General features: G+C 42.1%; 1 protein-coding gene and 1 long non-coding RNA gene across 4 annotated transcripts; one reads left to right on the plus strand and one right to left on the minus strand.

Annotated features, from left to right (window-relative positions):
- Window positions 1-309: 309 nt before the first annotated feature.
- VOPP1 (VOPP1 WW domain binding protein) lies at window positions 310-87,215 on the minus strand. 2 transcript variants are annotated; one of them, XM_073332811.1, is made up of 6 exons: window positions 86,723-87,215; window positions 46,125-46,188; window positions 31,126-31,184; window positions 13,774-13,851; window positions 12,574-12,710; window positions 310-4,957 (listed from the first exon to the last, which is right to left on the minus strand). In XM_073332811.1, the coding sequence occupies exons 2-6, from the start codon at window positions 46,176-46,178 to the stop codon at window positions 4,776-4,778; spliced, it is 510 nt and encodes a 169-aa protein (XP_073188912.1). In that variant the 5' UTR covers window positions 46,179-46,188; window positions 86,723-87,215; the 3' UTR covers window positions 310-4,775. The 2 variants fall into 2 exon arrangements, with proteins under 2 accessions (XP_073188912.1, XP_073188913.1); XM_073332812.1 differs by lacking the exon at window positions 46,125-46,188 and having other exon boundaries at window positions 86,723-87,211.
- On the plus strand, window positions 16,358-25,358 carry LOC140907272 (uncharacterized). 2 transcript variants are annotated; one of them, XR_012157433.1, is made up of 3 exons: window positions 16,358-16,549; window positions 19,960-19,992; window positions 23,554-25,358. It is a non-coding gene; the product is annotated as an uncharacterized lncRNA (long non-coding RNA). The 2 variants fall into 2 exon arrangements; XR_012157434.1 differs by lacking the exon at window positions 16,358-16,549 and having other exon boundaries at window positions 18,373-19,992; window positions 23,554-23,595; window positions 25,216-25,358.
- Window positions 87,216-144,179: the final 56,964 nt, after the last annotated feature.

Here is a 144,179-nt window from a genome sequence, read left to right on the forward strand (position 1 = left end):
ATCACAAAGCTCCCGAAGTATCTGGGCCTCCATGGCGTATCTCGGCATCTATGTTCTTGTTTTGTACAGAACTGAGCACGGGTTCAGTTCTCCATTAGTAATAAATAAATCCTTTAAATGCATCCCTCCCTCTCGCTACCTAATCACTTTTATTGCCCTTTTCTGTGCTCTGTTGCTTTAACAGAATGCAACTTAAATTGAACTTTCTATTGGACCCATTCTAAGCTAACAGCAGAAGCCGCAGGCAGTAGAAGGGCTAATTTCCCCCCCGCCACCATTCCCAAATCACCGTGGGCAAAAGAAGCAATAGACGCACCCAGATCAGTTTTATTTGGAATATATATGAAACATGACCCTATCAAAAGTTATAGGGTTTCTTTTTTCTCCCCTTTTTTCTTTTTTTAAAAATGAAAATAAAGGGAAACAAAATAAAAACCTAGAAACCAAAAGAAGAGAAATATCAGAGGAAAAGCATGCACGCAATCTGTAAACAAGTCCTAGATTTACCTACAGTGCTGCTGTGTTTTCAATTAAGTACCAAACAACTTCACTAGAACAGGAGTTTGACTTCATTGTAAGAGGTGGTTATAATCCCCTAACATTAATAAAGGAAACAATTGGATCACAGAAAAACTTCACCAGAAGTTGAATTTCAATACACAGCATAAAAGTCCACTGGAAAGGGTTCTACCCAATGTTATCGGAAAAACATCAGTTCTCTTAGACACATTTAATAATCTAAAAGGGTTTAACGACACCTATCTGCTCACATCATAGGGCCTAGTCCATTAAAGGAAAAAGAATCCCTGGATTCAGTTAAAAAAAATACAGTGTATACAGAGCCATATTATGTGATTGGCGACAGCATTACAGTTAGTGTGCACACTAGTTTAGAAAATACATACAATTGAGCACTGCAGGTAATTGGGCCTTTTGACCATGTAATACATATATCTGAAATATTCATAGGGCCTGCATCGCAAACCCACGAGTAGCTGCTGTATCCTTACCACGAGCCCCGGCCAGGAAGAATATTTTAACAGTAATATCCTCAGACCACCATACTGTTGCTGCAATACTTTTGAAATGTATTTTTTTCTTCAGTGTTTCTCAATGTTGGTATCAATGCAAGGGTAATTGGGTGGAAGCCTCTGGCCTGTGTTATACAATTCCAACTAGCTTATCTAATGAGCCCTTCAGGCTTTAGATCTATTAAGCCCATGAGTAAGACTGCAATAGGAGAGTTCACTAAGGGCAAGAGTCTTCTCTCAGGTCTGCACTGCAGGTTTCCCCTCCAATATTCCGTGTAGGCACATAAGTCTCTGTGGAAAAACCATATGGGCAACAAGGAGATCTCAACAGTGGGTGATTAGGTCTCAATCCTGCAAACATTTATGTGCAATATTAATTTTCAGCCCCGAGTACTCACACTGAAGCCTCCTTGCTTAAAGTTAAGCATATAAGTGTTTGCAGGATCTGGCACCTTGGATACCATAGTGATCGGTGCTAGCAAGAGATGTGCAATGATAACGAGATTACAGTAAATTTAGATTCAGATAGGTTAGCTTAGTCAAGATCAGTTGGGTAGAGCAGAGAGGAATTTTGCCTTTCTTGTTTATATCATCACCCCAATATGACACACTAAGACAATCAAAAATATCACACAGAAGGTTTGGTTTGTTATTTAAAGCCAACTCCCTTTTAAATTTGCGAAAAAGAACAACTGAAAATATCAGAATTTGATTCGCTGATTTTTAATCTGCAAAGTAGACTTTAGGGATAAGCAAGAGATCAGGTCAAACTTCATGTTGGAATATAGCACTAAACACAGCACTACAGAAAGGAATGAGCTTTGCCATGTATTGTGAAATCTTACAGTCTCAGTAAGTACGAGTATCTCTTTTTACCCTAAAAAGATAAAGGGATTTGAATGTCACATTCACCACTTCTAAAACACATGTTGAACGTGAGCCAATATGGTCGGATATGATCTGATTTAACTTCCTATGGACTTTACTATAAGTGCAAGTACAAACACAAGGCTTGGTTCTAATCTCAAACCAGACGAACAGAACTGACTTTTCTGGAGTTCCTCTTGGTTTACATCAGTGTAAGCAGGCTTAGAAACATAGCCAGGCTCTTTGGGTTTGCCTATTTGATCATTTAATTCATAGCAAACTGGGGGTGTGAATCTACCCTGCACTGATCCACATTAACAACTCCTTAATGACTTTTGACCTACGCCCGTTTCAAAGATCAAAGTGTTCTATGGAACTGTTACTGTGCATCAGCAGTGTCCATGCGGACACTTATGACGCAGCAGGCTAATGCCGCTTGCCACAAACTAAATGTTTGTGTACACAAGCCCTTTTAAAGACTGTATTTAGAAAATGCAAAAACAGTCCAGCCTAACAGGTTAGCATTTTTAACCTGTCATCTTTATCCCTTCATTTATTTCTTCTTGAAATCAAGACTAATAGTTATATGCTGAGATGAAACCCAGTGCGAAGGGTAACAGAAATGCTACCACTGGCAGGAATCTTCTGCTTATATTTTATTTGCTAAACAAGTTTAATCCTTTCCTTTGGGCAAAATCTTGATCCAGTTTAAATCAATGGCAAATCTCCCCTTGACTCCAGTGGAACTGAGATTTGGCCCCTTATGACTTCCTGCAAATCATCCACTGGAGTCTATGAAATGTGTTTCTGTGACTAAGAATTCTACCTCCAATCCCAGACTGGTAAATTACACACCATGGGCTTTGGTGAATGTAACACAATTCAAATGGATGCAATTTCAGTGTATTTATAGCAGGCCAATTCCTCCCAGTTTGTCAGGGTTGTACTGGAATGGGCCCAGAAAGTATTTTCTTCCAGATGTCACACAAGTGTTTATTCTCAACAGAAATTGCGGCTGAGTTAGGACTGCTGGATTTGATCCTTCGAAGGGTAGTTCCACTCGGAAAAGGGACTAAAAAGAGGACGGGGGGGTTCCCGGGTTTATCGGTGCTCGGTATTTTCTGTACTTCAGGTGTGCAGTTTCCAAGCAAAAAGATGTTGTTCTCTGATTGTTAGCCCTGCAAACTCTGAGACCCAAATTCTCACAAATTATCCCCAGTGATAAAGGCTCTGTAGGCTAAATAAGGCCCTCAACTATTTCTGTGCAATGCAGATGTCTTGGGAGTATGTGCTCAGTTACACATGGGCACCCTCAGGCATCCAATGGGATGGCCCCCTGTAACTAATTGGAAGTTAAATAAACATTTCTATAGGTCTTGTGCCAGAAGTTCATAGTTGAGGTGGTTCTTCAGTTCTAACAGCAAAAAAAAGCACCATACTTTAATTGGAAACAATCAAAATAAGTGGGAAAATATCTGCAAAAACAACCATTCATAAACACCTCAGGAGAAAAGGTTTTGTTTGTTTGAAGATATTGGGTAGTGGCCACTGCCACTCAAACAACCTCTGAGAAGTATGAGGCAAATACAAATGGGGACATTTTCAGCATGATGAATACGGACTTGTCTGCAAGTGGTAGTTGCATGGCCAAAGTGTCCCTGCATTAGGCTCAGAAGCAACCCTTAAACATATGTCCCAGTAAGCTACTGCGCTTAAACCATTGTTAAGAGAAGATTTTCAAATCTCTTGATTGGAGAAGACAGCACCCTTTCATGCTCTCTCTGTGGCTATAAGACAATAACCAAAACCAGTGAGCTAACGTGCTGTATGGAACAAGGACCCAGTCATCACCCAGTGAAGTCGATGACAAAACTCCCAGGGACTTCAAAGGGAGCAAGATTGGGACCCAAGGCCCAGATGTAAGTACAGTGCCTAAATACCTTGAGGATCTGGGCCTAAGTTCCCATTTTTTCCATTTTAACTTTAGGCCAGAAAACTCTTGTGTATTGAAATATTTCTAAGTAGTTTCTCTACAAGTGTAGATATGTAGCTGGGAGCTGATAACATTTGCCCTGCCACACACAGGTCTGTGTAACATTTAGATCATCAACTATATTTTACAATCTCATCCTTGGCAACAACAACAAAAAAAACCCTCTCCAGAAAGTGTCAAAAGAACAAGAGGAGCCAGGCTTAAGGTGGCAAGTTCAGAGTCCAGGTGCAGGTGGAAACATTGCAGACCTGCTCATTCATGATTTCTTGGACCCACATCTTTTATAGAAGTGAAGCTCTCAAGTGGGACTCGTTCCAAACAGAACCCACTGCCATGACTTGACTTACTCGCTCACTCAATGGCTTCCATAACATCCTGTCCCTTTTCTGTGTCTCAGAACAGAGCTTTCCTAGAAAACCACAGACCATGAGGTTGGTGGTCACACTTCTCATAAATATCTAACCCTGACTCTTTCCTCCAACTCACTCCTTCTCTCCTTTCTACTCTAGTAGAATACCACATTCATCTACCGGGTTTTAGGAGAGTGTGCATCACTTTGTGGTTGCATAAAGCTGCTACCGTATTTTGCCACAATGCATTAATATACACCTTTGAAACAATAAATAAAGGGAAAACGTACTGGATTTAAATATAGGTTTCCATTAAAAGCATTTAAAAGACCTTGCTTTAGTTTGAATACATCAAAATGAAAATTCACCCCCTACTACAAAAAAAATCATCCCTTGCAAGTAATGTTAATGGGGAGTGTGTGTAGGGAGAGTTAGAGAACTAGCAAGTGTTCGGATGGGCAGAGGCCCTCTACCCCAGTCACTTTGCAATGGCACCTGCTTCTCACAGAGTCAGGTAACAGAGCTGCTGAGTTGTTACGTGGAGGATTTCACCACCTGCTCATATGGGGGTGGGGGTGCGTTGCAGTAAGAGGGTGGAGGTGGGTACACTGGATTCCCTGGTGGGGAGTTGGGCTGGACATGGAAAGCCATAGCCATGGGGTTCATCACAGGTCCTCCTGGATCCGTGTAGTATGGCATCCCTGGTTGCTGTGATCCTAAAAGAAATGGAGCAAAAATACATTAATTTACAAGGCAACGGTAAATTTACAAAAGACAGGCTAGTATGATGCTGCTCCAATGCTGGGGAAAGCACAGATATGCTCTTCTCTAAAGGCAAATGATATATAGTAGGTTTTAACTGAAGTTTGTGACACATGGCCAAGACAATGTACAAAAGTTGTTTCCATCTGACGGCTGCCCAGTCACATGAGGTTGGTGGTCTCAGTCCAGTGGGCAGCGGTTGACACCATAACAAATCACCCTCACACTTACTAGCATCCTGGCTGGGAGTCTCAGAAGACAACTGAAGGACTGAATGGACCCAGAGACGGAACTACCTTTCACCCCCTAAAGGTGCTTTCTCCAGATCACATGCACTGGGGATGCTTGCCCAGTCACTGCTTCTTCTGTGGATAGAAGTGTTCACTTTCCAGGGCTGTTGAACCTGCACCAAATTTAGGAGCACTAAATTCACTTTGTAGAGAAAATACACCATAGGATCTCAGCCTACACTCAGAGCCTTTAACGCATGTACTCTATATTCAGTTGCCTGCGGATACTGTTTGAATACAGTAAGGACATATCCCCAAGGCTAAATCCCCAAGATCCCCAAGAAAAATGAGATGGAAACCCTAGAACATGTATTAATGTACTTAGCTGTGTCAGCAAGAAACAACATTCCGATCAGCAAACATTAAGGGCCCAATTAATACCAACATGCTTGCTAATAAGGCTGTTCTGTGATTCTTCACTAACCTAATTGCAACATCTTTGACATGAGCAATTAGCGTAGGCCAGAGAGAACAGAGAACAAACATGGTTGCTCTAGGCCCAAGGAAACTTTGATTCCATTGACATGCTGTCAGTTCATTTAGGCACAAAACTTCAACTAGCTCAAAGGGAAAAAAACGTAAACACACAACCAAAGTAATATCAAAGAACATATTAATAAATCATTACACCTAATGACAAAGGAGAGTAAGTCACTAAAAGCAGCATTTTGAATATGATGAAAAAGAAGCATTAGTCAAACACCAAGCTACTGCCTGGAAAGTATGATGATTAGTATTATATTACAGTAGTGTCTAGAGGCCCCAGCTGAGATCAGGAGCCCACTGTGTCAGGTGCTATACAAAGACTTCGTAATACACAGTCCAATAGGTGCTGGAACTAAGGGTGCACGGGTGCTGCAGCACCCACTGGCTTGAAGTGGTTTCCATTATATGCCGGGTTTACAGTTTGGTTCAATGGTTCTCAGCACCCCCACTATACAGATTGTTCCAGCACCCCTGCACAGTCTGTGCCTCAAAGTGTTTAAATCTAAACAGACGATGGCTTGGAGGTGGAAGGCAGAGGCACAGAGACGTGAAGTGATCTGTCTGAGCGCAAACAGAAAGCCAGTGGCAGAGCCAGGAACAGAACCTAGGATGTCCACGTCCCAATCCAGCGCCCCACCCACAACGCCTCTCAATTGCAGTAATTAGAACTGGTAGTAAAAATTCCAATGACATTTTTTTCCATTGAAATTTGAAGATTCAGTAAAATCAAATTGCTTTGCAGAGCTGGTTCGATTTCACGCAAGTCCTATTGGAAACCTTTTTGGATACCTGCCAGCGTGTCCACCTGGCTCTGCAGTAGTCCGCATGCCTCAGAACTGGGGGAACCCAGGGCTTCCAGGGCCTGGGGCTCCCAGGCAGTCTGCCAGACAGACATGTATCCATGTACCTTTGTCTCCTTGTTCTTTGTACTCCCCCACTGATCTGTCTATATCCATCTGTTGTCTCTTGTCGCATACTTAGATCGTAAGCATGTTAAGGCAGGGGCTGTCTTTTTGTTATGTTTGTAGAGTGCCTAGCACTATGGGGTACTGAAGCTCCTCAGCACTATGGTAACAAATAACACCACCACCATCACTAGACAAGATGGAGAGCTGGGGGTCGGTAGTTTTCTGCGTGGCAAATAGAAAGATGGGATTAGATAGTACTGATTCTAGGCAAACGTTCTAAGGCTTCATCCATCTTTCCATTTACTTCACTGCCACAAGCCCTTCCTCCCCTCCCCTGGCACAATGCCCACTAGCAAACCTTCATTCCTAAGGGAATAAATTATATTCCTGGTGATAGCTACCTGAAAATTAGCAAGTTTAACCAAAGATGATATTATAGCCAAATCTGAGTAAAAATACCTCTTTAAGATGGAGCCTCCTTACAGTGGTGCAAGAATTCACACTGCAACGGATCACAGGCAGTTTAGAGCTATAATCATCAAACTTCCTTCTGTCTGGATCCATGCAGCATGACAAGAACAGCAAGGGCCACATTTTCAAAGAAGGGACCACTGGATGTACCTACCTATCAGCTGAGCCTGCCAAATGCTGTATGAGCACGTCAGTTGGCATTTGTGCATGCCAGGGTGGGGTTCTATGAGAGAATACACACACTGTTTCAGGTGCATCTGTGATTCTTCCTTGGGCAGACTGGCCCCAAGAGATCTAAGCCAGTACACCCAGAAAAGCTGAACAGCCCAGACCTGCTGCTGGTTAACTATCTCCTCTCAGGGCCTGATCCAACTTCCATTTTGTGTTTTGTAAATTGCTTTTGGGAGAGGTTTTGGTACTAATTTGCCGACATTGATTTTGTTTGCCCCCGTCAGATATGCTACAATTACAAATAAATAGCTTTGGGGGTTTGCTTTTCTTATTACTTTATTTTTAAACCAAGATCTTTGTCTAAAATCTTCCAAGATACAGAAAAATGCACCTGGTATTTTACAATGTACTGAATGGTGCTGCCTCTTGGACTGCATCTCAAGCTCACAAGCCCCCTTTAAGACAGACAAGTGTGAAGCCCAATCCAGCTCCAGCTGAAGTCAATACAAGTCTCATTAATATTACGGGACAGGATTTCTTAGCACAGAGTAAGATTAAGAAATGTCGAATTCACAAGGCACTTCATTCATCACATGCCAATAATGAAATCTGGGCCCAGAACAACATGGAAATTTATGATCAAATGAAAAACTATGTGGTACCCAGAGAATCAGAGACATTATACTCCCATTAAGAATGACTGGAGATAGGCTTCAAACTCTAGATATCATAATGATCATAATAGGATAAGAATGGCCATACTGGGTCAGACTAGTTTCCTATCTCTGATAGTGGCCAATGCCAGAAGTTTCAGAGAGAAGGAACAAAACAGGGCAATTTCAAGTGATCCATCCCCTGTCGTCCAGTCCCAGCTTCTGGCAGTTGGAGTTTTAGGGACACATGGAACATGCAATTACGTCCCTGACCATGTTGGCTAATAGCCATTGATGGTTCTATCCTCCATGAACTTATCTAATTCTTTTTTAAATCCAGTTATACTTTTAGCCTTCACAAAATTCCCTGTAATGAGTTCCATAGGTTGACTGTCCATTGTGTGAAGAAGTACTTCCTTGTGTTTATTTTAAACTAGCTGCCTATTAATTTCATTGGGTGGCCCTTGCTTCTTGTGTTATGTGAAGGAGTAAACAACACTTCCCTATTCACTTTCTCCATCCCATTCATGATTTTATAGACCTCCATCATAAATCTCTTTAACTGTCTCTTTTCTAAGTTGAACAGTCCCCGTCTTTTTAATCTCTCCTTATATGGAAGCTGTTCCATACCCCTAGTCATTTTTGTTGCCATTCTTTACACCTTTTCCAATTCTAAATGTTTTTTGTTTTTGAGATGGGGTGACCAGAACTGCATGCAGTATTCAAGATGTGGCCCTACCATGGATTTATACAGTGGCATTATGATATTTTCTGTTTTATTATCTACCCCTTTCCTAATGGTTCCAAGCATTCCATTTTCATTTTTGACTGACGCTGCACATTGAGCAGATCTTTTCAGGGAACTATCCATGATGACTCCAAAATTTCTGATCAATAAAAATCTACTGAATATAGTCTCAGCAATTAAAAAGTTATGCCCTCTAGGAATTTTGCAGGGTTTGTCTGTGGGAATACATCAAGTTCTTTCCTCCTCTCTCTCTTTTTTCATGGCAAAGCTGAGTTAACAGAACGAAGTGGTCAAGGAGCAGCAGTTTCTCCTCAGTGCCTTGCTTCCTACTTTGTAAGGAAAGCAGCCCCCATGGATTTTCCATTTGATCACCAATTTCCATGCCTCAGTGGCCTGGGGATTCAGTATGACAACAGGATGGAACCCAGAGATACCTTGAAGCGTTACACACTACTTAATGCTTTTTCAGAGTGAGTTTTTATTCCCTAAGTATCAAAGCGAGATGGGCCTAAGCCATAAGCTGCTGATCCAAACATCCATGGAGCTTGCGGTGTCTGGATCTTGCATTTGGCCCATTCAGGGGTTAAGGTTAGGGGAAGCAAGTTGGGAGCACAACTCCTTCCCTGCAAACAGATAGGAGTGCTTCTTCTCCATCCTGCCTTGGGTGAGTAGCACTTCCCAGACAGCTTCCTCTCTTCCTTTGCTGGGCAATGAAAGCTCCTGCCCAGTTTCTATCCAATGTAACCACTGGTCCCATTATAGAAATGGAGTCGAGCCCTAGAGATTGGATTGGGAACTGGATCCAAACCCAAACTTCCCTAAAGTGCAGGGGTGTTTGGGCCTATGTCTACGATTACAGCAGTGTTATTTTTCTTAAGTATTTTGCCACAAAGCTGGTGCTTGCACATTTCAGCATTTTTGCTCACTTTTCCTTCCACAAAGGAAACTCGGGCAAGGAGTGGGGGAACTCCTTGCATTTTGCAATTATTATTGTTAAAATGTCTTGCATAACTACATCATAGTAACCAATTTATTTCCACACTGGTATTCAGATCAGTGATACTTTCAATAAACCCAATAGCAAAATAAGGGCTGGATCCTGACCTTCTTGCAGGATCAAATCCCAGGTGTTTACTTTTATTGTTTAGTATATCAGAACTATTCAAGCCCATTAGACCTTCAAAAATGGAGTGCTAAGCAGCCACAAATCCATTGGACTTGATGCGAGTCGTAGGTGCTCAGCACCTCTCAGGCCCGAGCTGTGCTTTATTTTAAAGGACAAGCATGGTCAGAAACGCAGAAGAATTCAAAGTAGCTGGGACTGAGACTCATATGAGAGAGACTGAGAAAGCACTTAATTTGTAAGTACCTAATCTAAAGTGCACCAAAGCCAATGGGAAAGACTCCCATTGATTTCGACGGGCTTTTGATCAGACCTTAAGATTTTTTAAAAAATTAAAATCATGTGGCATAAGTAGGACATTAAAAGACTTAACTAGATAGCTATTTTCTATTTCCACATGACTTCTGCCATGTGTGGATCATTAAGAATCATTAAACATACTTGCCAATCCAGCCATGTGATCCAACCTCTGGGTTATTTCCAAGACTTATAATATTTTTTTAAAATTTTTTCCTATCATCTCAGGAAAGAACTACCTAAACTATCTCATTAGGAAAAAGTGTGATTGGTAAACAAAATATGAGTGTGTGTTTTTTCACACTGAATGGAATGTCCTATGCATTTAACACATTTAACAAATGAAAGAAAGAAATACCTTAAAGAGAAAAATAAAAATAAAAGGGAGCGTCTGGGAGTATGAGTGAGGGGGAATCCTTTTTTATGACACAGTTAGCTCTCTGACTGAAAGAGAGTATGTATGCATATGCATAAGGATGTGGATAACACTGAGCAGGGGTATTTCCAGAACTTATGCAGTGTATCTGTGTAGAGTAGGATATGGTAGAGGTTGGAAAGTCTGAACTTAAACTCTCTGTGTGACCTGCTGTTTGTGATTATGTGACTGGTTGGAACATTTTCAATTAACCTTTTTTCATTGAAATATGCTGCTTTGTTGAAGCTGAAATGTTTTGCGAAGATGTATAAATTTTGACAAAGTTTTCATCAGGAAAGTTTCTGAGGTTCAGAGTGGACTCACCAGTCACTTTCAGAGAAAGAGAGACCCCAAATGAAACCCTGACCTTTCCAATTGGAAGACAGATGTTTTGACACAATATCTGTTTTGTGAAAATGTTGGAAACATTTTGGTTCCATTCCAATGCAGAACGACAAATTTTGAAACCTAGAAAGCTGTCAAGAAATGGAATAATAATCCTGCAGCCAGCTCTATCTGTGAGGCAATGTACTCCAGGTTGGGAGCAGAGGGATGCCTTAGGGTATGTCTACACTGCAGCTGGGCGTGTGATTTGCAGCTCGCATTCACGTACCTGTGCTAGCTGTACTCTAGCTAGCTAAAAATAGCAGTGAGGATGTATCAGTGTGAGCTTTAGCATGGAGTGCACAAGTCTGTCTGACCTTCGTGGGTACAGACTCGCTTGTGCAGCTGACGTGAAGCCCACACCACCATATCCTCACTGCTATTTTGAGCTAGCTAGAGTCCAGCTAGCATGGGTATGACTACATGAGCAGCCATTCACACCCATAGCTGCAGTGTAGATATACCCTTAGGGAGGGGGAGAGGAGTCAAAATCTCTTCACCAGGTATGTTGATGCTCATGGATATGGAGTGGTGTGGGCAGTGAGCAAGGTGTATATAAAAGTGTCTCCGTTGTGGCTGCCAGAGTGTGACAGGTACGTGTGGGTGTGAATTTAGGTACAGCTGCAGACCCATCATCTGCAGCTAGAGAGGGTCTCGTAACTGGAGGGGACCGGGTTCAAGAAGTCCCACAGAGCATGCATGCCCTCTGAAGGGCTCTCTGGGTGGGACTGTTTAGGGGACAGGATAGGGGTAGGCTGGGGGGAATGGAGGAGCTAGTTGATCCACTACTGTACAGATCCTTCAGACTTCCTCAAAATCATAGTTTGACAATTGAAAAATGCTGAGACTGATAAGGAAGAAGTAGCGTTTTCCACTTCTAAAGCAGTATTCCGTAACATGGAGGGCACAGCAAAAATGGAAAAACCACAGTTAGGTTATACTGCAGAAGGAAAATATTTGGTTGTTTCATTCTGGCAAAGGTATTTTCTAGTATATTGTAACAACTATGGGAAACCGTTCCTTATTATTCATATAAAAGAGGGACATCATTGCTAATGTGGCATTGACTACTGCTCTGCGTATGTTGCAATGGGATTAATTGTTTTCCTATCTTGTTTGCATTCATGGAGATAAGTTACAAAACCAGTGGGGGAAGAATTGTCTAGAAGGGATTAGTAAAAGAAATGCAAAAATTCTTTTGAAAGAGAATTGTGAGCACTGTGATTGCCTTTCTGTTCATTCTTCTGAAGCACCTGGCCACGGTCAGAATACAAAAAGAACAGGAGGACTTGTGGCACCTTAGAGACTAACCAGTTTATTTGAGCATGAGCTTTCGTGAGCTACTTCATCGGATGCATTCAGCTCACTTCATCGGATGCATTCAGAATACAGGATACTAGGCTAGATGGACCATTGGTCTGACCCATTCTTATCTCCTACTGGATCTCGGTAGTACTGGTGTACATTCAAAACCGGCGCAACATACTTGAAGCGGAATTGGAACCCACATCACCTGTGGTGAATTAAACTAGTGCAACAGCTACTCCTAGCTAAAATCACACCTTTTTAAAACGTTTCCTGTGCACACAGAAGAAATTAGGCTAGCAGAGAAGTAGTCTCTAACCTGCTGCGGTGTTGGCTGGTTGTCTGGTGTAGGATACATTAAAAGTAGGTTCTTCTCCGAGTGGCGGAGGGTACATCCGCCTTCGGATGAAGAAACCAGCTCCGCAGCAGAACAGGACGCCCATCATCAGAAGGAACCTGAGCCAAAGGAGGAGGAAAAGTCAAACTTGGAGATGGCATCCATCTAAAGTGCAGGGTCCCAGGGAGCTGGGGTTGTTGAAAGATTCATAGATAAGAGAAACCAAGATCGTTACCCTCTAACTATCAGCTACCATATGCTGTTATCAGGATTTTCTGAAAATATTATTCCTTGAAAGCAGGACCGCACACACTGAGACACCTCTGTATGGCAGCACGTAGTTGCTATTTCTAAAGTGACTGAGGAGATTTTGGTCTTAGGAGTGTTTTTATTCATACAGTGGTTTTCCAGTGTATTTTCTCTTATTAGCTTTCAGGAACAATAGTGATTATGCCAGCAGAACTGGAAGATTACTGTCTTCTTCCCGTAACTCTAGGGTTATGGGCTCATATGTCCCCTTCTGCCACCTCTTTACCTCACCTAAGATTTCCTTGAATCAGAATTGCAAATAATATTGATGGAAATAAATGACTTAGGTCCACGTGCCCCTTCTTTAGAATAAGGTGTACCAGAGGGGATTTCTTTGGAGCATAGCCATGCCATTCCTTAAACTGACCAGAGGGGTCACTGTTGAACAACCCAAATGCTGCTCTCTCCGCCCCAAATGCTAAGTAGGTTTGCTCTGCAGGGCTCCCTTCTGGCTGATGGAGAGAAGGGCTGAAGGTACAAAAGTTGCGTGGCAGCATAAACCACTGGATGTGATGGGCCAAATTCTAAACTGGTGTAAAGGAGAGCAGAATTTGGTCCCACATCACCAACCCAACATTCATAAATTCCCTTTTGGCTCTGTTATTTAGAAAGTGTTTATCCTGAACATAATGGCTGAGATTTGCAAAACTGCCTTGGGGATTCAGATGCAGACATCACATTCAGTTAAATGTGAACAGTGCATCTAAATCTCCTATGCAGCTTTGAAAATCTCAGCCTATATATATATATATATATATTTTTTTAAAATGTTAACTATATAAAATACCCAGGCAGGAAATGTGGTGGTTTATAGGGCTTGCTTAAAATGAGGCAAGTATGGGATCCATGTTCAGAAAAAAAGTCCTAACCTACCAAAAATACCAGAGTCGCTGGATAGAGAGGGCTCTTACGCAGCATCTTGACCCACAGCAATCTTCATAGGAGCGACATCTACATAGGAATAAAGAGAAAAGGACATTTAGGGAGGGTTTTGTCACTTAAAGTACAAATGCATCATATCAAAATCTGGCGCCAAGGGGGGAATATAAACTCAACAGTAAAATCTCTATCAAATCCAGTTATTGCAAACTGACAGTACAGCATCTAAACACAGAGACAGAGAAGTCAATGACTCAGATGTAATTAGATTCACGGCCAGTGGTATCATTTTTGACCTCACAAATCTGGAAGGAAACATGTTACATTGTTGCCCTGGTGCTACAAAGCACAGCTGGGGTTCTCTCAAAGCAGTGAGTGGTTCTCAACCTATTTACCATTGGGGGCTGCATCTGTAGCTCTGTGTGTTACGTGGGCTGCATCCACACAACACATATACTATCTGTATGACCCTGAGGATGACACATTGGCTGCAGCTGTGTGCTGATTGGACCGCAAGCAACCCGCAGGTTGAGAACCACTGCTCTGGAGAGTGGAAACACTGCTAATTTGGGGCTATAAAGGACCAGCATCAGTATCACCATAGATAGTAACAGAGGGCCTGATTGTCCTCTCAACTGATCCTGGGCTTACACCACGGATGTCGCTGGAGTTGCTCCTGACTTACACCAGTATAAAAATCAGACCCATGGCATCACTGTCACTTTAATACAAAGATTCACACACACACACACACACATTCTGTGAATAGTAATCCGTATCCGACTCCTACAGTCAGACATAGGCAACAGTCCAACTGACTTGAGTAAGTACTTGCTAAGGATTGCAGTATTCAGTTACTGGTTCATATGTTCAGACCTGTTGTATAGGGTTTTGGGGTTTTTTGCCATTCATAACATTACCGTACATTATTCAAACAGCCTTCTTCTATGCCCCCTTTTAAGCCTCCTAAGATGACTGGTTGGAGCACTTAATTTTATACAGTGGAGCTTGTTGAAGAGCAGTGGTTTTCAACCTGTGGTCTTTGGACCCCTGGGGTCTGCAGACTATGCCTAAGGGGTCCACGAAAGGTTATCATTACCATAGAACAGCGGTTCTCAACCTGTGGTCTGCAGACTAGGTCTAAGATTTCCAAAGGGGTCAGCACCTCCATTGGAAATTTTTTAGGGGTCAGCAAATGAAAAAAGGTTGAAAACCACTGCTGTAGAGGAAAGCAGCATCGCTGCATTTCATTCCAGCACATGAACAATGCAGACACTGAATGTCAAGCAGTTTGGATTTTGTTCACTGCCAACAGACCAGAAGTATGAGATCACAGCAGTGAGATTACTGATCCTTTGCAACTGGCAGAGTAAGCCTCCTTGTATTATTACCATATCTGCAAATGAAAAAAAACTCGCAACATTATTTTGGCTTCTTAGAGTGCAAAGCTGTTAGGAGAAAAATGGAGGGGGAGGGGGATCCCAAAACCCACAGAGTTCATTCCATGCAGCTTTTTCTCCGATGAAACTTGGAAGAAAAACCTATTAAAGACTCAGGAAAAATCATCATTTAGTTTATACAGTTTTATTAAATGAAAAAAAAAGTGATACACTTGAACTCCCAGCCAAGATTTTTCAATAGTGGATTTCAAAAAGCCAAGAGTCCCATACCATGCATTTAACTAGCAGACTTTCTCCTATAAACACATGTCAATCTAGCATTTTATATGGAAAAAACAGTTTTGAAAATATTTTAGCACTATCCATTGAAAGGGTAAGGAAAAGGTCACAAATGCTGAAGCCAGCACATGGGTTCACAGGTGCTACTTCCAACAGCAGCAAGAAAAGTAGCCAGATGCTAAGATGAAAAAAAAATGGACAGAGATAACTTGGAAGCTGTGATACATGTTTCAGAGTAGCAGCCGTGTTAGTCTGTATTCGCAAAAAGAAAAGGAGTACTTGTGGCACCTTAGAGACTAACCAATTTATTAGAGCATAAGCCTTCGTGAGCTACAGCTCACTTCATCAGATGCATATCGTGGAAACTGCAGCAGACTTTATATATACACAGAGAATATGAACCAATACCTCCTCCCACCCCACTGTCCTGCTGGTAATAGCTTATCTAAAGTGATCATCAGGTGGGCCATTTCCAGCACAAATCCAGGTTTTCTCACCCTCCACCCCCCCCACACAAATTCACTCTCCTGCTGGTGATAGCCCATCCAAAGTGACAACTCTTTACACAATGTGCATGACAATCAAGTTGGGCTATTTCCTGCACAAATCCAGGTTTTCTCACATCCCCCCCCACCCCCATACACACACAAACTCACTCTCCTGCTGGTAATAGCTCATCCAAACTGACCACTCTTCAAGTTTAAATCCAAGTTAAACCAGAACATCTGGGGAGGGGGGGTAGGAAAAAACAAGAGGAAACAGGCTACCTTGCATAATGACTTAGCCACTCCCAGTCTCTATTTAAGCCTAAATTAATAGTATCCAATTTGCAAATGAATTCCAATTCAGCAGTTTCTCGCTGGAGTCTGGATTTGAAGTTTTTTTGTTTTAAGATAGCGACCTTCATGTCTGTGATTGCGTGACCAGAGAGATTGAAGTGTTCTCCGACTGGTTTATGAATGTTATAATTCTTGACATGTGATTTGTGTCCATTTATTCTTTTACGTAGAGACTGTCCAGTTTGACCAATGTACATGGCAGAGGGGCATTGCTGGCACATGATGGCATAGATCACATTGGTGGATGTGCAGGTGAACGAGCCTCTGATAGTGTGGCTGATGTTACTAGGCCCTGTGATGGTGTCCCCTGAATAGATATGTGGACACAGTTGGCAACGGACTTTGTTGCAAGGATAAGTTCCTGGGTTAGTGGTTCTGTTGTGTGGTATGTGGTTGTTGGTGAGTATTTGCTTCAGGTTGGGGGGCTGTCTGTAGGCAAGGACTGGCCTGTCTCCCAAGATTTGTGAGAGTGTTGGGTCATCCTTTAGGATAGGTTGTAGATCCTTAATAATGCGTTGGAGGGGTTTTAGTTGGGGGCTGAAGGTGACAGCTAGTGGCGTCATAGTGATACATGGACAGCCTACGGGGTTAGCTGACAAAATTTGCCCTTGGATGGGAATATGATTCAGATTGCCATATCCAGATAAGACAAGAGAAGAATAATCAGCAACTGCATTGAACTGCTTTAATATGCCCAATGTATGAATTTAATTTGAGCCAAATTTTCAAAAAGTAGAAGCTAGGTTTGTGCTTGTGCACTCACGTTTGCATGTAAAAAATCAATTGGTTAACTGCATGCACAATTACCCATTTACATGCTCAATTAACAAATCTGCATTCACAAATGCAGGTGAATGCACATAGGCTTCAGGCTCTGCTGTTTGAAAATTGGCTCCCTTGTCCTTAGGGATTATTTCTGAGCAGATGACATGCTACGGCTAAGGAGAAGAGGAGGATGCTATTTGATGTTAGAGAATTTCAAATACACAAAGAGCAGCTGTTATGCAAGAGAAGGTGGTAGAACGGTCTTCCAATGACTCTGCAGAAGTTTCTTGGGCAAGCCCGGGTGTCTGAAACATCAACCAGCTGATAGTGCCTAGTAGGATTTTTAAAAGAGCCTAGGTGCCAAACTCCTATTGGAACTGGGTGTTTAGATGGGATTTTCAAACATCCCAAGATGCCAAGTCCAATAAGAGTCAGGCACCTAGGCTGTTTTGGAAAATCCTACTAGGTGCCTATCTGCATCTTTAGGTGCTGCCACTAAAATGTAAAGAACCTATCAAGAATAGAGAAAAATATTTTTTCTTTATTCTTTCAGCTTGCTTACTTTTAGTATGAGACAGCCCTTTGTGTACAGTCAGTGTCATTGTTCCCCTGGTATAGTCATTAGCTAGTCATTTTCCCTTTTCGTTTGGATGGGTTTTTCCACACAGCAAACGGGGACAGACACACATTTTTAAAACAGGAAACTATGATTATTAAAACCACAAGAATTGACGGGGGTCTCTAGGCTAGCTGTAATGCCCAAAACAACTTTTAATTCTTTTCTTTTTAAACTGACAGGGTTGCAAGTTGGCAGTGTCTCTTTTACTTCTCTGTGCCTCAGTTCCCCTACCTGTAAACCAGGGAGAAAAAGAGGGAGGAAGTGAGGCTTAATTTAGAATGTTTATAAAGCAGTTGAGCTCCTTAGATGGAATGTTCCACGGGTCTGCCCAGATCCACTCAGTCCCCTGCATGCACAGTGTGTGTAGGTGATAATATTTTAAAAATGCACATATGCTTATTGCGCGAAGTTGCATGTGCACTAAAGGAGGCCAGGCTGAGGGCCTTCTGTGACTCAGGCCCTGTACGTCAATCTCCATTTCAAAATAGCCATTAAGCTTTCTGAGGCAGCTCCTCTGAGGACAATTATTGTACTTTCTGCTTGGTTCTCTGAATATGAGCTAATATATTGTTTCAGGAAAGAATCTCTAAAACACCTGGCACCACAAGAACATTTACTTTTTCCTCATGAAAAAAAAAAGGGATATATTTAATATTGATTAAAAAAAGAATATATACAAAATGTTCTTAAATCAACAGGGTAGTGTATGTGCAATTGTTAACATTTCCCACCACTTGACAGCAGTGCCAAAATATTGAAAAATCAATGTTTTATCTGCTCTTAAGGTCCTCCAGAAGTCTAGCTAATCCTTTGCTATTAGTGTTTGGAACTCAGCTATAGCGTCATTCTAACGCTTTCACTGGCCCAATGAATATTTAATTATTGAATTAAAGTGGAATAACTTCAATAGGAGAGACTGAGGGAGACTCACATTAGAATATCCCACAGTCTGGTAGTTAGGGCTGAGAGGTGGCTGATCGCCGTTTAAATCCCTTCTCCCCTTCAAGAGAAAGGAAGACTTGATCCAAGGGTCTCACATACTGGGTTAGTACTCTAGTCACTAGATTAAAGGTTATAAAAGAGCTCCTCCCCCACCAATATTTCTCACTGCAAGCCTCTTTCAACACTGATTTCAAATGAGGATAGCATTCTCCTTCACTTCTCTCTAAGTTATTGGGTAATGTGTTGCTAAACAGTTTCTGACGCTTGGTCTACACTTACGTGTAGGAGTCTACACTTAAAAAGTTTGCCCGGCATAGCAATGTTGGTTAGGAGTGTGAAAAAAATCCCACCCCTAGCTGACATAGCTATGCCAGCAAAAACCCTAGCATAGACATAGTTACAATGGCGAAAAAGTCCTTTTGTTTATTTTGCTTATTCCATTCAGGAAACTGGTATAAGCTATACCAGCAAAAGCTGTGTCTCCATGACACTGGCAAACCCTTTCTAAAGTAGACAAGGCCCAAAATTCACCCCAGAGATTGCTGCACTCCAGCGTTAGATGTAAATGATTTCTGTGCCTATCATGGGTAAGGTCTGTAAAGCTCACTGGGATTCTTTTTAATACAAGGGATCATGATAACAGTCTACAGATGGGTGAAAAACATCAAGGGAATGAGAGAAATTATTTAGGATAGGAAAGGGAATTTAACTAGGAGTAATGGAATGAAATTACGAAAGGGAGAAATCAGGGAAAGATTTTTGGAAAGTGGCATCGATGAGGCTGTGGAACAGTCTCCCAAGGGAAGTAGAGAAAGTCCCATCACTGAGGAAATTTAAAAGTAGACTGGACAAGCCACTAGTATTGGCAGGGAGATGGACTGGATAAACTACAAGGGCTTTTCCATCTTTACACTGGGTTATTCAATGATCACACTTACTGCAGCTCAGACAGAAGGCTCTGGTCTGCCGCTGAGAGATGGAGACAGGTAGCAAAAACGTGTATGTTTGTGTAATGAAAAGAAGTCAGAAAATGCATTTACTTAAATAAATCCCAAGAGGATCTAGTCTGTCTGGAACTCACCCTGCCAGGCGGTAGCCATGTTGAGTGGAAAAAACCAAGTGAGTTAATGAAATGAGAAAATGATGAATGTTACAGATTGCAAAACAACAAATGTGACCGATAAGCAAAGACAACAGTTACAGAGAATAGTGGCCTGGTTCTGATCCGACTCCTGTAAATTAGGAGTAAGTCCTATGTAAAATTGTCATCAAACCAGAATCATACCCTAAGGATATGAAGGGTCAGGGGTTAATAAAATATTTTTTTTCCCCACAGACAGACTGGTGAATAGCTGAAATATGTAAAAGAGTGAGTATTTTTCTGAATTTATTCTACTATCGGGTGGCTCTGCATATTATTCTGTGTTTTGGGCTCACAGTAAAAAGTGTTCTTTGAAACAAAGCATTGCTTGAACTGATAAGAATGTACAGTCCCAGTGTATCAAAGACATAGGGAAGGAACCAAGTCAAGTGGAAGGGAAAGCTGTACAAACATGGAGGAGAGGTTATCCCAAGGACTCCATGCTGCTAGAGCACTCTGCTGAAAAGGTACATTGTGGGGCTGCTTCCCAAAATAGAAACAAAGAGCCCAATCTTGATGTCACTGGGAATTTTGCCTGAGAATGGACTTCAAGACTGGGCCCAAAATTGTTTTATATCTTTTGGGATGAGTCTTTAACATCAAGGCCCAGTCTGCCCCTATAGCACACTTCGTAGCCCTAAGACCCTGGTGCCATTGGCAAAGCGTACCCTCTCTAAAAAGTTGTGCTGCATCTGGGCACCAGTTGATTTCTGCTCTCAACCCTACTGTTGGCTGCGTTTCAGTGGTGGAGAGGAACTGAACATCCACAACTCCAACTGAGCCAATCGGAGAAATGGTTGCTCAGCCCCTTTAAAAATCAAGCCTTAGGTGTCCAAGTTGGGTACTCAAGAATAGAGACACCCCAAACCAGACACCTTTGAATGGTCTAGATAAGTCAGTGACTATTCCCACCTCTGCCACAGGTCTTCTGTGCAACCACAGGCAACTCATTTCAGTTCTCTATGCCTCCATTTCCCCTCTCACCCCTAGTTTGTCTTGTATATTTTGTTTTCAAGTTAGTTGGGGCAGGGGCTGTCACTCACTAGGACAATGGGGCCCTGATCTCAGCTGCTGAAATATACATAATGAATATACCGTAATTGCTTCACAGCTGAATGTATGCGTAACTTCTGTGGAAAAGCAGTACTTCAAAGGTAAAATACGAGGTACAGTACACGTGACAGCAAGGGAGATACATTCTGTCCACCTACTGTACTTGATAAGTCAGCCGGTTCTTTACTAGGTAATTACAAGGACATAAAAGGAAGGAGGGGAATTTTCAGTGAATTAGCCTATGGTGTGGCAAAAACAGTATTGTTCATTTCAGTCTTCTCCCTGCTTCTGACATGACTAAAATCCCTCCAGTGACAAAAGATTTGGCTCTTGTCCTGCATGCAAGCACGAAAAATGATGGTAGGCAAGAGCTGATCGTTTTTCACGAACAGCCCAAATTAACTGGCCTTCCAGAGGGGGCTTAAACAAACTTTTTTGGGGGGGAGGGGTTTGCACATCTTCTTCAGTGGTTGTTACTCTAAACTAGTGGGTCTATGAATCCATGGTTACACCACAGTCTATGCTGGTCCCAACTACCTCTTCCCATGCTCGTGAAGACAGCCACAGTAGCTTCTCCTTGTCTGTAAAAAGTGTGGAATACCACCATGCAATAGAACAGAGCAAGTTCTGTTGTGTTTTGGACCTTGACCATCCTTGGAGGGGGATGCAGCATTTGGCTCATGAAACATATTTATAGGTGTCTCTTTGCACAGGTTGCAGGCCTGTACTTAGTAGAACAAAGCAGAGAAGCTAGCTAATTTCAGGCTTGGGTTTGGGCAGGCTTATATTCTCTATACCATGACAAGTTTTTAATTTCCAAGAGGTAGGAATGTAAATTTTTAATGACGACGGGAATAAGGACTTTTTCTTAATCGTTAGGCCTCTCACGGTCACATCACTAGCTCTCTCTGTCTTAAACTGCACCCGCTGGGTTAGCAATCATATTGAGTCTAATGGTATGTCTGCCTTCAGAGATTATGAACATATTGCGGGGGATGGGGGAGTAATGGGTGTACACATTTCAAATTGCAATCTACTCCCCTGGTTTAAGATATGAATGCACAGAAATTCACTCTACACCAAGCCACCAAGTCCCTTATGAAAAAAAAAAAAAGACAATATTCAACTTTAATGGTCCAGAACACTAAATCTTACAATAGAACCATCACAGTGTCTTGGATCATTACTGTGAAAGAGTGTAGGAGGTTGGGGGGTTTTCTAAATAAAAACCGCCTGATAACTTTCACTTTATCTAGAAGAAGGGAAGCTCTCTCCTTATGCTCTTGAATTGAACTGAAAATGCATCCGAGACCTTCATGTAATCATTTATGGCTAAATCAGTGTCTTTGGCCCAAATCCAGGTCTATGTTTGTGCACTGTGCCAGCCATTCAAAAAATCTGAAATTATGCTAGCTGTTGCACAGCGTCTCTTTACCCCCGCAGGCTCTTTTCAATTCAAATGAAGGAGAAATCTGAAGCTAGATCACTTCGCTAAACACACACCTGCTGACATTTCATGCAGCTGTAATTGTCATTGGAAAGCTAAGTGTAAAATCAAAGAGCCCAACAATTAAAAGCAGTAAACAGTCACGGGATGCAGAGCATATTAAGTAATCCCCATAATACAACAGACGATGTTTAGATAGTGATTTGCTCTAAGTCTGACACAGTGTTATTGTATGTATCTTTGAGAATGTATCTACTTTCTGAAGTGCTCTAGTAATAACAGCAAGAGATTAGAGATAGAAAATAATTGATTTTATATTGTTTTTGGTATTCATTTTCAGGCACTTGGTAGCACGAAATAAATATTCTTGATTGACTCCACCTGCAGAATACCTAATTACAGGCTTACATTCCAGAGCTAAGCAAACATGGAAACCAACTGAATCACAACGTAATAGAACTAAATTACATTCCTATGTAATCAGTAATTAGACATCTTTGCAGGCAAAAATGGAGAAAATGTGTGCAAAAATGTGAAACTGATTATGCAATTAAATATGCACAGAAATAAATGCAATCAGTAGTAAATGTACTTCAAAACAAAAAAAGCTTCAGTACATGGATTATTGTATACATATTGCAGGAACATTGTTTTGCTTATTTTTCCATGTTGTTCACAACACTGCTTTTTTATTTTTGGAAGGAATCTGATGCTGAGACTAGGTCTACATTATGCAGCTTTTAGTGACACGGCTGTGCTGCTAAGAGGTGCAGTAGTGTAGCCGCTGTTTGTCGGCAGGAAAGAGCTCTCCTGCCACCAAAAACTTCCACCCCCAACGAGCAGCATTAGTGTTGTTGGCAGGAGAGCGCTCCTGCCGACAAAGCGCTGTTCATACCGGCACTTGTCGTGAACAAAACTTCTGTCTTTTGGGGGGGGGTGTGTTTAACATCTCTGAATGACAAAAATTTTGTCTTTCACTTGCCAGTGTAGACAAATTCTTAGAATCTAAACAGGTAAAAACCAGGAAATTAAGTTGACATGTACAATCTGAAAAATGATCTATGTACATATGCAATAATTTATTTTACATATGCACTAAACTAACCTATGTGGGAGAACAAATATTAAAGGGGCATCCAACTCTAAAATAAATACACTTCTTTCTGTAGGAAAGTGTTTTATCTATCAATGATACAAGTCACTCCTACAAGTGACACTCCTATGATTACCACAACTGAAAGAAATTCAAGAAAAAATATTTTTTCTATTCTTGTTTATTTTCTTTGCAGATTGGACACCACTTCATCAATAGTCAGTTTTGATTTCACTATGTAAGTAATTTTCTGTTCTTTTGAGTGGGTCTTTCACACAGGAACAGATTGGCTACTAAACACGTTATTAGCCATCAAGTTTATACGCACCTGTCACGCTACCACCCTTTGTAGCTTCTGATTGGTTCAAGCTCAAAAAGCTGTAACCCAACAGGCTGATCTGAAACAGTGTCTGATTAAGCAAATTTGGATATCACCAAAGTTAGAAAACTGAACGTACCTTAAATCACTGAAGATTTTGCAACTTTTGCCTCCTGATTTGCCTTTTTTACATAAGCAATTTATTGATTACAATAAGGGGCAAATTAATGGCTTGTATCAAGCAAACTGTGGTCCCAACCCTGCACTTGGATGGGCTAGACAACTCCTGCACCTGGGCAGAGGCCCACTGAGTTCATTGACTACACATGGGAGCAGAGGTCAGCACAAACAGATCTGATTGTAGGATCAAGGCCAGTCTTTGTAGTACTTCTTCATAACCTGTGTAGGATTAGATAATGTTTCATATGCTACCTTCAGTGTTTTACTGTGTAATTCTGGGGAAATTTAGCAAGCCGCTGGTAAAAAGAAAATTGAAAGAAAGCAGTAATTTTTACCTCACTGGGATTCTGGAAAGGCACAGAAATATGCACTACTGGATCCCACTGCGGGATAGAAGGATAGAGGATAGATTTGATGTCCCACTACTCTTTGCTTCTTTCCTCCCTCCCATCCAAACTTTTCCCCAACCATGGGCCTGATCCAGTGGCTACTGACATCAGTGGCAGTCCCTTCATTTACTTCAACAAGTGTAGGATCACACCCTATGCCACTTCCTACACAAAAAGATTGCGCTGCTCTACAGAACATACTATCAACTCTGGAGAAGACATGAGATGCTCAGAAAGGATCTGCTGAATTCAGTCACTGGGATTAGATCATTTTACTAGGTGCTCTGATATAATGGCAGTGATTGTAAGAGGGAAAAGATATGATATGTCTGACCTACCTACAACATACTCTTGCTTGTAATGAAAGACAGACCTGGGAACATCACCATCATACTGTTCTAAGTAGGTAAAAAGCAAACACCCTTCTGCCTACCCTCCACCCCCACTTCATTTATCAGAAACAGGAGAAAAAACAGGACAGATACAAGCACCACTTGACACAGAACATTTGACATGTGAGTCCGTCTTTTGTGATCTATAATATTAACTGGCATATTACAAAAGTGTTCTGTGTCCAGATCTCACTTTCTGTTCAGATAAGAGAAATGTTCAGAATAACTCATCTCTCTGTCTATGCTGTAGGTATGTCTGGGTTAAGGCTGGGCTAAGGTTCCTTGTACAGTCTCCCCTCCCCCCCACCATCCCCACTTTTCTGTGCATTCCTATGGACACAGTCACAATCTAGCTCTTAAACAGAGTCAGGGACACTTATGCATATCTCCAAAGGGGCAGAATTGGAATTCAAAGGTCAATGCATTTTTGATTACCAGTGAGCCACATAAGACCCTTACTCAAGTGAGAGCAAAATAATAGATTGGCCTTCCTGGCATATGACTCAGGAAGATAAGCAGCAGCGAGGCTAATGGTTTGAATGGAGGGCTAAAATACTGAGTGTTTTTTTATTTTTTAGGTCAGCAGTAGGACAGCCATCCTCTTCATGGTGCACAAAGAAGCCCTGAAAATTGTTTTTTGTTTTTCAAGTTTTTATTGGAGTTTTTAAAAGAAAAGAGTTGTTGCTTTGGGGTTTCTTTAACTGGGAATTTCTTTTCAGGGTGCGGGTAAGAAGTATTTTTATTTCTTGCTTATTACACAATAAAAATATATCTGCTTTTCCCTGATTTGGCTGAACAACTTGTTGGAGGTCTCAGAGATGTTTGGCTGTGATTCTTCTCATCTCTGAATTGAAATCTTTAACAACACTTTCGCTCCCACACCCTCAAAATGTTTCTCAGGCATCTGAGATATATTAAAAGCATTTAATCTGAATAAAAATCACTTCCTCTCTCAATTAATCAGGTTTTCATCCTTCTATGTCATCATTCTGCCCGGTCTCCAGCCACCAACAGCTTTGAAACAATAGACAAAAGATGAATTTCTAATGTAAAAAACCAGCAGCAAATTCAACAATTTTAACAAAGAGGCCATATCTAGACATCATAAAGCAACAAAATAGGGAACAAACCCAATTTTTTTCTTTTGCAGGTCATTGTTAACTTGCTCCTTTGCGTCTCCCGTTATGGCAAATAATGTCTGCTTAACGACCAGCTGCTCTGTCTCAATCTATTGAAAGCTCCCCACAAGCCAAATCCTTGTTTTCCTTTTCAATAGCCATAATCAAAACATAATCCAGATTCCCCTACAGCGGTTGAAGCTTGCTGTATTGTTAGCTACACTTTACCATTAACTGTTCTGCAAGCTGTAACAATATGAAGGCCTTTCTCACTAAGGAAGGAAACCTCTTTATGATCCCAGCTGGCAATGGCAAAGGACACCTGTACAGACAGGGCAATCTGAGCATCTTCCTTTCTGTAGTGTAATCTACAAATCTTCCTGCACACAATGGATATATACTACAAGTCTTTTATGTATCTTGCCAAACAACTACTGACTCTTGTGTGAGATCTCTTCCCGTGTCATTTTTTCCAACGGCAATGTCCTTCAGATGTGCAGTACTCTTAGGGTGCAGCACATTTCACCTTTGGGCCACCAGTTCCAATCCCGCACTCCTCATTAGGGACTGAAAGTTGTTCCTGTCTCATAAGTGTTTGCTGGCTCATCTGAAATGAAATGATGACTTCATTCCAGTTCCTAAGGCTACATCTACACTACAGCACTTGTGGTGGAGACGCTCTATGCTGACAGGAGAGAGCTTTCCCATCAGCTTAATAACTCCTGCCTCTGCGAGAGGTGGTAATTATGTCGGCGGGAAAAGCCAGTCCTATTAGATCATTTGGAATAAAATGCAGTTAAATTCATTATGAACCTGAGCTTGCCTATCAAGTTCTCTTCTTAAGGACTGCTGCACTGGGGGCGAGGGAGTAAAATGGAGCCCAGCTGTAGCCAATCCCCATTCCCCAACAGTCCTGTGACCTAAAACTGTGTAGAGGAGACCCCCTTCAGGGGGCACTAGGACTTATATGGTGCTTCCACTCCTCTAGTCAAGTGGTCTTGGGGAAAAACTGCAGCAAGGAGTCAGCCACGGATCCCAGCCAGGAGGAACAGTTACAGAAGCAGCCAAAACAGTGACCTTCAGATCCCAATGCTATCACATAATTTTCTGCAGTTTTGACTATATGCTCTCTGCCCTGTGCTGACTGGCTGTTTGCTCCAACTCTCCGTTTCTTCATCTCAGCTTCACTTCATACCTGCTCTGTCCCCATCACCCACTTCCTTTCAACCTGCCCCGTCCCCATCACCCACTTCCCTTCAACCTTCCCTCTCCTTTCACCTTTCCCTCTCCGTTTAGTTAGGTAATCCCCCCACCCCCACAACCTCCCACTTGAATCATGCCCCCCACCCTCCTGCCCCAAAAAAAAAGAACTAAGATGATGCTTGCTGCCACCATATTATTTGTTCTGCTGCTGTGTTTTATCCCTTGGCCTTACGCTGTCTCTATCTTGTCTAGTCAGATTATAAATTCTTCAGAGCAGGAACTGTCTGCTACTCTTTGTTTGTACAGTGCTTTCCACAGTGAGGGTCCCACTCTTGGCTAGCCCTTGGGCACTACCACGATCAACATGATCCATCATCATCTGGTTAAATGGCACGGTGCCCACCAGTCTCCCACCACAGGGACATGTGAAGAATCCCAACAATTGAGTAGGTCTATTAACAATTAAAAAAAACCCAACCACCACCACCTACAAATGGAACAGTCTCTCTTACAATTCTCAGCATAATGTATGAGCTGTCTCCATTTCAGCGTTGGGGGTGGTGAGTTGCTTACAAGTCCAATTAATGTCACTGATGGATTAGAAAATAAATGCATTTTCTCCCCACAGAATAATCAATTTTAGCACACAAAGATGATGGTATGCTGGTTGCCTCAAGAAAAATCATTAGGAAGCATCCTTGTACTTGGGAGATCTGTCAGTTTCGTTATTGCAAATAGTCAGTCTCTTATTTGGTCTGTGTATGTAACCGAGGCTTTCACCAGTTCACATTGAATTTACCTGGAGTATAAGCAGACTGAGCCAACACCAAACATGAGAGCAAATAGAACCTCATGTTAACAAGGAAAATGGCAATCTGCTATGATTGTGCGTGAGCAGAAACATACGTGGAACCCTGGTGTGATGGTGAATAATGTGCTTCTGAATGTTAAGGTACAGTGGAATTTTTATAACATCTCAGATTCTTTCCTGTATTGCTGCAAAAAAATTAAATGTAGGTGGAACTAAACTCCTGTTATTATGAGGATGGAAAGAAAATTAAATTATTTAAATTAACCCATCTATTCTGGCCAACAGCTTATGAGTAATTCTGAACATTTTGTCACCTAAAAAGACAGTCAGATCCCAACAAACATCATATACCAGTTAGTATTTTAGATCACGGATGATTAACATGCATGTAAAATAATGTGTGTCACTTCAGAGAGCTTTGCTTCTTGCCTACCTTCCTGGCTGCTCTTGTCTGTAGTGTTTTTCTTCTGTTTCGGGCAGATGAAATGGGGGTGGAGAATAGAAGGGAGGCTTGTTCTTATGCAACATAATGGCTGTTTTTATCCCAAGTCCCTCATAATAAGCAAGGATGAGTTTGCTTAGGGAACGTTTCACCTATTGCTTCTACCTATCCATCTATCCCACATTCATTACGATAGTATGCAAGTGCCCAACAAAGGTATAAAATCCAAATGATAGAATCCAGCTGATCATCTCCTTCCTTCCCCCAAATCTTTAGGAATGTTCCCCGCACCCACCCATCCTTCCCACCCACTTGGTGCTAAGTCAAAGAACTGAGTTTTGCAAGTATAGGCTGCAATTCAAGAAAGCGCTTAAGCATGTGCCTACATCCCATTAACTTCAATGGTCCTGAACTATAAGCATTTGTTTAAGCTCCCTTTCTGTTCAGGGATGCCATAGTTTGCTGTCGCACTCTCATCTTCTTCTCCACTGCTGCGAGCAGCCTGTGTTCACCTACCTAAAGGCACAGACCGACAGGGGCAAAACAGGCAATCCAACCACCCGTGGGGTGGAAGCAGGTGGAACTAAGTTGATTCCTGCAGTACAGTGATTCTCAGCCACTGGTATGTCTACCAGTATCGATTCTTTAGCCTGAAACAATTGGCTCTCACCACTTGGGCCACATTCTAGAATGCAGTCCCTGATGCAGAAGAAATTATGCGTTTCTGCTGCCCTAACAGTCAAAACTGCAGCAAACCCATGAAAGTGACTTCTGTGAAAGGACTCCTTAGGGGATCATGTATAACGGGGGAGGGAGGAGTTGATCCTTGGATCAAGTATGGAACCACCTGGTTGGTACACAGCTTGTACCTGTTGTACCTTCTCTGCTGTACCTTCTGTCCCCACCTCCTCCGTCTCCAGCAAACACGCACACTCAGCAGTAGCCAGTCATGGCCTGACTGCATGGGTGTCCTTGTCCTGAACATATGTTGGACTGAGGATTCCTTCCCTAAGCCACATTGGGCATTGCTCAGTTATTCAGGCCTTCAATGAGAAGATTCTGTTCTGGGCTTCTGATATGCTTTTATTGCCCACTTCCCATTCAGCTGTGGAAGCTTTAATCTTCAAAATTTTAGACTTATGAAAAGGAAGGTTCTGAAGATGCAGCGTGATTCTATGAGTAGGACCCTAGATTCTGTTCCCAGCTCTGTCACTGAGCTGCTGTATGACTTTGGACAAGTCACTTCACTTCTTTCAGTTTCCCCATATGTAAAATGTGGATAATGATAGTGTAAAGTGCTTCGAGATCTCTGGATGAAAAGCACTAGCTAAGAGCTAGGTGTCATCACCATCATCATCCAGGGTTGGGACCGTCTCTTACTATGTTTCTCTGCAGTGCCTAGTACAATGGGCCCTGGTCTCAGCTGGATCTGTACTCAATACTGTAACACAAATAATAACAATAATAATCTAGGTACTTACATCTTTGCTCCCCATGTTACTATATACACCATATCCAGGATGCAAGTACCCATTCATCTCTCTGATAATTTCACCTGGTACATGAATAGCAAAAACCCTATACAAAGTGTGACAAAGTTCCTCCTCTACCTTGGTGGGTCTTGCGCTTATTGGCGGATTTGCTCGCCTTGGAGCTTCACGGCAGCCCTCAGTTTAGCCGTTTTCGTGAACCCACAGTCCAAGTCAACTCCTCCTGTGTCTGACCAGGAGTTGGGAGGATTTGGGGGGAACCCGGACCCGCCCTCTACTCCGGGTTCCAGCCCAAGGCCCTGTGGAATGGAGCTGTCTAGAGTGCCTCCTGGAACAGCTGTGCGACAGCTACAACTTCCTGGGCTACTTCCCCATGGCCTCCTCCCAACACCTTCTTTATTCTCACCACAGGACCTTCCTCCTGGTGTCTGATAATGCTCGTACTCCTCAGTCCTCCAACAGTACGCGTTCTCACTCTCAGCTCCTAGTGCCTCTTGTTCCCAGCTCCTCACACACGCACCACAAACTGAAGTGAGCTCCTTTTTAAACCCAGGTGCCCTGATTAGCCTGCCTTAATTGATCCTAGCAGCTTCTTTATTGGCTGCAGGTGTTCTAATCAGCCTGTCTGTCTTGTTTCCAGAAGGTTCCTGATTGTTCTGGAACCTTCCCTGTTACCTTACCCAGGGAAAAGGGACCTACTTAACCTGGGGCTAATATATCTGCCTTCTATTACTCTCCTGTAGCCATCTGGCCTGACCCTGTCACAAAAGACATGAAACATTCAATCCTAAAAACAAATCTCTCCTGAAACAAACTGGCTGGTAATGCAGGTGGCCAGCTTCACAGGCACTTTCCAATCTAGAAAACAGTGAACTTCTCAGGACTAGTTTACGACTGAACTTGATGTAAACTTGGATGCCATCCACCAATAACGCAGCTACACTCTGGGTAACAAATAACCTCAGCTCCCTTGACTAAACAAACAGTAATACCACAGAGACAAATTTATTTTCAAAGCCTGCTTGGTATCCTGCCCAGTTACTTGCTCCTTGTTCAAAACAAAAAAGATATGATCATTGCCTCATAAAGCACTGGCCACCTTTCCTTGTAACATTCTGATGACAGACTTGTTTATAAACTCCTTTATTCTTCTCTCAGCTTAAAGGTGGTCTGAAAAGTAAGGAAAATGTACTTGTGCTTTATTATTTTATTTTTTTGCTTCTGTCTGCTATAAAAAAAGATGTGGAAGTTTAGATTTGTTTTGTTTTAATCATTTCCCCCTGCCCCCGCTTTCTTTTTTACTTGAGAACCTTCTTCTCCGCTCTGGAAGACTCTAGGATTACTGTGAAACGATGCTATCACAAGATCAAGAGAGTGAAATCTGAGCAACTGAACACATATAGAAGAAAATGATGACTACTTACATATAATATGTAGGATACAACCCTTCAAAGTACCAGCAATGCTTTTTGGCCTCTGTACACTGGAAAGAAAGAAAAACCATCATCATCTTGGTGTTATTGTTTATGTAGGGCAATCATAATTTATTATAAATACAGGCATCAAATAAATATGATGTAGTCAGACAAGAAAAAGGTCTCTGATCCCAAAGATTTCACAATCTTAATAAATACTACTATTGTGAACTCAGACATCTTGAACTGTAATATACACCTTTAGGCCCTGAACTCTGCATGGAGATGTCCATGGAGGTCAGTGGAGCTCCAGACAGAGACGGGGATCTGTCTGTCTGATCTTATCTCCATGCAGGGTTTTAGGGCTTTACAAAAGCCCCAAAGATAAAGGGAAGTTAAGAGCCAGTCAGCATCACAGGTCACTTATGAAACAATTCTAAAGCATCCTCAATTGAAATTGACTACCTCATTCATATGACCATACATTTAATTAGACATTAGTTTATAGAAGTGAAGTGATAATCTTTACGTAATCTCTATGCAGATGGAATAGAGCTAGGAAAGGAGTAAAGTCAACAAACAGGGTTGGGATATTTTCTTATTTCTCAACAACAAAAATAAAATCTGAAAATGTTTCAAGGTGCATAGTAAAGTATCTAGGAAAGGAGACTGCTCTCTGCAATCTAGCAACATTATTCTCTTTCATGTGCACTTAGTATATCCCTCTTAGAGGAATTTTTGCCCAAGAAGACCATTTACTATAGATTAAACAATTAAGACTGGAAGAAAAGACCCTTGTCTCACATGATCACTGATAAGGTGGTAGGGCTCATGCCAGTCACCTATTAACAGAGACAAGCTTTGGGCCCTGTAAGGAGGACCACAGCTTTCAACTTAAGAACAAATTAAGCCTCTTTCCTTCTGAAACTGACCCCATTTTCCTCCTCAGACTGATGCGAAGACTGAAAACAACATGCAGCTGCACTCCATTCCTGCAGCAGGAGAACTAAAGATCCACCTGCCCACACACACATACACTTTGTGTAAAATGAGTCAGTTAAGTTTGGGGTGCATTCAAAAAATCCTCTAACTAACCCTTCCCAGGTCAGACTCCACTGACCCTCTTCTCATCCCTGAGAGAGGGGAAGGGCCATCCATTTCCTATGACTATCTTGACTCTCTCCCTTCCTAGTTTACCATCTTCTCCACCTCACCCTTCCTCCCTGATCCCAGCCATCCTGTAGTATCATCCACCTTGCTCATTGTGGAAACCCCCCAGCCCTAGCAGAGCATTCGATAGCTCAGTGTTGCAATGATATTTATAACGCTTAAGTGTTATTATTTAAAAAATCATCTTCACTCACATTCAAAGCAAATAAAAATAATTTTAAATCATTCTCCTTTCTTCCTATCATTTCAATACTGACATAACCGTATCAATTATCCAGCGATTACAATACATTATTTAAATAAAATAAACCTCATAATTAATTGTCCAAATCAAATAGCCAAAATAAATTATTTTGTATTTGAATTTTTCTTCCTGCCTGTTGCCCAGGGGCTTCCCCCACTGCCAGCAGCGTGGGGGAAGTGCTGCAGCTGGTACCAGGCATAGGAGCAGCTCTGGGACAACAGGAGGCAGCAGGCCCGAACACAGGCCCAGCAGCAACGTTTTCCCCAATTCCCCCTACCTCTGCCTCCTACTACCCCAACCTACCCTGTGCTAAGGCCAATGCATAGAGGCAGGCAGGGCTCAGTGGCCAAGCAGGTGTGGTGGCCTTAGCCCCGAGGCTCCCACACAGCTCTGCCCTCCTGCCCAGCCTTGAAAAAAATTGCAAAAAGAAGCTTCTTATATCATCGCCCAAGCTCTCCCTGCAGGCTCCAAAACCCTGTGACTCGTGATCAGTTTGTGAGCACGAGCTACACTGCAGCCCCATCATGCCTTCCTGCAGCCCAGCCTAACGCTCACACACCTGGCTCAGTAGCAGGGAAGGCAGCAGGTCTTCAATTTCAGTTTCTCCTTTTCTGGCCACTTGAGGATCAGTGGATCAGGGCCAGGGATGGGAAGCTGGCAGGGGCAGCAATAAAAGGTGAGGGGGGCCTCAGTCTGGCCTCAGATGCCCATGCCTCTTCCCCCTGCAGCCACCTGCTCCAGGCTTCACAAGCACAAACCCGCAGCCTCATCCCTAATGCCCTGCTCCCATCAGCCCCCTCGCCCCCTGGAGCACACCAAGCCCCTGCCACTTAGAAGGCCCCTGCCACCCAGCACCCTTTACTCCCAGGAACTCTGTGAAACCATTATCATTTCCAGGAGCCCCAACACCCATGTGCCCTTCAGCGCTAAAAATCCCAACAGCCTTCCACCCAGCTACCTCCAGCTTTCTACCCCATACAATTATGGCCTCCGATACCCTTGAACACCCGCACACCTACCCAACTCCAACCACAGCTGTCAAATTCTGTTCAGCTCTATGCCCTGCCCGATCCTCACCACTGCTCAGGACAGGGCCTGTTGACTGTAAGCTTATGTTTATGGTTATATGCAACTATGCAAATTATTTCATTAAACAAATAAAATGGTCATAGAATCATAGAACATCAGGATTAGAAGGGACCTCAGGAGGTCATCTAGTCCAACTCCGTGCTCAAAACAGGGCCAATCCCCAACTAAATCATCCCAGCCAGGGCTTTGTCAAGCCTGACCTTAAAAACCTCTAAGGAAGGAGATTCCACAACCTCCTCCTGAGGTAACCCATTCCAGTGCTTCACCACCCTCCTAGTCAAAACGTTTTTCCTAATGTCCAACCTAAACCTCCCCCACTGAAACTTGAGACTATTACTCCTTGTTCTGTCATCAGCTACCACTGAGAACAGTCTAGATGCATCCTCTTTGGAACCCCCTTTCGGTGGTTGAAAGCAGCTATCAAATCCCCCCTCATTCTTCTCTTCTGCAGACAAAACAATCCCAGTTTCCTCAGCCTCTCCTTTTAAGTCATGTGCTCCAGACTCTAATCATGTCACACGGATGGCACAAAACTTGCCAGCTAGGTAGCCATGTGGTTCAAGGGAGCTGGAGAAGTAGGTTATTCCCTGCTGGTCATGAAGCTTCTCTGAAATTTAAAGGGCGAGGGGGGGACAACTTGACAACTACTCCCTTTTAACCATTCAATGTCTCCCTGCTGCATGTCATGACTACCGCTCGGCTACACTGCAACAGGGGAAAAGGGGAAGAACAATGGTGTATGGAATGCCCACACAAGCTCTTTTGGGCAGGAACTGTCTCTTTGTCCTGGGTCTGTACAGCACCTAGCACAATGGAATCCTGGTCCCTGATTAGGGCTCTTAGGCACTATGGTATTACAAACAACAAATAAACCAGTAATAAAACAGCCCTCAGCAACTGGTAGATAACAGCACCCCTCTCCTCAGGATGAATTCAGTCAAGGAAAGTCATTGTGATTGTATTATTATTATTATTATTATTATTAAATATGGATATTACCACAGTACCAAGAGATACCAAAAACAAGACTGGTGCTCCATTGCGCTAGGCACTGACAAAGTCTTTGTCCCAAAGAACTTGTGTTTCGTTTAGGTCTTGAAAAAGCTACTCGCCCACTCGCCAATGGCGAGACAGACAATGAGACCTGTGATTTAAAACCAATCTTGCTTATGCCCTGCTGGTGTTTTAACTTTTATGATACAAGATTTCTCTCCATTTTGGCTGTAAAATAGTTTATTCTATGTCCTTTATCAATTTGGCCACACTATCATGACATGTAAATAAATATAGAAGTGTGTTCATTTTTTTAATGAATGATGCAGGCTTAATTGGTGAGTATAGGTCAATTCCAAAGAATTAATGGCCTGTATATTAGCCAGATTGCATGAACCATTTCTCAACACTGTGGTATTTAGAGAAACTGAAAAATCACAGATGAGGAGACGACATACATCTGCTTCTCTGACACATTGCTACTGACTGGTTTCTTTAACAGGGGGTAATGACATGAACTGCAAGCTCTGCTTTCCTAAAATCACTGAACTCATTTAGGTTTCCTCTAAGAAAGGAAACGTGCTTTCTATCACAGACCGAAGCAGTTTTCTTCATATGACTCCGCGATTAAGAACAATAGGGAGAAAAGAAGTTGCTAAAATACTAACTCTTTTTAATGCCACCCGAGAGCAGGCAGTCTGCTTGTTAAATGTCGGAAGCTATTCTGTGGATCGTTACTTACAATGTGCAAGATTTACAGAAATACTACAGCAGGATCCTCCTCCACCCCACACATCATTATCTTCAGATTCACCAGTGAATTCAAAGATACCAGGTCAGTCTGAACAATGCTCCATTGGGCACAAAGGATAATGCAACACGTTCACTCATAGTGCGTTTACTGGGACTGGAGGGAAAAAGAAGAGGACTACTAAGAAGTTCTCCAGAGGTATTAAAACACTTTCAAATAAAGATGCAATTAATTTTTTTTGAGGGAACCGGTGAACAAAGAAATCTTTTGTGGGTGGAAGCAAGAGATTGTTTTTTTATTTGAAGGTACATTTAGTTTGTGAAATCTGTTCCAGTCCAGATCCTCATCCTCGACTGATTGCTAAATGAGTGGACCTACACTGATTGTCATCAACAGAGGATCTGGCTCCTTCTTTTTAGCCAGACAAAGTGCAGGGAGCAGCAGTATAATTCTTCTCTACACATACGATCATGAGGACTTAGCAGGGTGAATACTGAGCACAAGTGGGAATTTAGCCACGTGACCTGCCACATTAACAATTCCAGAAACGGTTCCTAGCATTTTGTAGTGACTGCATCAGTCAGTGCCCACCACCTCCCATTCAGCTGGGACAACGCGAAACTGCAATAGAATCTGGGCTGTTCCAAAGCCCATTCTCATGGCCACCGCAGGCTCTGCTGAAGATTAAAGCTTCCACAGCTGAATGGGAAGTGGGCAATAAAAGCACATTAGAAGCCCAGAACAGAATCTTCTCATTGAAGGCCTGAATAATTGAGCAATGCCCAGCGTGGCTTAGGGAAGGAATCCTCAATCCAACATATGTTCAGGACAAGGACACCCATGCAGTCAGGCCATGACTGGCTACTGCTGAGTGTGCATGTTTGCTGGAGGTGGGGACAGAAGGCAGAGCAGAGAAGGCGTGCTGCTTTTCCACATGCTGTGTACCAACCAAGTGGTTCCATACTTGATCCAAGGATCAACTCCTCCTGCCCCCGTTATACATGTCCCATAAGGAGTCCTTTCACAGAAGTCACTTTCATGGGTTTGCTGCACTTTTGTCTGTTAGGGCAGCAGAAATTTCTTCTGCATCTGGTACCTGCACTCTAGAATGTGGCCCAAGTGGTGACAGCCAATCGCTACAGGCTAAAGAACCAATACTGCAGACATGCCAGTGGTTGGGAATCACTGTACTGCAGGAATCTGAGCTTTAAATCAAATCAGTGACCAGAACGCCCTTCACTCAGAACCCTAAACAAGAGCTGAAAGCATTCCGAAGCACAAGCTGTTTCTTAAAAATGGATTGTTGGAATCAGTGGGAATTCTGCATGCAGACAGCTGGAAGGATCAGGTATGTAGACTAGAAAATATTGCTCTTCCACAGGCCAGGAGAGAAGCTGAATCTCACCGGCCAGATTAATGGATTTCCCGATATCAGGGCTGCACTGTTCAGTGTCAGTATGGGGGGAAACCACCTGCTAGGAAGTGTGGTTTCATTTAGCTTTGTTTGAATTGGCAAAATTCATCCTTATTTCCTAGCTAGTGGCTCTAACAAATGAGGGCAAAGGTGACCAAACTTCAAGCTTCCCAGCGACTGAGCTCATCAAACAAGTGATTGGTGACTGCAGCAGGTGTTTTGGTCATGTACCACAATGGTACGGGTACACTAAAACACCTCTGGGGTTTTTTATACTCACTTTTTAACAAGTGGATGAAGATACTAAAAAACCTTGAATACCAGCTCTATTCCAGGTCACAGACACTCTTATGTTCTGATTAGTCTCTTCCTCTCATTCCAGTAGGAATAATAGCTCTCTGAAGAGACACTGTCCCTTAGATACAGCTGAATCCGCCAAGCCCCAACATTAGCCAATCACATGACTCAGGTCTTTTTACACTTTATATTACAGACCTGTCTGTTTCTTGACATTCTCTTTGGATCTTCTCTCAGACAGATGGGGATATTATTCACACAAGATTCACAACCGAAGCAGATTCCCTACCTTAACATCATTAATCCATGTTTGGCAACAATACAATTTTACCACAAGCAGCTAGTACTTAGTAATTCCTTTGGTGCTCACAGTAGTGACATTAATCATCATATTTGTATTTGGAATTAATGTGAATTAGCATTAGATAGTATCAGAAAGCATTACATTACATTTAAATCTATTAGCTTTTCCTATATAAAGGATACAACAGTCTTTAAATGCAATTTCATTTAAAGAGGATGCATCACTGAGTTCTTTGCCATTATGCACTAATTGTGAATACATTTCAATCCTAGAGCAATATAATTTTAATTGAATGTAATCTTCTCTTCATTGTTTCAAAAAAAGATATTCACATTTTCCAAAATGTATGACTAAGCAAGAGTACAATTGTCTCACACAGGGATCACCAAACCTAACGAACAGACACTGATAGTAGGAGTACTGAAGAGGCTCAGATTGCTTTTTTACTGCTGCTTTGGTTTACATCAAACATGTCTGCCACAGGGAAGACTATCCACTATTAGCCCGCAAGCGGACAGAAGACTTGAGAGAGATCAGTGACTGCCTCTGCTATTTCTCAGAGGGATGAGCAGCACCCCATCGTGCCAGGCTGTTGCCTTCATATCTGTCAAAAGTAGAACCTGACACATGCTGCAATGTGATCTTAGTCAATTTTCAGTTTCAACCTAATTAAATGCAGTGCCTTTCTTTCAACTGAAGCAAAGACCCTCCAGATAGAAGTGAATTGCGGTCTCAGAACCCTGGACAGTGGCACAAGGACACAAAAGGCCTTTTCAGCCAATAGGTTGGTATTATGAATGGGTTGACAGAGAAATGCATTAAGGAGTGTGTATGTTCAACAGTGAATGGGAAAGGCCATTTATTTGTTACCTATTCTTGAATTTTAAATCAATAGTCCTATAGTGACTGAATTTCTATGTTTATAGAAACCCAGCACCTCAGAGATAACAAACAGGTATTATCTGAATTTGGCCAAGCTTCAGAAAGTATGAACATTCTGTAAGTATCAACAGAACCATTGGTTAAAACATAAAGCAGAAAAATAAAACATGGATAATATTTGTGAGTTAGAATTTGACAAAGAAAACTGTCTCTCTCCATTCTAATGTTGGTGAAATTGGCTTAGTATTGCACATGTTTCATCCAGGCAGGAAAGTTATATTTACAAACAACTTTTTGAAAGGTCTCAAAGCATTTTATAAACCACATATTTATAGTAATTGCTTCATTCTGTTCTCAAAGGCAGCCAACTCTGGGAGCAACATGAAAGCGGTTTACCAGGGCATAGCAATACCACAAACCATTTTAGGACAGGAACAGAATAATAACGTTTGATCTGTTTGAAACCAGAATGATTATACTGTATCTCACTGAAGCTACAGGGGAAATTTTAGGTATGTGAATATAATCAGCCTACTTAGAATCTAGTCAGGACATGAGGACATTGAACCAACTAGTTGTGAAAGTGCCATAGGATCCTTAGTGAGTAGAAATGGCCCGGACCTTGGTTTTCATCTTATTCATCAAATATAATTTGCTATGGTCCACTGAACTTGGCAGCACTTTGCGTGGATATCAGTGCATCTCTTTTTTCCGACCTTGTTGATAGGACTGACCATACATACAAAGACCTTATAACCTTGCGAGCTGAAAAAGGCACTTGAAAAATCCATTTTATGAAGTAAATCCTGTCCGTGGTTTCTCAATGCACAAACCATATCAAATGGTGTTTATACACAGGCTTCCATGGCCAAAGTGTGGAAGATTAAACAAGATATTAATGGGTTTCAAGGACAACAAAATAATTGCACCATCCTCTTGCCTGATGTTTTACTTTGTTGTGTAGTAAAGCTGAACAAGATCCACAGAGATGGTCTAATGACAACACAACACTGTGCACATTGGAGGATCCAATTTAGGTCCCAGTCTCGTTGGCTAGCAGGGGCCCAACTGCTGGAGAAGAAGGGAGCACATCATGTTACTCCAGAGTCTAGTTCTGGCTAAAATACACAGCAGCACAGATAGTCTCTCAACAGAGCCACAGCCAAATATCCTTGCCAGAGGGAAGGTAACCATTGTGTGTGGCCATTGGGTGTACTGAGGGAGAAGGAAATGAGAAACACTGGACAGACTGTGATGAACAAGTGGAAATTTCTCTGCTAGACCAATGCAAACAGGTAGTTGGTTTGCAGGTTCACCGTATACTGGGTTCATTCATTAGACAGAGCTTACTAACAGTCTCGTTAGGGGTTAAGCAAAACACATGTGTACACACACACACAGAGTAAGTAGGTCAAGGTACGGGGGGACTCATCTTTCACAGTGCCTTTGGGAGTTCAGGTGAGTGTTGGACTCACCCTAGCAGCCATCTCTATGCTCTTTTTAACTGTCACCTGCTGCATCATCCCAACATGGCAGAGCTATAAGAAAAGCACAGGGCTTCCTTTTATAGGAGCAACATGCTACACACTGACAGCACCAGAGATCCTAGTTGCCTCCACTGAAAACAAAGGTGCAGAGACCTAAAAGCGGAATGCTGATGTGTAAACAGGTGCTTTACCCAATAATATTGAGTGTAACCTCCATGATTATTCCACTTCCTTTCACATGTGCATGGAAGAATTATGGCAGGGTAATTCAGTAATTCAAGTAATTCAGGGCCCACCTTATAAAACAAACCATAAAAAGGGAGGATAAAGCTGGGAGAATCGTTCAACAGCAATGTAAGGGAAAAAGTAAAAACATACGAAAATTTAGGCTATTCACGAATCCCTCCCACAGTCTCTTTAAAATTAATATTATCCCTTTCAGGAACAAGATTCCTTGCTTTGTATGATGCTGAACTCATTTTACCTCCCTGCAGGTAATGAAGTGAGGCAGCATTGTCTACATCACTGCCATTACCATTGTGATGAAAAGAAAAATAATAAACATGGTCCAGTGTGGCCAGTGTCACTTTCAAGTACAGAGAATACAAACCTTGCTCGCTGTCCTCCAGGAACTGCACTGAATGTATTTGCCCGAGACTTGTTCCACCTCCTGAATGACCCTGAGGTGTGAGGTACTCACATATTGAAGGCTGCATCATTCAGATCAGAGTTTAAATTCAAGTTCTTCCCATTCTTATCTGAACAACTCCAACATTCAGTTCCTTTGTTAAAAAGGTTTAAACTGGAATGTTTGGCTACATGTTTCCGAGGCAGATTTTGCACCTACATTTTCCCACCCTGAGAATAAAAATGGACCCCCCCCCCTTTTTTTTTTTTCCTTTTTACCACTAAGCATTTAAGTCTTCAGGAGCTACTTTCCATCTTCCATAATAATTAAACCAAAGCTCAGGAAAGGTCAAGTACAACTAGATGGATTCAATGCCTGATTTTCTATCTCACGCATTCACAGAGGAAGAGAGCAAGCCAACGACAATGGCTAGTGTGCCAGACATCGGTTAGTTAAACTATGACAACCCACCAAAGGCTAAAGCAGGGATCGGCAACCTTTGGCACACATCCTGCCAGAGTAAGCCCCCTGGTGGGCTGGGCCAGTTTGTTTACTTGCCAAGTCCGCAGGTTTGGCTGATCGCGGCTCCCACTGGCCGCGGTTCACCGTTCCCCCCTTGGCCTGGGACAACGAACCACAGCCACAGGGAGCCGCGATCAGCCAAACTTGCGGACGCGGCAAGTAAACAAACCAGCCTGGCCTGCCAGGGGGCTTACCCTGACGGGCCGTGTGCCAAAGGTTCCTGATCCCTAGGCTAAAGGAAGGAGAATTTCTTTGATGGTCCCATGAACTAAGAGGCTTTGTTCTATTCACGTTATGTGCTCTCTCTCTCTCATTTGCCCAGGAGAGAGGACGCTGACATGATTGTGCGCTGCTATATAATCACAGCTCTTCTCTGTCCTCTTCCTACCAACATTATTTATCATTCCTGACACTTCATCCGATGATGTACTCTTTCCCCATGTCTTTCTTCATGAATAATCATCAAAAGTCAAAAGATTTCTCTTACCCCAGTGAAGCTTTTTTCCTATTGTTTCTGACATATTTATTCCAAAATTTCAGTTATAGGATCAAAACTCCATGGGCTTCATAATCTCACAGTACAAAATAAAGATTGTATCATCAATCACATACATCCAGTACAAAGAACAGAGCATGCAAACTATTTTAAGTAAATTAATTTTGATAGAAAAGACAGACAACCTAATATGGTTCATTAAGAGGTATGTGTGCCAGGCCCACTTCTGAACTTGCAAGGAGTTTATTTTTGAATCCCATTATGCATGGTTATGAGTGTCTGTTCACTGTAAATCAGATTGCGTGGGCCCCATGTGTATTAAGCAAGTGAACATATGAACACTGAAGAGAGGTCAAATAGATTTCATAGAAGCCATTTTGATGTGTGAAAGTCAGTTCAGGGAGAGTTTAGATACTTCAGCACTATGAGCCTGATATTTATTCTACCCGCCTCTATAAGGTATCCAAGGGTAGAGCTTTTATAATGGTCAGATTTTACCAGCCTTACACTGAATAGTAAGCCCAGCTGCATTCTGACTATCATCTGTCCCCTGCAGGGAGAATGGCATTTACTGTCATTAGTATTGTGCCCTCCACGTTACCACAATGTGCCTATTTAAAATTAAATTTGACAATCTAAGTAAGGCCTAAATTTATTATAACTTAGTTAAATCATTTACATTAAATGTAAAAAAAGAATATTAAGCTGTACATGCTTTCTGCCATGTTTAAAAGGAAGTCAAACCACTGAACTGGTGGAAGTCACTGGCTAAGCATCTGGAACCAGAGTTGGCTAAAGTGCTAAACCAGCTTTTGACAGCAGGTGCAGAGCAACTATTTCTACGTTTCAGTTTATTCAATTAGTTCAGTTAAACGACTAATTCATTCAAAGTTAAGAAACCTACTGGGAATGGAAAAAGCAGGGAAGCTTGTCTTCCTCTTCCAGTCTATGAATAAAAATGAGGTGAGAGGATAAGACTGGTTAGTTCTAAAATCTTGAAGGGCATAGCGACCAGAAACAATCACTTAATTTCACTAAACTACAGATAATACTTCATTTGTTTAATAAAAACAGTTAGTTTTAAATGTAAAATATATTTTGATCAACTTTTCCTTATTTATCCAGCACATTTATGCATAGGGTTTAAAGCCAGAAGGGACTACTGGATCATCTAGTCTGATTTAAGGTAGTTTTATTTAATAAAAAATGCTGGTTTTTTGTGCATTTTTAACTGAATTTGAATGTCCATCCAAACAGAACTTGATACAAATTGCCAGTAATAATTTAATCATCGAGTAAATAAGGAATACATCACTCACCATTTTTAACATAATCAAAATATAAAAATGAAGATTCTGAATAAATGTAAGTTAAGCTATATAATTGCTTAAATAAATACACATACATATAGCATATGTTTCTGGTTAGCAAAAAGAAGCACCAAATTTGGGGTAAAGACTAAATTTAGTTGCAAATCTACATGTTTAACGGTCATCAACCAATCAGAATCAAATTTTTTTTAGGAAACTAAAAAGTACAAATGCAAAACACTATTAAAATCAACAATTTAAATAAAAGTTTCCTGCCTGCTGATTTAATTCATCATTAACATCAGTGATTTAAATTAATTTGATTTAAATTAATTCACCCTGCTCAGTCTACTGTATTCATCAAGCAATTAAAAAGAAGCAAATAGTTTGATCTGATGTGATTTGTATTTGGTTAACATGTCAGTTCAAGTTCTCAGGTTAAGTGACTATGGCATTTGGGCATTTACCTGCCATGGGACCAGGTGTGCCAACATAAGGTTGAACAAAAATATTTGTTCAAAATGGGAACCTGATCCTACCCATATTTGGATAATCAGCAGCAGCACCATAGCAAAAATAGTGGAAGCACGACCTGAAGGCCCTGCCTAGGAGTGAGTTTTCCTTCTTTGGGTGTGTGTGGGGGGGAGTATCCTTGGCATATTTCCAATGAAAGGAATACAGGCAATTCAATAACAAAAATCAGTTCTGACAGGTAGCAATGCCTAGTAATGGTGAGACATTTTTCACAACAAGGAAATAGGGTCCTATGCAACATCACAACTTTAACGGTCTTTCTTTCAACACTTTGAATGCAACGTCTTCAATGTCTCAAATATCTGGTGTTATACACACCAATTGTGATGTAATCCACAAATATAAATACCCACTAACGAGTGTTGCCAACTCTTGCCATAATTCACAAGTCTAGCAAATTGGTGTTTTTCTTAAAGCCTTCGCAACTAGAGTCAAATGATTACACAAGAATCTCAACATTCCTTTTCATGGGTTCTCAACACTTTTGGAAATCATCTCATAACATAATCTGAAGAGTAAACATCTACCACAGGTTCCAAACCAATGTAGAAATGCTGGAGTCATAGCCACTGCGAACAGATCCATCTGATTTAAAGTACCAGTCATGGTATGGCACTCATGCCTTTACCTGACCTGCTTTTTGCTCCTCTAAACTCAGTCCATTCATCTTGCAGGTACGAAACATGGCATTTTAAATGGAGATAACCATTTACACATCTCCCATGTTGTTCAGTTTATGTAATGCCACAAATCCAAATGCCAACTAATCAGTTCATTAGAAAATTAAGCCCCTTCCCTACTCCCTACCCTCACAATAAATGGATCTTATGGGCTACTGGAAGCAGTCCCGTTGAGGGTTAGGGCTCCACAGCCAACCTACGAATTACAAAGCGCATTTACCAAGGAATGCCACTGGAAGCTTAGGTCACAGATTTCCAAGCTGTGATCTGTAAACTGCAAGTTGTCTACAAAGCCCTTGTTTGAGGTCTGTGGAGATATGGTTGGTCACATGGTGTTAGATCTCCTTCTTGTTTCAATTTCTGAGAAACAGAATGCAAGGGATTGGGAGATGAAGTGGTGAGGAAAAATGGATGGGATGGTGTGATTAACTTTTTTCAGAAAGAACAAAGATTTTTCAATGAACACAGCTAAGAGCTCTCCACTGGATTTATCTTTCCAGGGCAAGCAATTGCTGTAGTTCCCAGAGGGATGTTAGACAACTGTGAAGGGAAGGGGAAGTGTGCATGAGACACTCTCTCCATTAAGATGTGGTCCACCCTTGAGAAAGATTGAGAGCTCTGCCTTGGGGTATTGCTATGGATGGATAAAAGCATGAAATAAAGCCAGCAACGTTTAATTTATAAACCTATAATTGCTAGACAATTATTCATTTGGAATGAAAGTATCAAGGATTTCATCAGTGCATTGTCCACATTAAAAGATGGAAATAGCAGTGATAGCTTAGAAACAAACACAAACAGAAAAAATACCTGACATAGTTGCCCGGCTCTAATTAGGATGACAGCTGGGTAGAATTTATGGACCCTGGATACAATTCAACCCTGGGATAAGCAGGGGGCAACTCCATAGGAATAATTTAGGTCATCTGTGTTCCCAATGGACTGGAAACATGTCACCTCAGGATGTGATGCAGACATAAAATTTCTAGACACCATTAATGACTGCTTCTTGGAGCAGCTAGTCCTGAAATCCACGAGGAGAGAGGCAATTCCTGATTTAGTCTTAAGTGTGCACAAGATCTGGCCTAAGAGGTGAATATAGCTGAACTGCTTGGTAATAGCAACCATAATGTAATTAAATTTATCCTTGTAGGGGGGAAAATACCAGAGAAACCCACCACAGTAACATTTAACTTCAAAAAGGGGAACTACACAAAAAGAGGCTAGTTAAAAGGAAATTAAAAGGAATAGTCTCAAGAGCGAAATGCCTGCAAGCAGCATGAAAACTTTTTGAATACATCATAACAGAGGCTCGAATTAAATGAACATCCCCCAAAAAATGACAGCATGGCTAAACAACAGAGTAAAACAGATGGTTAGAGACAAAAAGACAGCCTTTAAAAATGGGAAGTCAAATCCTATTGAAGAAAATAGAAAGGAGCATAAACTCTGGCAAGTCAAGTGTAAAAGCATAATCAGGCAGGCCAAAAAAGAACTTGAAGAACAACTAGAAAAAGACACAAAAAATAACAGCAATTTTTTTAAAGTACATCAGAAGCAGGAAGCCTGCCAAATAATCAGTGGGGCCACTGGAGGATCAAGATGCTAAAGGAGCACTCAAGGAAGACAAGGCTGTTGCAGAGAAGTGAAATGAATTCTTTGCATCAGTCTTCACTGCAGGGAATGTGAGGGAGATTCCCACACTTGTGCCATTCTTTTAAGGTGACAAATCTGAGGAACTGTCCCAGATTGAAATGTCAGTAGAGAAAGTTTTGGAATAAATTGAGCAATTAAACTGTAATAAGTCACCAGGACCAGATGGTATTCACCCAAGAGTTCTGAAGGAACTCAAATATGAAATTGCAGAACTACTAAATGTGGTAGGTAACATATTAGTTAAATCAGCATCTGTAGATGACTGGCAGATAGCTAATGTGACACCCATTTTTTAAAAATGGTCCAGAGGTGATCTGGCAATTACAGGCCAGTAAGTCTAACTTCAGTACTAGGCAAACTGGTTGCAACTGTAGTAAAGAACAGTATTATCACACACATATATGTTGGGGAAGAGTCCAATATGACTTTTGTAAAGGGAAATCATGTCTCACCAATCTATTAGAATTCTTTGAGGAGGGGTCAACAAACAGGTGGACAAGAGTGATATAGTGTACTTGGATTTTCAGAAAGCTTTTGACAAGGTCCCTCACCAAAACCTCTTGAGCAAAGCAAGTTGTCATGGGATAAGACCGATGTCCTCTCATGGATCAGTAACTGGTTAAAAGATAGAAAACAAAGGGTAAGAATAAATGGTCAGTTTTCACACTGGAGAGAGGTAAATAGCAGGGTCCCTGAATGATCTTTACTGGGACCAGTGCCAATCAACTAATTCATAAATGATCTGGGAAAAGGAGTAAACAGTGAGGTGGCAGAGTTTGCAGACTATACAAAATTCCTCAAAATGGTTAAGTCCAAAGCTGACTGAGAAGAGTTTCAAAAAGATCTCACAAAACTGGGTGACAAAATGGTAGATGAAATTCAGTGTTAATAGGTGCAAAGAAATGCACATTTGATAACATAATCCCAACTATACATACAAAATTATGAGGTCTCAATTAGTTCCAAGAGATCTTGGCATCATTGTGGATAGTTCTCTCAAAACATCTGCTCAATGTGTAGTGGCAATCAAAAAAGGTAACAGAATATTAGAAACCATGAGGAAAGGGATAGGTAAAAAGACAGAAAATATGATATTGCCACTATATAAATCCCTGGTACACCCACATCTTGAATACTGAGCGCAGTTCTAGTTGCCCCATCTCAAAAAAAAGATGTATTAGAATTGGAAAAAAATACAGAGAAGGCTACAAAAATTATTGGAGGTATGGAACAGCTTCCATAAGAGAGATTAAAAAGACTGGGACTTTTCATCTTAGAAGAGAAACAACTAAGTGGGGTTATAACAGAGGTCTATAAGATCATGAATGGTGTGGAGAAAGTGAACAAGGAAGTGTTATTTACTCCTTCATGTAACACAAGCATTAGTGGTCACTAAAACAAATTAATAGGCAGCAGGTTAAAAATAAACACAAAAGTACTTCTTCACACAACACACAGTCAACCGGTTGAACTCACTGCCACAGGATGTTGTAAAAACCAAAAATATAACTGGGTTCTAAAAAAGTTCATGGAGGATAGGTCCATCATCGGCTAATAGCCAAGATGGCCAGGGATGCTCCGGGTCTCACTAAACCTCTGACTGCCAAAAGCTGGGACTGGACAACACAAGATTTATTACTCGATAAATTGTCCTGTTCTGTGCATTCTCTCTGAAGCATCTGGCACTGGCCACTGTCGGAAGAGAGGGCTACATCTGTCAGGGTAATCCGCAGGGACGTGCTGGATGCCGCTTCCCGCAGCTCCCATTGGCTGGGAACAGCAAGCTGTGGCCACTAGGAGCTGCAGTCGGCCGTGCAAATGTAAACAAACGATCTGGCAGCCTGCCAGTGAATTACCCTGACGGGCCGCAGATGCCCACCACTGGGCTAGATCGACCACTGGTCTGATCCAATTGTGAGGGATCCTGGGCCTTGAATCCGGGCCTATTGGTCCCTAGGCAGTGCTCAGGCCTCAACTGCCATCCAGCAGCTCACCTGAGTAACCAGGGAAGGGTCCAGCAAACGGTTAGCTCTCAGAGGGCCCTGCCCCCAAAACTCCCAATTGGTGGAAACACCCTGCTCCCCAACTGGCTGAGGAGTGCTATATATCTTTCATTTGAAGACCTCAAACATTTCGAATAGAGGTGCGGACCCTCTGGAAATTTTAGACATAATCTGTGGAACCCCAGGGGTCCGCGAATCACAGGTCGAAAAAAATCACTGAACTAGAGGAATCCCTGGGTGGCTGCTACTACAGACCCCTCCTACTACTGCCTACTCCCAGTTCCTGCCTCCACCTGCTCCTGGTTCCTGTCCTCCTGTCCCAGATCCTGCTTTCCTGCCCTACTCCAGGGCCTTTTTCCTCTGCCTGACCTCTGACGCTGCCTCCAGGTCTGACCTTCAGCTTGGTACCCAACACTGTCTTTGTTTTTGACCTTTGGCTCCAACCACAAGGCATGACTCATGCTTGGAACACTAGGCCTTACCACCCATGGCCTGGTCATTGCACCACTATGGCCATTCTTATGTTCTTACAGTAGACATGAATTGTGCTTGCTGCCTCTCTCTTCAGGGCTCTGTTTGTTGACGCAGAGTACACTGCTCTCCAAAATATTAGTCTTCTGCATGGTTCGCTTCAGACTATAAGACTATATTATGGCAACACTGAACCAACAATATGATGCTTCAATCTCTGAAAGACAGCATCTTGCAGGTAGATAACATAGCAAACTGGAACTGCTGAATTTGTGGATGGTAATAACACTTATGGGAGAGAAGCAGGATGAAATGGCAAAGGGGAGAATGGCAGAAGAGGAAGATGACAAAGGATATTAAGGGACTAAGAAAAGTGGGGGGAAGATTTATAAATGGGTAGGGGACAGCAGAAGAAAAGAGATTAGAGATAATAGTTTCCAAGTCTTTGGGACAGGGATTGTGTCTTTGTGTGTTGTTGTACTGTGAATGGGGCCCCAATCCTGAGTGTAATATAAATAATAAATGATTTTAAAAAAGAACATATAAAACAGCAAGAAAAAAATTACCCAGTACATTTGGGGCAGATTCTGCTCTACCCCTGGTGTAAATCCATTAAAGTCAGTGGAGCTGCAGAGCTGTATAACTAGTGTAAATCAGATTAAAATCATGCTCCAAAATCTCCAACAGCCCCAGAACTTTGGGGATTTATTTAAGAACGTAGAACACACAAACCAATGGTCTTTAAATGTTCCCTCCAGGTCCCAATCAGTTTTCTTCCCTGACAGAATTAAGACCATTAGCAAGAGAGAAGAGGCTAATCCCACCCCTTTGACCATGGATGGCTCTGGAGTGGACTTCACAAATTCCAAGCTTCAGTTGAGGCTCCTTCTCTTCAGTTCTCAAGTTAATTGCTCACACAACCAGGAAATCATTGTTTTCAGACACAGGGCCAAATTTTCTGGTAGTGTAAGTTGGCCCAGCTGCACTGAAGTCAATGGAGCTATGCCATTTTATAGCATCAGAGAACTCACCCCTCAGTTCACTGACTCCCTAAGTCACTTAACTTGCTATTTTTTTTAAAAAAAGAAATATAAAATTACAGTGAACTCAATAGGACTACACAAAGTAGTAAAATTAAGCATGTGCATAAATGCTGGCAGACTCAGCGCTTAGATCTTGAAGTTTTAGGTTACTGAGTAAGAACAACTGATGCCTTGCTCTGTTCTTTTTCGCCTTCCATAAAAGTAAAACAGATCTATACTAATGCATTCCAAGATTCATAAAATAATTTGTAATAATTCACACAAATTCCTTACAAAAGATCCACTCAAGATGTTGGGTGTTTTGGCTAAAGGCTGCAGGATTGGACCTGATCTCTCCCCTCTCCCCCCAAGCAACCAACCTAAAATAAATGAAATGAAAGTAATATTTCTCCCCAAATAAATTTCTTCCAATTAATTAAACAGTACACCTGCATGCAGTACACACGTATGGCCTTACGTTGTTCCCATTGAACTCAATGGCAAAATTCCAACTGACTTTAAGTAGACGTTTTCATGGCTGCCTGGGAAAGATAACCGCAATGCAACCTCATCAGTGAGGGTTCCCGCTTCTGTAACAGAACAGGTCAGCTTCTAGCCACCCATGTCTACATTTGCTGAGTTGTTTCATTAGGAAAGGACATCCTAGTCACTAACATCTATGCTGCAAAAACAAAAAAACACAGCAGTGAGCTCAGAATCTGGGTCAACTGACTTGGCTCATGGGGCTAAAAACAGAAGTGTAGATGTTTCCATTCGAGCTGGAGCTTCGGCTCCAAGACCCTCCCCTCTCACTGGCTTTCAGAATCAGGACTCCAGCCCAAGCAGGAACATTTATGCTAGTATTTTCAGCCTCAAGCCTGAGTCAGTTGACCCAGGCTCTGAGACTCACTGCCGTGGGGTGCTTTTTTTTTTTTTTTTTTTTTTGTAGTAATGTAGACATACTCGGATAAAGCTCCAGTTTGGAAAAAAGTTTTGTTCTCCCTTTGCACCTTCCAACTGCTGCTTTTTGCTATCCCCCAGACCTAAGGACAACATCTTCATTCTTCATGAGGAGTAGTAATTCCTCCAGTAAGTGCTTCCACTGAACTCCAGGAAATCCTAACCATCCCCATGTTCCAGACCCTCAGCAACAACACCTCACATCACAACACTTCTATAGACAAGAAGCTCTGCCTCCAGAATACACAGGCCTATCATTAGGTGGGGTTACAGAAGTGCATATGGAAAAAATTAATCATTTCAGCTAATGCAATAACTTAATACATACACTTCGGGCTGACCTTTAACTTTAAAATGTTGGCTCTGACTTGTCATTTCTCGGTGAATGACTATCCTGTTTTCAGATGCTTCTAAGAGAAAATCCCTGTGGTTGGACTCTCAAAGGGCATCTGATTTCTAATTTTCTTGTGCATTCTTTGCTGGATTTTAGGGCTTGATCCAAAGCCTGCTGAAGTCACTATCTTCCATTGGCTTCTATGAATTTTGGCCCAGGCCCATAGCTGGGAACGTTAAACCTAAATAAAACAGTCAAATTAAAATAAAATTTTTCTGCTGCCACTAATCTAGAGATCACTAGATCTGGTACTTTACGAAAGGCTGACACAGGTGTCACTAGGAATGTCTGTGGATTCTGCTAGTTCTGTTACAGCTCAGATACCAAGGTAATGAGGTACCAAGCCTCAATGGGGTACTTATGTGGCAAACATTCTAGAAAGTCACTTTAACAACCAACTCAAGGGGCACATGTAATGCTGAACAAATTGCTACAGTGCTTTGTCTGCTATGCCTTTCATGGATTTTTGTTTGGGGCCGAAGATTTTTTTTTCCAGAGGAAAAGAATCTTCCCAGGGGACCTATTTTCTTTTCCTCCTGTAACCTTGGCGCGCGCACACAAGAAAAATTATAGCTACAGTACAAATAAAAATAGCTAGAGAACCTACAGCTGTTGTTGATTTCCAAAGTACTCAACCTTGCCCATTTCATGACAAAACAATATGATTTGATTTCAGTCCTGGCAAGATATCGTACTTCCAGGAGGCAGATATTTCAGCCAGAGTGAATGCCAAAGGCAAGCAATGAATCTGAGTTTCAAGGAGAAGGAGAAGAGGACAGATTGGCATGATCAAGACCACTGAATGTCCACTTAAACTTTTCTGCCTGCCTTTTCATTCCCATTTAAACAGTCAAACACCAGTTGATTGTATCAGGCTCGCAGACTTCTTAGCAAGTAAAGCAGAAAAATATGTTTAATGAGAGCTCACAAACTGGAAACACATTTTTACAGCTAAAGAACAGATTTTTCCTTCTATTTTAAGTGCTGAAATGTCCAACACAATTTTTCCCCCTAAATAAAGTTCAGTTTCAAATTTGTCATTGGTGTGTATTTTGTTCTCCTACCTGAATAAAGAACAAGGTAACTGTAAATTCCAGTAGTTATTTCTAATGAACAAAAAGTGTCCCAGTCAAACTTTATAAATAATAGCCAAAGAGGCAAAATGCTTTAGGATTAGCTAAGAAGGATGTGACACCGAAAGTACTTACCTGTGCAGGCCCCAAGCAACATTTCACTGGACCCAGGACAAACCCATAACATGGGCCCCCATCCCAATTCACCCACCTACTTAAAGAAAGAAAATTTTTTATTTCTGAAATGGCACAGATAAGCCTTATCACTTTATGTTTCTGGCCTTTGTCATTGAAAAGTCATGCATGACCTCACTAAAGTCAATATTTCTTGTGTGTTCACACTCAATAGACAAAACAGCAAGATGACTTAAGCATTCTTGTGCCATAGAAGATCATCTGTAGTTTTTGATGAGTGCCAGCTTGCTGAAATTTCTTTTGGCGTCTGCCACAGTCACTGGCAACGTGAAAAACATTCATAGGGCTATACACACTTCACTGAAAATTAGTTGCATTTTTTGTTGTAAATCTCATTAACTGGTGGTGGCAGTTCAAGTTCTTTTCCAAAAGTAGTCTTGAAGATTTTTTTCAGATACAGCATTTCACATGAAAAGTTTTCCAAAAGAGCCTGAAGATACTTGAGAACCAGATATTTGAATAGTTCCTTCAGTTCCTCAGGCTCCAGTGAGACATATTTTAGGACTAAATGGAAGATAAAACAAATGTCATTGATTCTTTGAATCAGCCTTCCAATTCTTAGATAACACTGTCCAAATCTGCATATAACATATTCCTTCTTAATACTCTCATCTTCAGAGGTGACAGAATATGAATCCTCAGAGTGTCTCACCATTAAATCTTTTTTAGTCCTCTCTGATGGCCACCGGTGTCAAAGTTGCTTTAATTCTTCAATAATATCAGCACTGAGAGCGGACTCTGAATCAAGAGAGATTCTTGATGTTGCTTCAGTTCTAAAACTGCTTCTGATTGGCCCAGGTAAATCTTGAGAGATCTGGACACTGCATAGTTGCATAAGGTACAAAGATACTCACCGAGATTATACAAATAACATTTAGTCAAACTCAAACATCCACAATTTAGCCTGATTTTTTTTTCACACGGTGATGGGCTTGTGGCGCTCTGGCTGGGCCCCATGGCAATGGGTGGGCCCTGATAAAGTGTACACATTTCCCCCCTGCCTTTAGTTGGGGGCCTGTACTTGTGACATTTCCAGCACCATCACCAACCACCAGGGATTGCCTTATACTTAACTGATTACAGATTAGGCAATGCAGAATTAATACTGGATAGCCAATGCTTACACACACACACACACACACAGAACGAGGGAGAGCGCGCGCACGCGCAGGTATCCGAAAGCAGCAATTAAGTGAAAAATTATAGCTTCATTTATGCATGGAAAATTAAATGATACAGAAATGAAACAGAATCAAGAAATAAATAACTTTAATAAGGAACTGTAGGGCCCACTCTGCAAACCCTAACTAAGGCAAGGACTTCAATTCACTTCAATGGTACTATTCACATGAGTAAAGACTACTTGCCCGAGTATGGGTTTGCAGGATCCAAACTACACGGTATGTAATATTTAGTACAAAAATTCCAACCTCTTCTTTCTAAGAGCCCATCTACACTATGTTTCAAACAATTTGATTCCATTCCCACTGCCAAGACAAAAACAGCATTAGAGCACAGACAGGACACTGCCGTGTTTGAACATAGTGCTGCAGCATGGTAAGTTGTGCTGCACAAAGACGACACTAAATTACTCTGACCTAGCCCAGTCTCTGCTAGCAAATGGGCCACCGATTTATAGACACATTCATTACCCAATGCAAGAGGGGGCAATCACGCATTCTCTATTGAGTGTTGAATGGGGCTTGGCTCTGCCTATACCAGTAGTTAAATTACATTTAACTACAGTTGAAGGTCATGGGGATTCAGCAGGATAATCATATGTAACACATGTTGTCAACCTTGTGTTGACACAGGGTAGGCTCTGTTTAAACTACAGCTTGAACTATGAAAGACTCAACAAAACTGATTGTTCCTAGCACAGCTTTCCTGTCCAGCATGGACAGGATCACTTTGGTCCTTGTTTATTTTCCCAAACAACAGAACTAGCTGAAATGGTACCGTACTCTCCCTGGGGCAGTCTGTAGCATGGTTTTTGAACAAGATTGTAATATGATTTTTGACTGTACTAGATGGGGGTGCAACCACCCCAGGCTGCAACCATATGTGAAAATAATTTCAAACATGATTTCATCTTAGACGGTGGGCAGAGCTTTAGGTGAGACAATCTTCCTCATACCCCCACATAGGACACATTTTTAGAGCCCAGCATGGATACACAATTTCCATCCGCATCCGATCCGCAATCTGCAAAAATGATTTGCAGATTTACAGGGCTCTGCACATTTTTACTAATGCAACTGGAAAGTTTCAAAGCAGTGTAAGAAAATGAAAAAGCAACATGGGTAGAAATGAGAAATGTTTTCAATCTACCATTGTGGACACCGCCTCAGTGCAGAAACAGCTTGATCCCAAACCCACTCAAATCTACTGGAGTCGTTCCACTAACTTCACTGGGTTTTGGCTTCGGCCCTAAAACTTTCCTCTCAATGAGAGAGCATAACTGGTAATGTTTTTTCTACTACGAAGATACAGTGACATGATGATAAATTAAAAGCAGCAACAATCAATCACTCTTGCCAACTGTGCACCTCTAACCTTTCTTCTTTAATATTTCAAATATTAATTATTTAAATACCTGTCAATGGGTCATAAGGCAAGTGCTGCAGATGATAATTGAACTGCAGGCCTAACTAAAATGAGGGAAGCCATCATAACGAAGAAGAATGGAAGCTCTAAATGCAGGGGAAACCTCTTTTAGCTTATGCATAAATAAGATTTCAGGTAGCCCTGAAGCTGACAAACAAAGCAAGCAGCTTCTTGAGGCTCTGCAAAGTTAAGAGCCCTGCAGTTCCACATACGCTATGCAACTCAGGGACCAACACCGTTTTCCCCCTCTAGCAGTAAGAACCACCACCAGGCACTATCATGAAACAGTTGGGTGACGGTGGTTGTGGAAAAGCCTGGCCTAATTTCCTCCCTCTAGCAACCTTAAAAATGGTAAGAGCTGCCTTGAGAGAGTGTCCCAGGACAAGATTTGTCTCAGGGAAATGGTGTGTTGCATTTTCATTTTAATAATGTATTTCCTGGAAGGCTGTGTGCTCACAGACTAGTTTTCATTGGTCCTTCACAAAAGAAGCCAAAGTCAGAATATTTTTGGACAGGTGACCGGCTGGCTAATTATCACAGCCACTCCCAGAAGCCTGCACTTGGGACAGCACATTGTTCAAAAAAAGGCAACCCAGCACAGAAGGTAGCATTTCATACTTGAAAGGAACAGTGGCTGAATTAGAAGCACCTTACAGCTTGATTGCATTTAATTGGAAGTCTTCAGAGAGTATATTTGCATTTTGACTTAAGTCCTGTCCACCAAACATAATTTAAATGTTAAACTTTTCTCTGCAACCACAGTGGCTAGCACCCTCTTTGTTTTTAAGGAAAAGCTCCCATAATCACATGACTCAAAGAGCTGGGTCTTTAAGAAAATCACCAGACTCTCAATAAAATTGTGAGAGTTGGTAACACTGAATACTTAACAGGACACCTATAGTTAAGGCTATGTTTTAGTCACGGGTATTTTTAGTAAAAGTCCTGAACAGGTCACGGGCTGTAAACAAAAATTCATTGACCATGACTTGTACTATTTACCCATAACTAAAATTAGGGCCGGGTGCTCGGGGGGGGAAGGGGCGGTCTTGGGGCATCGTAGGTGCTGGGAGGGGTGGGGGTGGCCCAGGACCAACCAGGGAGGTTGGCAGGGCTGGTAGGCTCCCTACCTGGCTCCACATGTCCCTGCAGCTCCTAGGGGGAGGGAAGGTCGGGTGGCTCCATGCGCTGCCCCTGCCGAGCTCCAGTTTCACAGCCAGGAATCACAGCCAGTGGTAGCTGCGGGGGCAATGCCTGCAAGCAGGGACAGCGCACAGAACTCCCTGGGCCCTCCACGTAGGTCAGGAGTTGCAAGGTCACGCTGGCCACTTCCAAGGAGCCTCCCCCGGCCAGGTAAGCACCGCCCTGCACCCCAACCCTCTGCCTGTGCCTTGAGCTCCCTCCCACGCCCAAACTGCTGCTGGCCCAGGGGCTGCCCGAGTGTTCGGGCAGCCCCTCAACCAGCCGCACCGGCTGCTGCAAAAGTCACAGAGGTCACAGAAAGTCACGGAATCCGTGACGTCTGTGATTGACATGCAGCCTTATCTATAGTCCACAGCCACATTTTGAAAACCCTTCACCTATTTCCTAATAATTTATTAAAGGGTTCAACAGGACATAAGAGAAAGGAAAGCTATTTGTCTTTTAAATAAAGTACACAAGTAACTAAACTAAAATGGATCATGTTTATGAGTGATTAAAAAAAAAGAGTAAGCTCTGTTCTGAGCCGGGGTTTTTTCCCCTAAAGACCGCTTACGTCGTTTCCCCTACTATCCATCTTGCTCTGAATACTACTGAATTTTTACATCACTACATTTGGCTAGCCGTTTTTCGGAACGCTCATACTATGACAGTGTTTCAGGAATATTTTACTGGCTGAAAGCTTTTTCTGGAAGAGAGTGATCGCAATATCTTTTAATTTCACATGCAGAATTGAAAAGCTCATTTTACTGTTTCCAAAATGGAAAGGGAGAGGGGACTCTCTAGAACCATAAATTAGGCTCCAGCCTGGTGTTACTAAGGAGGCAGGGTTACTAAGGAGGCAGCCCCGAGGCCAAATTCAGTGTGTGTCAGCCTGTAACTATGAATAAAAATAGCTGGGTCAAATTGCTGGGTTTTCATTCTGGTGAACTATAGGTAAAAAAAAAAAAAATCTGTTCATCTATCTAGAGAGATACAAGCATAAGCCAATTTTACGGTCATGTGCCCGAATTTCCCCCCTCTTCTCCCCCGGCTGTATTTAAGCCCTTTATGGTTTGGTTCCTGTGTTTTTAAGAGGCTATTTCTTCACACTCCAACTTGCCAGCTGAAATTAGCTAGTGGCAGAATTATACATCTGGGGGCTGGGTGTATAGAACTTTCAACAGAAGACCCAAGAGGCTAGAATTCACTTTGGTCTGTGTTGAGCCAATGGATAAATTAATTGATTTTGTGGACACGTTGTATGACCTACTAATTCATGTAGATGTTCTCAAGTTTAAAGTGGTTTAAGGAAGGTTTTGATATCTTAATTTTGTGGTTGTTGTTATCCGTTTCTCTACACTCAAAGAGCAAACAAATACATTCAATCAGAATTACTTTTATTTTAGATTAAGAGAGCAACAGAAGAAAAAAGAACAACTGTAAAGTCCCCAAGTGAAAATCACCCCTACTCAGAGGGCCCAGAAAGGCCTACAGACCACATATGTCTTCAAATTAGAGCATATGTGCTGTATAGGCTTTGTTTTATGCATAGTGGCGAATTTCACCTTACATGAGAGAGCACATGTTGTGTGAGTCCTAGGCAGACTACACTGAACACATAATGGCTGGCTGTCTCTATAGCCAGCAGAAATTTAAAAATGCATAAAACAGAAAAAGGCAAAATTGTTACGCAGATAAACACAGAAGAGGATTTTTAACGTCATTTATTGACATTAGTTCATATATGATAAATGTAAGTAGGTGATTTTATAGAGGTTTTTTTTTAATATGTGCATAGAGGCTACAATAGACATACTGTCAATTTGAAAAACAAACACCCTGATGTAAATAGGCATGCAAATTAAGTAGAGTGGCCCTTGATGCTCTTGGCAAGTTTCCAGAGTTGCCAAAGATGTTGCAAAAATGTTTTCAGCGTAACAGAATATATTGTAAAACAAATTTTTTAAAAAATGCTGACATTTCTAAATGTCAAACAAAGAGTTCAGAACAACCAGCAAATAGACACTGGGGGTCACAGCATTTGCTGACACTCATTTGATGTCTTCTCAGAGCCAATTCTTCCTGTTGTCACTATTATTTCTCTTTGTCTGGAGCCAGTAATTTTGTTTGGCCAGTGGCTTAGGCAGGGATACTGAAGCAAGCAGCTTATATACCAGTTGCTTTTACCGGTCAATTAAAATAAAATGAACCTGGTACAAAAGCTTTTATAATCATCTAGGTTATTTCCTTAGGTGTTGAGAGGGGAAAGCAAGCAATTGTGTGTTAAATAACACAGAAACTGTACATCTGTCCCTGATAAGAAGAAATTCACATAGACTGATGTGAGATAAAATGAACAGCAGGAAGCTCAGAGGTTGTAAAATCAGTTGTCTTCAGTTTTTGCTGGAAGAGGAAGCTGTGTGTGGTGTATAGCGCACACAGAATGAAATAAAATGGAAGTGGATTCATTAGAAGTAGGGTTTGTTAGAAAATATAAATAGGGATACAGCACTGCTACTCCCTTCAACTGACTGGACTCATTACTGAAGAGTTTTCATGGTTTATTCAAACACTGCAGGGGATTTAGGAGGGAAAAACTAGGATCACATGAGCTCAAGGAGTTAGATAGAGTCTAACCAAAACCTTCCTAGTTCCTTACTACCCTGTCTACCTTTCCAACTGAGGGAGCAGAGATTCAGTGATGGAATCATGAACATCAAAAGGACCTTTTCCTGGTTCCTTTTCTAACATTGTATCTAAATGAACCTTCACTATAAAAATGTAGGGCTGGAAGGGCTCAAGAGCTCATCTAGTCCAGCCCTCTGTGCTGAGGCAGGGTTAAGTATACCTGGGCCATTCCTGACAGCTGTTGGTCTAACCTGTCCAATAACCTCCTATGACGGGGTTCCCACAAACTCCCTAAGTAAACAGTTCCAGTGCTTAACTATCCTTGTAGTTAGAAAGGCTTTCCTAATATCCAACCTAAACTTTCCTGGCTGCAAACTAAGCCCAATAATTCTTGTCCTGCCCTCGGTGAACATGGAGAACAATTGATCACCATCCTGTTTATAACAAACCTTTTGCATATTTTAAGACTGTTATGCTTCCCCTCAACCTTCTCTTCTCTAGACTAAATATGCCAAATTCTTTCAACCTTTCATCACAGATTACATTTTCTAAACCTCTGCTCATTTTTGTGGACTGTTCTGGACTGTTTCCAGTTTGTTCACATCTTTCTTAAGTGTGGTGCTCAAAATTGGATGCAATTTTCCAGCTGAGGCTTCGCCATTGCCAAGCAGAGTGCGATACTTAACTCCCATGTCTGACCTACAACAAAATGATGTTAACACAGCCCAGAATGACATGGCATTATGCTTCTGCAACCTTCCCCTGAAATGGACTGCCAACAAATATTGAACAGCAATCCGGGAGTGCGTTAGTCCAGAGTCTACAAATATTTTCATTTGGGATTTAAACCCGAGTGCATTACCACTTGTCGCATTGTAATAGAAGCGGTGGTTTTCCATCCTGTCTGCTCTGATAAGTTCACTACTTGATTTTCTGGGCCATATGTAATCAAACAAGAGCTTATTTTCTCATTTGGTTCTCAATTAATCTGATTTTTTAAAACCTAGTTAAACTTTTGCTCATCCTTCCACTGATATGAGGCTTGTAGAGCGATACCTAGCACTTATTTAGCACTTTTACTAGTCAAAGCACTGCATGAACATTAATTGAACAATTCTCACGCCATTCCTTGGAGTCAGGTAAAATATTATTATCTCCATTATATTGTTGAAGAAACGGAGGCAAAGAGTTGAAGTGCTTGAGGCCTAAGGCCACAGAAGAATTTAGCGCTGGAATTAGAACTCAAATTCCTGGGCTCAGGCCTCCAGACCACATCTCCTCTCTCAGTTATCTCACTTCTAAACTAAGACTCCAATCTTGCTTTCATTTATGCACCACATAACATATCAGAGGTTTTCTTGGTCATTTATGCAACTGAGATGCTCAAACAAACAGCCTCTCTCATATCAATGAGCATGGTCATGAATTCATCAGCAGAATGCTGTGTAAATCAAAATTCAAAAGGGCTAGGTGACCCAGAGTGCATATATTGGATTTCTTTTGAGGAAACAGGAAAAGTAGGCATCTCAGTGACTAAGTTACTTCTGGATCCAAGCCTTCACGCCATGGCTTTTAAGACCTGGACATATGGTTCTGACAGATCTAGCTGCAGGTTGACATGGCAAACGTATTGTTATTAAACACATTTCTGTTGCATCACATTTGGCCCCAAACATATCATTATGGGACATTTTGTGGTTGATATTTTGGCCCCAGCAGTTAGAACCCTGATTTATAATATTTAATGCTAGGCATATTTGATTTTAAGGCTAATACAGTCCATTATGATCATTTATTCTAACTTTCTGTATAACACAGGCCATAGAATTTCATCCAGTTAGTATAGAGCCCAATAATTTGTGTTTGACTAAAGCATATCTTATGCTCATAAGGATTAAATCTCTTTCCGGTCATTTTCAACACCTATATGCAGCCACTAGGTGAACAGACCTTAAGTGCCAGCAATATGCAGATAACCCACAGCTCTACCTATTCTTCACAGCATATGACCACACCTCTACAAACAAGGACACAGAACCTTCTCTGGGAGGCAGTTCAAGACCATGGAATGAACTCCACCAGGAAGTAACGCCAATTACAAACTTCACTACCTTCAACTCCAAGTGCAAGGCACATATCTTTGACCTTTTCTTCACTAACATAAACACAGCATACACTTCTCTCCCCAGCAGAGAGGATAAGAAAACAAACAATGCATGACGGATATTAGCACACTGCTCAGTGCACTATTGCAAGGAGCTACAGTGATAAGCACAATATAAGAAGCTATATAGAATATGCTCAAAGACAATAGTTCAGTATGACTAAAAGTCACACAACAAAACACCTACATGTCATGTGATGAGATTTTTGTGACAAATTATTGTCATGACTAAACATCACAATCTGCTTTATGGTACCAGTACTGTACTCATACCACATGAGAGCACCGAGCATTTGCCAGCTGAACATGAATGAGTCCTTCAGTCTAATGATTTACCTACCTCCTCCCCAAAGCATACTCAAGGAAATCCTTGAAAACTGGCTTTTCAGGTGTATTGGCCCTCTCTCTCATCACTGTCCCCACTAGTTTAAAAAGACAAGAATTCTACATTCATCTACATTTTGTGCAATCTCCTGGAAATCCATGAAACTACCTGAGGTGTAAATAAGCACACTTGTCAAGATAGCTTTCATAATCTTCAGCCTTTACTCCCACTGAATAACACATTACTCCATGAGTATCTCTGCTAAGGTCAATGGGATCACACAGAGTAAGGTGCTGTTAAGAGTAAAGGCTGTTCTACATGGGACATTCACATGGAAGTTAGTGAAAAATAGCTAGGATATGAATTTAAAGCAAAATAGTTATCCCAAACTAACTCCCCATGTGGGCACATTCTGCCTTTGTGCAGGTTAGATTAATTCATTTCCAGTAGCAATATCTATTCCATAGTAGCTATTCTGGACCTTTTTCCGGAGCAGACAAGCCATAAGTGAGGCTGTTAAAAATTGGCCCAAAGCAATTATTTTCTTATCATTGTTTATTACAGCTACTTGGGAGTTTGAAAGTAAATCAGTTTTCTTTTAAAAAGATTATTTTTATGCTTCCATTTTGCAATATGTTCCAGCTCTTCCTTTATAGAAGGGACAAACCCTACTTTTCAGCAAAATACTGACCTATTTGTCCCTCCTAACGCACTCTTAGCCCAAAAGAGCTATTTTTTCTCCCCAAAGGTCCCTATTTATAGCTTTTGAATGTTGGCAGATAGAATCTTGCAAACACATGCTTGCTGGATTGTTGTACAATTACCAAGTGTTGCATTCATGAATATTGTAATAAGGGAGGGAGAATTTGGCTTGGTTTAAGGGTGGAAAAGAGCATTGAAACAATTCTAACAGACTTAAGAAAAATAAAAAAGACAGGTCTTATTTTCAGTCTGCTGACCTTGCCATAAGTAAATAACTGAAAACAACCAATTTGACAGTAAAATGCTATATTTCCTATTCTGCACTGAGTAAATGAAATATCATTCAGTATAATCACTGCATAATTATTGCTTAAATGAAACTTTACTCCTGCCACATATCTTAGTGGCAGGGATGAAGCATTAATTAAATAATGCTTTATACATCAATTACAAAAGATATTCCATACTGGTCTCATCTTTGACCCTGCAGGGATGTATTTTTTATTGAGTCGAGCCTTTAAATTGAAAAGATATGCAGAGTATATTACAGTGTTAGATATTCAGGGTTTTGCCATCTAGATTTAGTGAAAGAAGAGTATTAAAAAAAAATCATTGTTTCACTGATTAAGGTTGGTCTGACCTCCTGCAAAACACAGACTACAAAATTTCACCCAGTCATTCCTATAATGGAGGAACTTGTTCTTCCCTATTTCAGAGGTGAATGTTATCAAGACTAATAACTTGTGGATCAACTAGGGCATAACTTTTAAAAAGACATTCAATCTTGATTTAAAGACTCCCAATGATGATGAGCCGATGACCTAAATTTGGGCCGGTTTGGTGGCTCAGTGACAATGCTTCTTATGAAACTTTCACAACAAAGCCCAAAGCCAGATGACACTCACTTGACTTTAGGACTCATTACAAATCAGAACCTTTGGCCAGGTGTGCTTTGGTTCACAAACCTTTTGACAAACTTGGGTGAGTGGAAGTAACACCTGGGACGACATGATTTTGAGTTGTAATTTAGGCTGAATTTTGCTTTGAACTTCTGGATTCACTTGAATCTAAACCTTAAAGCAAAATTACATGAATCTGGACAGGAACAAGGTCCACGAAAATTCTGCAAATTGAAGCACCAAATTCTATGGTCAGGAGTGACAGAGAGGCAGCATACTCAGCTGTGATGGGGGGACGGAGGGGTAGATTACTCTCGATTGCTTAGATGTAATGCCTCTCGCTCATTAAAGCACAGCATTGACAGGATCAAAGCCAATCTCTATCTGGGTCATTTCTGGCTGAGAAGATGGATGTTGTGACCTGAAGCCGTGAGAGTGGGGTGAAGATGGTTAAAGAAGAGGGAAACTGAAGGATTCTAGGGATATAAAAGGGATTATAATGAACCCTCAAATGGTGACAAAAAAAATCATGCTAATTTATACCCAGAGTTTTAAATAGACAAATCTGATTAAATATAAAAGCTCCTTACATGCATTAACAAAATTATTTCTGAAATGGACTACATGAGAGAAAGGTACCCTCCAAACAAGTCAGAACACTACAGCTTAGTCAGAGCCAGTACTACACAAGGGTGACATCACCATTACCCTATCAGGCATTAGTATTAATTACAAGACGGGGTAAAATTTTGTTTGGTTTCTGGTAATGGCGGAAATCTATGTAATAAATGATATATAGTCCATCGATGGGAAAATTTTATTTACATAACACTATTAGCTAGCTCTTACATAGGACCCTCAAAGCAATTTACAAGGGAGATAAGTATCACTCCAATTTTACAAATGGGGAAACAGAGGCACAAAGATTTGCCCAATTTCACTCCACAGGCCAGGGGTAGATCCAAGAACAGAACCCAAGTCTCCTGAGTCCCTGTCCAGTGCCCTAGCCACTGGGCCACATGCTTCACAAACACAATAAGTAGCAGATGAAGAACAGGTGGAAAACATCTTAAAAATCAACATTTAAAACCCTATGAAACCTCCAAATAGATTGGAGATCCAAATAGAAAAGGCTGTGATAATCCCACACTGGGATCTTATCCACATCACAAAAACAATCAGCATTGCTGATTAGTTAGCAACCTTGCTGGCAGTCTCAGCAGAGGGGAAAAGCACCAAATGGGCATGGAGACTAGGGATGCAAAACAACATGTAAAAACAGTAACTGTGTAACCTATTAAATTCATCCCACCCAGTAAGTCTTCCTGTGGACGCCTTAGCGGGGATATAACCAACGGCTACCCCCTGTGAGTCAGCAAGTCATGTAAGGATATGTGATATGCTCATGTGACCCTGGACTCCATCTTGTACCCGTATCTTTCCACAGACTGGGATATGAGCTTTATTTGGGACAGGAAGTAGACTGGATTTTTAACTTCTTGTTAGCCAATGTGGTGAGACAGAAGTTTATTTTTGTAACTGACTTGGTATAGCTAATGATAGAATAACCAACAGTTTGGGGTGAATCTCCCCATTTCACAGCAGTTTGTCCTATATCTGGCATTCTGAACCGTGACCTACTGAGGCACAGTGACAACATACAAGGGAGACTTATTTAGAAACTTATACTCATCACTTTCATTTATTCACAACAGTCAGGAGAAATTCAGCATTTTTTCCCTTCCCAGAGCTTTACACTTTGCGATTTCAACAAGCAGAGCCCTGTACAGATACAAAAATGTAGCTCTGCATCCGTGATCACTAACTTCCACACTCCACCTTTATATGTATCTGCATCCACATCCTATCACACTGTGCCTCTGTGTGTGTGTGTGTGTGTGCTGTATAAGAAAGCTATATGGCTTAATACATGCACACGCTATTATTATTGTTGTTATTATTATTTTAAACATCAACCTTATTATACAATAGGCTACAAATAGCCTTTTACATAAAAGTAACAACAAACATCTCAAGTCAATAATGTTCAAAATCACAAACTGAACTACAAAATAAAAAAGTCAACTGCCTATTTACCTTGTGACTTCTACCAGCCCTGAACTGTGGGACTCTGTCTTAGATGTCTTTCTTGGGACAGCTGATTTTCTTTGAAAAATTACTGTGTAAAATCATGAAATCATCCACGGTTTCTGGCTTAAGTGAAGTACGATTCTCATTAATTGTGTAACCAGAGACGGAGAAGACTCTCTCAGAGCGTGCACTGGATGCGGGAATGGAATGCACAAACAGCGCAACTCAGCTGAGAAGGAGAAAGTTGTGCTTGTGTTGTCTCCACCACTCCAGCAATTGCTTTGCAGCAGTTATTTGCCAGCTTCAGGGTGACATACTTTGACACTTCATCTTCACTTCCCCATTCACTATGCAAATCCGCAGACTCTGTATGTGACCATTTTTGTCTTCTTTGGTGATGGTGTCTGTGTAGCTGACAAAAGAAGCATAAGATTCATTGCAGGAATATTTTTCTTCCGCAATGAGACAAGCTTCTTGATCTCACGATAAACTGCCTGTCTCTCTTCTTCAGTGAAAAAACGTTCATCCCTTCATTTGTAGATGCAGAAAAACCATGATTCTGTGCATAGGCTTGATTTCAAACATTTTGATGAGACATTGCCAGGCTTTGGATTTGAGTTGACTTTTTACATGACTATTTACATCAGTGGTAGAAGCATGGAGATGCTTTTTCAGTGTTTTGCTCTAAATGGGCACAAAGTGGAAAGTGGCCTGTGATGACTGCTCTAGTGCATCTGAAGCTTCCTTGAAGGGCTCCAGGAACTCTATTAAGATGCTCAGGGTGTTGAGGACAAAGCTAGCAATGAGTTGAGTATCCCCCTTTTGTGTCAAAATTTCATATATTCAGTCCCACACTGCTCCTCGATTGTCTTAAATGTGAGTAGTTTGCTGTTCCATCGTGTTTCTATACCTCCTTTCAGAGACGTTTGCAGTCTGCTTTGAAATCCAGATCTCCTGAAGTAATAAGATTTTGGCTTGCGTGGATCAGTTCGGCCACTGCTTCCTCTTTCCAGTTTCCCAGTTTGGTAGCATGCTGAAGTATGGTATTTATAATGTGCGCTGAGCAGCTTATTCGCACATAGGATTTGAGGGCTGCAACCATGTTCACTCCTCAGTCTGTAACGAAAACCATCTGGTTGGTAATGCTGTGTATGTCAAGTCTTCTGAGTGCCCGAATAACAGCCAAATGAATGTTCTCTGTAGTTTTTGGTTTCCTGCTGTCAAACTGAGTCACACAAAGCACCCACTCCACTATTCTGAACTGTTGAGGCTCTATATAGTTAACAGTTACTCCCAAACAGGCAACCTTTCTGTAATCATCCATCCACAGATCGAGGGTAACTCCTCCACCCACTGTGCCAATAATGTTTTTCAGCTCCATGGAGATTTGTTTTCTTTTTTCTTCTGCCATCAATGTGGCATGCTGGGCTAATGTTGTGGAATGTAGTATTAGCAAACCAGCATCCATTTGACCATATTTGGCACCCATGTTAATCAAACATTGCGAACACACTAGGAATCCCTCGCCGCAGACTGCCTCGAAAGTTCTTATGTCTGATGCTACGACTTCAATAATTCCTGAGACACAGCAGTCTTCACGTCTTGTGTGATAGCGACCCATTTCTTGGTGAATTTCTTCAGCAAACTGGATCTCGATTCCAGTCTGCATTTATGTTTATGTAAGTTTGACATACCGGTTTTATGACTAGTAAAAGCTTTTTTGCATGCAACACATCTAGCCATAGTATCTCCGTTTTCATCAACAAGAAATGTGAAAATTGGTGATTTGCCTCTCTCATTTCCCTGCAGACTATATGCATGAGCACTTAATTTCTTTTGAATTTCTTTCTCCATTGGCTCTTCAAATACAGAGTTTGGAATCTTTTCTGGAGTCAATCGGCAAGGAAATGCAGAGGGGTGATGCAATGATAATTTCAATTCGCGCTGACAAACTGACAACACAAGACAAAGCCAAAGTGAACTTTCACCGGTATTTGTTGAATCTGAATAATTATATCCACATCCAATCCACAAAGATGGTAAACAATACAACCACAGCTGCATCCGTAGATGTGGATATCCGCGGATTTGCAGGGATCTACCAACAAGCATACTACATCAAGTCACAATCCAGAGAGTCGAAGGATTCTTGAAGATTAAGAAAGGGAAACATCTACTGGACATTGTCCTTGTGACCACTCCTGGGTGACAACTGGCAGAGGGCATAGGGGGTGTATAATGTTGTAGAAGGATCCCTGGGTGAGCTATCTTCATAATCTTTCACCAAAGGGTGGCATGTGCGGTATCTACCAAGAGCCAGTAGCCCACTGGTCATGATAATCATTGCAAAATGTATATACGGATAATATTTAAGTAGTTACGTATCTATACTGAAAATTATGTTCTGAAGGTCTTGGAGTTAAGGCAGATTAAGGAGGTAACATACATCAGAGATGTGCCTTTCAGGCAGACACCTATTTCCCTGTCTGGCTGTTTGTGTATTATGTATTGTATGCCTAGGTGTATACATATCCAGGTGCAAATTAAGAGACTGTGAAATCTACAAGGGAGAAAATCTACAGGCAGAATCAAGCAGCAGGGGATGTTCTGTTTATGAACAAAGACAAAGGCTTGTTCTGGTACATCTTGGAGTGCAAGGGGACACATCTAGTTCTTCACCTAAGCAGAAAACTGACAGCGTGCATGTCTCATGAAAGGAGGGTCACAGCCAGCCTAGCTCTAAAGTGCTTCATGGATTTTGAGTATCTTGCTGATTAAGTCTAGGCTCCAGAATAGCTGTTATGATTTTATTTTATATGTAATCATTTGTTTCCAGTACTTCTACTTGCTACTTCTTGAATCTCCATGCTTTGTTAAATAAACTCATTCTTGATTTTACTAGAAACAAACCCAAGTGTTATGAGTTAAGTGGAGCAGGGATCTGAGGTAAAACTGGTAAGCTCAGCTGTACTGTTTCTTTGGAAGCGGTGAACGCATGAATACCGCGAGTGTCCAGTGGCACAGGGGCTGGACACTCCAGGGAGACGCACGTAGGGCTCGGGGGTTGGAGTGCACCAATCACTAAACTGTAGAGTGCCAGCAGGGCCTGTGGGCAGGCCCAGAGATGAGTGCTTGCGGTGCCCGTAGCTGGTCGAGCTGACCCACGGCAGGCACAGACTAGAATTCCTCACACTAAGGGGAGGTGGTAGTGAAGTGCCTCACAACCCTGGGTACCCCCAGAAGTGTCACAGTGATCTCTGCAGTTTTCATTGTGCGCACACACAAAAGACACAATGGTAAATTAGTAGGAGCAAAAATTACTGAAATAAATTACTCCAGGTTAGCCCCATTGGTTGGCTGAGTGGACCACACCACGCAGCATTCAATACTATGTAACCTTGTCAGTTTGTGGTTTTTTAAACTGATGTTTTCTGTGACCTATAAATTATTAAATATATATTTCACTGAGTCTATGAAGTAACAACATAGTTAATAATGACAGGTGATTTCCAAATGGTAATACTTTGGCTAAGCACCTAAAAGTTCAAGAGGTCATTCCCAGCCTTTTGTTTCTTACAAATTGGGCTAGAAATCTCACAGGAGAAGCTGTTCTTGCAGTATTTCAGGACGCCTGCTTCCAGCACTGGATACAAGCCAGATATACTGAGGCAACAAGTTCTCCACATTTATTCAGAACTCCAATAAGGTAGGTTTGAGGTCAAGGTTTAAGACAGTTCTTATTCTATCTGAACTCATTTTTCCATCCCTAATAATCAGAGACTAGATTAGCTCAAACAATAATAGTCCTACATGTCACTTTGGAACTTTCATGATATTCGGGGGGAAGGGGGGTGGGAGGAGGAGTAAGTATCTGAAAGGGCGAGTAAACTAAAGGATTTGGGTAAGTAGACAATGTAACAATCATACTCTCTCTCTATTAATATCAAATTCCCCACTGACAAAATAACTGCGTAAACATTTTGCAACTCTGTGGTGGTGCCACTTTGACAATTAGACAAAGAAAGGAGCCCCATGCTGAGAAACTTGGGACCACACTCAAGGTTATTTGGATGGATGCTCCCTGCCTTGGAAAACTCTGGCTTGGGATTTTTATTATTGACCTCCAGAATTACATGGAGAGGTCTCTCTCTTTAGGCTCCATCCTGCAGAGTGCTGAGCACACTGGCCCCTGACCAGTAAAGTAATGTGCCTTGCAGGATTAAGCCTTAGAAGACAGAATCATGCCTAATCATTAGAGCAAAGGACTAGAGTGAAGAATCCTAAGAGTCCTACCCCTAGTTCTGCCACTGATATACTGTGCAAGTCACTTCACTGCTCTGGGATGCAGTGTCTCCATCTGCCCACTGAGAACAATAATTCTGCTCACTTATGTGTCTGGCATGCAATGAGGCTTAATTCATGCTTTAAAAGTGCCAAGAGATCCTGGTATGAAAGATACTATTGAAGTACAATTATTAATTTAAAAATTCTGTGTCACATAAAAAATCTAACTGTTAGTGGTCACCAAGCTCTACAGCATAACGGCCTGATCAGCTCTTTGCTTCATTGCTAGGTTTGAATACACCAGGAAGAAATATGCTAGATCTACAAGCTGGTTTCACATACTTTAGAAAAATCGATTCAGAGGAGAAATGGCAGCCATGAATAAGGAAAGCACCTGAGCCAAAAAAAATTATTTAAAAAGACTCGGTCCTGAGGAAAAGCATATAAAAGCCTTGCAAGGGTCATCTGGAAATTAACTCTGGAATCAACATGACATGTTTTGTGGTCTGCAACTCGGGAACAGGTTACTAGGGATGTGTCTAGGGAGATCAAAGAACTTAGAAAAGTCATTCATTTTTATGAAGAACTTTATACATCTAGGCCCCATTCCTGCCTCAAGGACTATATGGATATATCCTTACATCCACACAGTCCTCAAGGCAGGATCAGGCCACCAGTCATCGGGTCAAACACAGGAGGTTCAAGTTCTTTTGTCTCAGTTTCATTACTGTTGCTAGAGGAACTGCAAATGCTGACAACATAATTATAACTGCCATTCTTACTGCTTTGAATGAGGCTTGCAAGCATTGACTAAGCAATATTATGAAACCCAATATTAATTGCATCTTCAATACCTCGTTGTATGTAAACATTAGAGTTTGAAGGAAAGCACTGTTACAAAGGGCCCCTGTTCCCACTCTTTTCAAGATGTTATTTTAAAAACGCACTGTGGGAAAATTTCAAAAGGGAACTTTTATGAGTTATTAATTTGTCGCCAAAAGGCACTTCCAGATGGTGGGATTTTTGTAAAAGCATGTAATTTTCCTCATATGTAGGGCTTGCTCAGACGCCACTACTCTGTGGTTAACCTTTAGAGAGCTATTCATCTGAACCATATTCCCTTCAGAAGTTTTATATCCTTCAAGGGGCCCCACTTCCTTGAAATAGAGTAAATCACAGATTAGGACTTGGGTTAAACTTCAGAATACGGATCTAGTTATGCTCCTGATGAGTCCATGTGAGTGCTGCCACTGACTACAGTGATAGCAGGATCGGCCTTATGTTTGAATAGAAGGCTCTAATTATTGGGAATTTTCATTATAAAAGGCTACACAGGTACATCCAACATTGTAGAAAAACGTGCAGCTCCATTATAATTTATTATAAATTGTACATATTATATTTACCATCACCAAGGATTATGTGATATATAGTTAAAGTCTGTAATGTACTACGTATGTGCAAGCAGGGCGGGCTTCCCTGAATTTCCTGACATTTGTGATGTGAGGTTAAATTTTCAGTCTTAACATTGCACTAATATGTGCATTCATATAGCTTTGAGCCCCTTATGAACAAGAGAACAACAGATAATACAAAGAGTAGGTAATTCTCTCTCTTTTGCTTTGATGTTAGACAGTCCCACAAGAAGACAAAAGTAATTTAGGGATATAATTCTCATCTCAACACTCAGGCATAACTCATATTAACAATAATGAGAATCAAACACAAAATCCATGCCTGGTATAAATCTATTGGTTTTAATGGATTTACACCATGGATAAATTTGGTTCTTTGCCTCTGCTCTCTTCTGCATATATAAACATAATTCCCGTTGATGTTAACAAAATTTCATGTGTCCACAAAGAGTAGAATGGATTTCACATTTACACAGGTGCCGCCGCCCATTTCCCTTACTCATCTTAAACCTCTTCCGAGCAAATGCTTCTGAGAAGGGTGAACTTTGTTTAGATGTATAGCTACAAAATTTGTGTAATTGGACATACTGGAAAGCAGTCATGTAAGAAGATGTTGTGCTTAAGACACTCAACTGGGACTCTAGAGATCTAGGTTTAGTTCCTACCTCTGCAACAGATCTTGGACAAGTCACTTCTCTCTGTGTCTCAGTTTCCCATATGTGAAAAGGGAATAGCAACACTTCCCTACCTCACAAGGGGCACTATGAAGATAAATCCACTAATATTTGTGAGAGACTCACATACTGTGGTGATGGAAACCATATAAGTAGATAATAATACAATTGCAATTTTTTCTACCAGCGGTAGCCACAATGCAGAAGGCTGAAGGTTCATGGTGCACTTGGTAGTGGTTCACAGAAAGCTGGTCACATGGTGACAGCTCCTCCTCCTTATTTCCAGCTACTACGCTGCATTAACCAACAGCTAAATGTACATTAAAATACTTTCCTAATATTACTTTCCCATGGAAGCAATTGCTATCACAAATGGGAAGGGTAATCACAAAAGGAAGCAGTGTTGGCCTACAAGTCAGTCTCTCCCTAGTAACATATAATCCACATAATGAAAAAGTTTGAGAACCCCTGTGTAAGTTGGCACTTTGACACATAAAAGAAGGCACAGTCTCTGCCCTGATACATAAGAGACGAAACAAAGAAAGAGGACAGGGGAAGTAGAACACAGAAGTAAAGATGTCACATGGAGAGGGACAAGATCATACAATGATAGGATGATGTAGGTTTTATTATATATATTTTTTCTGTTGCATATACAGACTATTTCCATTTACCTATCAACCTCCCTGGTATCAATCATCTAGTTTATTACAGGTGTCAGGTAGAAGTGGTCCTTCAGGAGCGATTTGAATGCAAAAAGAGTATAGTCTTGGGCATCAGCAGACAGAGAGCATTCTATGAAGCGGGGGAGAAGAACAGAGGGGTCTGTGGGAAAAGAGGATGTGTCAAGGTCTGCATCACTAGTGCCTTGGTGTGTGGCGGGAAAGGGTGCATGGAAAGACACAAAAGACACACAGTGGAGAGAGGCAGAAGAAAAGATCCCTGGAAGAAGTTTCATGAGAGAAATTTGAAGTAGGAGAGAGGGGGCCTGACGGCCAGGAAACAAGAGATTATTCCAAGCCACATGCTCTGCATTTGTGGCGTCACATATTAAATGAGAGAGAAGAAAGCAGCTGTAAGACAAGATGACTGGAAGGAGCAACAGGAGCAAGTGGGGGAGGAGAAGGAAATGAGATCAGAGCTGTAGGCGGAGGTAGGATTATGTTGTAGCTTGAAGGTGAAGATAAACAACTTGAATTTGAGGCAGTAAAATGAGGAGCCAATAAGGGGATTAAAGGCAGCGAGGGGAACATGCCTGAAGTGATGGAGAAAATTACACCTTTAGCAGCAGTGTTTAAGATAGTTTAAAAAGAAAAAGAAAAGGGGGGAGGAGGGAAGGTCAGAAGAGGGGCGGTGAGAAAAGAGCAGATTCCAGGCAAGAACTGTACCAAGGATTGCAGCACTTGGAACTCAGGTTCTAAGATGAGAGTCAGGAGCTAAGGAAACTCAGCTCCTTTCACTTGCTTCCTCTCCCGCTGGAGCCTCTCTCTCCCTTTGCTGAAGCCCTTTGTACATCCCTAATTTTCCAAGCACCCTCTCACACCCCTGAGAGACATAGCTATGCCGACCTAGCCCCCAGTGTAAACGCTAGGTTGACAGAAGATTAGCTACTGCCTCTCAGGGAGGTGGATTAGCTACACCAACAGGAGAACCCCACCTGTAGGCATAGGTAGGGTCTACATTGAAGCAATGCAGCTGGGCCGCTGTACTGTTTCAAATGTAGACAAGCCCTAGGACTGAGATGGATAAACGTGGCAGTGGAGAGAGGCAGGTGGGAGGTGAGACTGGGAACAACGTTATCTGAAGCCCTCCACAAACCTGCAACAACAACCTGCCAAGCCTATGAAGGCCTGGACCCAGCCCTTGGTTTGAGGTACAGGCCAGTCAACAACAGACTTCACCCTTTGGAGCTCGGGACAAATGTGTTCTCCCCTAATAAATGTCTTTTTAAAATTATTCCTGCTGGACCACTCTTCTTGTATAGCCTGGCACTTTAAGAGAATTTGTTGCACTGAATCAATCCTGCATTTTAAATCGCCTCTAAACCTGGTTACATATTCAGTTATGGGCTCCCCCGTTCATTCAGGACCCACCTCCCAGGAGTCCCTAATAAGATATAGGGGACCCTCTGATCTTTCTCCCATATAGGAGGTCAAACGAGGCAAAGCTTGTGGACTCTCCGGGTACTCACTTGCAAGCAAATAATAGATACAGCAATGATACATTCCAATCTCCCACTTTCTGTCCACATGCATTCTTAGCATGAACTTGACTATTTGCCTCTGAGTAGTAAGGGGCACATTTTAACTATTTTACCCCACACTTCTTCCACAATTCTCTCAATATCAGGGACATTATATCTGACCCTCTATCCAACAGGATTTCATCTGGAAAACACACACTGATTAATATAGTGAACTGTGCATCTGTAACTGTCCCAGCTTCCACTTTTGACTTGACGACTGCCTCTGGATATCTAGCGGCAAATCAACCACCACTAGTATGTATCTTTTCCCTATGATATTCATGAATGCTTCTTTAATCACACATAAAGGCTGCAACAGAGCCTTGCTGATACTGGTAGGTTTCTCCTGCTTCTGACGTAAGCCACGTGCCTTACGGTAGTCCTTCACCAAATCCTGAATATGGATTATAAAAACAAACATTTTTCTTAAGCCTCTCAAAAGTTCTTTCCTTCCCCCAGTGACCAGCAAATGGACAATCATGTGCCAAACTTAATAGCTCTGCACCTTTTGGGCACCACAAGCTGCCTGTAGAGCTCTCCAATGAACCTGGTCTCATTCTCCTGCACAAAGAACTCACCACTGCTTTCCTTATTGGGCACATGCCTGCACTAGGGCCCTGTAATTATGAATCCCAGAAAGTTCTGGGGTGGGGCATGCTTGGAATTACACTGCCTTCCCCTTTTCCTGAGTATAAATGGGGGGCTCTCTTTACACCAGGCTTCTGCTTCTCTCTCTGGGGTTTGTGCTCACTGAATGGTCTGGCCTGGACATAGGAGTCAGCAATATCAGCTGCTTTCTGTCCAGTGACAGGGATTTTATCCCTGACTGCCACTGACTTCTTCAGTACATATACTCAGGAAACGTTCCTGTGCAAAGAGATCATACAACTGGTCAGAATCCTTGACCCCTTTCCCCTTTGTCTACTTTTTCATTAAATCACACATTCTCAATGACTCAACTTCTCATGCGCTTTCTTGAGGTTTCAAAATGTTAAACGGTACACTTTGGGGGTGATCTTTGCAACACAGCTGTTTTAAGCTTGTCACATTTCAATGCCTCCCCCATGTCCATCTCATTAAACTCCTGCAGCGCTTTACCAGACAACGTGGAGATTGGCTTGGGAACTCTCTTTTCCTCTGGAACCTTGTGCAGCTTACATCTTCTTTCAAAAGTGATGAGATACTTCTCAATACAATCTGTCTCTCTCTATGCAGGGCAGAGTTTGTCCCAGCTGACTGATCCTTGGGGAGTATTACCCATGGGCTGAGGACTCAGCTTTTGTAAGGCCAGTATGCTCAGGGTATGATGCCTCGCTTTTTCTTGGGCTTCAACTTCTGCTATCCTCTACTGGTGTTCACACTCTCTCACTGTTTCTGCTAGTTCCAGCTTGCGAAGCTCTATCCTGGCCTTGACCAGCTCCATGGGTGTCACACTGGTGGTGGTATTAGGCAGATTCCCCGAGTCTTTAATCACACTCAGGGAGTTTGGCTGCCCTTCGTGATGCTTGTCTTATTCCGTGAGGAGGGTTTTCAACCCATGCATATATCTTCCTGTGACAAATAAGCAGTGCTCTGCACACAACTGTTCCAGCTGCTTCTTCGTGGGCTTAGTGTATAGTTATCTGCTCATCCTCCCTTTTCGGCTGCTCTGTTTCCTTTTCCAAAATAAAAGGAACTGTAACCTTTCTTTCCATTTCTAACTTTCCCTCTCTTTGATCTCTCACTAACCGGTTTATAAGTACATGGTGTGTGGTTAGCTAGCAAACAAGGTAACAGATCCTGCCAACTATGATGGTGCTCGGGGCAGCCAGGACTGTGAGTCACCTTATTATTCCCTGCTTCCAGTAAGAGGGAGTCTTTCCTGTGATGACTATTTGCCAGATCCCTCACACCACCAGCCTGTCAGCCATTCAAGCACTCCCCTCCAAGCTATGCCAACTCTGACTTTGTCTTGCAGGTTAACAATAGGTGCACCCCAATCCTTGAGTGCCCCTGACCACTCTCAGAAATCCCAGATCCTGTGCCCCCAAAGGAACAGTGCACTCCACTTTACTAGTTTGACCTTAAATCACAACTCCTGTATAATGCATAGCACTTGTGAATACTTATAATAAACCAAAAGAAGGTTTATTTCAGAGGGAAAATAGAGATTCTACTCAAAACGAGACAGCGGTGGAAACAAATGGTTACAATACAAAACAAAATCATGAAACATGAACCTGGGGCTGCACTTACCAATAGTTACCATTCCTATCTAATGGAATAGGTTCCCCCTCTCCCCCCAAACACACACACACAAAGTTCAGTCTATTTCAGGCATGGCTGGCTTCATAGGAATGAGGATCCAATTTTTCATGAGAATGCTCCTGCTCCCCAAGAGGTTTCCTCAGTGAAACGATGCATGGGGTCTTTCCCCCTCCTGTTATACTGATATAGTCTTTTGTCTCTGTTCGCAGACAGGGCAAACCTGTCTGTTGTAATATTCCTTTTTTACTGCAAATGGTTTTGATTGTTTGCAGTTGTCTTTGCTGGTTTCCAACTGATAATCTGGGGATGGAGCAAGACTAGACAATTAAGCCTTACATTACTCACCAGCTCACCAGGGAAGGGGTGACAACTCCCTCTTGCATGTGTGGGCCATCATGAGACACACTATCCCCTGGTGACTAACTTTTATATCTAGCTCCTAAAGCATACTTTCAGTACAGTCACATTATTCCTTAAATATTACCAATACATACATCTTGCAATGATTATGAGCCTTGGTAAGTCATGAGCTTTCTGTAGATACCATACATGTTACCCCTCATGAATAAATACCCTGCAAGACATGTGTTTGGTGTAGTGACTTGGTCAAGTCTGAGATAAGAGTTGTTTGCAAGAACAGGGGGCCCTCTTTGCCAAAGAGTCCCTGTGTCACACCATGTAAAACAGAATGGATATCGAGGCAAATTTGCAAGAGAAAGAGGAAAGCTCCCCAACTCTCTGTGAGGCAAAACAGGTTTTCTTGTCCTTCCAGGGATTTAAACTACACATCCTCCTAAACTTTCATGTGGCTGGCAGCCTGGAAAATGACAAGAGTCTAAGGGCTAATTGAGAAAACCAGTAGAAACTAATGAGCCATACGATTTTAAACTTTATTGTATAAGATTTGAGCCAGATAGGACCCCACCAGACTAAGATACAATAAGTGAACAACACACTTGTCCTGTTAGAATGCTACCCACACTACAATGCACTGGAGTAAATATGCCCCAATAATCTGACACTATGAATTTTGTCCTGTGCTTTGGCCTACCACCCAAAGTTTACAGAAATTAAGCATTGTATATATAAAAGAAATAAATGCACATTCACAAATTATTCTTAGCATTTACCAGGGATTTGCTTACAGAATCGCTTTGTTACATAATCTTTTTTGCATAAGGAGAATTGTGTCGTAGTGATTATGTAACGTTAATCACAACCAGGGACCACGTAACTGTTTAAAATAACCCTCTCTCACTCAAGCGAACTGTTTTAACTGCTCTCCAGATTTGGCAGGCAACAGGTGCAGAAAAGAAGAACTGATTCACTAATGCCTCGGCGTTCTAGCCGTGGTGCTATAAATAAATTAATGGAGTTTGTTTGATTCTTTGGCAAACACCAACCAGCACACTGAAAAACAGACATGACTCTGCACAATACACATGGTGCACAGTTCACTTTGCAACAGGTCAAATCCTGAGAGGTGCTGAGGCCTTGCTGAGCACTCACAATTCTTAGCAAAGTCAATAGGTTTTGCAGGTGCTCAGCCCCTCTCAGGTGGCTTGTTCCAAGATCAGCAGAGTCAATGGGAGTCTCTCCACTGATCTTATTGGAGTTTGGATGAGACCCAGGATTAGGGCACCAATAAAATCAGGAGGTCAAGATTACTGTGGAATTAAACTTAATCCAAATGCCCTTGATACTGTAGGCACCCTTGTGGAGTCTATGTTTAGGAATCACCATATAAAACTGTAAAGGATATAGGTTGAGGGCTCCTGTAGCCTTTGTTCAAAGTTAAAAGCTCATAGTAAGGGGGGAAATATATGCATCATATTTGATCAGTAAATTTAATCTGTCAGAAGGTTTAGCGCATTTTACAATAGGCCTCATATTGTACACATTATATGTCCCTTATTGAGATTTTAAAATCTCCTCTACAGTCTTCTGGTAAAAGTGTACGCATCTGTAAACAATCTGCATAATAATAACTGCCTACTCACTGAATATTGCTAGGCTTAATGAATTAACATTTGTCCAACACATTGAGATCCTGGCATGAAAGATGCTGTCTGCAGTGGGCCAGAATCACTGTAGTCAATAAGAGCTTTGAGTGCTGAAGGTCTGTGGGATCATGATATGCAATAATGCTTAGTACTTTTCATGTACAGATCTCAAAGCACTGTACGAAGAAAAAAATCCCTTCATCCACGTTAACAGATGGGGAAACTGAAGCAAATGATGATGTGACTTGCCCAAGTCTTCCAGTAGGTCAGTGGCAGAGCCAAAGCTAGAATCCAGTGCCCTATTCACTGAATCATGCTGCTTGCCTAGGAGCATGAATCATAAAGCAACTATTGAAAGCCTGGGACTGACAGTAACAGGTACCCTCTGCACCATTAGCACCCAACCTGTTGCAATTTGTGATCTCTATCAATCCCAAAAAGGACACCTGTCAGTTAACTGAGCACTCAGTATAGCTAGAGGTTGTGTTAGACTTTTAAAAAATAGATTTTTAAACCCCAGATTAACTAATAAAAAAATATCAGAGTAGCATGCTAATGGTCAGAACCTACTCTCAGTAACTTCCATGCAACCCAGTCAAAGTCAATGATGTTGTACAGTTGCATCTGCAGGTAGAATTTGAAACCTGATACTCCATCTCCTTCAGTGTTTTGGTCCTCAGGCTCCGTGCTGTCCTGAGTGCGGTACAGCCCCTAGCCGGAAACTCAAGCTCAGGGAAGGCCAACAGAGAGTTTCTGGATCTCATTTCACTGGGATGGGGCTGATTACCTTGAGTGATGGGAAAGTCAGATTCCCCCAGGGGCATGAAAGAAAACTTCTGCTTGAGTCATCCGTGGATGCTCTGATGCTCTGATCTTGCATCAACAGCTAATGCTTTCTTAAAGCTACCAGGCACAATGAAACTGCAAAGAAACAGGAGTCTGAACTGACTTTCTACATTTGCAAGAAAAAACTTCCAATTATATTACTTTCTGTATCTGAAATGAGTTTGTCAGTTTCAGTCCAACCACCACCAGACAATGTGCAGCTCACAGAAACCCCAGCATAGGTGACACCTATTAGCAATTCCCACAGAGAGACAGCCTAAGAAGAAAAAGAGTCATGTATAATAAAATACCCTCCCTTCCTAGAGGCAGTTCTTGTAGGTCAGAGTGGAAGCATGTTGGCAGGGCAACATGGAGAAGCTTGTGATGTGGATAATCATGCCATAATTTTGATGGGGATAGTCTTCAGGCTCCAGAGCCGAACATTTCATTATGATCTCCGCACCCATCACTGTTTGTTCATGTTTTGTCTCCCAGTCACTTAAATACTGAGTTCTGCAGCTTCACCTTCCCCTGAGACAGTAGGCCTGTCCTTGTTCTGGAGGGTTCTGCTCATCATCTCAAAATTTTAATAGGCTGGAAATGAATATATCCACATAGGCACAAAACATATTACTTTAAGGTAGGTAAAATCATTCTGTTTCAGTGGGAGTTTGGGGTGGGCAAGAAATGTAGGATCAGAGCCAGTGCTTCTACCTTTGTTTCTTACTACGTGAAACCTGAGGGAGAGTGAGCCATTTTCAAAGTGGTGGGCAATGATTTAGCTGCAAGATGTCCATTAACACCAGAAGCAGGAGGGCAGGCAAATCATTGCACAGCACTTTGAAAACTCACTTCCATGGATTCAGAGATGTTTTTCCTTTCTGGAAATAATTAAAAAATTAAAATGTTATAAACTGGGATTGTTCCTGAGAACACTTAAGCGGTCAAATTAAGCAAGCATATTTTCTACAGCGATCCATAACATCCATTATTTTTCTAAATGAAGAAAAGAGATGCTTAGAGAGAACTACAGTACAGCGGAGGATGGTGGTCAGAATGTGTATTGGTAAATGTATGTTTTTGTTGCTGCTTTTCAGCACTGATGAATAATGTCTGCTTTCATTGTCCGAAAGCCTGGGAATTGAGTGCCTGATTGTTTCTTCCCTGTAATCAGTCTCCCTGGCTGTAAAACAGCAGTGTGGTTCAGTGGACAGGGCCGGGGTCAAGAGACCTGGGTTCTATTCCTTACTCTGTCACTGACTTTGTGCGTGAAGGTAGGCAAACCATTTAGCCAGTCTGTGCCTCTGTTTCCTCTTCTGTAACATGGACAGAATAACTCTTACCCAGCCTTTGAGATCTATAGATGGAAAAGTGTTCTCATTATTAACCAAAGTGATCAGCAAAATTGTAAGAATGATCCAAAGAAACCTTGCAGATCTCAAACAGAGTCTGGACCACCTTCAACACAGGCATAAGGTTATTTTATTAGTAGAAGTAGTATATGTGTCCGTATTGTGGTAGCACCTATGCCTCATGCTGCCCTGAAGCCTCACAGGCTGATAATCCTGACCTCTCCACAATGCTACACCACCAGTGCTGGGCTTTTGGTTTCTTAGGCAGCCTTACAGGGTTGCTTAAGAAAAAGAATCAATGCAAGTTTCCCCCATTCAAATGTCATGTCCTTACTGAGACTCAAAAAGAAGCCCATGGGACTAATGAAGAGCTATACCACAGGAATACTAGGACCAGAGTCAGCTGTAGTCCAGAACTGTGATTCTAAATCCTTTCCATCCTGCAATCATTATCAGAGCCCCTTCCTGTCTAGCTGGGACCCCTCTCTCATTATGCAGGAAGGGAGGGCCAGAGAGGTCACTAGAACCCCTGCTATAAGTACTGAAGCACATGGAGTGAGCGATGTGGGAAAAATAACCACCACTCTGGAAAAGTTAATCTTATTTAAAGGTGACTTGAAGCAAAAAGGGGCACAAATCCAATTCTTGTTTTCCACTGCTTTATGGATTCCCATCTGCCTTCTTCCCATTTACTGCAAAAAAGTAGGATTTTTTTCCATTACAATCATAGGTCTTGTCTGTTTTATAACTAGGTAGATGACTTGGGAAGTAGGGAAATTATGAAACCTAAAGAGAGTGAAAGCTGGGCCATTAAGAGAAAGATATTATTAATCAGACTGTTTAAAATGTTGTATTTTGTTAACAGCTATTTAACGTTAATGCTTAATACACAATTGGGAGGAAAGACATCTTTGTTAAAGATTCAGCATCTCTGCCCCTTCAGTTAAGGTGTGAGAAAGCCATCTGTGTGTATGGAGTTATTCAAAAACAGATCCAATAAAACTAGAGAAGCCCAAATTTGACATTCCTGATAGTCCCAAAATAACACTGGCAGGAAAAAAATATTAAACTCCTCACTATTCAGACCTCCATTATTTCCCCTTGACACTTGTTTGCAGGACACCTTTCAAAGGTCAAGGCCTGGAAAACCCTGGCCTTGGAGGACTATTTTTTAAAACCAATCAAAAATTTGTCCCCAAAAAAAGGCAATTTTGAAACGTAGAGGTACATTAATTATAAAAAAAATCCTGAGGTTTTGAAACCTTTGCTAAAGATCTTTGAAGTCACCATAATAAACTACAACTTCACAAAAAGGCTCCTGCATGCTGGAAGAATGGAGGGGACATGCTGTATTGCCATAGACACAAAAGACAATATTAAACTGATGAGTGCATGCAAACTATGGGAATCTCCATCAGCTAAGTGGGAAGTAAGGAGAGCAAAGGGGTGGGGGTGTCAGAGAGAGAAAGTGCGACTTCCCTGTATAGAAAGCATGATGACAAGTGCTAAGTATTTGTGACAGCTCTCTATAAAAAAAAAAAAACAACTCAGTGATATAACCAAAATAAAACAAAACAAAAAAAACCCACACAGTAAAGAAAACTCACAGCAGGCATATCCACCCTGGGACTAATTCTCCAACCTCTCTGTACAGCAGGCAAATGGGTCTCAAGAACCTCTCTCTTGCTGTACCACTATTGCAATTAACATGGAAATGTTCTCACTGACAATAATAAAGGGGCTCAGTGTGCAGCCTGAAGCAGCCTGCCTGTAAGTCACTGCAGATCTCACTGCTGTTCAGAGACAGGGGAGACTTGGCTCCTGCCAGCACTGGTTGTATCACAAAACAATAACTCATACTAAGCGGCTCTCTTCCTTCACTCTGTGATGCAACAGCTACTTTCCAATCAACAGTAAAAGAGAAAGGAGACACAGAAAACCATTTTCATGCTGCTGGGTCCCTGAGCATCTTGAAACAAACAGATGGGAAAGAGTCAGTGGACACATCTGCAGTAACATTCTCAATCACATGGTACAGGTGTTACCATGTCATGCAGGACAAATGGACAGAAAAATGCTCTTTGCAGTCCTTTTTAGTGGATTCTGCATGTAAAGCATTCCCCCCATTTCCCTCCCCGTACGCTGTCAACCACAGGTAAAGCTTCTTATCCACGTGATTTTAATAGCACATGGTCAATATCAGTGGTCTTTTATTGACAATCATTTGTCATGGAGATCACACGCACACCATTTAATGAGTACAAACAAGGAGAACTTTGTGGTTTAAAAAACCATCAACCTTAAGAACTCTGCCTGTATCTAAACGGAGCAAAGGGCTTTTTAGTCTGGTTTGTCTGCCTTTGCTAACATTTTTGTTCACATAAAGGGAGGTACAGAAGTTTTATGAACAGCCTGAACTATTAAGTTTTCCTTACATCCTGGAATCCCATTTCAGTCTATGCAAAAAATGAGACAGCAATTACACAAATGGAAAGAAGCTTGCAATTTGTGCTTTTTTATTTACAGTTAAAGCAATTTGATCAACAAATTATGACTGTTCCCTTGTACTCAAAAAAATAATACTTCATTCTTCTTTTACTCTACCTTTCATCTGATGATCTCTACGTATTTGACAAAGATAGATTAAATTAATCTCACCATACACCTATGAAGTAGACATAGTGTGTATCAATCATCATACATATTTTACAGAGGGATACCCTAATGTACACGGATGCCAGCGCTTACATTTTCAGAAGAGCTCACACATTCTGACTGCCTCCATTTTTGGATGGCGAACTTGAGACATTTACAGCTTGCTTTCCACTCACACTTTCAACTGTCAACAGTGGGACCTGCGGGTGCTCAGCCGCTCTGAAAATAAGGCTCTAGGAGATCTCGTGTTGACCATCCAACTGAAGCATCTAAAATTAGAGGACACTTTTGAAAATGTAAACTACACAGCAGACTACCAGCAGAACTGGGAATAGTATACCTAGATTCTGTGAGCCACCTATAGAACATCTCCTCTACATAGTGTTGTAACTAACATAATACCCTTTAGCAAAAGTAGATCCTAAAATGTTCAATTCAGTCTTCCCCACCAATGAATTCAAGGTTCATAAATACAATGACCTGAGCCTGCTACAGAGGTTGACATGAACACCCGTCCTGAGAAATAACCCACAAGTAGATGATGTTGTACCTTTGCTCTTGCTGGCAGAAGGCCTAATTTAATCAAGGGGGTTTTCAACAATGTCCTACAGGCAGTGACTCACTATTAAAATAATATTTTAAATATATAGAGCACCCATGCCCAAAAGCCACTGGGTGTCTAAAGAAATAAAGGCAGGGTAACATGATACATTCCAGAACTGTCAAACAAATATTCCCATTAGACCCACTTTTCATCCCTCTATAAAGATGACCCACATAAAACTAAAACAAACAAAGCACAGGACTGTTACAGGGGCCACAGCTGTAGCAATAGATAATACGATTGGCTATATAAATGCCCCAACAGCTCATGGATTTCAAGAGTGCATCTGCGCTCTTTGGAAAAATAAGATTTTTGAGACACAAGTACACACTGCATAGTACACACTGCTGTTGTGGCATAAAACTGACTTTTGACTAACTTGGTTCATTTTTAAAAGAAAGATAAATGTACATTTAGCAATGTTCATTCACTTCTTGTGGAATCCTAAATTACTTGTTTCAGAGTAGCAGCCATATTAGTCTGTATCTGTAAAAAGAAAAGGAGTACTTGTGGCACCTTAGAGACTAACAAATGTATTAGAGCATATGAAAGCTTATGCTCAAATAAATTTGTTAGTCTCTAAGGTGCCACAAGTACTCCTTTAAATTACTTGTGTAGCTATCTGCCTTAGGTTTTGAACTTCCGTCCACCACTGTAGTATTCGAGTGCCTTCCCCGTTAAATAGACAGACAATAATGAAGTCATTCGAGCCTAGATTCACTGATTTCAATGGAATTTAGAAGTCTAAATACCTTTGTGGATCCAGGCCTAGAAGACTTCTTGAAATCTCTGGCTCTTCCCCCATTTGGGGTTCTAGAAATCTCTGCTTGTGGGGAAGAGCTGCTTGTTTGTTTTATTTTTTATATTTTTTTCAAGAGAAAGGAGTCAGTGATTGATGTTGTAAATGTCTCTCTAGTTATGGTGGGAACCCTTTGTCAAATAGGAAAACCTCTGAATTAATTGTCCGTCCCCGCCATTTCTACTTGCAATAAACTTCCATGACAAATACATTTCAAGCCCTGCTTTACAGGGCAGCTTGGTCCTGCAAACAGCACAGAGAGCCAGGAATTTCCAGTGTTCTAATCTCTGTTCTGATGCTGATCCCTGTCACTAGCCTCGGGCAAGTCATTTAAGCTCTCATTCTCAATTTCTCCCTTTAAAATTGAAATAACAACATCTGTCTCACTGGAGTGTTGTGAGGTTAATGAATTAGCTAACGTTAACTTTGAAGAACATCTAGAGACATTTAAGAAGATATGGGACTAGTATCTGAGATTGAATATATATTCATTTGTAATCACATTGTGTTTTTTGGATTGCCTAAATATAAATATTGTTTTATTATTTAGATATATAAATGTTTTATAGGGTGTATTTTGTGCTATATAAGCAAATAAATAAAAATACTTTATAAGTTAATGGTTGTAAAGTGCTTTGACAGTAATCAATTCTAAGTATGTATTATTATTACTACAATTATTTCTATTGTGGTAATGGCCTGGGAATCCCAAAAAAGGCTGAATGAAAAAAAGCATGACACAGCTCACACTACTTTAAATATTATATTAGCTCATGTGGAAGCTGCAAACTGGGTAAAAGAATCATATAGCAAATCAATCTCATGCACCAGTCATAAGGCAGTCAGTGCACCTTACCATAGATTTCAAAAGTTTCACTCAAAAAAGTCACATTTTTTTGATCCAGTGGTTTATGCTCAACAGTTCTTAAGCTTGAGCATTTTTCCTACATGCTATTACTGATAACAATTTACACTACATTTTATTTATACAGCACCTAAGCTATAAAATATCGTGAGCTTTACAAAACAACAAATCCAGATGCCAAAACAAACATACCAGATTAAAAGAAGAACAATTAAAACCAATATAAAACCTTAAATAAAATCAACATGGGGGTATATCCAAAGAGGATTTAGGCAAATTACTTTTCCAAGCACACCAAATCTTTCCTAGCGTAACATGTATTATGGACCAAAGACATCTAATCAAATAGATCTTGCATGTGCAAAACATCCCACATTTTCTGAAGACCAATTCTCTTTCTGGTTTATTTTATTGCTGGTCTTCAAGTCTGTTTCCTCTTATTCACATTTTGCCTCTTGTGCTTTATGGTGAGTTTTTGCAGAGTCCAAGAGTTATCATGGAAGACAATGAACCAGATTCACAGCTGGTGAAAAAGGTACAACCCAGTTAATTTTAATACCAAATGTGATTTTGTCCATCCCCTGTCCCGTTTTTTCCCCTTAAGTGTGACAATTATGGATGGCATAATGACCAATATACCAAGAATAGTTCATCTAAGTGGGTGGCATAAACCTAAAAAGAAAGAACAGGGATTCTAAAAATATCCATTTCCTGAAACACTGCATCATTAGGTAGATACTAGTAGTTTTCCAATCAGTTTTCTCTTTTTGCAACAAACATACTCCTTCTCTAAACTATCGAGCATAGAGAACTACATCATTTCTACATTTCCAAAGCTTTAAACTACCAGACAGCATCCAAAGGGTCAAGTGTTCAAAAAGCACATTTAAGTAAACCACTTGGGTCTTCAGGAAATCAATGAAATACACTGAACAGGGAAGTATTTGATAAGGAAGAGACTGAAGTGCATTGGCAAAGCTGTGAAAGGGGAGCTTACACATGGCAATATGCCTGCACCAAGCCTGGTTCACATCAGTGTAATGCTATGCTTTTAGGTGCACTGAATTCAACCCCAAAAGTCAAAACAAGAAATGAGTACAGCTGATCTTTTTATCAAAAGCATGTGGATCTCACTCTTACAAAGCCACCCTTCCAGCTCTGTGATACAAGTACAAGGCCTAAAATAACTTTTTAAAATTAACATAAGCTGCACTTTTTTCCCCTTTTTGTTATAACTGCTAAAGCTAAATGCAAAATTACCAAAGTCATCCAGGAAGTCTAAAATAGTGTATTCTTCACTCTCTCTGGCCTGTTCATTCTGATACAATATTGGCAACTGTCCATTTTATATAATGCATTTCATCAACAAAAGGGCACCAGTCCAAAAACTGGATACATCTTCCAGTCCAATGCTATCTGAAATCTGCTCATTTCCACAAGAGTGAATCTGTGCAGCATTTAACACCTAGCTAAGAAGCTAACCAACCCAAAGTGCTTTAAGAAAAGGTAGCGTTCAGCAGTTAGTGTTCCAGAATATGTCTGTTACTGAACCAATTCCAACACAAGAATAATATACAAATGAAATTTGCCCTCCCTCAGCATACAGCTGAATATTAATAATTATAACAACTTTAGTTCTTAGAGCTTCTAAATTGCCAGTTGTAGATTTTGTATAGCCAAGAATAGTTTTATTGGCCCATAACTATAACCATACCAGTATTCCCTGTATACACTCCTTCCACCACCACCCTTGCTGCACCTCACGAAGAACTAGCAAACTCAGTCCTACAAAATCAAGTCAATTTCAACACAGAGAATAATTTCACAACAGTCCCACTACAATGTTGCTTTTTAAGTTTTTCAGGTGCCTGTGGGAGTTTTCCATGGCTCCTAGGGGAGTAAAAGCTTTTTCTTTCCCAATATGTACAGTTGCAGCTTGTGAGCATCATTAATATTTGACTACAGACAGATTTCTCTCTCAAAAGGTTAGTGTTCCCCTCTACTGGGTGGGAAAAAAAATACACAACTGCACAAGAAAAAAGAAAGATGCGGGACAGGAGACCCAGAGTGAGAAAAATAAATCTGGAATCTCAAACTACTCACTCAAGAATCAAAAATGAAAATGTATTCAAGGTCTCCAAGGCTGACAGCACAAAATACATTATAGTTTTGATCTTTAGAGGGGAAAAAGGGAAGAGGTGTAACATACACACAAAGGAGGAATCCCCTGGTGCGGGGGAAGGGGAGGGGAAACAAGGCCAGATGTGGGGGGAGACATGACCACACAGATCCACTTTCTGCACTAAGTGATTTGCCATCATTTTAAAAGTCATCAGACCAATCTCTGAATACATAAATGCCATCATTAATAAAGATTTTTTAATATATATCACCAGAAAATCTATTTGCAAATAACAGAAGAATATTTATTACATTTAAAATATATATATTTCTATCTTCAATCTTACCTCCAGAAACAAGGAGAGCAGGAATATGACCCACTGCTGGAAATGGTTCATTTCGCCTCTTCTTTCTGTAGCCTTATTTTCTCAGATGTACATGAAAGCTGTCAGCAGAGCGAGCCCCATCACTGTCACTGGGGGAGGTGCAAGAAGAGCATCGGGGGGTGAGCATGGTGGGGGGCGACACCCTTGTGGGGGTCGGGGTCGGTAGGCTGGCACAGCTCCCCCGGGTTTGGGGGGAGGCGGCGCACAGAGGGATCCCCTGGCAGGGTGGAGACCAGGAGAGATTGGGGGAGCCACGCCCACCCCGATCCCCTAGCGAGGGGGAGGAGGTCAGGGCCGGTCAGTCCTCAGTCAGGCTGCCCTTCGCCTTCCCGGCCAGCAGCTGCGGGGGGACGGTCCCGTGCGGGGCGCCTGGCTCGGAGCCGCGGGAGCAGCAGCGGCGGCGGCGGCGGCAGCAGGGAGCGGATCCGGGCGAGGGCGGCTGGAGCGGCACAAAGAGGCCCGGAGCCGCGGGGCGGGGAGAGAGGAGCGGCGGGGACCCGCCCCCCGGGACCGCCCCGCGGCGCTGCCTGGCCAGGGAGCCGCCGCAGTCTTGGGCCGGGAGCAGCCCCGGGCCACGGCTGCCCGGGCGGAGAAGGGCGCTGGGGCCGTGCCCGGGCCGCAGGGGGCGGGAGCTGCTAGGCACCTGGATGGCGGAGCAGCCCTGGGGGGGAAGGAGACCCGAGCCCCCCTCTGCTTCCCACTGAGCTGGCCCTGCAGCCTCCCCCGCGCTGGGGGCTGGAGAGTTACCAGCCCTCGGGCCTAGCCTCCTGCTGCCCAGCTTCCTGGTGTCCAAAACGCCGCAGATTTTCCAAGGCTAGACTAGAAACGCTCAGCCAAATGGTAGCGGCTAGCCCCGTGCCAGGCCTGGAAGGGTTATGGGTGGGAGATTACAAAAGCCTTAGCGGAAAGCTTCCATCAGGCAGCCTCTGGGGTTCAGGGGCCATGCTCTGTAGGTGGGAGTAATGAGTACACTTGAGAACCCCCTATTGTGTTGGATGTTCCTGCAGATCCTCAGAGGATTCAGGTACCTTGTAGAAGAATTTAGGAACAACTTTTCAAAAGGAACCACTGATTTTGGATCTTCCATTTCTCATTGGTAAGGCTGCCAGTCTGTCACGGAGGTTGGGGTTTCCGTGAGTTTCTGGGATCTCCCTGATGTCTGCAGCAGCGGTGCAGCTGACCCTAGGGCTGTCCAGCTGGGGAAGTCCCGGTGCCCGCCGCACCTGCCCCAGCTCCGGTGGCCCCAAGCAGCTTGACCAGAGGAGATATCGGAGCAGCAGGGGACCTCGGCGCTGCCCTGGAGCAGAGGTCTCGGACCGGCCGTGGTGCCCTGGGGGCCCCCAACGGTATCTAAGATTTAGTCGGGGGTATTTATAGTACAAGTCATGGACAGGTCAGGGGGCCATGAATTTTTGTGTATTGCCCGTGACCTGTCCATCACTTTTACTAAAAATACCCGTGATTAAAACGTAACCTTACTCATTGGCCAACGTGAGATACCCTGGCCTGGATTTGTCAGAAGTCAATAGTAACTGCAAAGTGATGGCCACCATTTTGGCCAACATCAAGGACTGAACCAGGGGTCTCTGACCTAAAAGCAAGAGTCTGTGCCATTTAAATTAAAAAGTTAGCAAAGAGCTGTAACAGATTGGCAGCCTTTGTGACTTGGACATAGAAGAGGACATCTAACATACTGACTGGTGGGTTACACACACCAGCTAGGAAAATCAGATCCAAGTTATTTGAGAGGCCACTTTTGAAAATTTGGCCCATAATCCTTAACATGAAATGAGAAGCAATGCATATACATAACTGTCTAAAATCAAATATAGGCTCAATAGTCTTCAATAACAGGGCTCTGTCCTGCACTTGCATTAGAATTTAAACTCACTTTCCCTCTATACTCCTAAGGGAATTCTGCATCAAAAAATTAAATATTCTGCACACAATATTTTAAAGCTCTGCAAAATTCTGCACATTTTATTTGTCAATAAATTAATTTTATTGATTTTATTCTAGCTGTGGGAGCAACCAGCGCCCAGACTGTGGCCCTGATCACTCCCAGGCTCCACCCTCACTCTGCGTCTTCCCCTAGGGACTTGCACTTACTCCACCTCTTCCCCCTAAGCGCCTCCCATGCACCACGGAGAGGAGCAGCCGGCCAGGCCTCAGGGCAAGGGGCGGAGAGAAGCTGGGAGAGGGGCATCTGGAGAAGAGGCAGAGAGGGGTGAGGGCGGTCTTAGGAGAATAGGAGCAAGCAGCAGGTGGGCAGGGAGGCCTTGGGGGAAACAGGCAGAGAGGAGCGAGTGGGGGAGCCTCGAGGAAGAGATGGAGTGAGAGTGGGCCATGAGTGCGCCAGGTGTGGGCACGCAGGCTCAGCCCAGCAGGATCCAAGTGTGGAAGGGTTTTGGGGGGGGGGGAATCCAGGTGTGAGATGAGAGGGTTCTGGGGGGGGCAGTCTGGGTGGGGGCAAATCAGTGGGGGGGGGGTCTCGATGAGGCGGGGGATCTGGATGCACAGGGGCTCGCTGTGGTAGTCATAGAATCATAGAATATCAGGGTTGGAAGGGACCTCAGGAGGTCATCTAGTCCAACCCCCTGCTCAAAGCAGGACCAATCCCCAATTAAATCATCCCAGCCAGGGCTTTGTCAAAACTTCTAAGGAAGGAGATTCTACCACCTCCGTAGGTAACGCATTCCAGTGTTTCACCACCCTCCTACTGAAAAAGTTTTTCCTAATATCCAACCTAAACCTCCCCCACTGCAACTTGAGACCATTACTCCTTGTCCTGTCCTCTTCTACCACTGAGAATAGTCTAGAACCATCCTCTCTGGAACCACCTCTCAGGTAGTTGAAAGCAGCTATCAAATCCCCCCGTCATTCTTCTCTTCTGCAGACTAAACAATCCCAGTTCCCTCAGCCTCTCCTCATAAGTCATGTGTTCCAGACCCCTAATCATTTTTGTTGCCCTTCGCTGGGCTCTCTCCAATTTATCCACATCCTTCTTGTAGTGTGGGGCCCAAAACTGGACACAGTACTCCAGATGAGGCCTCACCAATGTCGAATAGAGGGGGACGATCACGTCCCTCGATCTGCTCGCTATGCCCCTACTTATACATCCCAAAATGCCATTGGCCTTCTTGGCAACAAGGGCACACTGCTGACTCATATCCAGCTTCTCGTCCACTGTCACCCCTAGGTCCTTTTCCGCAGAACTGCTGCCTAGCCATTCGGTCCCTAGTCTGTAGCTGTGCATTGGGTTCTTCCGTCCTAAGTGCAGGACCCTGCACTTATCCCTATTGAACCTCATCAGATTTCTTTTGGCCCAATCCTCCAATTTGTCTAGGTCCCTCTGTATCCTATCCCTGCCCTCCAGCGTATCTACCACTCCTCCCAGTTTAGTATCATCCGCAAATTTGCTGAGAGTGCAAACCACACCATCCTCCAGATCATTTATGAAGATATTGAACAAAACCGGCCCCAGGACCAACCCCTGGGGCACGCCACTTGACACCGGCTGCCAACTAGACATGGAGCCATTGATCACTACCCGTTGAGCCCGACAATCTAGCCAACTTTCTACCCACCTTATAGTGCATTCATCCAGCCCATACTTCTTTAACTTGCTGACAAGAATACTGTGGGAGACCGTGTCAAAAGCTTTGCTAAAGTCAAGAAACAATACATCCACTGCTTTCCCTTCATCCACAGAACCAGTAATCTCATCATAGAAGGCGATTAGATTAGTCAGGCATGACCTTCCCTTGGTGAATCCATGCTGGCTGTTCCTGATCACTTTCCTCTCATGTAAGTGCTTCAGGATTGATTCTTTGAGGACCTGCTCCATGATATTTCCGGGGACTGAGGTGAGGCTGACTGGCCTGTAGTTCCCAGGATCCTCCTTCTTCCCTTTTTTAAAGATTGGCACTACATTAGCCTTTTTCCAGTCATCCGGGACTTCCCCCGTTTGCCATGAGTTTTCAAAGATATTCTGTATTCTGGGTGCAGAGGCAATGGGACTCTGCAGGGGAGTCTAAGTAAACGTGGTTGGGGCTCTGCTGGAGGGGTCTGGGTATGGGGGAACTCAGCGGGGGTCTAGGTGCATTGGGAGTGAGGCTTGGTGGGATGGGGGTCCAGCTGAAGCTGGTTGGGGCTTGTGGTTGGGGGTGGTCGAGGTGCAGGGGGATGGGGCTCATCAAGGTGAGAATTCAAGTGTGTGGGGGTCTGGGTGCAGGGGGGTTCCGGGTGCAGGGGGCGAGGCGCAGCAGGGTGGGTGGTTTCTGGGGGGAGGCTCACCAGCAGGGTATCAGGGGATTAGATGCAAGCAGGTTGGGCAGATGGGGAACAGGAAGTGGAGGGGCTTGTGCAGAGCTTCCTGCAGGTTGGGGTGGCTGTCTGACCCAGCCCTGGCCCCAGCTGCTCCATGCAGGAGAAGAGGAAATCTCATCTTCTCCCGCCCCTAGTCCGGACTAGCAACTGAACCTGGTGCAGGGTAGGAGCCACCGGCCAGGGGCTCTACTCACTGTGATTTACCTCTCTGCCGGCTGCTTTGGATGTCCAAAAGTGACACACCCATGCTGTTGGGGAGGGCACATGACTGCTCTTCCAGCTGCTCTTCCAGAAAGTCATTTTTCTGCAGGGAAGCAAAGAAATCTGCAGGGGACATGAATTCTGCACACATGCAGTAGCGTAGAGTTTCCCAAGGAGTAGCTCTCAAATTTCTATAATCTCATGTAACATACAAGATATGCTTTGGAGAGACACCAAACATGTTTGTGCCTCATATTGCAATTTAGTTATTAGAGGTGCAAATGCATCTGCAGATGACATATTCCTTAACACAATATTGGTTACATTCCTCAGTGGAAGATGGGTGCTCCTGTATACATTGATGGGAGCTCTGTGGCAACAGAGAGATACGGAGAGAATTCTGGCTGCAGAATTGGCAGTTGGGAAGGAACTGGAAAGAAGAGAAGGGACTGGGAAAAGCCAGCGGAGAGAGAAAGCACGCACAGGGAAAGGCTTGGAGAAGGATATTAGGGGCCTATGACCTAAGGTTTTTGCTGGCCTCAAAGGCTAATTCTGCATGCACTTCCAGCTGATAGTCCACTGGCCATGTACATTGCCCTGAGTGGCTGACAGACAGCTGTTAGATATTCTTCATTCTCTAAATAACCGAATACACATTACTGACACCAAAGTTAGAGTGAGGATCAATCAGGTGTCAGGCGTTTTATCTTGGTAAAATAAGCGGGGTCCAGTGGATATAATGTACTTAGATTTTCAGAAAGTCTTTGACAAGGTCCCTCATCAAAGGCTCTTAAGCAAAGTAAGCGGTCATGGGATAAGAGGGAAGGTCCTCTCACGGATCAGTAACTGGTAAAAGGATAGGAAACAAAGGGTAGGAATAAATGGTCAGTTTTCAGAATGGAGAAAGGTAAATAGTGGTGTCCCCCAGGGGTCCTTACTGGGACCAGTGCTGTTCAACATATTCATAAATGATCTGGAAAAAGGGGTAAACAGTGAAGTGACAACATTTGCAGATGATACAAAACTACTCAAGATAGTTAAGTCCAAAGTAGACTGCAAAGAGTTAAAGGGATCTCACTGGGTGACTGGGCAAGAAAATGGCAGATGACATTCAATGTTGATCAACGCAAAGTAATGCACATTGGAACACATAATCCCAACTATACATATAAAATGATGCGGTCTAAATTAGCTGTTACCACTCAAGAAAGAGATAGTTCTATGAAAATGTCCATTCAATGTGCGGTGGCAGTATAAAACCCTAAGAATGTTGGGCATCATTAAGAAAGGATAGATAATGAGACAGAAAATATCATAATGCCTCTATATAAATCTGTGGTATGCCCACAGGTTGAATACTGCATGCAGATCTGGTCACCCCATCTCAAAAACGATATATTAGAACTGGAAAAGGTACAGAAAAGGGCAACAAAAATTGTTAGGGGTATGGAACAGCTTCCATATGAAGAGAGATTAATAAGAGTGGGGCTTTTCAGCTTGGAAAAGAGACAACTAAGGGGGGATATGATAGAGGTCTATAAAATCATGATTGGTGTAGAGAAAGTAAATAAGGAAGTGTTATTTACTCCTCATGACCCAAGAACTAGGGGTTACCGAATGAAATTAATAGGCAGCAGGTTTAAAACAAACAAAAGAAAGTATTTCTTCATACAAAGTACAGTCAACCCATGGAACTATTTGCCAGAGAATGTTTTGAAGGCAAAGACTATAACAGGATTCAAAAAAGAACTAGATAAGCTCACGGAAGATAGCCATTGATGGACCTATTAGCCAGGATGGGCAGGGATGCATAACCATACTTTGAAGTGTCCCTAGCCTCTGTTTGCCAGAAGTTGGGAATGGGCGACAGGGGATGGATCACTTGATGATTACCTGTTCTGTTCATTCCCTCTGAAGCACCTGGCATTGGCCACTGTTGGAAGACAGGATACTGGGGTAGAGAGACCATTGGTCTGACCAGTGTGGCCATTCTTATGTTCTCATGAAAAGAAAAGGGACGGACAATACTTTGTCAACAGGAGATATAGTTCCTGAGGGGGAGAAAATTCTGGGCTTGAAAGGAAGCAAATAGAGCCTAGTTACATAGTGACATACACTATGAGTGAGGTAGGGTATCTATTACACTTGATGGAAATTATCTTTGTAGAGAAGGATATTGATATCCAAAATCATAATATTCTCTCCCAAGCAAATGCTAAACTGAAAGAACAAAAGTAGCTCAGGGCACAGGAATAAAAAGTTTCAGATTTCATATAAACCCTACCTAGGCTCCATCAAGTGGTATTAGTGCTCTTCCATCATCTTTGTTTGGACTCGAGGGGCCAGATTCATCCCTGGTGCAAGTCAGCTACATTTAATAGAAATTCACTTAGCCCAGCACGTAGCATTTTTGTCATCTGTGAAAGCATGCGTTTCAGAAAAAACATTTTCAACTTGTCTATCAAATAAATGAACACTTTCCTTCTACCACACTACAACGCATCAGCAAAGCATCTTGGAGGCACAAGTTGCACCAACCAAATAGAACAGCTGACTTGGCCAAGCCTTTTCTTCTGGGCAAGTTCTCTAAATAAAATTTAATCCGTAATTCACATTCTGATTTCCCTGTCTCTTAAGACAATGTTTAAATGGTTTGGCACTTCAAAGAACAGCCACCCTCTGCCAATATCTGGGCATAAAAACAAGTTTAAAAAACCCACAGAATAAAAGTTAACACTTATCACAAAAATGTTTTTATTGAATATTAGTACTCTTATTAATGCTGAAATAGTTGTTCCTAAAGCCATTATGAAATTATGATCTCACAGGGGCTGTGTGTAAAATAAATATGGTAACCACTACTATGAAAACAGCTGATACTATATTATCTTTCATTTCCCTATCTGTGTTGTATTATATATTGTGAATTATTTGTATTAGCATAGCACCTAGGTGTCTGTGTTATGGACCAGAATCCCATTTTGCTAGGTGCTGTGAACAGAATAAAAAAGATGGTTCTAATTATATGAGTAAAACTGCTTCTTAATTTTGTCGAAGAAAAACCAGTCATTAGTTCGAGATTTGTTGTTAAAAATTGTAACATTCCTGTACAAATACATTTTTAAGCTTTTGTTTCAGAAAGATGTAAACGTAACTTTTCTTTGGGTAATGTTGATTATAACAAAAAAAATATAAATAACCTCTCATCTTTAAAACACATACAAGACACTTGCTGAAATAGCTTGGATGGGAGTGTATTAGGCTAAAGAGATATAGTAAAAGTCCCATTGTTCAATCCTAGGTTGTGGAACTCTTCCACTCCCCACCCCCCCACACTTCCTTTTTACCTACAGCCTGGATTCTGCAGACACTTGCAGATATGAACAGCTTTGCACACAACAGTAGTCCCATTTGCAGGATTAGGGCCTAAATTACCACCAGACTGCTCAAATAGTGACGACTAATTTCTTATCTTGATCACTGTAACTGGATAATAACTTACCATCATCAGTATGATTGACTTTCAATGGAACTTATGCTTCTAACTTACTTAGATGGTTAGGAAAACCCCACCCCAAAGCAAGCTGTTTTACATCTTTAAGCAGTATACACTTATACCTGAAACACAGTACATGGAGGTTTGAGGAGTTGATCCACATGTTAGTCCAGTGTGAAACTGAAATGTCACTATTTAGATTCCATTCAATTTAATTTTGATAGGAAAAGATACTATTGAGCCCAGTTGCACCAATCAGCACAAATAAATTTATCCTGAATGTATTTTAGCAACAGTGTGTGCAGATATTAATTTTTCATACAATGCCAGCCTCTTTATTAAAATTGCAGGGCACAATAGAAGATTGGGACACCTACAGTTTGTTATAATTGCTGGAATTAAATACCCAACCTATCTGAAATGAAGTTAAGGATGAAGGATTATGTGTTAATTGGCAAACCTCTTGGATGTTCCTGAAGAACATGGCTGTGTTAAACTCTTCATAGTGCTGCATACTCATTGTGCCTTTCAGTCTCTTAGCAGTGTTGGTTGCTTGGCCATCATCTTAAAAAAAAATGGAGCAAACAATATTTTAAGGAGCAGTGTAAGTATAGTATAACACTATTCAACATACAGAATGATGAAGCATTCTGATTAATCATACTCCACAATACAACCCAAATATTCATAATATCAGATGCCATTATATTCATTTTTCTCCAATTCAAGATGAAGTTTTTTCTCTCAAATAGTAAATATACCCAAACTTAGCATTTATAGACCCAGAGCTCTCCAAGCGGTTTACAAAAGATGGGCTCTTTGCAAATACAGGCTCATTTTTTGCAGTCCCAGTTGCGAGGTCAAGCATTTGCATGGCAGAAGGATTTCGGGAGGATCAGCAGCTAGCCACCATCATGGTATTGCTAGGGGACTGATTTTCCACTGCCTTGCTCCTTATTTTGTCATGTAAAATGCTTCCAAATCAGAATGGTAACATTATGCACTGACTTTGACCAGTTGTAAATGAGTGCACAAGTGGAAGGCAGTGGAGAATCAGGACCTAGAAGTGTATTACTATGAAAGATGACTTTAAGGAGAGAATCAAAAGTCTATCAAAAAGAGACAAATCTCACTAAGAGAGGGGAGGGCCTACCAGTGAGACTGATTGTCTGGAGGTCTCTCAAAATGAGACATAGCCTTAATGATGGAACGGGGACTTACCAGTGGGCAGGATTGAGAGAAGGTCATTTGGATGTCTGTCAGCGAGAGAGGTGGCATCAGGAAAGGGGTGGAGTTCAGCTGTGGAATGATGTGACAGACTGACTATATCCTGTAATACCCTGAACAACCCTTATAGAATTAAAAATTATTACTTCATTGAATGTTTTGAATTAGGGCTATTACCTTTGGGATACACTGTATTAAAAATGAAACTGTGTATGTGTTATAGTGACATTGTACATGCCTTCTCTACTGGAGAAGGGGATGTTAATGCACTTCCTCCATTATCAACCCTTTGAGGCCACCCCCTGCAGAGGTATGCATATATTAATTCAAACTGGATTCTCCAGGGACCAACAAACAAAGAAAGAGTGTGTTGGGTAAATAGCCTGGTTTTAAACTGACTGAGGGCCTTCTTCCTGATCCAGCAAGCAGACAAGACTTCAGGTCCATGGAGGACCTCAATCCTTAGGGTAGGTTTGGAAGGACTGGACCTACTGAGATCTCATACAACTGTGCGCTTGTTGTGAGCTGAAGCAGTTATGAACTTGTAACCACAAGGAAGTGCTTTGGGTGGGGAGTTGAAGGACTACTTCTGCCAGAATCCATCTTAGGGTGAACTTCGGTAACCTTGTTAGCATGCATGTAGGTTCTTTTAGTTTTTTTAATAGTTTTTCTCCTTAAGAATAAAGTAGGCTTGCATAGGAAGTGCTGTGTGGTACCTTATAATTATAACAGTTACAGCTGTTAACCATCTCTGAAGAGAAAGCAAGCAAGTATCCTTGGGCAAGTGTCTGTGGTGAGACGAACACAGTATAGGCAGGGAACTGCAAAGCCTGTAAATATCCCCGTCAGAATCAAGAGAGATGCAGGTCTCCACCAAGGAAGACAATGGCTGAGAAGCTGCAAACCTGAGAGTGGGACCACTTGCTGGACCCCTGAGGGAAAATACATCCACTGTTGTCCTAAACTATGACAGCAGGTTCAAGAACAGATGAATGATTCTAGCAGTGGCCAGATGGTTTTAGGGGAAGTGAAGTGGAAGCAGAAAACAAGTGGGGAGTCCATCATGAGAGCCTTGCAATATTAGGAAGGAAGAGGGAGTAGGAGGGGAGTGAGACTTTGAAGTGGAAGGTACAGTAGAACAAAGCCTAGTGAGCACAAACGATCTGTTATACAGTGTATACCTATCAATTGATATGGGAGCAGTGTCAAAGACATCATTTTTATATAAAAAAATATAATGCCAAAAATTCCTTTCGGGCAAAAGTTCATGTTCGGCAGATACAGCAAACTACAAAAAGAGAAAGCATATCCTGCCATAATCTGTCCAGTCCTCTTATCTTTGCCAGCTGCTGAATCCTTACGTACAGCAGTAGCTTGATGAAAAACATTTTAAAGTCCCTCTCTCTGGTAGAAAATTCTTGGAGAAAAAGGAGGAAAAGGGGCTGTGGGGTGAGTCTAAGAACTGAAAATATGATGGAATGAAAAACAATGTGATGTATATCCCACCAACCCAAAAGAGCTGTCCTAGCAGTCCAGCGGAAGTGACTAGAGAACGCAACCTCAAGCACATGATGGTATAATGGAAATGTAAAGCTATTCTCCTGAGGCCCGATAAGACAAACCTTCTGGGAAAAAAATCCCCAGAACAGTCTATTTACATTATTTCAGCTTGCTTTCTTGTCTGGGCTGTGAATTCATCCTGTAAGCAGAGATTGGAAAGACTTTCCAGGTCATCAATTACATTCTGGGGGCTTGATTTTCCTTTCATCCAAGTAAATAAGAATTAATCCAATGAAATCAATGGTGTTATACCACCGTAAAACTGATGCAAGAAGAGAATCTGGCATTAGAGGTCTGCTATTAATCAAAAATAGAAAGAAATCAAGTAAGCTGCTTAAAACTGGTCCTTTCCTTCACCATTTAAAGTAGTATTAATTTGCTGGTGTTTTTACTATTGTGAATCTCTCTCTCTTCCTAACAATCCAAGGCTCCCTCCTATCCCAGCTGGACCTTTCAGATTGAGAAATGAGAGCTCATTAAATACAGCAGGAAAATTCTCTAGGCATACATCATCAATTCACCAGGAATTACTGGCCACATGTTTATTAGCTAATGCCCACCAGCAAACTCCTTCTTCCCCTGTTGTAATGAGCAAGGAAAGAGAACCAAGCTGTCATTGAACTGAAAAATAAATACTGGCTATCCCTCAGGAATGGACAGGGGAAATATAACTCATGTCACCACAGAAGTCACATCTCTAATACAGGTCTGAGTTGTAAAACAAGGAATTGTTCACTGAGCTTTAGAATGACATTTATTTTGTTGATTGTCATGGCTTTTTAAAAGCCTTTTGGGGTCCACTGTGAAAAAAACGTTTTGAGCACCTTAAAAAAAGGAGCATCATTAACCAGAATAACTATGACCACTCCCTCAGAGCCTGCAGGATGAATATCCATTCATTGACTATTAAGATGTAGTTATTTCTTCACCTCACTGTGTAAATACATATTTAGGAACTTTGTAAACAGTAAACTGCTGAAATAAGCCATGTAGTATTTGTTAGGCATTGACAGGGTCTTTGGGCATGTAGAGTACAAACAAATACCATACACAAATTCCCACTACAGATTTGATTGGAGAGGGTACTATATTTCCTGTTCTAAACTGTTGCATTGTGGTGTTGTCCACTGTAAAAGGGCTGTTGGGTTCCACACCAGTACGTGACTACATGTAAGTGCTGAGTGAAGTAACTCCTGAACAGAGAGGGGAGACATCCCGCAGTCTTTCCTCAGGCCAAACCCACTGATAGCAGAGGCAGTTCTGTCTGCCTAAAGTGTGCAGGGATAGTTCTATAGTAAAGGAGCTTTTAGAGTCCTTTTGAGATGTTCTTACCCTCTTAGCCTCTTCTAGTGGCCCTGGATAGAAACTACATATATAATAAGGTAGATCAAAGTAAGCTTTGTAAGCCCTGGTCTACACTAGGAGTTGAGGTCGAATTTAGCAGCGTTAAAATCGATTTAACCCTGCACCCACCCACACGACGAAGCCCTTTTTTTCGACTTAAAAGGCTCTTAGAATCGATTTCCTTACTCCACCCCCAACAAGGGGATTAGCGCAGAAATCAGCCTTGCTGGGTCGAATTTGGGGTACTGTGGACACAATTAGGCGGTATTGTCCTCCATGAGCTATCCCAGAGTGCTCCATTGTGACAGCTCTGGACAGCACTCTCAACTCAGATGCACTGGCCAGGTAGACAGGAAAAGGCCGGCAAACTTTTGAATTTCAATTTCCTGTTTGGCCAGCGTGGCAAGCTGCAGGTGACCATGCAGAGCTCATCAGCACAGGTGACCATGATGGAGTCCCAGAATCGCAAAAGAGCTCGAGCATGGACCGAACGGGAGGTACGGGATCTGATCGCTGTATGGAAGAGGAATCCGTGCTACCAGAACTACGTTCCAGTTTTCAAAATGCCAAAACATTTGTCAAAATCTCCCAGGGCATGAAGGACAGAGGCCATAACAGGGACCCGAAGCAGTGCCGCATGAAACTTAAGGAGCTGAGGCAAGCCTACTAGAAAACCAGAAAGGCGAACGGCTGCTCCAGGTCAGAGCCCAAAACATGCCGCTTCTATGATGAGCTGCATGCCATTTTAGGGGGTTCAGCCACCACTACCCCAGCCGTGTTGTTTGACTCCTTCAATGGAGATGGAAGCAATACGGAAGCAGGTTTTGGGGACGAGGAAGATGATGATTATGAGGTTGTATATAGCTCACAGCAAGCAAGCGGAGAAACCGGTTTTCCCGACAACCAGGAACTGTTTCTTACCCTGGACCTGGAGTCAGTACCCCCCGAACCCACCCAAGGCTGCCTCCTGGACCCGCCAAGTGGAGAAGGGACCTCTGGTGAGTATACCTTTTAAAATACTATACATGGTTTAAAAGCAAGCATGTGAAAGGATTACTTTGCCCTGGCATTCGCGGCTCTCCTGGATGTACTCTCAAAGCCTTTGCAAGAGGTTTCTGGGGAGGGCAGCCTTATTCCATTCACCATGGTAGGACACTTTACCACTCCAGGCCAGTAGCACATACTTGGGAATGATTGTAGAACAAAGCATTACAGTGTATGTTTGCTGGCATTCAAACAACATCCGTTCTTTATCGCTCTGTGTTATCCTCAGGAGAGTGATATCATTCATGGTCACCTGGTTGAAATAGGGTGCTTTTCTTAAGGGGACATTCAGAGGTGCCTGTTCCTGCTGGGCTGTTTGCCTGTGGCTGAACAGAAATGTTCCCTGCTATTAGCCACAGGGAGGGGGGAGGGGCTAGCCATGCGCTGGGGGGAGACAAAATGCGACCTTGGAACAAAAGCACGTGTGCTATGTATGCAATGTTAACAGCAAGGTTTACCGTGAAAGAGTGTACCCATTGTTCTATAAAATGAGTCTTTTTAAATACCACTGTCCCTTTTTTTTTCTCCACCAGCCCATGGGTGGAATATTATACCATATGGAAAATTCCTTCCTGACCCAGCTGCTAAACATTTTATGCCCTGAAGTTTCTACCTCTTTTAATCTTAATCTGGGATAAATGATCTTGAATCCAGCAGAAAAAGGTATAATACAATCCAATGGCTGGAAGTTGAAGCTAGACAAATACAGACTGGAAATAAGGCATACATTTCTAACAGTGATAGTTAACCACTGGAACAATTTGCCAGGGTCATGTTGAATTCTCCATCACAGCAATTTTTAAATCAAGATTGAAGGTTTTTCTAAAGAGAAATGCTCTAGGAATTATTTTAGGGCAGTTCTATAGCCTACATTATACAAGAAGTCAGACTAGATGATCACAATAGTCCCTTCTGGCCTTGGAATTTATGAATGTACAAAGCCACCTTTAGAAACAGACAGATACAAATGAAAAATACTGTTGCCCCTTTTGGCCCAAGCAGCTAGCCAAAACACAGGGCCCTGCAGGGTGGTTTCCATTAGGATGAGAAAGATTATTCAAGTTAGATATGTATTCTTGGTATAATCTTGTTCATTTACAAAAAATGTACACAAAGTGTTCTTTTCCCGAACAATAGAAAGAAGCAACAGCAGGCAGTTTCTTGCTCAGAAATCCACATGTCTGCCTCTCTAGTGAGCTCTGAGCCAAAGAATCCCTGTCTCACTTTCCTCTCTAGGTCACACTCACAGATCCTTCTCCAGGTTTTTGACTGCAAAACAATCCCCTAGCCCGTCAGGGTACATCTACACTGCAAAAAAACCAAACAAAACGAACACGTGGCAGTGAGTCTCAGAGTCTAGATCAACTGTCTTAGGCTTGCAGTACAAGGCTAAATACAACCCAATCAGGAGCATCTACACTGCTGTTTTTAGCCCCAGAGTGTTAGTACCATAACCTGAGTCATTTGACATGAGCTCTGAGATTTGCTGCCATGGGTTGTGTTTTTGGGTTGGTTGTGTTTTTTTGCAGCGAAGACATACCCTTTGTTCACATGACAACTCTGGTCTGCCATGCGGTCCCCCTTCTCCACCTGTTATGGGTTTGATTGTAAATGGGCTTGATTGCTCCTTCTGCTGAGCCCAAAAGAAGGATGCTCAGCACACCCATTGGCTTTAAGAAGTCTGAGATTGATCCAAAGACCAAGCTCCATGGCAACCATTAGCACCTTTCAGCATAACAACCTCCCCCATCTTAACACAGCACATCATCCTCAGTGAAGCTTCAGATAATGACATCCTCAATTACTTATGTCCCAGGAAAAAAAAGAATTAAGCTTGTATATTTTTAAATTTCTTATTTACATAGTATTTTTCAGGACAATGTCACCATCCCAAATCAATTTTGCTCCCATCCAAATCTCCTTGGAACTTTTCCCTCCCTGTCTGTTATACTTTCAGCCAACTGGGAAGGGATGATTTCAAATGGACTCCGTCAGTGTATCCACTTATCTATTGTTTCTGTGGAGTCTGCCCGTTGGGATAGACTTCACCAATTGTGTTCCAATGGGGATTCTGTTATTGTCACAAAATCTTCCAGCCTCAGCTTCGGCAGCTACATTCTGTTTCTGGGGGCAGCCAAGTTGAAATTCTGGTACCATCTCAGATGTTCTTGTATCAACAATTCCCACAATCTGTAAACACAATATTTCCCCTAATCTGTGTCTAATAATGAAAGAGGTTTTGAAACATGGGTAGGCTAAGTAGGAACAGTTACGATTCTGAAAATACTAAATCCCACTCTACTGACCACTGAAACAGTTTTCTTGCATCACCCAACCTATACAATGGTTTCACAATATTGGTAAAACTACAAGCAAACCTTCTGTAGTAGGAGTGGAGCCCTCTAAAACTTTGCACATCTGAGACAATCTAGACAGTTGGTCATTTTTGCATTGCCTCTTTTTTTGTCAGTAGAAGTCCCCTTCCTCTCAGCTTACCTTGTGCTGAGAAAAGTTACGTCTTTTTGAAACAACTATTTTTTTGAGTTTCAACCAACAACATTGGCCACCTTTCACTGATCTTGATCTGCAAATCCAACTCCAACTGAGCATCTATAAATTGAGCTATTACTAATTTATCCTGAAATATCTTGTTGGTATCTGGATATGCCAGATATCAAGTCTCCTTAGATCCTCTGCCACTTCACATGAAGTCTCTTCTTTCCCCCTGCTTTTTTGCTAAAAGCAAAAGTCCTAAGAAACAAGTGAAAGCAACTAAGAACATAAGAACAGCCATACTGGGTCAGACAAATGGTCCATCTAGCCCAGTATCCTGTCTTCCAACAGAGGCCAATACCAGGTGCTTCAGAGGGAATGAACAGAACAGTCAATCAAGTGATCCATCCCGTATCACCCATTCCCAGCTTCTGGCAAACAGAGGCCAGGAACACCGTCCTGGCTAATAGTCGTTGATGAACCTATTCTCCGTGAACTTATCTAGTTATTTTTTGAACCCATTTATACTCTCAGCCTTCAGAATATCCTCTGGCAAAGAGTTCCACAGGTTGACTGTGCATTGTGTGAAGAAATATTTCATTTTGTTTGTTTTAAACCTCCTGCCTATTAATTTCATTGGGTGACTTCTAGTTCTTGTGTTATGAGAAGGAGTAAATGACACTTCCTTATATACTTTCTTCAAACCAGTCATGATTTTATAGACCTCTATAATGTCCCCCCTTAGTTGTCTCTTTTCCAAACTGAAAAATCCCAGTCTTATTAATCTTTCCTCATATGGAAGCTGTTCCATGCTCTTAATCATTTTGTTGCCCTTTTCTAATGCCAATATATCTTTTTGAGATGGGATGACCAGATCTGCATGCAGTATTCAACCTGTGAGCGTACTATGGATTAATATTGAGGTAATATGACATTTTCTGTTTTATCTATCCCTTTCCTAATGATTCCCAACATTCTGTTAGCTTTTTTGACTGCCGCTGCATATTGAGTGGATCGTTTTCAGAGACCGATCCACAGTGACTCCAAGATCTATTTTCCTAGTAACAGCTAATTTAGACCCCATCATTTTGTATGTATAGTTGGGATTATGTTTTTCCAATGTGCATTACTTTGTATTTATCAACATTGAATTTAATCTGCCATTTTGCTGCCCAGTCATTCAGTTTTGTGAGATCCCTTTAACTCTTCACAGTCTGCTTTGGACGCAACTATCTTGAGTAGTTTGTATCACCTGCAAATTTTGTCACCTCACTGTTTACCCCTTCTTACAAATCATTTATGAATATGTTGAACAATGCAAAAATGAATGGTCCCAATACAGACCCCTGTGGGACACCACTATTTACCTCTCTCCATTCTGAAAACTGACCATTTATTCCTACCATTTGTTTCCTATCTTTTAACCAGTTACTGTATTTTCATTTTCTACGCTGTGCAAAATGCAAAAACTGAACATCACAAATTAAAAGGATATTATATTGATTTTTTGTAACTAAATTTTAATAATCTAATATCATTAGCAAAGTTTAAAAGTTCTTTACTTTTTTTTTGCGTAACAAAATTTTTCCATCAGTGGTTACCAAGGTATCATATGCCTACACCAAAGACATTTGCAAGAAAATAAAGTGACAGATCTTGCAATCCTAATACCCCAAAACTTTACTTTATGCTTCTAAAAATCTACTTCAATTTGGAGTTGTACCTGAATGAGGACTGAAGGATTAGGCCTAAAAGTCAGTATGAACTGACCTCATCAATAGGGTCCACCCAAAATTGGGTTAAATGCAGTCACCCATTTGACTAGCAATAGTCAATTTGACTAGCAATATCATCTCTTCTGAATGTTCTCTGATGAAAGCTTAATCAAACAGTAACCATGGGAATAAGAGGAAAGGAAAGGTAGAAGAAAATTAAACACTACTGACAATATCTTTCCATAGGGATTCAACAGGCATTTAAATAAAACAGACTATGAGCATTACTAGGATAATTGATCCAAACCAACCAAAATGTGTAAGATTACCAGGGTCTTTGCTGAATATCAATGCAAACAAAACATCAGCAGGTGATGTTATGCAGGAACGAAAGTATCTGACTAATTTATATCCCCAGAGCCTGCTGGAGGATGAAGAAGTTAGCCCCATCCTGTACCTTATGCCTAAGCACAGGTATCTTTAGGCCATCCAGCCCCGAAGCTTCTCCCCCCTCCCCCAACCCCCTCACCTCCATATGAAAGACCATGTCACAAGGTAGCTAGTCCTTGTGGATAGACTAAGCCCAGTGTCCCTGGACGAGGTCAAATCCAGCTAATTAAAGAGGTCTGGGCTACACCAGGGCCTATGAAAGGCTGCTGGTAGATAGCTGGAGGCAGAAAGGCTAAGACAGGCTGAGCAGTGGGAAGGGAAAGCCACACTGGAACAGAGCTAGCTCCTGTGGTGGGATCCTGGAGCACGTGGCCAGAGAAGCAGTCCTGGGGCTGTTGCTCCAGGAAGGGAGTGAGGCTGGAAAGCTGTCAGGAACTGGCGTGCCAGCAGTGCTTAGTTTGTGCCAGGGCTTAGCCCTGGCACCTCTGGGCAGTGTTTAATTTGTGCTGAGGCGAGTGCCAGAGACCTGTGGGAGTGGTGGCCCTGAAGCCTGGGGCCAATAACTCAGTTAAAAAGAGTTTTGTATGGTAACCTCTGTGAAAGAAAGACACCTTCTTGAAAAGACTGGGCATGGCAGTGCATACTTTGGAGCTGGCGAGAAGCACAGCCTGGTGACATATTATACGAGTGATCTGGCTCGTGGACTGGAATTATTTAATGGTGCACAGAGGTATAACTAAGAGAAATTAGGAAAGGAAAGTTTTAGGATGAAATGTCAGAATAAAAACCTGTCATATGCATTAGGCTATGGAATGGCCTCTCCAGGGAGTGGTGGAAGCCCTGTCATTTGGGGGACAAAGAATTATATGATTTGATGAGACTCTTCTATCATTAACTTTTATGATTATATTACTGTGACAGCCAGGCACCTAAAGAATAATTACACACACAAAACAACAAAGAGAACATGTAGGTTGCAAAGTCAAGCACTCCAAAGTTAGGAAGTGTCAGAATTAAGGTTACCGGTTTATCCTTAATTCAGCCCCCTTGTGTGTATGCATTATGATACAGCCTTTAATTACATGATCACATTTTTTCCCCACAGGACCCATCTTTTTCAGTAACAGAATGGACAGTGTGCACTGACTGAGCAGCTATTCACTATTTGTTTTTATCCTCAGTGACCCCTATATATAGCATATTACTTGAACCCTGCCCCAAATACAGAATTATTAGTTTTTTTATGGCCTTTTCTATGGTGCTCATCACTATAGTATCCAAGTACTTCACAAACTTGAATTCAATATATATATTCAGAACACCCCTAGGATGTTAGGAGGTAGTATTATCCCCATTTTACAGATAGGAACCTGAGGCCCAGCAAGATTAATATCAAAAGTATCAACTAATTTTGGGTGCTCAATCCGAGACAGCTAAGACCTGATTTTTCAGCATACTTAGCATTATGTAGTACTTTACATGTTCATAGCACAGCTCCCACTGACTTCAGTTACAGCTGGGACTGAAATCGGCACTTCTTCAAATCAGATCCCAGGGTATCAAGTCAGGCACCCGGAAAATGAGGAATGTGCAATTACTGACCAGCTGTGAAAAAGTTTTGTTTAAGCAATTTGCCTAGCATCATATAGGAACTCTGTGGCAGAGGCAGGGAGAGAATCCAATTCTCCAGGGCAGCATTCAACTGCCTTAACCATGAAACCATCCTTTCTCTTCCCACAATCCCTGCCTCATTCCTTACATACCTTCTAAAGTCTGCAAAAAATGAAACAAAGGTTCTGCAGATGACAACCTCCATTACTACACAACCCTGATTCATTCCAAAGTAGGTCCAGCCTGCGCACGGAATGAGGCATGGCTCCTGTGGAAAACTTAGTATGTGATAAATAAATTAGAAATTGTATCATAATGCACGTGCACATACACACAGGCCAAGTTACACAGGCAACCTTAATTCTGGCATTTCTTAACTTTGAATGCTTCTCTTTTCAACTTTAATAATGTTTTAACAAAGTGTCTGTGTTTCTCTCTCTCATGTACACACACACACACTTTTCTAGGTTTTCAAAAGAGCAACCTGAAAAAATCCAAAAATTCTATCATGTGGCACCATACTCACATCCACATGGTTCATCAGCAGGGTTGAAACCTTTGTTATCAGAGTAACTGATAGCAGTAGTCAGTTATTCTCTATGTAGACCAGCCAAAAGAAGGGCATGGGACATTTTGCCAGTGGGTTTCACAGATATTTGCTGATAGCAGAGGAATGGTGAGGCTCAGGAATACTCAGTTCCATTCCAGATCCCAGAGGGGAATGGTCTCTAGTGGGTACAGACTCTTCTGATTATTCTCAAGTGTGACCCCTTCTGTCCAGTCCCCTCCAACCTGTCCTTGTCATAATCCAGTCTCTTCCCTTCCCCTGGTTTCTCTTCCCAGTCCCATTCTGCTCACCTATCCAGCCCTGGTCTCCTTCACTCCTCAAACTTCTCATATCAGTCCCAATCTTCTTGCCCAGCAAACCCTAATCACCCCTCCAGACTCTCTGGCTGACTCCTAGTTTCCTTGCCCAGCCAGTTCAAGTTTTCCCTGCTCAGCTCCTCAGCTGATCTGTCTCTCTCCTGCATCCCAACTAGCTCCCAATCCCAGTCTCCCTCCCTGGGGTCCTAACCTAATATTAGTTTCCCGCTCCATATCCTGTCACCTCCCTTCCTGGCTCCTGGTCAGAGTCTTTTTGTCCAGCCAGTTCCAGTCTCTCTTGCTCCAGCTCCTCATCTGATCTCAGTGTTCTCTCCCACCCAGTCAACTTGTGTACTTGGGTGGATTTTTCATGACGATAGCAAAAAAAAAAATTAATAATAATAATAAAAAAATCACACCCCTTGTACAAAGGACAGCACCTGCCGGATTTCAAGGCCCTATTACAAAGCATGGGGGCACCAAAGCTTTTCAAAGGAAAGGTCACCAGAACGTTTTAATATGGACAAAACAATCTATTTCCTCAAACCTTCTTCTCAGAAACAGTTGAGTCATTTTGGCTGAAGTGTTCCAGAAATCTGTCATGGAAAATTTCTGCCCAAACACCCTCAAAAACAGACATATAATAAGGTTGCCTGGCACTTCCTAATAGCCAGTGCTAAAGCCCAACTTATAATAAATAATTAAATACTTTATTTATAATTGCTCCCATCCCCTGCTAAAGTGCTCAAGAGGAACTATATAAATACCAATATAAAATCAAAATAAATGATATTTTTGATTTGTTTTTCCCACTGATATGACCTATTGTCACTTCTTTTATGGTCATACTCTGCAGGAGAGGATTGTTAAATGTGCCACCCTCTAGTTAATTCTCATTAACAACCATACCCTGACAGAAATGTAGCCTTCTGCCTTTTGAGCAGGAAAGGAAATAGTAACTGAGCTGGACAATTTGGCTTAATTACATAACTTGTACAGCTGTTCAGATAGAACTAGGGCAAAGTACATCTTTCAGCTATTGCTCTCATCTTCCTCTGTTAATGCCAAGGCCCTGTTTATAAATTCATGGTTGGTTTGTGAAAATCTGACAGCAAGGACAGTTACATACCATATTCAGCCAGGGTTCTTAGTCCCACTTAGCTCTTTTCCTTTAGTTTAGCTGTTATTTAACTGATGCCAGGAGATAATGAGGACAGAGCTCACTGGAATTATGAGAGAGACTCCAAATCCAGTATTCTCACAAGACAAAAGAAAACAACTAAGGAAAGAAAAGAGGAAGGGCACTGGATTGGGACCCAAAAGAACTGCAAATTGAACCCAGATGTGGCTCAGTTTGACATTTTATAATGGGAATAAAACCAATCCCAGCATGTTTCTGTCCTGGTTGTTTAGATAGTAAGTTGATGAGTTTGCAATCTGTTACTATATTTTTGTCCAGCACCTAGCTAGGGCCCCTACCTCAGTTGACACCCATAGGCGCTATTGTAATACAATAATAACTGGACATTCTTATTATTCATTATAAGAATACTACAAACTCTCTCTCCTTTTTATCTCCTATTTCCTTTCACTTTTCCATCTGAACAATTTTTGGACCCATTCTTCCCTTGGCAGCTAGCCATAGATGCATAGATTTTAAGGCCACTAACGGCCATTATGATCATCTAGCCTGACTTTACTGGATGAGGTTCTTTGGCCTGCAATGCAGAAATTATGTCTCAAACCCATAATTTCTGTTGGGATATATATATTTTAAAGAGACATTCTCTACCTCAATCTTTATTCACAGACTTCAATTGATGGAGAATTCAGCATGTCCTTGGGTAAGTTGTTCCAATGGTTAGACCTTCATGGTTGGAAATTTCCATCTTATTTCTAATCTGGATTTGTCCAGCTTCAGATTCCAGCTCATAGACTTTAAAACCAGAAGGGACCATTATGATCATCTAAGTCTGAGCTCCTGCACGTCACAGGTCACAGAACCTCACCCACCCACGCCTGTAATAGACCCATAACTTCTGGCTGAGTTACTGAAGTCTTCAAATCTTGATTTAAAGACTTAAAGTGATACAAAATCCTCTGTTTACTCTAGTGCAAACCAGAAAGTGATTTGTGTCCCGTGCTGCAGAGGAAAGCAACCTCGCCTGCTGCCCAGAGTCTCTGCCAATCTGTAGCCCGATCTATAGACTGAATATAAATTCCCAATTATCACTGAGGGTTGACAGGTTCTTGTCCCAAGATCAGGCCTGGTATTATTAAAATTATTATATAGTTGGGAACCCCGATGTGCACAAGTTCAACACTCACATTATAGGAACTCTTATATTTACAAATAAATAATTTATTAATACATTTAGCAAAGTCACACACACTCTGACTCAGTAAGGTAGGTAGAGATAACACAGAAAGTACATCTGAACATCCATACTCACACCATCCCTTGCAGAACAACCTGAAATGTTAGCCATTATCTTCCTCATCACCGTCACCTTCCTCATCTTCACCAGTGGCCATCATTTTGTCCCCTCCCACAGACTACATCTCTCTCTCCTACTGCAGTGGGATGCCACTTTTATAATATGTTACGCTGATGTTACCATGTCTAGTACATATTCAATAGGGGTTTCTCCCCTCTTCCTTATTTGTATTTCCTCCCCTTACCAATGTTAAGGTGTCCTTCTATAGGTTAGTGTGTTTATGATTCACCCCATTATCATATACATCAATTCGTTGCCATGGCACTCTTGCGGTTGGATGTTCCAGAAGCTGGTGTCAGTTCATGTTCTATGGTTTGCTGATGTCATTATGGACAAAATTCCCCCTACACTCTACTTCCAGTTCCCCAAAACTTATGAGTTACCTAAGTTTATCTATGGCAAAGTTCATAGGCCTCAAGCCTCATGCTAACTGCTGAAGCCAATGTCTTACAGGATACAAGCCTATAGGTTCCTTGCATTACTGCTGAATATAATAAAGCCGAACGTAATGCAAAGCAGTGAATATAATAGAGATAACCTGGCACACTGGCTACAAATCTGACCTGGGGGAAAATTCCTTCCTGACCCCAAATATGGTGATCAGTTAGATGCTGAGCTGTTGGACCTTATGCTACACAGTGGACAAGCAAGAGCACGGATATTGTCATTGACATGGGCACTTACCTGTCTAGCAGCAGTGCTCCAGGAGTACAGAGTAGCTTGAAAGGAGATTTAGCTAGAGGCCTAACCACTGTAGTATATGCTCCCCCCACAACAGCACATGGCAGCAAAGGCTATAATGAGACCATTAAGGCTGCCTTGCATTGGAAAGAATGCACACCCCACTATGGTCATCTTAGATCACGTCCCATGTGTTTCATCATCACTCTTCAGCAGATGCACATGTCGAATGGTTGGGCCTATGTAAAACAGTTAACTGGATGGGATATGGGATGGGCTGTTACAATCACACAACTGATCTCTGTGGACCTCGTTAAGTCTGTCTGGATGGAGACTGCTACAGGTGCATGAAGCTTTTGGCTGGCCACAGAGGTCATGAACTCCACTGAGATCCCAGCAAAGGTTAGCATGGTTGATGAGTAGATCTGGTACACCACTCTCTATCATCTGCTCTGCCTTTGTAGTTGTGGATCTGGGAGTTAGCCAATTATCTCCTCAGCTAGAATGGGTGCCATAATTATCTAACTAGCCAAGGCCAGGGCAGCCAGTGAATAAGGGAGGCATAATCAATTCACTGAAATCAACCTTTCCCTTCCTGTGCCAAGCATATCTTGGCAGGTTAGTGAATGTGGACCAATATTTTAAATTCAATAACGGCTGTGGCCAGGCTTACTGGACTGTAGAATGAGATACTCTAAGGTAGGATAGGTACCACTGCATAACTTTACAATAGCTAGATGGTCATTGGAGTGTTGCAAGGACAGAATGTAGTGCTTAGAGCCAACTGGAAGGGTGCAGGAACAGAAAGAATGAAGGGGCAATAATCCATGTCACAGGACTAAAAGAAAAACTGGAGGGTTATTGGAGCATTGAAGGTAGGAGATGTCCAAAAGCAAGTGTTTTTTCCTGAAATTTCACACCAATATTTTTGTCATGGAATTCACTCACCAGAACAGCGCCTCCTGCTGGCTGACTTGGGGATTAGCTCTCTCAGCTGGTGCACCCTCTGCTGGTAGCGCTTCTCTTGCCACCTTCTCCACCCGCAGACCCATCTCCACCCATGAACTACAGCTTCCTTTTCATGACTCGGCCCTCCAGCTGTGTCAACACCCATGTTTTCCCCCTTCCAGGGGGACTAGGAATCTCCCAATTCTATAGTCCAGCCACTTTTCCGGTGGTGAATGGGCCAGGGGAGAAGAGAGAGACATGGACCCACCATGACTCCAGGTCCTGGTTCAGGTACCCTGTAGATATCAGCCTCCTGCTGCCTCTCCTTCACTTCTTTGCCAATACTGCTTCAATTCCCTGGACCACTTGCCAATGGCCCCAGCATTTTCTTCACCCTATTCTCAGGGCCTCCAGCCTGCAAGTCCTAGCGGCCAACCAGGAGCTCCTTATTGCTCCCCCAGTCCTCTTGAGCAACTGCTCTGTCCAAGGTATTAGCTTCCTGCAGCCTGCTAGGAACAGAGTCCTCTCTCCTGGAGCTTCCTGCAGCACTGACTGTCTCTAGCCATGCAGCTCCCTTTTATATGAGCCTACTCGACCCTGATTGGCTACTCCCTGTGCAGCCTCCCTAGGCTGCTTTTAACCCCTTTCCAGTATGGGGCGAACACCCCATCAGTCATTAATCCAGGCATTTTCAGAACCCAACCAATTCATTTTTTGGTGAAATTACTGTGAAGTGATTTATTTTCACGTCCGTAACAAGAACTTGTTTTTGTCATGAATTTTCTGACAAATGTTATGATTTCAAATGCACCTGGGCTCCTTTTCTGAGTTTCCAGTTTCACTGAGAGATTTTCATCCCAATATCAGCTGTAGGAGGGAGGAAGTAGTTAAGAAATAAGAGTGTACTAGAGGCTTCTGAGGAGAAAGGCAGCCAGGGGGATACTGCAGAGCTGTGGGGAAAAGATGAGCAATTGGAGGTCATCACAGGGTCAGAAGACAGGAACCAGAGGCCACAAAGATAGGAAAGTCAGGGGCTATTGGAGGGTCACAGATGGTGCGAGTCAGAGCCTAAGAATGTATTGATAAACTGCATACAAACTGTCCATTGCATGGTGGCAGAGAGAATAAAATCAGGTAAAGTAATATTCAAAGTAAAAAACATTCAAGTGGAAAGAAATGCTCTGAATGAAAGTTGAACGTTAAGTGCCTCATCCTGCACTACTGGAACAGATCTCACCTTCAACAACTTCAGTGGTAGCAGGACTGAGCCCTATGGGGCAGGGGAAGAGAAATTAAAGTACTACTTATAGTGCAGGTAGCTGGGGGAGGGGACGGGTTGTGGTTAGATATATACGTTTGTATTTTTTAAGATCTGCCTGGTGCAGAAAAAGCCTAGAGCTGGAGCTGTCCACAGTGCTTATGTCAATGTGTGATGCAGGACAGGATTTTCAAAAGTACTCAGCAATGGATGGTTTCTGCTTCCTTTGGAATCAGTGGGAGTTTTAACTGCAACAGCATCAGAATTGGCTTAAAAATTCTATAGGAGGAATTGTGTTAAATTCTATAGGGACTTCAGCTGTCTACATATCCCCATATTGCCTTTTTCTGTATAATCAGCTGGTGGGGCGGGGGGAAACATTGGGGCAGTTCAGATCTGGATGAAAACTTTGGGGCTTGCACACATCTTTATTTATAATCTTTGGATGCGCTTAATAACTTCTTAACAAATAGATTTTCATGCTATTTTGTAGTATTGACATCAGTAATGAAGAAGTTGAAATGAGTATAATAAAAAACAAGTCAGAATGGTACATAGCATAAAATAAATCTCCAATTGCATAAACATCTCGAGTACAGCTGCACTTTAAAGATCATACATCAGTCAGAGGCTTTGAACATTGCTTTCCCTCTGGCTTGGGTAGATTGTCACTTTTTCTTTTTATTAAAAGTCTAAACCAGGAGCATTAAGATGAGTGATTAATTTTTTTTTTTTTTAGATAATTAAAAAAAGAGACCCAGGAGCAGAGCTTTGGTGAAACCTCTACTGGAGATTAGGATATATGACACAGTGAATAGCTGGAAAAGGAGGGAACCAGAATTTTGTGGGAAAAGGTCAAAAGAGGGGAGAAGGCAGAGGAATAGGAAAGAGACATAGGAGGGGAAAGAAATGGAGGGCAAAATATAGAGGAAGAAACACTTACTATAAATACATTCCCATTAAGTACCTGATTAAAGCACAGTTCCAGTCTAAAAAGTGACTGTACAAATGGTACTTTGACTTCTCATGTTTACTGTCTCCCAGTGAGTGCTGTATCAAAGGTGCTCAGTTCACAAGCTGGAAGCTGTCTTTTCTAACTGTCAGCCCTAAAAACTTAAACTGAGCTCAGAGGCATACTGGGGTCTTTCCCTCTCACTCATCACCACCAGTAACAAAAAATCTCTAATCCTTAATGACATTGATGGAATACAATTGCTGCCATTGTGTTTTCACAGGTGTAAATGACTGAGATGTAGTGCACAATCTCTTGAGGCACAGGCAGAAACAGAATCTAGGTCCCTCTCTCCCATTTGTGTTAGCTCTTCAGAAGGAGCTCAGCCTGTTGCATTTCAGGGAACAGGGTAAATATTTGGAATATGTTATTTTTTGAGGGGAAAAACTGGCTTATGGTGGAAAACTGCTGTTGGAGTTGCAGTGTTAAAAGTAGATGTGATGAAGTTAAGTTAGCGGGCAGAATGCAAGTAAAATGGGTAAAAAGTATCCAAACAAAGACCCAATCCTATAACCATTCTGTACATATAACTCACATTGAAGTTCATGGAAGCACTCCATGCCAATCCAGACACGGAATCAGAACCTGTGTGCAGTTTAGTCCAAGGCTGCAGATCATTGGTGCTTCTTCCATTGTTGCCTTGACTATATGAGTGGTTTAAGTAGAGACAAAGAGAAAATTCAAGTTACCGGCTATGGTGACTTCAGTAAATTATCCAAGTCAGACTCTGTGCACTCCGAGACATTTTCCATACCAAACATTTTTACATGATGTTTAAATGAAGGACAGAAACGAATAATGCTAAAATAATTGACTAAAAAACCTCAAATTAAAAATCATATTTCTGACTTCTAGTAAGGCGAGCTGAGTTCAGATTAAGCGCTTTATCTTTCATACAGCAGAGAAAAAAGGATGTCTGAAAATCTCTCTCTAAATTTTGATTAAAACACACAATGAATGAGATTGAAAAGAGCATCATTTCTCTTCAAGGACATCAAAAGGACCAGCAGATTTCAGAACATTTGGAAAGCCTGAAATGGTCCCTAAATTGTGACCTGAAATCGCAGAATTTATCCATGCTATCCTCAGAATATCTTTAAAGTAACTTTAAGGAATTCAGATGACTGCCTACAGTGCCAAGAGATGATAAATAATCAAAATAGATATAACACATGCACTGAGCATGTTAATACATGTTAATTAGCACAGCCTGGATGCACAAAAGGAGTTAGACACCTAAGTGCCAATTTTAGGCTCCACTGCAATGCATACAACCCTGCAGGCACTTATACTCACTCGGCACCTACGTTTTTGTAGTAAAAATGCCCTGGACATTTGTTTCTGGGCACATGTACGACAGCCTCCCTCTACGTGTTTCCGGGCACCTATCTCCTGCCTAAGCCTCAGTAATTCACAAAGCAGGGGAAGATAGGTATTCAGCTTTGTAAGTTCTGTGCGGGACCAGATGCAGTAGGCAAGCTCAGAGGGCAGAAAAAACAGGCAGGAGAGTGGGGAGGGGAGCATGACAATCACTTCCCTCATAACTTTCAGCTTAGTGACCATACTGCTCATTGTGGAACAGCTCTGGTTCAAGTCTCCCTTGTCCTGTGGGGAGAAGCAATTTGAACAGGAATCTGCCACCTCAGGTGAGGGCTCTAACCATTGGACTATAGGATATTTTGATGGGAGACTCCCTCAATCTCTCCTGTTTAAGATGGAACACCGTGGATAAATAATTAAGCAATTGGCACAGGGGGACTGGCCCAAATGACTCTTGAGAGAAAGGGGCCCAAGCATGAGAATGACTCTTCAGTCTGGTGATTAGAGCACTCGCCTGGGAAGTGGAGAGCCATGGTCCTATCCTCCCTTATTCCGATATCCCTTTTGTTATTGATCCAGAATGCAGCAGCTTCAATAGGAGAGACTGTTGTGTATTCCCCCAGTGTACAATATGGACTGTTGAACAGCTGTGTCCACTCAATTCTTCAGTCTAGGGTGCCATTTACACTGCTTTGCTTTGAGAACAATCACTCCTGGCCAGTTCTCACACAGCCTCCAGCATGCAAAAAAATCACTCCCAGCTGAATTGCATGAATGATCTGGCCAGCCACTCATGCAGGGTGCCATACAGCAAATTCCTAGTCCCAGACCTCCCCCCAGAAATGTGCATCTTGTACTGCCCAGCACCCTCCTGGACAATACAAGCTCACCAAAATTCCATCAATGGAAAATTATATGCACAAGCCTTGTTATCTCAAGTGGAGGTTCCCAAACACTTCAATCCAAATACACTGGGTTAGGTAAAGCAAGTTTATTAACTACAGAAAGATATATGTTAAGTGATTACAAGTAATAAGGCATAAAAATTAGAGTTGGTTACAAAGAAAATAAAAGATAAAATGCAGACTGATGTTTAACTTAGCAAGCTAAATGGATTCAAAGCAAAGGTTTTTTTCACTATATGCTCTTTAGTCTTTACTGGCTGGAAGCCTCCAGACAAGGAACCCTCCCCCTATTCAGTGTTTCTTCAGGCATTGCTGCTGCTGTGAGTAGAGAACAGTGGAAGAGAGAGGTCATTTGTGGTGTGTGTGTGTGTGTGTGTTCTCTATTCTTGTACCATTCTCCCCTCTTTGAGGATTATCTCCAGCTGCGGTTCATCTGACAACCAGTCTGTTTACATGGGAACCCCCAGTTTTATTTCCAATATGTAAAGTTCTTGCTTACAATCTTCTTCCTGCTGAAGAATGGCCATTTAAATAGATTATAGTCCAATAGATTATGCTGACACCTGGCTGAGGTGCTACCTAGCTTTTTGTCTGAGGAACTGGTTTGGGCTGCTTATCTAAGTTTGGAACATGTCACAGCAATGTAATACAGGAGAATCTTATAAATTTACATTACAATGTTGCCACACATTTATCAGGACAATAATGTTCAGCAGATTATGAGTTTTCAAATGATACCTCACAAGTCATACTTTGTACAAAATGTATCATGGTATTGTAAAAAGGATGAACATAGGGGTACTGTGTGTCACAATTTTATTTTTAAAAAGAATTCCTCCACTAAAAAAAGATTATAAAACAAATAAGTGGGTTTGTTTTATCTCTATTTTATTATTTCCAGCCCAGTTGGTGTATTTCTAAAGTAACATACTGCTCATGTGTTTAAAATAATTTAAAAGTGTGATTTAATGTTGTAATTCATATCTGCTAAAAATAACAAGAGCTTTAATGTTGCACATAAATGCTACGTCCTAATAATCAAATATCTGAGTTAATGAGCATGCCATCCTCACTCTTATGGGAATGAAATACTTCCCAGACTGTTGCTATTTTTGTATTGAAGAGAGATAATGACTCAATGTTGGGGTTTTGTGCACTGAGGCTTTATTTTTTTTTTTAGCTCAGATTGTTGCTGAAATCCATCTGTTTTAGCTAGGCCACCTGCTTCTGAAACAATCCCTCACCACACTTACTTAATATAGGCCCTGCTTCTGACTTCAATAGGCATTGGCTTGAGTGCTCAGGCTTTTGTAGGTACAACAAAAATAACTTAACAGCAGTCAATAGTATTAGTTATTTCCAGAACAACAAAATGACAAAAATCCAGTTTACTAGTTTCTTACTGTTAAAGGATCACTATCAGTTTGTGTGGTTGCTACCAGCTGAGTCTAGTTTCATGCATAGTGTTCCCAAATTTGTCCTATTAAGTGCTGCTCACCTAACCACAAGACACTGTTCTGTCACTCTTGTCAACATATAATCAGGAGAAAGTCAGATGCAATCAATCAAGTGCAATGTTCCACCTGGCATGAGCTTTAGCAGACATACTTATACCATGAATTTGCTTGCAGAGTCTCCATTCACTCTATCTGGATGCCACAAAGAAAAAAACTAAAGTTAGGCTGCACCATTACTGGAACTCAAAAATGTTTCTTATATTCCTATCCCAGAGAGGTGAAAGTTTTTGCAAAAGATTTACTGCCTGCTAAAGGTGGAGGAGTGCCAGATTTTCACACAAGATCTGGGCTGCTTTGCAAAGACAAAGATTGTTTCCTCTTTGGAGAGTCAGTTAGTTCTACATGAGTGCTAATTGCCATCAGCATCCTTAGGTTTCAGGATGCTGCAAACATATGTGATAATGAAGCATTATCATTAATTGCCTAGCAAGTAATGTGTCACCAGCAACTATAGTCATACCCAGGCAGAAAAGAATAGCATGTAAGTCATTGTTCTTTTCCTCTGTGATTATTAGCTTCCACAGTGACATTTAGTCATTACCTTCAGCAGAACCATGATTATTTCACTTAACTGTTGAAGTTTACAGCAAAAACATTACTCTGTTGAAAAGGGTCAGAAATCTCATTTTGCATAAGTGACACAGAGCAAGACAGAGGGCTCATTGTACAGAATAATGCGCTGCTGGGATGCTGTCATGACATAGTCCAAATGATAATGTAGCATATCACTGTATGAGAACCCACATCCTGTGCATTACCAACTTCCCAGAGGAGCTGTGAGGCTATATCTGGGGAACCAGCTCTTCTATGCCTGGTACCATTCAAGGTGGAGGGAGGACTGCAGGCTAATAGGTCCTTCTTTAGTCCAAAGGAGCAACTTAGTGATTTACAATGATTTGATTATTTTTATAAGTTTTAATCTTGTTTTATTCTCTTAACCTAGTACACCATCATATAACCATCTTTATTATTTTCTGTTTTCAATTTTAACTTTTTAATCTATTTTAGTAATAAACCTGAAAATAACTGCTAATATTCTGTTCTTTAGCCAAGGAACCCTGAGAACGTATATGGGCAATTGGTTAACAGCTCGGGTCAAAAGGATTAACCAACACTCGGGATCTTGCGGGCTGTTTCCACTAGATACAGAAAATTGATGGTAGAGTCAGGTATTTCTTTGATGCAATCCTGTTTATTGACAAAGACTGTATATAAAGTCCTGTTTCCCTGAACAGAGTAGGAATCAGGCAACAGGAGTCAGTTTCTTTGCTCACAGTTCCAAGCCCTATTAAAGCCAGCACTCTGCTTACAAGTTCTCTCAGGATCATGCTCTAAGTGCTTCTCTAACTCTCTGGTACCTTTTTGCTGCCTTTTTTGTCTTCCTCTTTAGAGTTTCTGGCACACACACTCCCTCCTTCACGTTATTCCCTTTTCTCAACACCCTCCAGCCCCCTGCATTTGCACTCTGTCCACATAGCTGAGCTCTTCGTTTGTGACCTGGGGCTTGTGTAATGCCAACAGACCACAGTAGGAAGGATCAAACCAGGGACCTTGAGAGCTAAATGTATGAGCCTCTACTGCATGAACTAAAAGCCATGTGGCTCTTAGCTAAGGCTGTAGCAGACTCATTAATCTCTAAGGGATCTCGGTGCCCAGGAGGCGTGTGGGTTACACTTGGGTCAGTGGCTCCTATTGTTTCAACTATATTATTTCATAAAGGAGCTTAATTGCATCTTACATTTATCCTGAATGAAGGGGGGCTGCTAGGCACACCAGCTTCAGCAAGGTTTCACCCAGTATAGAACTATATTATAAAAAGGTCAAGAATCAGACCAGCAGCTTCACTGGAGGCTATAGATATATCCGAAACCACTTTGCTGTGCTTATGTTTCACTGTGCCATCTATAGTACTGTTGATTGGGTCATTTCAGCCAGTAGAATTGCAGTATGCAAATGAAATAGAGTGGTAGAACACGAATTGATTAGGTTAGCCTTGATGTCACAATACCACTATCCTTTCCTCCTCCCACCCTGAAAACTCAATAGAGAGATTGGACTCTGGCTATCTGAAGAATATGTCAGTTAATGATCTTCAGGGGAAGCATGCCAATATGGCAAGAGAGAAATAGAAGGTGAATTCTGAGCTTCTTCTGGGGATGCTTCTCTTCCTGCTTTTTTGTGGGTGGGGTGGGGTGGGAGGAGAAGGAGGGAGATCAGTACATGCATATGATGTTTATTTAGTGAACAAAACAAGAATAAAAAATAAGGGTGCGGGAAATGGGAAGAGGAAAAATGGGGTTCATAATGACAGAGAGACAAGGGAAAAGAATGAAGTGACAGGAACAGGGGCAGAAGTGAGAGAGATGGGTAACAAGGAGGGCATCAAAGAATAAGGAGAAAGGAGTAGATTGGAGAGAGATTAGTTTATCCATTGTTGGTTCCATTAGCCTCTTAGGCTACAGAGAAAATTGCAATAGCCCAGTCTGGATATAACAAGAGTTTGGGTCTTAATGGCTAGCTCTGAGTCTCATAGAATCAGGCACACTCTTCAGACCGGACACAGTTTGTGTCACTGTGCCTATTTGGGTATCTGAGTGCAGTGGTAGTTCTGGGGGATGCCAAGCTGCAGACCAATTCAACTATCTGGGGATCAAATGATTTTGATGGCTGTGGTTGTTATAGGTTATTATCACTTGTATTGGCGTAGCACCCAGGAGCCCTAGTCACTGGACAAGGACCCCATTATATTTTATACAGCACCTAACACAGAACAAAAGGACTGTCCCAGTGCCAAGAGGTTACAATCTAAGTAGAAGGTCAGAGACAGACAAGGGAGTACAAGGAAACAATCAGATGATAATGGTCAGCATGATAGGCTGCTGGCGTGCTGAGACTACCCTAACTGTTAAGATATTTTGTAGGTATCACTGCAAAGGAGAGTTTTAAGGAGGGATTTGACAGAACAATGAAATGACTTTGCAGATGTTTACAGGGGATTCCCTCTTCCCACCAGCATTGTCTCAGTTTTGTCTGGGTTCAGCTGTGGCCAGCTGGTGTTCAGCCATGTGCTGATCACTGTTAAGCACTAAGAAAGCTTATCTAATAGATTCCATTATTAGAGTAGAACACAGGTGTGGGTGCTAATGATAATTACAGATCCCAGGCTCTCTCCTTTGCAAACTGGAACTCTGAGCCAACACCTACTATAGTCTTATGGCTGTTGTTCCTACTCCCTCCGCTCAGGCTAATGTGCCTTGCACCCTAACTTAGCTGCCTAGTTAGCTCTGCTGGTTAATTGGGTTTCCCAGAGACTTCCTTGCAGCGCTCCCTTTTCAGGATACTTTTTTCATGGCTCTACACACAGGACCAATTCAGGCCTCAACTTCCCCAGGCTGGATCCCCATACTGCTTTCTGTCTCCAAGCCCAGAGGACTGATTCTTCTAGGTGATTGTCTGATTACTTGAGCCTTTAATTTCTTGGACCAGATCTTCAGGAGTTTCTCCTTTTCCCTTGAGAATCAGAGAAGCTGCCTCATGCACCAGTCCCCCAAATTCTCTGCCATCTCTAATTCTACTCCCAACGTGATCTGATTGGCTAAGGGGAAGGGATTCAGCTATCCATCAATTCATTAGTCTCCAATACTGTAGCAGCTCACACCTCAAAGAATTAGTAAGTTCATCGTCTATCAAATTGCTGCAAAAAAACAAGTAATCAACAATCCAGACTTAAATATATATGCAAAGGGCAACTTTGGCTCCGCACTGAAAGAATAGACCCATTCTTCTGGGAAAAACCCTACATATTTCAGTAACAGACTGCAATTTTATACTGACCCCATAGGAGTGTCTCATGAGTGAGAGTCACCGCCAGAGAAGGAATTCACACGTTTAAAATAGCCACAGACACCCTCTGTAAAGATTCCTGTCTAACATTACATAACATTTGAACAAGCCGATATAAAGAAAGACCTCCCCTGTATATTAGGGTAGGAATACATTTACCGCTTTGTGAGAAGACTTTTGGCTCATTACTTTGACAGACTATTTCTTGATAAGATGGACAGCATGTGTAAAGTTCTTTATCGACCTCCTTTATTTTTCCTATAACTTCACACAACCTTAGTCAGATCTTATCTCTCACAGTTCCACGACCAGTTTATAACCAGCTTCATAGACTAATCCCTAGTGCTACTTGAATCATCGTACAAATGAAAAGCCCTGGAATTAACCAAACCCAACACCAAGCAATACTTTGCCCCCCAGAATCATGATTTAAGTAACCAGGACATATAAATTCAACAGGCCACTTCTAATATCAAACCACACACAACACAGCTTTATCTTAACCCTTTTCTCCTCAGGCTTAGAGGAAGAATCAGTCAATTTCCACTCCATCATTATGGACGAGTGTCAACTTCTGGACTTTGATAGGATGCCTTATGAAAGGCACCACCATGTCTGCCTCTTCCACATGCAGAGATAAAGTCCTCCACCAAGTCCAAACCTTGACTAGTTGTCTGGGAGTGTCTTTACTGAACCTGGAAACAAATATTGTTGTGAAATGGCAAACAGCGGCCAGTGGGAGCTCTGATCGGCCGAACCTGCGGGTGCTGCAGGTAAACAAACTGTCCCGGCAAGCCAGCAGATTTCCCTGACAGGCCGCATGCCAAAGGTTGTCGATCCCTCCTTAACTCATATACAGTGTAGTTACACAGGGTAGTGATTAAATCTGGTACTTCATTTAATTTCCATCATCCAGCCCATCTTTGGGAACAAAGCCTTGTCTACAGTGGGATCTTTGATTAGTTTCATTAGATGTTTTTGCACAGACTGGAGCACAAACAGTTCAGAGTGTCTGAATTGATTTAAGATTTTCCCTGTGAAGGTGAAGGCTTGGGCTATATCTACATTACACGTTACTTTGGTATAATTTATGTCGCTCTGGGGTATGAATAATCCACCCTAAGGTATACAGACCTAGGTGCCGGTGTTAGACAGTGTTATGTTGGTGGGAGAGCTTTTCCCGCCGACATAGCTATCACCTCTCACAGAGGCAGGAGTTATTAAGCTGCAGGGAAAGCTTTCTCCTGTTGGCTTAGAGCATCTTCACCAGAAGCACGGCATCGGTGCAGCTGCACCACTGTAAATGATGTAGTGTAGACATAGCCTCGCTCTAAAAGGAGGCATGTCCAGTGAGCTGTCATCTTCTCAGCTCCCTCAGCTGCTAAGTCCCTGTGTGTCTCTCCCAACACATGTACTAAGAGATCCTAACTCTCTTCTTATGCACTCTCTATTGCCCAGATACTCCAGCCACCTTGACAAGTACATGCACCACGCTGCCTACACTATAAGGGCAAACCGTACACCTTTCCATTGCTTCTCTAAATTACTTCACTATATTTTTGTCATATAAAGAAGTTCAGGTCAATGCTACATTATGTTAAAGAGCAATCATTTGGAAAAATTGTAACAAACCCCTTGTCCCTCATAGGCCTAGACTTGCACTGATGTGAGCAGCAGTGCGCAGAAACTGGATGGAGTCAGGCCGCGTCTATACGTACAGAGCTGCAGCTGCACCAATGCTGCAGTGTTTCTGGTGAAGCTGCCCTATGCTGATGGGAGAGAGCTCTCCTGTTGGCATAACCTCCCCCCACCCCCCCATATCTCCACGAGCGGCAGAAGCTAGGTCGGTGGGAGAAGCTCTCCCATCGACACAGCACTGTGCATGTGAGTGCTTATGTTGGTGTAACTTATATTGCTCAAGGGGGCGGTTTATTCACACCCCCGAGTGACATAAAAGTTATGCCCACATAGGTTGTAGTGTAGACACAGCCTCAGTCGCTGGGACAATGCAACACAGTCCCTAGAGGCAAGTTCCGTAGGCTCTCCAACTATTCAAGCTAGCTAGTAACCGAGGTAACGAGAGGAGAAAATGCAGGCAGCAGAGTGTGGGCTAACCTGTTTATTGCACTCAGTGTAGCATGTATGATCACCTGCCTGTGGGCGGGTGGCTTATGTGTGCATTCCGTGCAAGGAGCTCCTGGCCCTCAGAGACTGTGTATGGGCTTTGGAGGCCAGGGTGGCGGAACTGGAGGAGCTAAAGGAGGCAGAGAGGTATGCTGATGAGGCTTTCCGGGACACTGTAGATTTGTCCCATCTCCGGAGAGACAGCCCCTGCGCTGTTAAGGGGGATGAAAGGCCCAGAGAAGGAGAGCAGTCAACGGGAACAGAGGGAAACCTTCCCATAGTTGGGACCCTCCTTCCAGATGATGTTGGGGTATCCTCTCGCACTGAGGTTACCTCTCCAGGGGAGGGAACTCCAGTCACTAGGAAAAGGCAGGTGTTAGTAATGGGAGATTCAATCATTAGAAACATAGATAGCTGGGTTTGTGATGACCGGGAGAACTGTATGGTGACTTGCCTGCTTGGTGCGAAGGTTGCGGATCTCTCCAGGCATCTAGATAGACTTATGTGTAGTGCTGGGGAACAGCCAGTGGTCATGGTACATGTAGGTACCAATGACGTAGGGAAGGGTAGGACAGACATGCTGGATGCCAAATTTAGGCTGCTAGGAAAGAGACAGAAATCCAGGACCTCTATGGTGGCATTCTCAGAAATGCTTCCAGTTCCACGTGCAGGGCCAGGTAAGCAGGCAGAGCTTCAGAGTCTCCATGTGTGGATGAGATGATGGTGTAGAGAGGAGGGGTTTAGATTTATTAGGAACTGGGGAAACTTTTGGGATAGGGGGAGCCTATACAGGAAGGATGGGCTCCACCTAAACCAAAGTGGATCCAGACTGCTGGCATTTAACATTAAAAAGACTGCAGAGCAGTTTTTAAACTAAAAGATGGGGGGGAAGCCGATTGCTGCAGAGGCGCACGTGGATTGGACAGAGACTTCTCTTAGAGGACAGTCTATTGATAGAGATTCTCTAGGTTTTAGGCAGGAGGAGGGGATGGAAGAGGACAAAGTATGGGCCAGATCAGACGAGAAACATTCACATAAAGAATCTGACACATCAGAAAAGGGCAGACAAACAGTGACAAGTTTTTAAAGTGCTTGTACACAAATGCTAGAAGTCTAAATAATAAGATGGGTGAACTAGAGTGCCTCGTGTTAAAGGAGGATATTGATATAACAGGCATCACAGAAACCTGGTGGAGTGAGGACAATCAATGGGACACAATCATTCCGGGGTACAAAATATATCGGAAGGACAGAACAGGTCGGGGGGGGAGAGGGGGCACTATATGTGAAACAAAATGTAGAATCAAATGAAATACAATTTTTAAATGAATCCACATGTTCCATAGAATCTCTATGGATAGTAATTCCATGCTGTAATAAGAATATAACAGTAGGGATCTATTATCGACCACCTGACCAGGACAGTGATAGTGATGATGAAATGCTAAGGGAGATTAGAGAGGCTATCAAAATAAAAAACTCAATAATAGTGGGGGATTTCTATTGACTGGGTACATGTCACCTCAGGATGAAATGCAGAGGCAAAATTTCTCGATACTTTAAATGACTGCTTCTTGGAGCAGCTGGTCCAGGAACCCACAAGGGGAGAGGCAACTCTCGATCTAGTCCTGAGTGGAGCGCAGGATCTGGTCCAAGAGGTAACTATAACAGGACCGCTTGGAAATAGTGACCATAATATAATAACATTTAACATTCCTGTGGTGGGAAGAACACCTTAACAGCGCAACACTGTGGCATTTAATTTCAGAAAGGGGAACTATGCAAAAATGAGGAGGTTAGTTAAACAGAAATTAAAAGGTACAGTGACTAGAGTGAAATCCTTGCAAGCTGCATGGAGACTTTTCAAAGACACCATAATAGAGGCTCAGCTTAAATGTATACCCCAAATTAAAAAAAACACAGTAAAAGAACTAAAAAAAGAGCCACTGTGGCTTAACAACCATGTAAAAGAAGCAGTGAGAAATAAAAAAGCATCTTTTAAAAAGTGGAAGTCAAATCCTAGTGAGGTAAATAGAAAGGAGCATAAATACTGCCAAATTAAATGTAAAAATGTAATAAGAAAAGACAAAAAGGAGTTTGAAGAACAGCTAGCCAAAAACTCAAAAGGTAATAACAAAATGTTATTTAAGTACATCAGAAGCAGGAAGCCTGCTAAACAACCAGTGGGGCCCCTGGACAATCGAGATACAAGGAGCACTTAAAGACAATAAAGTCATCACGGAGAAACTAAATGAATTCTTTGCTTTAGTCTTCATGGCTGAGGATATTAGGGAGATTCCCAAACCTGAGACGTCTTTTGTAGGTGACAAATCTGAGGAATTGTCACAGATTGAAGTGACACTAGAGGAGGTTTTGGAATTAATTGAGAAACTTAACAGGAACAAGTCACCGGGACCAGATGACATTCACCCAAGAGTTCTGAAAGAACTCAAATGTGAAATTGCGGAACTATTAACTATGGTTTGTAACCTGTCCTAAATCAGCTACTGTACCCAATGACTGTAAGATAGCTAATGTAACGCCAATATTTAAGAAGGGGTCTAGAGGTGATCCTGGCAATTACAGACCGGTAAGTCTAACATCAGTACCGGGCAAATTAGTTGAAACAATAGTAAAGAATAAAATTGTCAGACACATAGAAGAACATAAATTGTTGTGCAAAAGTCAACATGGTTTCTGTAAAGGGAGATCATGTCTTACTAATCTGTTAGAGTTCTTTGAGGGAGGTCAACAAACGTGTGGACAAGGGGGATCCAGTGGACATAGTCTACTTAGATTTCCAGAAAGCCTTTGACAAGGTCCCTCACCAAAGGCTCTTACATAAATTAAGTTGTCAGGGATAAGAGGGAAGATCCTTTCATGGATTGAGAACTGGTTAGAAGACAGGAAACCAAGGATAGGAATAATTGGTAAATTTTCAGAATGGAGAGGGGTGACTAGTGGTGTTCCCCAAGGGTCAGTCCTAGGACCAATCCTATTCAACCTATTCATAAATGATCTGGAGAAAGGGGTAAACCGTGAGGTGGGAAAGTTTGCAGATGATACTAAACTGCTCAAGATAGTCAAGACCAAAGCAGACTGTGAAGAACTTCAAAAAGATCTCACAAAACTATGTGATTGGGCAACAAAATAGCAAATGAAATTTAAGGTGGATAAATGTAAAGTAATTGGAAAAAATAACCCCAGTTATACATATAATATGATGGGGGCTAATTTGGCTACAACTAATCAGGAGAAAGATCTTGGAGTCATCGTGGATAGTTCTCTGAAGATGTCCACGCAGTGTGCAGCGGCAGTCAAAAAAGCAAACGGGATGTTAGGAATTATTAAAAAGAGATAGAGAATAAGACGGAGAATATCTTATTGCCCTTATATAAATCCATGGTACACCCACATCTTGAATACGGCGTACAGATGTGGTCCCCTCATCTCAAAAAAGATATACTGGCATTAGAAAAGGGCAACTAAAATGATTAGGGGTTTGGAACGGGTCCCATATGAGGAAAGATTAAAGAGGCTAGGACTTTTCAGCTTGGAAAAGAGGAGACTAAGGGGGGATATGATAGAGGTATATAAAATCATGAGTGCGGTGGAGAAAGTGAATAAGGAAAAGTTATTTACTTGTTCCCATAATATAAGAACTAGGGTCCACCAAATGAAATTAATGAGTAGCAGGTTTAAAACAAATAAAAGGAAGTTCTTCTTCACTCAGCGCACAGTCAACCTGTGGAACTCATTGCCTGAGGAGGTTGTGAAGGCTAGGACTATAAAAGGGTTTAAAAGAGAACTGGATAAATTCATGGAGGTTAAGTCCATTAACGGCTATTAGCCAGGATGGGTAAGGAATGGTGTCTCTAGCCTCTGTTTGTCAGAGGGTGGAGCTGGATGGCAGGAGAGAGATCACTTGATCGTTACCTGTTAGGTTCATTCCCTCTGGGGCACCTGGCATTGGCCACTGTCGGTAGACAGGATACTGGACTGGATGGACCTTTGGTCTGACCCAGTATGGCCATTCTTATGTTCTTATGTTATGTTCTGGGCAGCTAACACTAGGTAGGTTCATGCAGGAATTAAATGTACCCAGACAAGCAGAGAGAGCTTTACTCACAGTCTGTCAGAGAGAAGATCAGCCACAGGTTAGAGGGAATGCAGGGTAGTTCAATTAAAGGACTTGTACAGAACAGCAGATACCATTATTAGCATAGAACCCAATTTTGAATGCTCATGATAATTAGAGACCCCAGACTCTCTTCTCCTCAGGCTGGAACTTAGACCTGTACCTGCAACAGTCCTGAGGGAGAGCTTTCTAATCCTTGGGCCAATGATCCTGGATGAGCCCTAACCCAGCCCCCTGATTAACTCAGCTTGTTGACTGAGTTTCCCACATACACCCTCACAGAGCTCCCTTTTCAGGCTGCTTTTCCTGGTCCCTTTAAGAATGGTTCTACACACAGGACTAACTCAGGCCTCACCTTCCTTTGCCTGGATCCCCAGAGCTGCCTCCTCTCCCTTCAAACCTAGGCCGATTCTGTCTCTCTCAGGCCTTTCATTCTTTGGGGCAGATCCCAGGAGCTTCCTCAGCAGAGAAGCTGCTTCAGGGGCCTGTCTGTCTTCCTATCTCTCATTCTATCCCCAGTGTGATCTGTTTGACAAAGTGGAAGGGACACAGAGCTATCCATCAATTCATTAGTCTCTGATGAGTCCTAATGTTGTAGCAGCTCACCCTGCTGCTGCAGAGACAGTATCAGCCCTTTCAAAATCCCTTACAATATTTGCATTATTAGGTTCTCCATAGATAAAGTGGATAAATTCCCCCTCCACACTCATCTCCTCAAATATCCTCTCTTTCAGAATTGCCTAGAGGAAAGAGAATTAGTTCACAAGACAAAGATTCCTCTCGGGGAAAAGAAACCATTTTGAGGAGAAAAGAACAAGAGGTACTTTCACACAAAGTAAGCCAAATACTCCATTGAAACATCATCTTCTATTGAGTTATTGATATAATGAGTCTCCTCTATGTCTATTTTAGCGTGGATAATAAAACAAACTGAAAAGAAGTGCGGAGACAAACACTTGGAGAATATAGCATAAGCAAACTGGGTAATCAAAATTTATTAAACCTCCATCCAGCAGAATATATCAGCATGCAAGGTGTCCCATTGCCTAATGGGAATAGTCATGCTTAAAGTTAAGCATGTGCAAAAATTATTTGCTGAATTTGGGCCCCATCTGGAAGAATGTATATTTTACTGAAAAAAGAAAAGGAGGACTTGTGGCACCTTAGAGACTAGATCACCTTTTCTTTTTGCGGATACAGACCAACACGGCTGCTACTCTGAAACCTGTATTCTACTGGTCACCCCATTTCAAAAAAGATATTGTAGACCTAGAGGAGGTTCAGTGAAGACAAACAAGAATGATCAAGGGCATGAAAAATCTCTTATATGAACAGAAAGTGAAAAGAGTGTAATCGTTTACCTTAGAAAGGAGATGAACAAGAGGGGACATGATAAAAGTATATAAAATACTGAATGGCATAAAGAAGGCAGATCAGGAACTTCTGTTCTCCCTATATTGTAAAATTAAGAGATGGGGAATTCAAAATCAATAAAAGAAATATTTTTCCACACAACATGCAATTAAGCTCTGAAATGCCAACCGCAGGAAGTTATTAAGACCAAGAACTTACCAAAATATAAAAAGGGATTGTATATTTATATGGATATCAAGAATATTCAGAGTTATATAATTACATCATGCAGCTGTCTTCATTTGGGTGTACACATGGGAGTGAGGGTGACAACATTAGGTTGAGCAGTGAGATGGAATACAGTGAAATCCTTTGAATTTGTATGCATCCGATGAAGTGAGCTGTAGCTCACGAAAGCTTATGCTCAAATAAATTGGTTAGTCTCTAAGGTGCCACAAGTACTCCTTTTCTTTTTGCAAATACAGACTAACACGGCTGTTACTCTGAAACCTTTGAAAATATGGTGAGCTTGCCACATAAATTGGAAAGGTTACACACATTTGCGCTCAGCCATTTTTGGCATATGGCCAGGTTCTTTCATTAGCAATAAGTGATGCCGAAAACTGATTTTATTGCTCATGCATTAGATCCTTATTGCTCATGCAACATTTTTCAATTACAAAATGGGTGGACAAATAAGGAACTGCCATATAACTTCTGCTGTACCCAGGGGGACACAGAAATTACTTTGGGATAGACACCTCACCAAAACATGGTGCGTAGTAGTATGTTAACTAGCTAGTATGGGAGGGAATCCACAGCTGGGGGGAAATTCCTTGGGGAACATTTATCAGCCTCACCTGCGAAGTGAAGAATTTCCTCTTTGACAACTTCAAGTAATCCACAGTACATTTTTCTGTTAAGTTAAATTCTGTTAAGAGCTGCTCCTAGAATCACGATGGTGGTGTATTACTATGTTTCAGTTACAGAGGATGAAAATGTTTCCAGCTGCTGGCAGATGGTATAAAATTGCTGCTGACAAACTGGATTCTAGAACACTACATTTGTTTGGAGGAGAAGTAGTTGTCTTAAATGAGAAGACAATTTCACATATCTCTAAGGGAGTAAATCATATGCAGGATGATTGTAGTCTGGCACATCCATGTTACAAATAGGTCAATGAAAGCAGAGAGAGGTTAATCAGTAATTTGCCCGAGTTCATATACAATCCAGTCCTGCAACCCTGCTGTGCCAAGAATTCCCATTGGTTTCAATGGGAGTTTCATGGAGGGAATGGCTGCAGAACCAGACAAGCGATCAGTGGGAGAGATGGAACCCAAGAGCCCTGAACCAGGACAACCTTAGCATTTTGGGTCATATCTGCAAAACAAGTGTTTGCTCTTACCCTTGCAGACAATAAATTGCACCATTATACAACAACTGGGCTGAGGATGCTGAGGAAGGTCAGTGAGATGACTCCCAGGGGTACACCTCAAACACAAGTAATTCACTTTACATAAAAGGGGGGGGGACACAGGGAAGGACCACCTTTAGGTTTTCTTCACACAGCTTCCTGCTAGAGATCTGGAGAGCAGCTTCTTTTCAGCCCCGAGCAAAAGAAGCTGCTCTCCAGATTTGCATTTCAAGACTATCTGCACATGGACAAGAGCTAGAATTTACTGATTTATTTAAAAGAAAGCTGAGATTTAACTTTTCATTTTGAATTTTTCCCAAATCAGATCTCATGGCTACGTCCTTCACAGAGCCCTACAGCTATCTCTGGCCTTGACTCCCAGGTCCAGGCTCCAGAAATGAAACCACAGTCCTTGACTATGAGAGATGTAACTATGCAACAGAAAGGAAATATTGCCATTGTGTATACTATACCTTTAAATGTAGAGGTTCCCTTCTTGCTGCAGGAGCAGCTGTGAAGAACCTGCTATTTTGTGTTTCCATTTATATTATTATTGGTGATTTAAACATAGTTTGTGGGATTAGCAAAGTCTCCCATTAAACGTATTTACATTTCCATCATACAGGATTTCCTATGCAATGTGGACTCTGGCAGGTGCTAAATGTTTCATGGAGTAGTGAGGAGGCTAGTAAAGGTTGCACCAGGCTTTCAGGTAGAATAACATGAGGCTAACATGGGAACCAATGAAATCCTTGCTTAGTACTACCCATCTTTGTTTGCTCAGACTTCTCACTGAAGAAGAGATAGCAGGCAAGCTGAGGGTAACATTTCCCTTCCTTCTACACAAAAGGAATCTCTGCACTACAACCAAAGACATTACCCAGGCTAACTTTAATCTAGATGGCACCTCTAAAAATAGCAGTGAAGACGGGCATCAGCAAAGGTTGTCAAGCAAACCCAGAACCCTGAATACCACGTCAATGCCTGGTGCTGCCACAACTTTAATGCTATTTTTAGTCATGCTAGCTTGATTAAAGCTAGCATGGGAATGTCTACCCAAGCTGCAACCCACCTTTGATTACAGCGTAGGCATACCCAAAGAGTGTCTGCTGGTGTCTCTGAAGCCAGGAGTACTAGAAGCCAAGGAGAGAGAGAGAGAGAGAGAGAGAGAGAGAGAGACAGACAAACAGCAAGAGCAGTCTAACAAAGCTTCATGTGAAATATAATCTAACACTTCAAGAAGAAAAAAAGAGATATTTTATAAATGCTGTAGGCAAAAGAGAGCCCTTTATTGGAAGAGGAGGGGAGAGACAAAAGAGAGAAGAGGCTATTATTCATAGGGTTATTATTTCACTCATTTTAATTTTAACCATACTCTCGGAGCCAGTATGTCTAGAATGACAGACAAAAGATGGAAGATGAATAGAGTGGGTTACCATAGTCTATTTTTTTGTTTGTCATGAAACATTTTCCAGAAATATAAATGTCAGTAAAACAGCCAAGCATAGACAACAAACGCTGGACCAGACAAACTTCCACCACCTATAGAGCTAGCAAAACGCATTGATGCTGCATCTTGCACGCACAGTTTTGGGAGATTTTTAATGATTAGTTCTCTCTTTTTGGACAGCCCACAAGCTGAGATCTTATTTTTGCATGTGATTTTTACATATAGCCAACTGAGCCCGGAGACCTTTGTCAAACCATTTGCATGTGTTCTCTAAGAATCATTTGGAGGAACTTAAATAGTAAAAGGAAGAAGTGCATTCTCCTTTTCAAATGCCCTGAAGAATAGACAAGTACCCAATGGAAATTAGCATCAGTAGAGGTGATCATTTGCTAAACTGACAATCAAAGGAAAGCATGTGACCAGTCCTTGGATTTTATTTAATTTATTTATTTATTAATGCATCCACAACTTGATGAGGGTTAGGAAGAAACTCCCCCTCTAGGCATGTTATGCCATAATTGTCCATTATGGGTTTCTTGCACCTTCCTCTGAATCATTTGTTACTTGCCCCTGACAGAGAGTATAATTTGGTTTGCAAATCCCTATTATTAGCAGTGATTATGGACAAGAATGAAAGACTCAGCTGTTTCCTGAGAGGCTAGTTTGAGTCTGCTGGCAGTCAGAACCTTTAAACTGAGCATATTTGATCTGGAAGCCATGGAGGGACAATAAACATGGAAGCCTTTGGTGCTATTAGCACAGTTACTTTTCAGAATGCAACCACACTTTTAAAAGGACTTCCTCATATTTGCTTCTGACTATAATTAGGGCTTCTGCTTTTTGTTTTAATGGATAGATACTGATAAAACACCACCAATAAAAAATGAAAGTGGTGTTTATTCAATAGACACAGGAAAAACGCTAGAAAATGATTACTTATATCTGAGGGCTATCTACATGGATCAATAATGCGGACTGTAGGGATATGATTTCTGAAGTGAACTAATCTGTTGCACACTAGATGGTCCATAGAGCCTGCTAGTGCGGACTAAAGGTTCCTTAGTGCTCTTTATCATAGTGCTGTTTGAAACAGTACTGCATTAAAGAGCACTAGGGAATATTATAAAGAGATTGATCATTATAGTATATACTCCTGTAGCATATATTACTAATTATGGTATATACAAAGAAAAAGCCCCAGCAATCCTGAATTTTGATATCATTATAAAACTCAAAAATTGTGACAATAACCCCCCTAAATATAATGCAGCTCTGAAAGAGAGAGAAATGTATCCCTCCTTCTCTTCTATGTATTGCTGGCCTGCAGGATGCAATCCACCTATCTAAACCATTTTAGTTTCCTTTCCCGCATCAATCTCTTGCCTTGACTTATTTTCAGATGCCAGTTTCTTTAGGCTGCTGGCAAACAGTGGGGTTAATACTGTACGTTCAGAGTTGTAAAAGAATAAATCTACTTTTCTTCTTAATGAAAGCTACAAAAGAAAGATCACCACTTATTCTCTCAGCCTTATGCACTTCCTAATGTCAAGTAATCTTGAAGCACAGTTATAGTCAAAGCATAGGTGCTGCCCCCTGGTTTGAAGTGGTTTCCATCATATGCAGAGTTTACAGTTTGGTTCAATGGCTCTCAGCATCCCCACTATAAAAATTGTTCCAGCACTCCTGAGTCAAAGTGACCTTGAAAGACTCCCATGGTGTGGTTTCATGCTCAGTCTCTCAGAGACCAGATTAAGGTTACTAGATTACCCTTGCTCTGTATTCAGAAGTCCTGTTGAAATCAGTCAGGGTTTTGTGCAAAGTTGCAATACAACCCCACACATTCACTCAGTTTATTCTTAATATTAAAGTAGGCCAAAATTAGGATCAGGGACCCCTTGTGCTGGGCGCTGTACAAACACAGGAAGAAATAGTCAAAGAACTTCCAGTCTAATTTAATGCAGAAGTAAAGTGGATTTAACAAATAATCAGAGGGGATGGGAAACGGAAGATGAGGGCAGCAGTGTCAGCAAAACATGGTCACATAGACTGGTTATGTGCTAACCAAAACAGGTTAAAGGATTTTAAAAGACAGATATATAAACAAATATCAGAATTCCCTATGGGCCATCTGTCTAGTCATTATCAGTTGGCAATTTTCCTTAGATATCATGGCAGAAGTGGGTCTTGAGGAATTTGCTGGAGTACAAGATAGTGGCTTTAACCAACTAAATTGTGCAAGCTGTTTCGTACATAAGAAGCAGCATGTAAGAAAGCACAAAAACTCTTGTCGGAGAAGTGGATAAACAGGTGATAGAGACTGACATTGTTAATAGGGTGGGTGAGGTGGTGGTAATGGGAAAAGATACAGGAACCAATGAGAAGGGAGACGTAGAATTCTGAAGCGCTCTAAATGAACACAAGAAAGCTGCAATTAGATGCAGTGGAGAGAGCAGAGTCAGTGGAGTGATTCAGAAAGGGAGGTAGGCTGGGCTGAGTGATGAAACAGGAAGATTAGCTCAGCAGCAGTGCTTGCAAAGGACCCAGTAGGGATGAGGTGGGCATAAGGAAGGCTAGAGCTGTAGTAGTCAGAAAGATGGGAGGTGGTGAGGCCTTGGATGAGAGTTTTAACTATGTGGGCAGAAAGAGAAGTCTGGATCTTGGAAATGTTCTGGAGGAACAAAGTGGTAAAATCTGGAGATGGCCTGGATGTGCGTAGCTACAGAAAGGGCAGGGTTTCACCCAAGTGACAGGGACGATGGCAACGCTGCCAGCAGGGACAGAGGTGAGGGAAGAGAGGAATTTGATTTTGGCCGCCTCAAGCTGAAGTTGGCAAGGAGAGAGCTAATGGAGAATCCAGCACACTCCTCCATTGCTGAATACGCTCAGCAGTGCTAACAGGAATAAACCCGAGATTTTATAAGTAATTGAGAACAGAATTTAGGCTAGAGTGTCTGCCTCTGTTCTGATTTCAGTTAGGCATCTCTGATTAACTACATGCATATTTGTCAAGTCAATATTTCTCTGAAATGGTTGGATGGTCTGGGGATACATGAAGGAATATGTTGGTAAGTACCCAAGTCACTCCCCTATATACAGGGACTGTAGTTTAGGGCCTGTGCACTAACACAGTTGTCTGCCTCTGTGGAGACATCTATGTTATAATAGCATTACTGGTGCTGTGAATGAGACAACATTATTACTTATTTCAGTAGTGCTCAGAGGCCCTGAGCTTGTGCCAAGCACTGTAGATTCATAGAGTCTAATGCCAGAAGGGACTATTGTGATTATCTAGTCTGACCTCCTGTATAACAAAGGCCAGGGGATTTCCTTGAAATGAATTCCTGTTTGAGCTAGCACACATCTTTCAGAAAAACGTCTAATCTCAATTTTAAAACGGTCTGTGATGGAGAATCTACCTCAACCTTCAGTAAATTGTGCCAATGGTTAATAACCCTCGTTGTTAAAAATGTGCACTTTAGCTGTAATCTGAATTTGTCTAAGTGCCAATAATTTGTCTTGTTTCAATGGGTGTACAAACATGCCTCTCTCTCCCCTGAAGAATGTATAATCTAAGCAGATAAGACAGACAAAGGAGAAACAGAAATGAAGTGATTTGTCCAGCCTCACACAGCACGTCAGCAGTAGAGCCAAGAACAGCACTGAGGTCTCCTGAATTGTTGGCTAGCACCCTATCTCTTGGACCACACGTGTGTTATATAAACCAACGTCTTAGGGAACAATGTTGTAGTCTAGACTGACGCAAGCACAAAATTATACTTGCTCAGTGGGTGGGCTCTTAATACTCTGCTAGATGTACTCTGGAAATGCTACTCTAGTATTTTGCTGGTTGTCTAAGCCACAGCAACCCAGGGGAATATTCAGGTCTTACCTTTGCCTTTCCTTGATACCCGTTTAAGTTAGAGGGGTTGGTTTGTTCACAAATTTGTATTCTTTATTTGCTTCTTGCTACCTGATTTCCTGTTTCCAATTTTCTTACCACCTTCTGACTTATGCCACCTCCATAAAAACTTCCTGCTACTTTGAGTCTATTATTTAGGAGTTTATGTAAATGATAGGAAAATCTAGTTGCCAGCATTTTCGGTGAAGATCACACAAAAAGTGGCCTTGGAGTATGGATTCTGCAAGATGCTCAACACTTTCAGCTCCCCTGTAAATGTGAGTTGAAAGCGTTCAGCACATCACAGGGTCAGGCCCTCACAGTACAGATCACTTGCAGGATCTGAAGGTCTGATTTTCCTCTCTATATACTGACGTAACTCCATTTAAACAGGTTTACAACCAATGTAAGGAAGAATCAGAACCTAAGTCATTTCAAAATCAAACCTAAAGTGTTTGCTTCATCTTTTACCGTATATATCTCATGCATCTTTCCTGTGGGCTGAATTCTAGATGTATTTGTTTTTTATTACTGAGGACAGGGTACTGCAGTGATTTAATTGCCACTAGCATTTTGGCTGGGTTGAAACACGATTTCTCAGACAAGCAGATATGAGTCTCTGAATTTAATCCCAGCAGGTGTTTGTCAACATAACAAAAAACCCATGGTGCAATTTGGTATAATAGGCAGATGAAGTTCAGGATGAGAAAAAAACAGAAGTGGAATAGGGGGAGGACAGCCTTGCAAGTAAACACTGAGGCATGCTGGCAGAGCTGCCTACGGATGTTTGCACAGTGTCTCCCAGCTCTGTCACTTCCCCATTTTCACAAATACTGAAAATGTCCCTGCCTCAGACAAACATTTATTTAAAGAGACTATAAAAAATTCCCCTTCTCCTGAGCACAGGAACAAACAGAACAGCACAAAGGGAGCATATTCACATCCCCATTGGGTGCCAGCTGCTATTTCTCCTACTCAAAGTAGCTCCGCTTTTGGGTTAATTTTGCTTTGGTCTGTTCTTTGTGATTCTCAGAAGGATGATAATTTCTAAAATAGCCCTTCATTTCACAGGTTGGATGGAAAACGTGTAGCCATTGTGAAACATGAACAGCAGCAGAGAGTACTTAGAGGTGACTCTGAAGGGGGGAGGGAAGATCAGCAACAAACACCCAACGCCCCATTCAAAGCAAAGTGGAGGGGCGCAATCCTGGGACCTTACAAAGCTCTTCTTGGCAAGTGAGCTCTGCGTCAAGATCATTTTGAAGTGCTTTGAGCCTCTCTGCATCATGCCTGTCAGAATACTGGGTTCCAAATGCGTAGTGGATACAGCGCCAACAACAAAAATCATTACATAATGGGCCTAATTCTCCACTGCCTCACACTCTGTGTATTCATTCAGACCTGACCAAAGCAAATCTAAAAATGTTGCTCTTCTGATTTACTAGCCTTTTACACCCACCTCAAAAGAAGGCAGTTGACAAAACAAGGTGCAAGGCCGTGGAGAATCTGACTCCAAGGTTTCAAACTTTGTCCGGTTCAGGCTTCTTGACTTCCAGTTGTGGTGTAATTATTTAATCAGAGAACAAGTTTGTTTATCAACCTAGAAAAAAAGAGCTCAATGCACATAACGACTTAGTTGAAAATAATAGCATGCTTTTAAATAGTCTGACAAAACGGTGCCCAGCAAACTGTGAATCTGGCAACCAAAATTCTTGCGTGAAAAGCTGTTGGCAGTTTTGCCGTGACTAGTTTGAGGGAATCTACAAAAACAGCAGAGTCTGCAGAGCACAGGCCAGCATATCATTCCCATGCGAAGCTGGAAAGTTTTGGAAAATGTTAATGCTACTGCTTGGAACAGGTTCCTACTTGTGCACTATGAGTCAGATCACGATTCCACTTCAATCAAATTTGTCATGAACTTCAATGAGACCAGGATTTGACCCCAAACGATCACCTAAATGACTTCACTAAAATCCCCTCTCAACAATACTTCCCCTACAATGCTTTTCAGCTGTAAGCCACCAAAGCTGCTAATAAATATAACAATAAATAGGGGGATAATCTACTCTCCTATTTAAACCATTGCAGATTTCTTTGGTCCCATTTATCTTGTGGTGTACACCAAATCCCTGCACTGAACACCCCAGGTATTTGGATCTGGACCTGGACTGCATGCCTGAGCCTTGTCTCTATAATGCATGAACCCAAACCCCAGACTGAAATGCCTCCAAAGTTTGGATTCCAACTTTGTGGGTTAGGTCTATCTCTAGTTACACGTGTTGAGCATCTCTACTGCATTCTACTCGTCAAATGTTGCCTGACCCTCACACATGTACATGGGGAGGAAGGGGGAGAACATACATCTTGTGTGGCCAGTTCAAGGGTCAGGCACGGTTGCAGTCCCTGAAAGAAGGGGAGCTTAGCACCACAAATGGAGCAGGGAGGGGCTGGGAGGAGGAGGAGGATTTATGGCCACTCTGCAATAACTCACAAAGGAGGACTGGCACAGGGAATTGGGGGGACTAAGCTGCATGCCACAAAGGGATGTAAGCAGCAGGGGCCCCTGTGCACGAAGGAGCTTGAGGAGGCATTTCCTTCCCAAGGTTCTTCAAGAGCAGTGCTGTTCTGCACTACCCCAACATAAGGCTGTTCCTAAATAGCACAGCTTGGCCACCAGAGGTAGGGGCGATGTGTTGTACAAAAATCATGATTATACTGTGCTTCACTCCTATAAAAGCAGCTATGATCATTCTATCAAATATATGCTCGGTTAGACTCTGACAGCTGGCGGGCTCAGGGTAGTGGTAATAGATGATCGAGCCTTTCCCCTTCGGCTCATTGCTTCTAATCCAGCCCAAGTCCTCAGTAATCAAACATGGTTACCCCCTGATGGCTGATTGGCAGCCTGTGTGAAAGAAGTTGGTAGTCTTAGCTCCAGTTCTTGGAGAACAGCTGTCCAAAGAATAAAAGCATCACTGCAACTGACAGTGACATAGGGACTGAATAAGCATGAAAATCAACAACCCTATAGCGATGGCCCCTCCATGTCATGCTTGAGGCACATTGGCACAGCAACCTGGGTCACTGCCTCAGCTATACATGACGTGGGGATAAAATAGAGGATTTCAGTCTCCAGAGAAGGACTGATTGGAACATAATCTTTGAACTCTGCTATTTCATCAAAGCGAAAACATTTCACAGCAAGCATGCAGTTGACTCTACAGCGAGGTGATTACTGTACTGGCCTGGTACATAGATAACCCTGGTTCAGGTCCCTGTAGCAGCTGCTTTGGTGTGATCCAAGAGTTAAAAAAAAGTCAATTCTGAATCAGGCTAAGCAGGGACTTCTGTGATTGAAAGTTTTGGGGTTTGCTCTAATGCAGAAAGGAAAAAAATATTAAAACCTAGAAAATTGCCACAAACCAGAATGATCCTCCTCTTGTCAGCTCTATTCCATAACCACCAGGCGGGCATCAATTTACTAGGCTCTCTGCAATTGTAGGATCTATTTGCTGTATTGGTTAATTCCTGCATCTGGGCAGAGTTCCAATGAGACTCTGACTAGTGAACATTGTCTGGGGGTCACTGTATTGTGTTCCCCCATGAAACACCTTTGTTACACTTTGGACCCCCACACCTGTCCCTGCACCTTTGATTTCTCCCTTATAATCTACTGGCCCATGTCTCCCGTTTTGATGGGTTGCTAATCTCATTCTTCTGAGTGGGATCTCGAGGGAGCAGTCACCAGTCCTGGAGGTGGTCTTTTGCAGGGCCTCCACTGCCTCCTAACTGGCCTTCTTTGGTTAGCCCCTGGTCAGGACAGTTCTTGGCTCCTGGCTTATAATTAGTGGTCTGCATCAGTCTCTTTTGGCTGCGTTTCTGGAGGCAGCCTGGTGCAGGGGTGTTGTGGCTTCACTATTCCAGGTCTTTCTGCCTCCCTTCCAGCTCTAAGTTCTCTCCTTTTATAGCAGGCCTTCTTTCCCCTATTGGTTGCAGCTGTGCATGCCAGTCTTCCTGATTGGCACTAGTGGCAGGTGCCTGGGGGTGTAGTCAGGCTGCTTGCTTGTAGGCAGGAGAGGCTCCCTTCCTCCTGCCTCTGCTTAGTATGGGGTTTGTAGGTCCCATTACAGGAGCTCTCCTTCCCTAAACTGCAGGTCAAAGAAGCTTTATTTATCAACACCATATTTCAATTTATCAACACCATTTACAATTTATCGACACCATATTTCCATATCGACATGTGGTTCTCCACTGCCTTGCATTTTGTGCAGTCACTTACACTTATTCAAAGTGAGTGCAAAGTCGGTGTTGTGAAACACCCTTCGGACATGGTAGGAGCTCACGTGCACTTTGCACAGGTGTGAATGACTACAGGAGGTACAAGACAGTGAAGAGTAGTTACCTTTGGTTGGTTGGTTAAAAACAAAAGCACACTATCAAAAACTAAGATAGCCAGTGAGTTGAATAAGAACCTGTTTAAACTGTGAGTGTTTTATGAATTAAGAAATGACAAACTATGTTCTTAGGGTATTCTGAGATACTAACGTATCATAGCTTGTGTCTTTGAATTGTGTCAAAGAAAGGTTACTACACTGATGGCCAGTATAGCAGCAGCCGCTCTATGGCTATGATTTAGTGCAGGTTGTAACCTGGGTGAATCATAAAGAGGACCGCCATCCATTGTTCTCCCTTTCCACTGAAGGCCAGACAAGAAGTAATGGGCTTAATTTGCAGCAAGGAAGATTTAGATTATACATGAGGAAAAGCTTTCTAACTATAACGGCATTTTAAGCTCTGGAACAGGCTTCCAAGGGAGGTTGTGGAGTCCCCATTGTTGGAAGCTTTTAAAAACAAGTTGGACAAACACCTGTCAGGGATGGTCTAGGTTTATTTGTTCCTGCCATAGAGCAGGGGTCTGGACTTGACGACTTCTCGAGCTCCCTTCCAGCCCTGCATTTCTATGTGTTTATGATTCTATGTGCTGTTTAACCAGCAGGATTTAACATTTTCAATTACCAGGCCTTTGTGAGTGCCATTTTACTATAAATGATTGCAAAATGAATATGAATACACTAAAAGCTTCATTTATGTGTACAAAGATTACATAAACATTATTAAGGCTTGGTAATGATACCACTAAGAATAGGAAAGAGCTGAAATCTTCCCTGCATCTTAGGATACTGTCATGCCACAGTGAGATGTAACTTTAAATTTTTTTTTTATGTGTATATTTTTCTGGACAGAACTCCTCCCTCACCCCAATGATTGTCCACTGCCCTGCATCTTGTGTGGTCACTTACAGTTATGTAAAATGAGTTTAAGGTGTGTGGAAACCACTACACATAATGCAGAGACTGGAGAACCAGGCCACAAGGTCTATTTGCAGCATTGCTGCTAGAGCTATCATTTAAATTTTACTTGCTAGATCAGAAGCTTAACTGAAGGTCTTATAGAGCAGTAGTGGCCCCAGAAAGTTAACAGCACCAGTGGAGTTCCGGTCAACAGTCAAGCTGTTCCTGGTGACCAGGAGGCCTGAAATGTCTTGTCCCAGAGAACTCCAACAAGAAACGGTTTTGGCTTCTTTTCTCCTGTTATGTTGTCCTAAGAAATGCCACTGCAGGGAGTCATTGAGAGTGCTATGGTGCACCAGTAGATGTTTGGTAGCATGGTGAACATACCACATTCTCAGGGGCAAGCTCTGTCAGCCCTCCAAAGACTATGATCTTCAGGCTCCATCCATTGAGTTCCCATAAACACTCACATGCTTCGAGCAGCAGAGGTTTCTTTACTAGGGCTGCCAGAAATAAAAGGTACAAGTACCCTAGGCACAATTACTTGAACAGTTACAGCCAAAAGATTAACCAATAGCTCCTCACCCAGTTGCTAAGGAAGTCCTGTACAGGGGGTCTAGAAGTAACTGACTCTTGGTATAGTGTCTCCACCTTGCTGCCTACTGGTTGCCGTCCTCTCCCCTCCTGCTCCAGCTACTGATGGTCCCTTGCCAGCAACAAGATGTTTCTGCCTGGCACACAGTCTTCCACAGCTAGTTCTCGAACTACCTGGTTTCTCCACAGCAAGCTCCCAGGCTTCCGCCTCAAACTGGTCATCTGTGGCCTCTGGCTGCCTCCTGAGTCTGGTCTTCTCTGACCTCAGGCAGCACTTTCCTTTCTTGTATCCTGGGAGTTATGGAGCCCGCTCCTGTGTGGGTGTTGAACAGGAGAGTAACATAGCCCAGAAAAGTAGGTTCAGTATATAATTTCACAGCCCGAGACTGGGTTGGCTTGACAGCAGTGGACACTATTTCAGCGTTCACATTTTTCTTGCCCTTGTTTCCTTTTGTTTGGTTTAAAACCTCCCTTCTCTGTGCATGAGAGGTTATACTGTTTGAAGGAATCCCAAATGGAGGGCAAGCTGTTTACACAGTTATCCTCACCATGTGAAGTGTTATGCTAGTGAGGGAGCGGGGCTAAGCGAGGCCCTATAGACAGAGTCAGAGATAACCGCAGTCAGTCTGAAATTCAGGATGAGTGGGGGTTCTGAATAGGGCTGGTTGAAAGTTTTCCACTGAAACTTTTTTTTGAAGGAAAATTGGGTTTTCAACTAAAATTTTTTCACAAAAAACGTCTGCATTCTGTGCAAAATTTTGATTTTTTTCATTGAAAACTCAAATGCCTGAACGCGGAAGTATTTTTGATTTGGAAATGCTGCCACAGTATCTTTTCAGATTTGTAGTTCTGTTTCCTCATGTGTCCATTCTCCTCTGCGGGCTGGACTCAACCACTGGACTACATCTCCTCTGATTAAGACTACGTTTTAGTCACAGGTATTTTTAGCAAAAGTCATGGACAGGTCACGGGCAGTAAACAAAAATTCACAGTCCGTGACCTGTCCATGACTTGTACTATATACCCCTAACTAAATGTTGGAGCGGGGTGGTGGTGGCCTGGGGTCACCACTGATGTTGGGGGGCAGCCTGGGACCCCAACTGATCTTGGGGAGGGTAGTTGGGTGGGGAAGTTGGTGAGGCTGGCAGGCTTCCTACCTGGCTCTGCACCTCCCTGGAAGCAGCAACATCCCCCTCCCTCAGCTCCTAGGCGGAGGCGTGGCCCTCAGAGCGCCAGCTCCACAGCTCCCATTGGCCGAGAACCTCAGCCAATGAGAGCTGCAGGAGTAGTGCCTCCAGGCGGAGGAAATGGTGTGCAGAGCTGCCTGGCCATGAGGTAAGCCAAGGGAGCCCCCTGAGGTAAGTACCACCCAGAGCCCTCACCCCCTCCCGTGCCTCAACCCCCAGCCCTGAGCCCTCAACCCCTGCTCAGGCAGCCCCTGGGTAAGCCACACTGGCCACTTCAGAAATCACAGAGGTCATGGAAAGTCGTGGAATCAGTGACCTTCGAGACAAACTTGCAGCCTTACCTATGATGCATCATAGCCAGGGATTCCCATGACGCATCAACCTATCTTCTCCATGAGGGGAGACTATGATGAAGACAGAAAGCCTTTATTTTACCAGTCAATAACATGGTTCCCAAGTGGATAAACTACAAGGCCAAAAGGCAAAGGAGGGCAGCGCATCACAATTAGGGAATTAGCTTATTGTTAAGGATACTTCTATTTTAATACAAGCAGAGGCCCGAGTCTGCCACCATTATCCATTCTGAACTCCCACTGAGACCACTGGGAATGGAGTGGCTATAGGATCAGGCAATGTTAATGTAGATTAATTTACAAGGCTAGTTTTGTATGTTTTTTCTTTCAAAGCAACCATTTTATTAAAACCAAAAAATGCAAGTACAAAGAACCAGCATGAAAGAAACCATACTGAAGCAGTTTTTTAAAATAAGAAAACAGTACTGGGAAGTGTATAATATGAACTTTTTTTTGTCAAAGAGACAACAAAGTAAGAACCTGATCCTGCAAATACTTATGCACATTCTCAACTTTACACTGTGGGTAGTCTCATTGATTTCAGGGGGATTACTTGCAATGTGTAAAGTTAGGCATGTATATAAGTCTTCGCAGGTTTAAGCCTAAAAGACAAGAATAAAAAGAGAAATTAGGAATTTCTTAAAAATTTAGGAATTAGGAATTTTTTTAAAAAAAATATTGGAAAAATTAATTATAATTCTCATTAGAGAGAATGACAATTGTAAGTGGGAATCAGGCAGTCAGGTACAGACAACAAAAATCATTTTCTTTCTCAAGTATGATAGTGATCGTATTAGGTCCTCACATATTTGTCTTGAGTTTCCATAGGAACTTGTTTAGTTATGGGTTCCATACTTCAGACATATTATTTGTAGCTGTTAAGGTTGTTGAAAGAAAGAGTACCAAAGGGACTAGAAGCAAGAAGGGTAGAAATCCTGATTTCCAATTGGGGTTCAGAATCCATTAATTTTAAATAGGATACAATCCCATCTAATAAACAGCACATAGGACAAGATTTAGTTCAGTCCTTTGCTCAAATGATTTGAGCTACTAAAATTCCCAAGAAGCCCTGAACCAGGAGAAGCAGATAGACTGCAATCAGTGGACTTGGACACACATACACAAAAGAAGTCGCATAGCATGAAACTGATAATCCATAATATAGGAACACCCCCAGAAACAAAGAAAAGAGCCCCCACATGGGAATTCCATTTTAGACTGTAACACAGATTCTAGAAAAAATATGCAAAGCCTTTGGCTGAGCAAATGAATTATCCGTTATGCAATTTACATGACATCTCTCTAACATCACTTGAACTGGCTCTACATGCCATTAAAACACTTTTGCAAACCTCTGTAG

Source organism: Lepidochelys kempii, chromosome 2 (genome assembly GCF_965140265.1).
Source record: "Lepidochelys kempii isolate rLepKem1 chromosome 2, rLepKem1.hap2, whole genome shotgun sequence".
In the NCBI taxonomy this organism is placed as follows: Eukaryota; Metazoa; Chordata; order Testudines; family Cheloniidae; genus Lepidochelys; species Lepidochelys kempii.

Excerpts from the sequence above, each read along its gene's own strand:
- VOPP1 (XM_073332811.1), bottom strand. The coding sequence starts at position 46,178 with ATGAGAGGACATCGGTCTTATCCCATGACAACTTGCTTTGCTCAAGAG. Across the intron at positions 31,185-46,124 it reads GCTTTGCTCAAGAGGTTTTG|TGTACAGAGGCCAAAAAGCA; the intron begins GTGAGGGACCTT and ends CTTTCTTTCCAG. Across the intron at positions 13,852-31,125 it reads TTGTATCCTACATATTATAT|ATGTCGCTCCTATGAAGATT; the intron begins GTAAGTAGTCAT and ends ATTCCTATGTAG.